General features: G+C 43.3%; 1 protein-coding gene across 2 annotated transcripts; it reads right to left on the reverse strand.

Annotated features, from left to right (window-relative positions):
- Positions 1-1,741: 1,741 nt before the first annotated feature.
- Positions 1,742-115,923, reverse strand: STIL (STIL centriolar assembly protein). 2 transcript variants are annotated; one of them, XM_030206556.1, is made up of 17 exons: positions 115,614-115,923; positions 105,584-105,660; positions 92,070-92,174; positions 83,233-83,345; positions 68,885-69,072; positions 68,281-68,528; positions 63,278-63,361; positions 60,860-60,946; positions 54,993-55,140; positions 46,310-46,419; positions 40,233-40,347; positions 38,368-39,432; positions 27,856-28,018; positions 23,449-23,665; positions 17,397-17,580; positions 10,825-11,072; positions 1,742-4,284 (listed from the first exon to the last, which is right to left on the reverse strand). In XM_030206556.1, exons 2-17 carry the CDS (start codon positions 105,655-105,657, stop codon positions 3,453-3,455), a joined length of 3,981 nt encoding a protein of 1,326 aa, XP_030062416.1. In that variant the 5' UTR covers positions 105,658-105,660; positions 115,614-115,923; the 3' UTR covers positions 1,742-3,452. The 2 variants fall into 2 exon arrangements, with proteins under 2 accessions (XP_030062416.1, XP_030062417.1); XM_030206557.1 differs by lacking the exon at positions 83,233-83,345.
- Positions 115,924-121,734: the final 5,811 nt, after the last annotated feature.

Genomic DNA, 121,734 nt, shown 5'->3' on the forward strand with positions numbered 1-121,734 from the left:
CAACTTGTCCTGTGCTCTTGACATTTCCATTTTTTTAAAGAACAAATTGGTCCACAGTGTGGAGCTTCCAGATATCAATAGTTTAGTTTATTCACATATTCCACATAATTGACTAGCAAATTTGTTTTTAGCTTGATGGTTAAATTTAGAGGCAGCAGCTGAGAAGCTCAGAAAAAAACAGCCTCCTGGCTCACTAAATCAAAATGACCTCCCAATTAAAATACATTTTAACTTTCTGCACAGTACAGTATTATGCAGAAACCAGGCGCTCAAACACGTGCGGCTCTACTGCGAGCCTTTCTGTATCACCCCTAAGTCCCATGTAACAGCAGTGAGTGGGAAGAGAGACGCATGTGCACTTGAGAAATCCCAAAGGCTCTGTATTCAGCGCTGGTGAGAAGTTCCCACAAGAGCTGCTTCAGATGACACCTCTACATGAGGATTGTTTGTCCTCAGAAAGAGGAACTGTGCAAGCAAATAGCTCCTTGCATTCTCCTCCCATGGTTTTCTTCTAAATTTGGATCAACAAGATCCACTAGCCTGTGCATTTTCTTTTTCATAGGGAAAGCAGCAGTGATATATAGGGAGTGCTTCTTGCTTATTCCCTCTGATGGCAGGCAGCTATTACAGAAATGAGAGCTGTGTAAGAGAAAGCAGGACTGTCATCAGTAGCAATAGCTCCAACTCAAAAGTCTTTGCTGAGTAGAACAATTTTTGCACAAGTGGCACACTTGTTAAGAATCTCTTTGTACCGTTTCTGGGGCGAGATCCAAGATGGCCGCTAGCAACTAGGACTCCAGCAGACCTCGCTTACCTTTCTTAGAAATGCCAAAAAGAAGAGGCAAGGCATCGGTCCGGGCTTCCCCCATACCTGCCACTTTACCTTTCAGTCCTATTGACCGTTTTTTTGAGGACTCCAACGTAAGGACCAATGCTCGGGACCAGTACCGTTGGAGACGCCGGTGCAAAGGAGGAATTACCACTGTCTCCCGGACTTGACATCACGTTGAGCCCCGACGCAAGAGCTCCAGCCCCGCGGACAAGTTCTCCCATGTTAGGCGCAAGTGGTCAGATGCCGAGAAGAGGTAATGACCAGAACTCGAGAATTATCCTTTCCATTTTGATGTGGGATTATAACACTTTCTAAATCAAGTGGGTCTCCTTGTAAAAAATTCTTATATCTATGGAAAAAAAATAGAATCTCTCTGTATGACTATGCTGCCTGGGGCCACTGGGTCTTGTCATCGTGTAGGCTGTGGTGCAGCTTGCTTCACCAAACTTCCACAGCATCCCATCCATGTCCCATCAAAAAATACAAATGAATCAAGGGATAGGATTTTAAATTGAAGCAAGAGATGCATTAGGGAGAAAGGGAAGGTAAGCACAACAAAAATTCTGGATATTTTGTGCAATATTCACAAGTATGGGTATGGTAATAACAGAAAACTGGAGGAAGGTGAACCCCAGTATTTCCATATTTTCTAAATACTTCAATAGTTTCCTAGATCCAAATTATCAGAAAGTATGACTACTTTTATGCTGTATTTTAGTACTATAATGTAGCAATTTAATTTGCAACACCAAAATATTCAGATTTAACAGTGCAAAATGTTCCATTTCTTTTACACATGAGGCTTTACGACCTTCAACTGTTCATGCTCTGCTAAATAAAAAGACACAGGCAAATCAGTTTACACTTTTATTATATTAAAAATATTTAAATATAAAAGGACAAATACACTGCAAACACACTCCAGTGATTTACCAACAGTTCAGTCACTCAGATTTACAATACTTTCACAAAACATTTCAAACATATCATAAGGCAATTTCAATGGTTTCTCTCTAAGCAGTTATTTCAGCAATACCACCTTTAGGTTCAGGCATTGTAAGATAACTGACATCCCACAGGCAGTACTGCAAAGAGACATTATGAGTATTAGAACATGGATTTCTTTTTTTAAGTAAAAAAAAAAAAAAGCACAACACACACCCATTCATTTTAAAGTCCTCATGCTATTGGCAAAATTCTGCAGGCTTTCTGCTTGCTAAATCTGGCCCCTGCCAATGTTCCATTTCATAATGCAGATTAGCACGCTAGTGGAAGGGAACAGGAAATAGCACGCGTTGATTGGTTACATTAGAAAGCAATAACAGGATGGAAGATGCCTCAGACGGTAAACAATCCAGAGTTTCTATGGCAGCCTGTCTCGGGAGGTATCCCATGTTGCCAGGTATACTAAACCCTTAACTAGAGATTTCTTTTTCTACAGCAAACATATCAGAGCTCAGAAATATTCATTGCGAATGGTTTATTGGTCAAAAGCTTCAGGGTTTTTTTTTTTTAAACTAAAGCTTAGCTCGAGTTATCTGCAGCATGGCCTGTAGGAATAAAATGGGCCCTGCTGCAGATAACAAGCTAAGCTTTAGTAAAAATCCCCCCCAAATACTATGCCAACTGGACTGCGGACTCAACCCACAGACACCACCTGTCAAGAGGGAAAGCAATGTAAAAAAGACAAAGGCCTTCTCCAGAAGATTACCAACAGAAGTCATGCCCAGTAAGGGTAAGTATTGCTAATACTTCATATGCTAATGTTTAGAAGTAGATTGGGAATCAAGAAATTCAGTTTAGCAATTCTTAAAAGCGCTTGATTTGTGAATGTCCCTGCATAAAATGTACCAAACATCTGGGACGGCCAAGAGATAATGAGTACGTATTATTGGTAATTACCAACTGTATTTTAAAATGACACCATTTTTTTATATTTGTGAATTTGAGTGCAAATTTTACCCCAAATTAAGACAGCTGCTTAGCCTGGGATTTCTGATACATAATGTGCTTACGCAACAGCTGAAGTCTACCATGAATGCATATTAGAGTAATGCAGTATTTCTGAAAAGGATCTAAGTAAAAACAAAATTAGGACTCTATACATTGAGATGCAAAGGAAATTAAAGGTGACAATGTGAAGGATTTAATGAAGTTTGAAATACAACCCTATGCACTGGAAAACAGACCATGACTGACCCCCTCAGTGCAGTATTAGCACTAAAATACTGTACAAGTTGACAATGTAGACAAATAACTTTAACTTAAAAGGAAATAAAAGAGTCAATAAGTCAGTGTATTATGGGCAAACTGCTTTGCACTCAGCTGAAGTTAAGGACAAAAGAAATTAAGATGGGTGATCATTTGATATAAATCTTACAAACAAAAGTGCTGCCTTAATTCTTATTACTTTGACTTACCGTAGTAGGACTGAACCCTTCTCTGTCTTTACAGTACTCCTATTCTGCCACAGCTTTGGAAAGTAACTCAGCACATACAAATATTTCCAATATTTTCACACAGTTGGAAACGCTCCTACTAATGGACATTATGCAGTGCAACCCAAACGTTATTTGTGTGGATATGTCCCTACAAGTAGAAAATACAGTTTTTAAAGGAGTTAAAATAATTTTGGAAGTTGCCTGAGGCGGTTCACGTCTAGGAAGTCGCCAACTGAATTCTGATTTTCTGTGAACTTTAATGTTTCAAAGGGGGAAGGTGGTAGTTTGTCAGGAAGGATCTGTACATCCTTTGCATTTTCTTTCTCGGGGTGCTTTGTGAACTGTGCGTTACCCGTTAAAAATTTGGCACTGGGCTTGAAGTCTTTGAGAACTTGTAAAGAATTTTCTTCTGGAGGTTGCAATAATTTCGAAGGCTTGGGGGAAATTCTCTCATTTGTAATGTCCCTTAATGTGTTTCCACCTGGTTTTAGTAAGGAGCCTGCTATCTCAAGGTTATGTTTCAAGTCAGTGTTAAGTCTTTCACTAACTTGTTCTTTTCTGTAACTTAGACCCATTATGACAGGTCTAAAATTTTGATGCATAAGATGTCCATTCTCTACTTCTCCCGGAACGCTGCTATCTTTAAACACTTCATCTTCAACCTCATCCTCACTGCCGTCATTGCTTTGGATCAGCCCATATCTCTTCATATACTTTCTGGTTGCAAAGGACATATTGTTTGGGGATATCAAGCTAAGGCCTACCAAGCTTTTGTCAGCATTCAAATGTAAGAGACCCTGAACGGCTGAAGAATCCAGAGCATTGTTCTGTCTTGAGCGACTTTGTGAAAGCTGGGACAGCTGAGACTCATCAAGATATTTTAAAGCAATTGCATTTGCTTCCATGCTCAAATCAGCTCCGCTGGGGTTAAAACCACTCATGCCAATGTTTGCAAATGACATGTAGCTCAGTCGGGGCAGCACTGCATCTGGATTTATACAAGCCAGCACACTAAAACACAAACAGAGGAAAAATGACCAATTTTAACACTTCTAAATGGCAGAGGTGACTGTTAAGCAAGGTTTTCAAAAGCGGTCAACTTTGTTCCCAGCCCCCATTTCTCTTCACCACATGTGAAGAGACACTGACTGCTGGTTCAAACAGTAGAGGCACCAACTCCCTCAGATACTATTCTACATCCAACACCAGCAAGGGCTACCATCACTGCCTCTATGTGAGAGTCAGAAGTATTTACGCCACAGTGTACCACCTTGCTGGACATAAGATGAGAACTCATAATACAGTAACATGTTTTCCATATACAAGTACTTAATGCTCATTCAACAGGTCAGCCACCATCACACCTCACTGTTAAACAAGTTGTTCAACATAGAGAGAGACCATTAATCAGAACAGATTCATTCAAACAAATATATCATCTCAAGTGTGCAGAGAGAATGACTTTCTCCTGTAAAAACTGTGACTGGCTGATGCCTTTACTAATACAGGGAACAAATTCATGCGAGTCTGGAAATTTTTAAAGCACTGCAGAATGTAGGATCCTCAGGAGCTTAGCCGAGATTGGGTGCCAGAGCCGGTGGTTGGGAGGCGGGGATAGTGCTGGGCAGACTTATACGGTCTGTGCCAGAGCCGGTGGTGGGAGGCGGGGCTGGTGGTTGGGAGGAGGGGCTGGTGGTTGGGAGGTGGGGATAGTGCTGGGCAGACTTATACGGTCTGTGCCAGAGCCGGTGGTTGGGAGGAGGGGCCGGTGGTTGGGAGGAGGGGCTGGTGGTTGGGAGGCGGGGATAGTGCTGGGCAGACTTATACGGTCTGTGCCAGAGCCGGTGGTTGGGAGGAGGGGCCGGTGGTTGGGAGGAGGGGCGGGTGGTTGGGGGGCAGGGATAGTGCTGGGCAGACTTATACAGTCTGTGCCCTGAAGAACACAGGTACAAATCAAGGTAGGGTATACACAAAAAGTAGCACATATGAGTTTATCTTGTTGGGCAGACTGGATGGACCGTGCAGGTCTTTTTCTGCCGTCATCTACTATATATGTTACTATATTTTAAAATTTTTTCTCATTAATTCTATTTTAAAATTTCAAGTAAGAAAAAAAAAAAAAAGTCTTGCGTGGAAGCAGGGAAGCAGGTAGAAATGGCACAAGAAATTTCAAAAGGAATCGGGTAAAAAAATAAAAACACTGCAACCATTTTCACTGATTTACTCCACAATATGCATCTACGATTAAGAAGTTTAATGACGTGAGATGCTCTAAGTACTAGTGACTGTCAAAAGTAGGCTATATCGTGCAGGTCTGCCTTCTGGAAAGGGACAAATTCATGGCCACATTTGCTGGTGGCATGACAAAGGAAACAAAGTTACTTACCTGTAGTAAGTATTCTTCAAGGACAGAAGAATTTAAATCTTCTTGTCTGGGGGTGATGTCACTAAGAGCCTGGCATGGAAAGAGTACCCCAGAAACTTTTCTAGAAGCACTTGGGTAGTCTCATCACACATGCTTACTTGCTTGTTCCCACCTGTCACTGTTGTGTGTGACCTCCTCAGTCTATAACAACCTAAATAAATTCAACTCTTCAGGGAAATAGGAGGGTTGTGAGCACTGTTCCCTCTCAGCTGTGCGTGCGCACATGACTCAGCAAACCTACACACAAGGAAAAAGGTTGTCTGCACAGAAACGTCCGGTTCTCCCATACTGTCAAAGCAGCAAATGCAAGGAAACTAGATGAGACCACTTTCTCCCCAATGCAAGCAGCCGCTTGCGAGGTACAGCAAGGATGAGGCATGAAAGCTATTACTGCTGAGCTGGTTTTGAGGTTTAGCTCTGTCCCCTGATCTCCATTATCTATTTCCTGGTTGGTCTCCAAGGTCTGGGGGACTCCTTTTCCCGATCAGCTCCTTCTTTCCTTGATGCCTCCCTTCGGGAGGGCTTTCCCAGTTCTGAGTTGCTAAGGCTTTGCGGAGGGCAGTGTTGAGCCTTCCCTACTCCTCCTCAGAGGCTGCTTGTGTTCAGAAGAAAGGCGTCTCAGCTACTTTTCTTGCATTTACACAGCACTGCCTTGTGCTCTGCCCCCCCCCCCCCCCTTCTACCAATGTGCTCTCAAGCCTGGGAAACCTGTCTTGCCCTCTAACTTGCACAAATTCATTTTCAGCATGACTTGAGAAAGCAATCACTAGCTACTTTGGCAGTAAGCATTTTGAATCCACTCAAAAATGGCTCCATATCTTACTTAAATATATCCCTTATATGTGCAGTCACTCTTAAGGGTTACTATACTGAGGGTTTCTTAAGTGTTATCTTCAGCATAAAAAAAAACAACAGGCTTAAATTAGCTGATGCTATGCTTCTAAGTAAAGCATGGATTATCTTTACCTATGCTTCACTTCAGTGTTTGTGAATATAGGCTATAGACTAGATCGGTTAAACCTCCCTGGGAGACAGACCATATGTAGTACTTGTCAAGCTTTTTGTGGCCATGCTCCCAAGATTGTGGCCATGCTCCCATGAGCACAGCCAAATAAACCATTGTCCCCCCCCCAAAAAAAATAACATATAAACGGCGAGTGACCGTACTCACTCGCAAATGCGCAGTAGAGACTTCCCTGTCTGTCCCGCCCCCGTGTCAATACGTGATGACAGGGGGGGGGGGGGGGGGGGGCGGGATAGAGAGGGAAACTGCGCGAAGGGGAGGGAACTGCCGAGGTCGCCACCGCAACCCTCCCCCTGAGGTCGCCGCCACTGGTACCCCCGCCCCCGGAGTCGCCGCTGCCGCCACCCCTCCCACCCGGCCGTCTCTTCACTATTCAACTTACATCTCCGCAGCAGGCAGAGATCAGCTGAGCTGCCGTTGGCCTTCCTTCCCTGCCTGTGTCCCGCCCTCGCTGATGTTACGTCACACGAGGGCGGGACACAGGCAGAGAAGGAAGGCCGACGGGAGCTCAGCTGATCTCTGCCTGCTGCGGAGATGTAAGTTGAATAGCGAAGAGACGGCCCGGGTGGAGGGGCGGCGACCCACCAGCCCGTTTTAACGGGCTCAACTGCTTATATATATATATATATATATATATATATTACTATAATAAAACTTACCCTCAACGTTCTGAAATCATTCAGTCACTCACTGAAGGGTTCATGGGATTCATGGTGGTGAAGCCACAACACTGACCATGCCCCGCCCTCGCAAAGCCACACACCAATCCCAACCCACTTTGCCAGCACAGCACATCCCCCAACTCCCAAGCAAAAAACAAGACACACATCAACAACCTGCACACACACCTCACCCTCACACACAAAATAACTCTGACACATACACAAAAAAAATCCACATGCTAGCGCCTGTTTCATTGGTTTCGGAGACGGGCCTTTTTTACTAGTATGTATATATATATATATAAAAGCAGTTGAGCCCGTTCTAAATAAACTGTGTCGAGATTTCAATGTACTTCCATCCTGATGATAGCTGTGGGCTGGGATCATAAACGGGATCAATAAAAACCCAAATTTGGGGATGTGAGCTGGGTGTTAAAATTGTTTTCTCTCTCTCTCTCTCCTGCTGTTAAATTTAAATAAAACTCATAGTTACTACTCTCACAGGTCTGGCTTCTCAGTGTCTTCTTCCATTATTCTCCCATCCATCTTTACCTTATGGAGCCGACAGTGATCCTCACAGGCCTGCTCTGGGGCCTTCACTAGAACTGCAATGGAGGGGGGAGGGGAAGGAAGAGAAAGGCTTGAGACTTACAAGGGGAGGGGAAGGAAGAGAGATGTTGGACTTGTGTGTGGGGGGGGGGGGGGGGGGGTGGAAGGGAGAGAGGTGCCGGACCTGCAGGGGGGAAGGGAGAGAAGGGAAGGGAAAAAAAATGCCGAACCAATGAGATGAAGAACACACAGCAGAGGAAGGGAGGGTAGAGAGACACATTGGTGTACAGGAGGAAGAGAGAGAAGCTGGACATAGAGAGGTAAACAGAAACAGAGGGGATATGATGGGCATGGAGGGGAGAATAGGGACAGGAACACAAAGGGCAGATGGTATATGGACACACAGGGAAGATCCTAGAAATGAGGGCGAAAAGGAACACAGAAGGGAGATGCTGGACTTGTGTGGGGGGGGAGGGGGTGGAAGGGAGAGAGGTGCCGGACCTGCAGGGGGGAAGGGAGAGAAGGGAAGGGAAAAAAAATGCCGAACCAATGAGATGAAGAACACACAGCAGAGGAAGGGAGGGTAGAGAGACACATTGGTGTACAGGAGGAAGAGAGAGAAGCTGGACATAGAGAGGTAAACAGAAACAGAGGGGATATGATGGGCATGGAGGGGAGAATAGGGACAGGAACACAAAGGGCAGATGGTATATGGACACACAGGGAAGATCCTAGAAATGAGGGCGAAAAGGAACACAGAAGGGAGATGCTGGACTTGTGTGGGGGGGGAGGGGGTGGAAGGGAGAGAGGTGCCGGACCTGCAGGGGGGAAGGGAGAGAAGGGAAGGGAAAAAAAAATGCCGAACCAATGAGATGAAGAACACACAGCAGAGGAAGGGAGGGTAGAGAGACACATTGGTGTACAGGAGGAAGAGAGAGAAGCTGGACATAGAGAGGTAAACAGAAACAGAGGGGATATGATGGGCATGGAGGGGAGAATAGGGACAGGAACACAAAGGGCAGATGGTATATGGACACACAGGGAAGATCCTAGAAATGAGGGCGAAAAGGAACACAGAAGGGAGATGCTGGACTTGTGTGGGGGGGGAGGGGGTGGAAGGGAGAGAGGTGCCGGACCTGCAGGGGGGAAGGGAGAGAAGGGAAGGGAAAAAAAATGCCGAACCAACGAGATGAAGAACACACAGCAGAGGAAGGGAGGGTAGAGAGACACATTGGTGTACAGGAGGAAGAGAGAGAAGCTGGACATAGAGAGGTACACAGAAGCAGAGGGGATATGATGGGCATGGAGGGGAGAATAGGGACAGGAACACAAAGGGCAGATGGTATATGGACACACAGGGAAGATCCTAGAAATGAGGGCGAAAAGGAACACAGAAGGGAGATGCTGGACTTGGGGGGGGGGGGGGCACAGGGACACAGGAGTGATGCTGGACAGGGGAAGGGGATAAGGATAGAGTGGTGATGATGGATACAGGGGAGATGTTGGACAGGGAACATAGAGATGGGAGATGCTGAACATGGAGAAAGATGGATGGTGAGCATGGAACAAGAAGAAATATCAAATGAGCAGGACACCCTGATGAGCAAGTTAAAGAGAAAAGAGGAGGGAAACAAACCAGAGATTGAGACCAACATGATTTGAAAAAAAATAAATAACATGATTTTCCTATCTTTTGTTATTAGAATTTGTCAGACTTTAAATGTGTATCCTGGTGTTAAACACGACTGGAGTTACATTCCCCTAACACCATCCCTGGCAAGTGTCATCTTTACATTTTGCACACTATAGGAGGAAATGTATCTCTTTCTATTTCTTTGATGATGTACTGCATGCAAAACGTGGCTTCTTGGGATTATGGTTTAATTTATGTTTATCATTTTTGGTCAATTATTCCGTATTTAGCATGTGTGTGTATGACCCGGGTATTCTTTTAGTATGAATTTTCTATGTAACATTCTGGAGTAATTTGGCTTGTTCAGTTTTCCTGATAGTGGAAGGGGTGTGTGTGAGGGGGGAGTGAGCAAAACCTCTATTAAAAAAAAAACTTAGCATACTAGGGCCTCACGACAGCAAAACTCTTCCATTTGAAAACATAAGCCCTCTTACTGGATATGGTCCTGTTGCACCAGGAATATCTTTTGAAGCTGCTAGGTATCTTCTTTTGAGAACCTTCACCTGAAAAAATAGCTGCAACAAATTCAAACATCTGAATGGTGGCAAAATACCCTGGCTGGGAGCTCAAGGCTTTAAAAAAAAAAAAAAAAAAAGGCCCACAATAAGCTGACAAGAAAAAAATAAAACTAGAAATTCATTAAAAAAAAACTGATTAAGGAACTACCAGGTAGACATTAGGTCACCTGTCAGCAACAGGACTTATAGAATTACAAGAAATAAGTTCTGAGGCACTGTAGTGATTGCTATGAAAACAATGTAGATAAGATTAGACTGAGCATATCCTGTGCAACAGTGGTAGGCAGAACAGGTGCACGTGCATCAAACATTTCTAGAAAAGTTACGGGGGGTACTTCCCTCACTGGGCTCCATTGGCAATGTCTTCTTCAGACTTGAGGATTTACAGACCTGCTCATCCTCTGAGAAACACTACTTTAATATCCATGGTATTCAGACCTGCTTTACACAATAAGATTTGTTTGAAATGTCTTAGATAAGGTTAAAAAGGTTAAATATGCTCAATGTCAGCAAGCTAACTACAAAATGTTTTTAGTCTGTTAAACTGCATGGCACCTTTTGACAAGTTTGCACACTGGTCTTAGGAAAACCCATGTCTAGCAACCTGTGCATAACAAGGATTCTCCGATACTCAACAATTAGGCTTCTGCACTGTGTCGATTAATATTGCATTACCTTACCTGGCATTCTCAACTTTATTTGCATTGCTCCTCATTGTGTTAGGGGAGTCCAAATCGATTTTCACACCAAGGTTTCTCAACTGTTTAAGGGTAGCACTTAGCACATCATCTTTGTCATTATAAGTTACTGGATTCTTTTTCTTGATATTACTTTCAGATGTGACACACTTCTCTGCTGGAATGCTTTCTTTTGCTGAGGATTCTTCTGCCTCAGTGAATGAGGTCTTTAATAGCTGATTTACTTGTCCCTTACACACAAAAAGAAATGCTTTTATTACAAAAAATGAACACACTGCAAAACTGAGTTCAACTATCAATTACAATGATGTATCGAAATGCTTCCCTAACAATTCAGTATGCTAATACATAGAAAACTATAAACTTTATACACTAGTGAGATAGGGAAATGAAACTGCTTACCAGCAAGCAGGATTGCTTGCTTACTATATAATGGGGTTCTCCATGGAAAGCAGAATTAGTCAAAATCCAAAGAAGAACAGGAATGTAGCCTCTACATGAGTCCAGAGAAAGAAGAGGAGCAAAGGATAACACCGACCATATGCATAGTACCCAAAATTCACAAGTCCTCCACAAATCCACCAGGAAGGCCTATTGTTTCAGGTAAAGGCTTGGTGATAGAACCATTATCTGCATTTGTAGATCACTTCTTGTGACCAATTGTCCCGAAGATTGAGTCCTACATCAGAGACTCGGGACATATGATGTTACTTAATGAATTCGATGGAGACCTCTCAAATATCACATTGGTTACCTTGGACATTGACAGCTGGTACACCAACATTCCATAGTTAGTTGCACTCTGCATTATTCAATCCGTTCCACAGGGATGTACTACAATTCGTCGAATCCCTAACTGGTTTATCAAGACATTGGCAACAATAGCATTAAACAAAAACTGGTTTCAGAGCTCAATATAGCACCGAGACTGTCCTGGTCACCCTCTTATCTAACTTTAAACGAGAGCTATCCATCGGTCGGAAAGTTTTACTGCTTCAATTTGACATGTCTAGTGTCTTCGATATGGTGGACCATGAAGTCTTGCTTCATCTGCTGGATACTTTTGGCATAGGAGGTCCTTACACTGGTTTACGGGCTTTTTAACAAGAACTTACCAGGTCTCAGTGAACTCGGTTACTTCTGATCCGTGGAAGGCCTCCTGTGGGGTTCCGCAGGGCTCTCCATTTTCATCTGCCTTATTCAATATTATGTTGATGCCTTTAGCTGCTCCTCTCGCAAAACTGGACCTCAACCCTTTCATCTATGCCGATGATATTACAGTCTACATCCCCTTTCACACCACCATGTCGGAAATTGTTCACCTCATTGATGCCTGCTTCTCCACCATAGAACATTGGGCTCAGGTCTTCCGTTTCAAATTAAACAAGGACAAAACACAGTGTCTCATCCTCTCGTCCATCCACACCCCAGTAATTGACACAGTGCTCCCAGTATTGGGCTCTGTCCTTCCGATTGCCACAAGCCTGCGGCTTTTAGGAGTGCAACTGGACACACACCTTCAGCTGGATAATCTTGTGCACTTGGTCACCAAAAAAATGTTTCACGCCATGTGGAGTCTTCGGCGTATAAGATACTTCCTTACTAGAGATTTGTTCCACACACTTGTCCTCTCCCACGTGGACTATTGCAGCGGAATTTATGCGGGCTGCCAGGCCTCACTATTGAAAAAGTTCCAAATACTTCAGAACACTGCCGCGAGACTCATCCTAAGAGAGCAACGCTTTGCACATGCCGAACCCTTACGTTTCAAATTACACTGGCTGCCTGTACAGGAGCGCACTGCCTTTAAACTCTGCTCCTTGACCCATAAAATTATCTATGGGTTTGCCCCGGAGTATATGCACCCCTTGATCGACCTTCCGCCCAGGAATGCCAATCCTGCTGCTCATTCCTACCTCCACTTCCCAAACTGTAAGGGTGTCAAGTACAAGAAGATCTTCGCCTCGTCCTTCCGCTATTGGAGCCCTAAGCATTGGAATGCTCTCCTGCAACACCTCAAAACTCAAGCGGACCACGCCCTCTTCAAGACGTTGTTGAAGACCTACTTCTTTGCCAAGACCTACTCCTCACTTTAAACCGCTGACTGATGCACTCTCCCTGACCCCTACCCTTCTAGTTCACCCTGTTAGATGCTTTTCCCCCTGCATACTCCTTGTATACTTTTCTAAGTTTTCCTATTTTGTAATTTTATTTAACATTTTGTAAGCCACATTGTGCCTGCATGAGTGGGAAAATGTGGGATATAAGCGAACAATAAATAAATAAATCGTTTCAATCTCCAGATCTGTGGCAATAGGAGCTGCGATGGCACCGGATATAGCAAATCTCTATGTGACACATTTTGAAGATGATCCATTCAAATCTAACATGATTCTACATAAACGTTACATAGATGACATTTTCATCCTCTGGCGTGGCAACAGTATGAGCTTAGAGACATTTTATACATGGTTAAATCAACATGATAGTAACATAGTAGATGACGGCAGAAAAAGTCCTGCACGGTCCATCCAGTCTGCCCATGATCCATTATCTTTGTCACAATATGATTGTCATAAAATTAAATTCCTAGATTTGATAATCTGTAAGAACGAATATGGTTTTAGCACAACATTATACTGCAAGCCTACAGAGAAATTTTTTTTTATACTTTTCTAGTTTTCAGAACCCCTCTTTGAAACGTAATCTGCCCTACTGCCAGATTCTCCGCCTTAAAAAAAGATATGCTCAGAACATGAAGACTTTGAACGACAATCAACCATCATGAAAGATAGGTTTCAAAGAGGTTATCCATGCAAGTGCATAGAAGATGGATACACTAAAGCAAGCATGAAATCTTGCAGTGAGCTACTCACCACCAATTCTAACAAATGTGCCCTGGATGTCACATGTACTCTCAGTCACATATAGCAAGCAAGATCCAGAAGATCATCTTGGAGAGCAATAATAAAAACCTACTGAAAGCACACTCCAGAGGTGGAAATTTAAAGGAACATATGGTACCCTCCACCCTTCTGGACCCTGCAGAAGACCTCTTAAGATGTTCACCTTGGACACAGAACGTGCGGCAGATGCAGCATTTGTCCACGTGCTGTGGAAATTTGACATTTTGACTCACCCACAGAGCAGAAAAGTATTTTTTATGCCACTACTTCTAAAGTGATATACATCATTAAATGTCCATGCAATCTTCTATATGTAGGCAAGATCAAGCATCAGATCAAAGCACAAGAAGTTGCACTAGCCAAAACAATACCACAGCACCTAATCATTAGCAATCATTCTATCACACTATAGATGAACTAAATTTTTTCTGTTTACAAAGTTTTGAAAACTCAATAAAGAAGTGGCGATATAGACAAGCAATTACTAAAGGAAGAACAGAAGACCATTTTTTTCTACTCAATACTAATGCCACGTGGTTTGAACTCTGAATTGGATCGGACTCCTCCTATAGCATGCTCTGACACTTGTGTAATTTATCAGTTAAAGACTACACACTTGCTTGTATTTTACTGTACTTAAGGGAAGAGCACACTCATATACAATTTTCTGTACACAACGACCCCATTCATGATTTGTCTTCATATTTGTCACATGTAGTCCAAGTATTCATTTTTAACCTACTTGATTTTTAAACTGATACTGTAGTTATTTTATACATCTCCTTTTTATATATAATATATCTATATGTTATCTGTTGCACTGGTTATGACAATAACAGTGTTAATGTATTCTAACCTGTTATTGTCTTAACCAGCTGTCTCCAAAAATGGCTATTAACCAGCTATTGCACTGCTGCACTGCAGGGACACCACCATCCCATACATATTCATGGTTTAAGCCTTTAATATGCAATGGGCATGATGCAATTCTGCTTGTTCGATACTGTTGCAGTGGCGATTTTGGCGCCAAAGCGTTTTTTTGAACACAACTGCAGGTAAGCTTTTAGACCTTTTATGCTGTTCAGTTTTAGCATATGACCTTATATTAACCTTAGGTTCTATTTTGAAGTCACTGCTTGTTTTACCAAATCTGCCTTATTTTGTTTTAATACAAGTTTTCTGTGATACCACGTTTGGCAGCCATCTTTAAAACCGGTTAACGTCATAACTGGTTTTGTTTATATGGTTTTTAAATAACCTACCATTAAGAGTCCTATATAACTTAATTTTTATTATATTAAAAGGGGACACATTGAGGGGCATAATCGAAAGGGGCGCCCAAGTTTTCCTGAGGACATCCTCGCAGGACGTCCCAGCGAAGGGGTGGGGAAACCCATATTATCGAAACAAGATGGACGTCCATATTTCGTTTTGATAATATGGTTGGGAACGCCCAAATTGTGAAATTTAGGTCGACCTTAGAGATGGTCGTCCCCGATTTTCAGCAATAATGGAAACAGAGGACGCCCATCTCAGAAACGACTAAATCCAAGCCATTTGGTCGTGGAAGGAGCCAGCATTCGTAGTGCACTGGTCCGCCTGACATGCCAGGACACCAACCGGGCACCCTAGAGGGAACTGCAGTGGACTTCAGAAATTGCTCCCAGGTGCATAGCTCCCTTACCTTGTGTGCTGAGCCCCCCAACCTCCCCCTAAAACCCACTCCCCACAACTGTACACCACTACCATAGCCCTAAGGGGTGAAGGGGGCACCAACATGTGGGTACAGTGGGTTTCTGGTGGGTTTTGAAGGGCTCACATTTACCACCATAAGTGTAACAGGTAGGGGGTGATGGGCCTCGGTCCGCCTGCCTGAAAGTGCACTGCACCCACTAAAACTGCTCCAGGGACCGCATACTGCTGTCACAGAGCTGGGTATGACATTTGAGGCTGGCATAGCGGCTGGCAAAAAATATTTAAAAAGTTTGGGTTTTTTTTAGGATGGGAGGGGGTTGGTGACCACTGGGGGAGTAACGGGAGGTCATCCCCGATTCCCTGTGGTGGTCATTTGGTCAGTTCGGGCACCTTTCTGAGGCTTGGTCATAACAAAAAAATGGACCAAGTAAAATCACCCAAGTGTTTGTCAGGGACGCCCTTCTTTTTCCATTATCGGTCGAGGACGCCCATGTGTTAGGCATGCCCCAGTCCCGCCTTCGCTATGCTTCCGACACGCCCCCGTGAACTTTGGTCGTCCCCGTAACGGAAAGCGGTTGAGGACGCCCAAAATTGGCTTTCGATTATGCCGATTTGGGAGACCCTGGGAGAAGGACGCCTATCTCCCGATTTGTGTCGAAAGATGGGCGCCCTTCTCTTTCGAAAATAAGTCTGATTGTGTCAATAATGTATGTTTTTATTTAAGCAATAGTTACAATTTGGAGAGCAAAAAAAAAAGAAAAAGAAAGATGCTAACCACCACTACATAATTTAAATTTTGCTCAAAAGCAACTGATGTGGAATGTTCAGAAACCACAACTGCAAACTAGCGGTAAACATTAACAAAGACGAAGCCTCAACCACCCCGAAGATAGCCCACATTGGCTCATTACATAGACCTTAATAGGGTTACTATCACCAGCTTCAATGTGTCAGCAAAAACAGTATTGGAAAAACAACTCCTAAGGAAATGAGTACGGAGAAAAAAGCCACTACTGAAAAAGGCAACCCACAGCAAATGAATTCATGGTGAGTAAAAATTCCACAAACAGTAACTATTTAAATAGAGCTGTAATGTTCCTGGATAATTTTTTTTTACCAAAAAAGGAAGCTACACAGTGCACCAAGCGCTACTTATCTTGTGATGCTTCAAATTCAATCCTGTTCATTTTAACGCATTTACTTATCCAATAGTTCACAACTATATATTCTCATAGTCCTTGTCAACAGGCCCTTTGGTTTCACCAAAGCTGCTTCAGGAGGGTAACAACAAACCAGCAAATGTTAGGTTCAAGATGGTGCTGAAGTTAATAAAGAACGAAGCTGTGAACAGCATTGGATATATAAACTCCAGACTGTACATCCTCAAGGGCTTAACGGCCCTTTAGAATGGGATGTGGGTTTTTTTTTTTGCTAATGGTGACATGCTTTTCCTTTAAGCAGACACTGCAAGGTGACTGCTGTCTGTTTGTTGACATTCTTTATCAACTTCAGCATCATCTTGAACCCAATCATTTGTGATGAAAATCCTTTATACTTTCATGAATCTCCCTCTCAAAATGTTTTCAGATGTGGAGGAGTAGCCTAGTGGTTACAGCACCAGTCTTGACATCCAGAGGCAGCCAGTTCAAATCCCAGTGCTGCTCCTTGTGACCTTGGGCAAGCCACTTAACCCTCCATTGCCGCCTCAGGTACAAGCTTAGATTGTGAGCCTTCCAGGGACAAGGAAATACCTAGAGTATCTGAATGTAACTCACCTTGAGCTATTACTGAAAAGGTGTGAGCAAAATCCAAATAAAATAAAACATTGTTGCATCTTTTGGTGTGTCAAACTATAAGAGGCACAATATTGAGGCTGAAGATTTATAACAAAGCTCACCATAGTAAACATACTTCTGGCTAGTATGTAAGGTCGTATGTGAAAAAAGTTCTTACCAGTAGATCCTTGTAAAGCTTGTGATCATCTGACTGGACTGAATCTGAATGCACCAATTTGTTTTCACAGTCTGCTGTGTTAGAGCAGTTAGCTCCCTCTACTGGTCCATCCTGTAAATTAGTGCCAGTGCTCTCTCTTGCCGAAGGACTCCCTGGATTCAATTCAGGGCCATTCCTGTATTGGCTAGAATGGAAAGGTATTTCAAAATATAATCTAAAATATATTTAAGCTTAAATATTTTATACTTAAGTCTTTATAAATCTAAATGTATCTTATTTACCCAGTTACATCACTGGCTTTAGAAAACAAATACTGACTAGAATGAGCTTTAGATGCATCAGAGAGAATACAGGATAAAGTTGAGGTGGTTGTTTCTAGGCAATACGTTTTAAAACTCTAGCAGAAACCTGCAAAGCCAATGGAGACCAAAATTTTCACACACTGTGCAAATAAAGCCAAGTTGCTTATCTGTAGCATGTGTTCTCTGTGGATAGCAGGATACAAGTCCTCAAATAGGTGATGCCATTTGATTGAGCCCATGTGAAAGTGCTTCCCCTGCAGAGATTACTCTAGGAAGCTTTTAAGCAGCTAGATCTCACAGGCATGTGTTTGCCCCTCACTGCTGTCACACAGGACCTCCCTTCAGTCTCTAAAAAGCGCAGAATCAGTGGAATAGTCACAGGTGAGCTCGAGTGGGCTGGTGCCTGCCCACCTAAAATTGGTGCTCCCTTAAGTGTGGCTGGCAAGAACTCCAAGCTCCGCCAGCCAAAGACCTCCTCCTGGCCAGAACACTTGCAACCTGAGCAACTGGCGGCAGTGTCCCTGAGCTGCTGCCAGCCCCCCGTTAAGGATCCCCCCCCCACATGCATCATGCCAGCAATGGCAATGGCTTGCGAACATTGCCACTGGCTATCCAGGCTTCAAATATTCTGGCTGGGAAGTGATCTTTGGCCAGAGGGGCTTGGGGATCCCTGCTAGCTCAAGTATTTCAAATGTTCAGTTTTCGTGGGCACTAGGAGGGGGGTGGGCAGAGATGAACTTATGGGCCCACCCACTTTGGGCCCAGGCCCACTCTAAATCAGCCATCTGGCTACGACAATGCTCAGAACAGAACAGAACACCCGTTGCAGATAAGTAACTGGTGTTCTTCAATGACAAGTAGGCTGGCAAGTCAAAGATGGGACACCTTAACTACAGGATACTTTCAACAGAAAAAAGGGGAGGGGGTTATGGGTGCTAGAAAGATGCTGCAACAGGTAGACACCAAATTATATTTGGTGGCAACAAGTCTTTCAAAACTTATTTTCCTTGTTTTTCAGAAGGTAGCCTGGAAATGAAGACAAAAATATGGGCGTGAGGGGACAAATTTGTTTATGATTACTCATGGCAAGGACCCAACGCAACATACAAACATAAATCATACAATAAAAAACAAAGACAAAGCCACAGCATCAGTTTAAACAGCAGCAAGATCACAAGTTGTAAGCCTCTACAAGTAAATGGTGCTTCAGCATCAACTTAAAAGAGTTGACATTCCTTTACTGTCTCAACGCCAAAGGCCATTTATTCTATTCCCAGGGACCGGTGATTGAAAACGTCTCTTTTCTTGTTTGACCAAGTCATAAACATTGGTAGTTAGGCACTTCAGGTGCATAAGCATGCAGAGACCGCAGAGGTCTTGATGGTACGTACCAATGTAGATTGTTCCGCAAGTAAAAGGATGAGTCCTAATACAATCCAAGATGAACAAGCAGTAGCAATTTAAACTTGGTTGCCTGTGGCCCAGCAAATTTACAAAATTCTTTCAAAAAAAGGAGCCACATGTTCAAATGAAGAGTCCATAAAGTAACCAAACTGCAGAATTCTGCACCACTTGCAATGCCTGTAAACAAAATGCTGGTAGATCCAAGGAAACAATACTATAGTAGTACAGAGTACTCATCATAGTTTGTAACATACTAACGACCTGAACGATCCCTCCAGTCTGCCCAACAGTCACATTCATTATCAATTCAAGACAATCAACAAAGAACGTGATATATACTTGATCATGGTCTATTTTTTGGTGTTTCTGGAACATAGACTGTAGAAGTCTGCCCGGCTCTGTCTTTATGTTCCAACCACTGGAGCTGCTATCAAAGCCCACTCCAGCCTATCCGAATCCATCTTGTCATTTACAGGACACAGACCATAAAAGTCTGCCTGGCACTCTCCTCACATTCCAAATTACTGGAGTTTCTGTTGAAGCTCTCTCCAGCCCATCCTAAATCAGATTGCTATATGCAGGACTCAGACCATACAAGCCAGCCCAGCCTTAATTCATACAGCCAGAGTTACTATCTAAGCACAACGTGATATACAAACACATATGCAACCCTTTACGTTTTGTTTTTTTTTATATCGTTCATTTTCAAATTAGAGATCCTCTGTATTCAAGATAGCAAGGAAAGCAGATACTTACCTGTAGCAGGTATTCTCCGAGGATAGCAGGTCAGTCATTCTCACATATGGGTGATGCCATCCAAATCGCCTGGTGCGGAAAGCTTTCACAGTGTATACATCTTTAAGAGATAGCCAGGTGCCTTCCTGCCCGCCTTGAGAGCACGAACCATCAGTACGGTGGAGGAGTAGCCAAGTGGTTAGTGCAGTGGACTTTGATCCTGGTGAACTGAGTTCGATTCCCACTGCAGCTCCTTGTGACTCTGGGCAAGTCGCTTAACCCTCCATTGCCCCTGGTACAAAATAAGTACCTGAATATATGTAAACCGCTTTGAAAGTAGTTGCAAAAACCTCAGAATGGCAGTATATCAAGTCCTATTTCCCTTTCCCATTAGCTATACAAAAACTCCTCCAAAGGGAGGTGGGAGAATATATGTGAGAACGACTGGCCTGCTGTCCTCAGAGAATACCTGCTACAGGTATGTATCTTTGATTTCTCTTAGGACAAGCAGGTTGTGTCATACTCACGTGGAAATCCCTAGCTACTAGACTCACCAAAACAGTAGTAGGATAACTGGAACTTGCAACAGTGAGTTCAAAAGACTCATCAACCTGAAACTACGTACATACTGTACGAGCGTGCAGCCTGAAACAGAACAAAACAGGCCTAGGAGGATGGGGTTGGATTCTAGACCCCAAAGAAATTCTGCAGAACCGAACACGTTGCAGCCTTGCAAGTTTCTTCTACAGAGGCTGATCTCAAGTGGGCTACCAACACAGCCATAGCTCTGACATTATGAGCCTTGACATGACCCTCAAGAGTCAGCCCAGCTTGGGCATAAGTGAAAGAAATGCAATTTACTAGTCAGTCCTGTTGGGATCAAGAGAAACAAAAAGCTGGGTGGACTGTCTGTAGGGCTTAGTCTGCTCCAAGTAAAAGGCCAATGCTCTCTTGCAGTCCTAGGTGTGCAGGGCACTTTTGCCAGGATGGGCATGAGGTTTGCGAAAAAAAAAAATGTTAGAACGATCGACTGGTTCAGATGGAATTCCAACACAACCTTAGGTAGGAACATAGGGTGACCGTGGAGTACTCTTATGAAGAAACTTAGTGTAAGGTGGATGCGTTACTAGGGACTGAAGCTCAATGACCCTGCAAGCTGAAATAACAGCAACCAAAAACAAGATCTTCCAGTTTCTTTACTGCATAACCCAAAATAGGCAAATGTGCTAGGTGAATGTATCAAGTAATAGATAGTATCCCCTTAAAATTAGAGTGGAGGAGTGGCCTAGTGGTTAGGGTGGTGGACTTTGGTCCTGAGGAACTGAGTTCAATTCCCACTTCAGGCACAGGCAGCTCCTTGTGACTCTGGGCAAGTCACTTAACCCTCCATTGCCCCATGTAAGCCGCATTGAGCCTGCCATGAGTGGGAAAGCGTGGGGTACAAATGTAACAAAAAAAAAAAAAAAAAAAACATATTCCATTCTGGGGCACAGCAATATTCCATCAAACCCAGCAGCCTCTCCAACAGTGACCATTCCAGGTCATTAGGAAGTTATTTGTGAGATACTAAGGAGTGTATGCATTCCTTTTTGCTCCCATCCTCGAATAACTGGTAGTTTTCCAAAGTCTATCTGCTTAACAGATTATGAACTCTTCCTCTAAGAATTGTCCAAACTACTCCTAAATTCAACTAGGCCATACACCTCGACTACATCCTCTGGCAACTAATTGAAGGGCTTATTCCCAAAACCCACCAAGTGACATTGACACTCCCCACTGAAGCATGGAACAGAGTACTGAAGCACCATCAAGACATTGTGGCCTCTGCCTGATGTCCTGCATCGCACTCCATTGGCACTGATGGAAGATGAGGTTGAATCCTTCATTTTGTTTGATCAGGAATCTGACAATGACCAATTCTAGTAGGTTCTACTGATGTTCAATGTTAAGGGTAACCAAGACACTCAACATTAAGGCACCCCTACTATCTGATGCTCTCCATGGGTCCAAGAGCTACAGAGTTTCTGATGCTAATGTACCAGTCATGTTGATGAAAAGCTTTTCCCTCCGATTTTCTATACCGCCAATCCCTAACATCTGTGAACAAAGAATACAATGAGAGGTATCATGGTTGGATCCCAGGCATTGCAGGCACCAAGAGTGGGTATCTGTAATGGATATGGTCTTGTTGACCCGGAACATCTCTAGAAGCTGCTCAAGTCTTCTTGTGGGATATATCATCTGGAAAAATAGCTGCACAGCAATCAAATGATTCAATGGCGATAAGATAACCCAGCAATTGCTCAAGGCCAAAAACTGCCAAAAGTGAGCTAATGTGAAGAAAGAACACACAAAGAAACCGGTGAAAAATGTAAAGAACTAAAACTTGTGAACACTAAATACCATGCAACAGTGATAAGACTTACACACTTTTCCCCCAAAACAGTAAATTAAGGCACGGAGTCAACTGCAATATAAAACAGGTCTGATTGGCTCAGTGGAAAAGATTAGACTGAAGAGGTCCCACACAACAATGGCTGATAGAACTGGGTGTGCCTGCGTCATCCACATCCCCCAACCCCTCTCCCATTGAGGTGTATCTTAAAAGAAGCAGAAGCGATGCCCACTCTCTCCTGCCTCCAGTGCAGCCAACTTCTGTGGCTAAATATTGGCCAGGATCAACATAAGCTCCAACAATCAGATCACTAGGAATTAGCACCAGATATTCAAGTGCTGGTCCCTGGGCACAACCCAGCACTGAATATCCGGGACTAACCTGCAGCGATCAGCATTTTAAAAAAATGTCAATCACCACAAGCTGAATATTGACCAGAATATTTCCAGGTCCCCAGAAGGCTTAGTTTAAAAACGGGTTAGTAAATATAGCTCTTAATGTGCATTAATACAATTTAATGCAAGCCCCATTATTTTCAACGGGGCCTATATATAACTGTTACATATTAACAAATTAAACACAAATTAAGATGTTTATTCATTAAGGTATACAGTAAATCTAACCCTGCATTTCTACTTGAAGCAATGAAGGACGAAATGAGTTGCCTAATGTCACAAGGCGCATCCATCACAAGTTACACTTTTCTAAAACCCACAATTTCCAATATACTATTTCCTTAAAAACAAAAGAAGACAACACCATGAGCATACAAAAGGGTAGATAATCAGCTGGCACCGTTGAGTTTCTTTGTTTAAGCAGTCACCGGCGTCATTCCTGGATATTCAATGCTGGGCTATATCTGGGCACCAGCATCGACTATCTGGGTTTACGTGGCTGCTTTTCTCTTATACGGTTAGGTGCAATATTCAGCACTTGACAGTGCATAAAGATAGGACAGACTTTTATGTGGTCCAATTTGGCCGCTTAACTGAGGTGTTAAGTGCTGAATGTCGGCATTTAACTGCATAAGTGCCAACTCTGACCCCGGACCACCCCAAAATAGCTGGCTCTCAGTTTAGTGGTCTGTGGTGATATTTAGTGGCACCAAATCTCAGAGGATAGCCCCAAAGTGATTTAACCTGCCAAGAGCCATTTCTATTTGGTTAAATCGCTTTGAATGTCAACCCCGCAATGTAATTTTCAAATTTGTTCTTACTTGAGTGGATCAGGTGATCCATTCTCTTCTGTCTCTGTAACGTGGCTGCTTTCAAAACTGTGAATGTCAACAGCTTTCAATGAAGATGCAATGCTTGTATGACTGGTGTCTTCTGCATGAACAGAAACTGTGATATCCTCAGAAATATCCGCATCATCTGGTTTCACAGGAGACTCTTCTTGAGATGTGCAAGGAGAATTCCAGAACAGGCTAGCACCTTTAAAAACAGAGCATTTGCCCAGTGTTATTTAAGGGCATCTAAATATGTAGCAGTCCAAAACCTGTTTTTATAACTAATTAATGGCGGTTCTATGCAAACTTCAATGAGCTGAAAACAGGTGCTTGCTAAAGAAACAGGGCAAGCTAGTTAACAATGGACAGGGCTCTGGCGTTTTCCAGCTGCCTTCTGAGTGCAAAAGGGAGAGAAACCTGAAGCTATATGAATCTTCAACCTAAAGCTGATCAGATAGACATCAGAGCCCTATGAAGAAAGGTGTTATTTCAATTTACTTGCTAAATTTCATTTCCTTGAGTCCAGACAAGTGAACATGCCCAACCTCAAGGAGAATGCCACAAAAAGCTCTGAAGACTTGTGCTCAAGGCAAAGCCTCTTCCAGCTTGAACACCATATCTTAAGTGCTTAGAGTAACAATGCAATGGTGACAAAGGCCTCTGTCCTACCATTATTTTCTGCCTACCAATTCTCAATTCACAACTCACTTTCAAATCAGACTTATCTGCACCTCCCCCTTTGCCCTTCACCACCTCTGTGCTGTTCATCCTCTTATTTCATCTTCACACGCCCCCTTATTCTTGCACTTGTTATATTCCACCTAGACTACTGTAACTCCCTTTACCCTGGTCTTCCTCTTCAAGCCCTCAAACACCTTCAGCTCATTCAGTCAACTGCTGTCAAACTCCTGGCACAATGCTACCCGATTCAATCATGTGACCCCTCCTCCTCTATGAACATCGGTTCCCGGTCATCGCTCAAATCAAATACAAAATCCTCCTCCTAGTCTATAAATCCTGTCAACCACTTGCCCCCTTATCTTGCTTCTCTCATCATTCCTTGCATCCCTCTCTGCTGTCTCCGTTCTGCAGATCAGAACCTATTGAGCCTTCCCCCACCCTCTGTCCTTCATCTTAAAGTCCCAAGGAACTGCACCTTTAGATACATAGGACCTAAACTTCGGCACAACTTGCCCCTTTCTATCAGAAGCCAACCAACCCTTACCTCTTAAGAAATTACTTAAGACCTACCTTTTCCTAGTCTCCGCTTGGCTGTATTCTGTCTAGTACCAACTTTTCTGTTAACTCCTTTTTATTGTGAACTGCTGTGTTGCCTACACTGAGGCCCACGTGCAGTATATCAAGTGGCATAAATAATCAAGGGGGCTCACTGCTCTTCTGGTGCCAGCAATCACCTTGACTGGGATATCAATGTGTTAGAGTGACTGCTGCCATCATATTCACAACTTAACCACAACCAAAAGGAACTTATCAAAGCACTGCCAGGTGGTGGAACAAATACCTTACCTGACTGGTAAAAAAGAGGGAACCCTTGGAAGTTCCTGAGGACATAGATACTGCAAGTGATATGAGATTTAGGAAGTTGAGAGGCTGCTTTTGTCTTACTGAACTTGTGCTGCAATGTCATTAGGACTTGAAACTCTACCTCTTTTCTGATGCCACTCGCTTCTACTTCCAATAATCATAGGTAGGTGGTGGCACAAGTATCTGGAATGCACAGGGGACGTGGCTCCGCCTCTTCTTGTGTCCTTGAGGCAGGTCATAGGATGACTTGTGTGTGCTATGTTAAGGTTGTGTGGTTTATTCTAAGTAGGGCTGTACATCGATTAAAACCTTCAACTACATGATTGATCGCGATTAAAATTTTCTATCGTGCCATCACATATAGTGTCCCCCTCACATTTTCACCTGTATAGTGCAAAATATAGACTGCAGTTGTAAATTCTCAAAACTGGCATACGTACTTCAGTTACTAAAAAGAAAAAAAAATAATTTCTCTTACCTTTGTTGTCTGTTGATCTCATTTTTCTAATTATCTTATTCCTTGTATCTGGTTCTGTTCCTCTGTCTGTGCTTTGAACTCTATTTTCAGGGCCTCCTCTCTCCTCACTATTTCTTTTCTCTCCGCTCTTCTTCATTTCTTCCCCTATAACATCTTTCACATTCAACTTTCTGCCACTTTTCTTCCTCCTTTTTTACCTAAGAAGAAATCCTGGATGCCCCTCAAACGCATCGAAGATTGCCCAGGCTCAGTACTTTTGGCACTCCCTTCAGCTTGGCTACTAACAGAGTTCTACAGCTTTGTCAAATTGCAGAGTCTGCAAACTCCATAAGAATGTGCACACCTCTGGTATGATGGAAAGGCCTTAGATCCTTTTTCTTGCCCTACACAAAAACAGCTTGAATAATCTTCTATACCTTTGAGTAAATGCTCAGGTAAAGCTGATAGGACTGTATGAAGGAGGCAAGCATAGAGGCCTGTTAAAGCTTTGTTTTGAACCAGTGAAAAGGAAGTTCACAGGGACAAATGGCTCTCACCTCCTAGTGATTATTGGCCAAGAGGCTTCTGCCACTAAACAATGACCTTGGGCTCCTACCCAGTGAATGGGCTCCCCAGCTGCTGAGACTGACAACTGTCATCCTCAAGGTCCAGTCCAGTGTTTCCAGATTCATCCTTCACCTTAGATTTGATGACTGAATCCACCATGAAACACTGCAGAAATTAAAAATGGCAGCAGTTCCTCACATAATGTGCCACCTCAACTGTTGGAGCTCTTTCTGAACCCAGCAACACAGTTCAAATCTTCACATCACAGTCAATTGCTAAGTTAGCACCAATCTCAGGAGCCATGCTAGTATTTTCATCTTTACACACCCGTTTTGAGGACATGCTCTCCTTGTGGCCTACACTACCCATCAGCCAAGCACTTCCAACCACTCCAGCACACTACAGGGCCTGCAAACGTTCACCCATCTTCCCCTCATACTGAGGCCTCTCTCTGCTCCTGGCTGCTGCAGTGAAACAAAGAAGAAAATCCAATACAGCAGGGTTGTCCAACCTCAGTCCTCGAGAGCCACAATCTAGTTTTCATAATTTCCCCAATGAATATGCATGAGATCTATTTGCATGCACTGCCTCCATGTATGCGAACAGATCTCATGCATATTTATTGCGAATGCGAGGAAGAGGGTTGGTTCGTAGCCCGTCGAATTATGTGCTGCAAGAAGAGACTGTTCATCATTTACTGGCACTTTGTAAAGTTGAACACAGTTCTGGACTGTGAATGAACTTTCACTTGAAAGTGTTGGTGCTATGAATTAACATTTGTATAACATCAGCTCAAGTGCTGAAGACCAGATGGCTGATCTGCAGCAAGGTTTTCTCTGCAATTGCTTGAGATATGATTCTATGTTGAGCTGATGGTTGCAGATTTTTTGCATATATTCATATGCTGGAGCAGTAATTATCCAGATCTGTGTGCTGTGTGATTCTGTGTGAATGTGATATGCATGGTATTTGGGAACAGTGGGGAGAATATTGGGTTTTATAAAGGAATTTATATTTTGTATAATAGCACTATAATAGTGTTTAAATAAAGCTTTTTTTGAATAGTATTTTAAGAGTGGATAGTGGTTACAAAGTGTAGCATTATCTGTGTGTAACTAGATTGCAATTAGGTTTCTCATTTGTGTTAGGATGTATATTTATTGGGGAAATCCTGAAAACCTGACCTGGCAAAAGCCGAGGTTGGACACCCCTGTGCTACAGTCTTAGTCCTACTGATGCATTTAAGAGACCCATCTCAAGAGTGGGGGGGGGGGGGGGGGGGGGGGGAGGAAGACCAAGTCACACGAAGTCAAAAGCTGCACCCCCCCTTCCGCCAGGAGCATCAATTGGGGGGGGGGGGGGGGGGGAGGAACCTGGGTCAACCAGGTTTAAGTGCCCAGTTACATGGTTCAGCTGGTCCAAGCCAATATTTTTTTTGTTGCTAATAGGCAAGAAATCCAGTTGTAAGCCAATTACTAACTAACTCGCTCCCCTAGGTAAGGCCTTTCAGACGAGATCCAAACTGCACAGCCTCTATTAGAGATTAAGATATACTGACTGGCTAGAGACTACACAGAAAAAATAAGATGACATCAGTGATTCTCAGTCTCCATCTCCTGGCATGAGAGTGTATACCCACATGTCTGGACTGATCTGGAGAACAAGAGGGAAAAGGGAAAGGGAAATGGGACTTGATATACCGCCTTTCTGAGGTTTTTGCAACTACAATTAAAGCGGAATCTATATTTGTTTTAATACAAGTGTGATCAATGGAAGGACAATAGAAAAATAAAATTGGTACACACACACACGAACACACACATTACCTGTGCTTACTGCAATGCTCATACTTTTTCTCATCTGTAAACCAGGAGCTGATTGGGTTTGCATGGCAACAAATTCCACTTGCCTTGGCGACTGCTGAGTGCTACTAGTTGTCATTTTAGTAGAAGCCGGCTGAAGAGTTTGAGCTTCCAACAAGCGCTGAATCTGTAATTGTTTAAAAAAAACAAGCAAGCGTAACAACTTCGTACATTCAGAGGATAGAAAGATTTATGAAATCCGATGGACTGGAGGATCTCAGACAGCATAGTTTTACTACAGGTAGGTCTTAGACAAATCTGATTAATTTATTTGTCTGGGTGAACAGGCTGCTAGATCAAGGGAGAGACTAGATATGGTATACTTGGACTTCAGCAAATCCTTTGACAAGGATCCGCAGAGGTGACTTGTAAATAAACTGAGTGGTCTCAATATGGGCGTAAAAATGACTGGGTTAGAAATTAGTTGAATGGAAGGCGACAAACGGTAGTGGTAAATGGAGTTCATTCTGAGAAAAGGGAGATTGCCCAGTGCTGTGCTCCAATCTATTCTTGGCCAGTTCCATTTTAGTACACGATATTGGAGAAGGGCTGTCTGGAAAGGTTTGCTTCATTGCGGACAATACCAAAATCTGCAATAGAGTAGATATCTCTGATGGTGTGAAAAACATGAGAAGGGATCTAGAAGAGTTTGGTTTAGAATTTGGCAGTTAAAATGGAAAAAAAAGGCAGCAGCACGCATTTGAACTGCAAAAGCCCAAGGGAGCAGTATAGTACCAGTGGTGAAATACTTGGGTGCCCAAAGATCAGTAGGACTTCGGGGTCATCATATCTGATAATCTGAAGGTGGCTAAACTACTACTACTACTTGACATTTCTAAAGCGCTACTAGGGTTACGCAGCGCTGTACAATTTCAGTAATAATGGCAAAAATAAGAAGGATGCTTGGGTGCACAAGGAGAAGACGATGAGCTGGAAAAAGGAGAAGGTGATATGTACACACCGTAGAGGCACTAATACTCCCACTACAATTCTAGAGACCATACCTTCATTTAAAAAAAAAAAAATCCAGGATGGAATCAGTCCAAGAAGTGCCTACAAAAGTGGTCAGTGGTCTTTGCAAAGTGTATGGGGACAAAGATCTCCATCATGAGCAGACTGGACAGACCAAATGGTCTTTACCTGCCATCATTTTCCCTTTCTATATTTCATTGAAGGGTACCAATATATTTTAAAATGAATTACAGCAGAAAATTTCACAAAATAGGGCAGTAGTAAGGCTCTCTAGCATTTGTCAACCATTATCATTCATTGATTTTGACAGGTGGCAATGCCCACTTCCGGTCATCAGCCAATCAGAATTGAGGACCTGCCTAGGCCATGCCCACACCCGTCTGACATCATCAGATGTCATAGCCCACACCCAGTTCCACCATATTTGCATAACCCATCCATTTGGGTGACATCACAGAAGTCATGCTATAACTACACCCAGTTTACACCCCTTTTCAAAGATCACGGCGAGGGCCTCTAGGCCTAAAGATGTCCATGATATCAATACTGCACGTCATACAAAACACAGTTCCTTTAGCAAAGACTACCCCTAACCCCCCACCAATCCCAGCAGGCAAGGTCATGTCAAAGAAATGTATAGCAGCTTCCCTTTATAAAAGGATTTTTAATCTAAGAAGCATTGTGTAAAATACAAGCAGGCACAAATGTTAGCAAATAAACTTAAGTAAAACATATACAAAAGCTCTCTCTCTATTATATATATACTAGTAAAAAAGGCCCGTTTCTGACACAAATGAAACAGGCGCTAGCAAGGTTTTCCTCGGAGTGTGTATGTTTGGGAGAGTGTATGTGAGAATGACTGTTTGAGAGTCAGAGTGAAAGTGTGAGTGTGTGAGAGAGAAAGTGAGTCTGGGTGTGAGTGTGTGCAAGTGTGTATGTGAGACACAGTGTGAGAGAGAGTGTGTGTGTGTGGGCGAGAGAGAGAGTGTGTGTGAGACACAGATTCTCTGTGAGAGTGAGTGTATGAGACCAAGCGAGTGTGTGAGTGACTGTGTGGCACATAGAGAGTGAATGTGATACAGTGTGAGACAGAGTGTGTGAGAGTGAGAGTCAGAAAGACATTGTATATGAGAGAGAGAGAGTGTGAGCCCTGCCCTCCCAATCCATGCCCATCTGTCCCCTGCCCCCTCCATTCATCCTTTTCCAGCAATTCCCCTCTCTCCCTGAGCCCTGCCCTCCCAATCCATGCTCATCCATGCTCCTCTGTCACCTGTCCCCTCCATTCATCCCTATCCAGCAATTCCCCTCTCTCCCTTAGGCCTGCCCTGCAATCCATATCCATACATGCCCATCTGTCCCCTGCCCCCTCCATTCATCCCTTTCCAGCAATTCCTCTCTCCCCGAGCCTTGCCCTCCCAATCCATGCCCATCCATGCTCCTCTGTCCCCTGCCGCCTCCATTCATCCTTTTCCAGCAAGTCCCCTCTCTCCCTTCCATGACCCCCCCTCGCATCCATGCTCCTCTCTCTCCCATGTCCCAGCCTGGCCCGCCCTCTTCTCCCCCCCCCTTCGCATCCATGCCCCCCCCTTCGCATCCATGCTGTCGTTTCTCCCCTGCCCTCCCGCTCCCATTGTTCTAATTTACTGGCCACCCTCTTCTCTCCCCCCAACATCCCTTTTTTTTTTTTCTTCTTTTTAAATTTACCTCCGTGGCGGTTCCGGCAGCGAAGTGTCAGGGAAGGAGGCGGTGCTCCCGTCTAGCTTTCCCTTCGCTGTGTTCCGCCTTCTTTTGACGTCATCCTTGACGTCAGAAGAAGGCGGAACACAGCGAAGAGAAGGCTAGACGTCGGGAGCGCCGCCTCCTTCCCTGACGCTTCGCTGCCGGATTTGTTTGGTTTTTTTTTTTTCCGCCCTCGACGTCATGACGTTTGACGCGAGGGCGGGGCAGAGACGGCTGGCTGGCTTGAAGGCTTCACACCACGAATCCACGAACCCTTCAGCCTGGGAGTGACGTCAGATGGCTTCAGAACGTTGTCCTCAGAACGTTGAGGGTGCGTTTTATTATATTAGAGAGATATATATATATATATTTTTTTTTTTTTTTTTTTTTTTAGTACAATCCAAAAGGTGTGTGGACATAAATCCCCCTCCTCTCACAGCCCTCCTGTTTCAAGGCAGCTGTAACAGTTTCCCTGTCTGTGTGACTTCAATCAGGCTACTCTGTTCCTCCTCCTCCTCTTCCCAGAGACCAGTGGCATAGCCAGACAGCCAGTTTTGGGTGGGCCTGAGCCCAAAGTGGGTGGGCACAAAATTTTCTCTGCTCCGCCCTCCCTCCACCACTATACCCACCCTTTCTCCCTCCTCTCCACCCCTATGCCTACCATTTCTCCCCCTCCCCATCTATTCCCTCTGTATGCAGCATGTGTCCCTCCCCTCCACCTCATACACAGCCAAGACTTCTCCCTTCCTCACCCCTCCACCCCTTTGCTGCTTCTCCCTCACCCACCAACCAAGCCTCATCTTTCCATCTTCCCTTCCCCCTGTGCAGCTGCTGTGTTCCCCCCCCCCCGTCTTCCCTCCCCCATGCGACATCTTTCCCCCCCCCCCCCCCCCCGTGCAGCTGCAGCATCTCACCCTCCTTGCAGGCCCGCCCAGCAGCAAAGTTCCTGACGGCGATTCCAGTCGCAGCGATTCCCACACGCTGCCTGCAGGCTGCTGCTCAACAATCTCCTCGCGCTACTAAGCGCTAACCCGGAAGTCTCTCCTGCAGAGGAGAGACTTCCGGGTTAGCGCTTAGTAGCGCGAGGAGATTGAGCGGCAGCCGGCAAGCAGCATGTGGGAATCGCTGCGACTGGAATCGCCGTCAGGAACTTTGCTGCTGGGCAGGCCTGACCCGAAATTGGGTGGGCCCAGGCCCACCCGTGGCTACGCCCCTGCCAGAGACAGATGTTTTCTTGCACATGGGAGGCCAAGACAGCGAGGGGATCCCCTAGATGTAAGAAGCAATTTTTCCAACTATGAAATTCTTATCTACAGTTTCTCTGTCCTCAGAGTCGCAGCCTAATTGTGAACACGATGTAAAGGATGGCTCTTTATGAGCCATCCGGTGTTGAAAGTCTCAGTGTAGAGATATTGGGGGGGGGGGGGAGGTATAACAGGGGGGCAGAGGGGAATGGAGGAGTAAATTAGGGAAATTGAATTTGTTTAACACCAGGGAAGGTTGAAACCTAGAAAGGCCTTGATCCTTCCTCGTTTGAGATTAAGAATAGGGTTAATTGAATGTAGAATGTTGTGATTGGAACCAGCAGCCAGATCATTCAATAGAGTGGTAAACTGGATGAATTTGGACTTAGTCTTGGAAGGAAGGAAGGATAAGTGTAGTAGGTGAGCACAATGTATGGTAATAATAAATGGATAAACTTAAAATAGTTATAAAGGTGTTTCTGTTCATGCCTTTTGGTGGGAAAGGGAAATTAGGGGATTGGAAGGGGAGGGAGGCACAGGGGTTTAAAATGAAAAGTGGATGATGACCTTGTTGTAAATAGATTATCCGCAGGTTTTGTTGGAAACAGGATACTGGGCTTGATGGACCTTTGGTCTGTCCCAGTATGGCAACACTTATGTACTTATGTGGCACTCAAAAATCTCACAAGAGACATAGGAAAGAGCTATGAAAGGCTCCACATAAAAGTAATCATATTGAAGCAAACAGAAATGCTGCTACCGACATTCTCTCAGTTGTCATGCTTTCGAGAACATAAGCAGTAGAGCATCACCTGAGGTTTACTTGTGGTTTGTAATACTTTTGTTTCATCTTGTTCAATTAGTTAACTTAATGGTACACAGAAAAAAAACACTGAAACCCAAGAGAGTGTAGAAACCACTGTACAAGGATGCTGTTTTCATGTGACCACAGTTTAAGCTAGCTCCACAGATCCACCTCTTCCCCTCTCCTCTTTCTGTCTACCTCATTAGAAAAAAAAAAAATCCATTGAGTTGTGGTACTGCAAGGATAGTTCTTTTAGCAGCAATACATGCATCAGCACATGTGGTGAGTATTTGCCCAGTGTGACATTTGCCCAGATGCGTGACACTAGTTCTCAAGTTTTGCATTTGCCTCACCATAAGTTTTGCACTTAAGGTATAGTAAATTGCAAATCTCCTTTTCTCATAGCGCACAATGTCATTTAAGAAAGCATTAAAAAAAAAAAAAGTTTCAGTAGATCAGTGCATAACCACAGAATTCATGGGCACAAAAGGATAGCAATGAAGCTACCTGTGCAAAGAAACAGCTTTCATGAGACAGCAGTAGCATGCTTATATTGGATAGCACTGTGATTTTTTTTTTTTTTTAATGAGCAATAAAGCTCCTGCCCCAAAGAGGCCACTAGACTACCACAGCAATTAAAGGTGGGCCTGGAGAGGGCCTTTGGGTGGTCAGGGGGGCCGGCTGGCTCAACAGAACTGGCTCTCTTCTGGTGGGACGGGAGAGTGTGAGCATATCACAGGGTTTGTCTTGGCAGGCAGGCCCTAAACATATACATTTTTGAAGTCTAAAGATCTAGTTTTGAATTATGACCCAAGGATGCTAGTGGCTGAAAAAACAAAAATATCCATCCAGCAAAAAAGGCATTATCAGGATCAAAGCCCAATGGCTCATAGAGAGCCATGTGCTTAAAACAATTCAGAGGGTTATATATGTATGTGTGTCTATTTCCAGTCAATAAAGACATTTCAGTAGTATAAAATGCTTTATTCCAAAACCCCCCATAAGCTGCCATATTTTTTCACCTGACCTTGCCTGCCTAGATGAGTAAGGGGTGCTGCTGTGGGGTCAGTCTCTGTTAGAGGAGAGGAGAGGGGGCACTGTTTTGTATGCCTTGTGCCATAGCCCCCAAACGAAAAGCTGGCTATGCATCTATGGCTGTGTGAAATTCTGCTCTGGAATTCTGAAACTAGTGTCTTGTCTCCCCTGACAGGGGCACTTCAGCATGCTATTAAAAACAATACCTTTTAAAACAGCAACACGAGACAGTTTTGTAAGAAAACATCTGTCTCGGGGAAGAGGAGGAGCAGCCTCATTGTGCTCCCACAGACATGGAAACTGTTACTCTGCCTTGAAACAGAAGGGTTGTGAGAGGAGCAGGGGGAGGAGTCAATAGGGTCATACTGTACTGCTGATTTATGTCCACACCCCTTGTGTATTAGAAAAAAAAAATTTGCTAATATTTGTGCCTGCTTGTATTTTACACAACGCTGCTTAGGTTAAAATCCTTGTATAAAGAGAAGCTGCTATACATTTTATTCATGTGACGTTGCTGGTCTGGATGGAGAGGGGGAGGTGCGGGGGTAGTCTTCTTTGCTAAAGGTTATGCATGACTTGTACCATATTGATTAAAACATTAATTGTGTTAAAAGTATGAGAAAAGTTTGTAAAACCAGTAGGTTTGTTTTAAAAATTCAGTACAGCATTTTTTCTAATGGGCTGGCTGCAGAAAGGAGGGGGTTGGGGGGGGGGGGGAGGTGTGGATTCTCTCACACAGTACCAGGGGCGTAGCCAGCCTTCCGTGGGTGAGGGGTCCAGAGCCCGGGGGGAGGGGGCACATTTTAGCCCTCCCCCCGGCGCCGCCCCCCCCACCGCCGAAATTGCCGCCCCCCTCCCACCGCGACCCCGCCGCCGCTGCAGCCTACCTTTACTTTTGCTGGCGGGGGATCCCACTCCCCGCCAGCCGACGTCTTCTTCTTAGTCACTTCCCGCTCTTCAATTTGTTTGCTGACGTCCTGCACGTAATTGTACGTGCAGGACGTCAGACTCAGAGAACAGAACTGTTCTCTGAGTCTGACGTCCTGCACGTACAATTACATGCAGGACGTCAGCAAACAAATTGAAGAGCAGGAAGGACTGAGAAGACGTCGGCTGGCGGGGAGTGGGATTCCCCGCCAGCAAAAGTAAAGGTAGGCGGCGGCGGGGGCGGGTTCGCCGGGAGGGGGGTCCTGGGGTGAATCTGCGGGGGCCCCACGTAGCTACGCCACTGCACAGTACAGCACATTGCTCCATCAGCTAGGTTTAATCTGGGAAGAGGGGGGCTTGCTGTCTTAAAAAATCAAACAGCTCTTTTTTGCTGCTAATCCTGTATGTGACACGATGCATCCATTAGTCGCCACCATCTTGGAAAAAGGGCGTGGCCTGGCCAGAGTTATGATGTCCTGTTGCATCACCAAAAGAGGGTAAAAATGGGTTGGGTTATGGAAATAAGATGGGGCTAGGGCAGGATTATGCAAAAGAGGTGGGGTGTAGGCATGGCCTAGGTGGATCCTTGATTCTGATTGGCTGCCATGACTGGAAGTGGATGTGGCCACCTGTCAAAATTGATTAAAGAATTAATGGCTGACAATTAGTAGTGCACCTTACTACTTAGGGCTTTATGGGCCCCCTTGTTAATTTTGTTGACTAGGAAATATTAGTTGATTACTTTCTTACTGCAATTATATGAAGTACCTTAGCTTCCATTTCAGTGAGCAAGAACACATCTTTCAGATGCCTTAGAAAGAGGGGTAAAAAATTATTTGTTTTGTACTAGGAAAAATATTTAGGGGCCTAGAAAAAGAAAACTACAACAAAAACGGGACCTTAAAAAGCCATAACTGCCTTCCAAACTAGTGAGTTGATGCAAAACATATTCCAAAATGACTTTTAAAAGTTACACTTAGTCCTAGGACAGCAACACCACATCTTGGACAGGTCACTGGAAGAATACACGCAGTTCTAAGTTACAATTTTCAGACATCTCTACACTAAGACTTTCCTCTATTTTTTTAGATTTTCCCTTTAATTTAGTTTTATCCATTATTTTCTTAAATTTTCTGTCAGTTTTATGGTATTAGAAAAGGTTGCTAAACCTCTGCTGGGAAGAGGTAAGGCTGTTTAGCACTAAAACAAAGAGAAAAAAGTCCCATATGAAGTGCTCATTCCAAACCCCCCTAAATCCATCTTATTTGCACTGGACTTAAGAGGATTTTGAAAATAAGCCCTTCATATGGTTCCTCACCTTCCCAATACAACAGCTATGGATTCGCTTATGACAGACTCCTCTACTTCACTGAAACTAGGAGCAAGATAAAAAAAAAAAAAAAAAAAAAAAAAAAAGAACTACCCTGGGCTAGAAACCATATAGGTACAATAAGTTTTTGTACGACCGCACCTGGAGTATTGTGTTCAGTACTGGTCTCCGTATCTCAAAAAAGATATAGTAGAATTGGAAAAGGTACAGCGAAGGGCGACGAAAATGATAGTGGGGATGGGACAACTTTCCTATGAAGAGAGGCTGAGAAGGCTAGGGCTTTTCAGCTTGGAGAAGAGACGGCTGAGGGGAGATATGATAGAAGTGTATAAAATAATGAGTGGAATGGATCGGGTGGATGTGAAGCGACTGTTCACGCTATCCAAAAATACTAGGACTAGAGGGCATGAGTTGAAGCTACAGTGTGGTAAATTTAAAACGAATCGGAGAAAATTTTTCTTCACCCAACGTGTAATTAGACTCTGGAATTCGTTGCCGGAGAACGTGGTACGGGCGGTTAGCTTGACGGAGTTTAAAAAGGGGTTAGATAGATTCCTAAAGGACAAGTCCATAGACCGCTATTAAATGGACTGGAAAAATTCCTCATTTTTAGGTATAACTTGTCTGGAATGTTTTTACGTTTGGGGAGCGTGCCAGGTGCCCTTGACCTGGATTGGCCACTGTCGGTGACAGGATGCTGGGCTAGATGGACCTTTGGTCTTTCCCAGTATGGCACTACTTATGTACTTATGTACTTATGTACTTCATTATGAGGGCTGTATGGTAAAGATCAGCATACATGCTAACTTGGCCCATTTGCAAATCGTGTTAGAACGCACGTGCAGCTATAATAGGTAACAAAATAAAGCAATACCTTACTATTGTATGTACTTGATACATTTCAATAGCTTTCAGGTTTAAAAACATAAATGAGCATTTAGTGGGTTTCCTCTTCTTTCTTCCTAACCTGCAGTTATCTTCTACCCTGGAGAAAGCATGGCTGTTCTGTTTAGTCTGCTTCAATAAGCAGAAATATAGGTCAACAACAAAGCGACAAACTTTTTATTGGACTCAATACATTGGTTCATTCTATTTTGAGCTGATGAAGGCAGTAAAATTCTTTAAAAAAAGTCAAATGTAGTAAGTTTATCCAATAGCAGGGGATCCGCTTATATATATATATATATTTTTTGAGGACCTTTACTATCACACATCAAATGGAGTAACATAATAACTACACTACTTTAAAGTAGCTGAATTTGCAACTGAAAGTAATACTTTTAAAGAAGGGGAAAAAATCCTACACAGTAATCCAGTAACAACACTAAACCATGGATATCAGCTCTCCTTTTAACCTAAACTATAAGAACATTTATTCATATCTGTTAGTTTCCTTCCTTGAATCCTGCTAGGTCAGTCCACATGAATGAGTTATGTCCCTTCCTGACCAGCAGATGAAGGTACAGAAAACTGATTATCTCTTCCAGTGATATCACCTGTATAAGGATTGGTGCAGGCTGGAAATCCTCTGGTTATGCTTTTACCAAAGTTAAATAGGTGAGAACTAAATCCAGCCACTTGAAATTCCTTACAGAACCTAATTTTTTTTTTCAACCATCACAAACCCTCTGAACACCTCAAACTTCTCTTTGGAAACAAAAGGGAGGAAGCTTGCATCCCCATAACCCACAGTACTGTAGTCTTTGAGGTGCATCCTGGACTGGTCTACTACTACTACTTAACATTTCTAGAGCGCTACTAGGGTTACGCAGCGCTGTACAATTTAACAAAGAGAGACAGTCCCTGCTCAAAGAGCTTACAATCTAATAGACAAGTGAACGGTCGGTCCGATAGGGGCAGTCTGGATTCACTGAACGGTAAGGGTTAGGTGCTGAACGCAGCATTGAAGAGGTTGGCTTTAAGCAAAGACTTGAAGACGGGCAGGTCTAGCATGAATAAAAGGAAAGGACCCCACTCCCCTCTATTAGTAGCCTACGGGGTCTGCTACCAACATGCTACACTAGGCCAAAACCCACAGACTAAGACTTGGTGGCATATAGACTAAGCTCCTGATTCACGAAGATAAGGCCTGTGAACCAATCTCAGGAGCTAAGTGACCTGGAATTCAGTCTCAAGGGACACAGGCCATGCCCAACACCTTTGTCCTATTGCACCAGCCTACCTACCATATGCTAGAGGTGGAGAAATGTTGGAGAATTCCAGTCTGCATTAGCCCTTTCACAGGTGAGATCTCTGGAAGAGATCAGTATTTTTCTACCTCTATCAGCTGGTCAGGAAGGGACACAACCCATTGTATGGGCTGGTTTAGCAACGAGTGTTTTAATACATAAGACAGACATTTCTGTGAAACTATTAAAAAAAAGTGGCTTTCATGCAGAAAAACTGTTGAAATATATACTCGGAGGTAAAAATAACCTACATACCTGAGACTGAAGTATTTTTAGTTGCCTGTCCTGTTCTACCAAGAGTCTGTAGGCATCAGCAGATAATCCCATCATTCCATTATCCAGCCCTCCTATAGATGTAGGTGTATGTGTACATGCTGGGTATGCTGCGTAAGACTGCAAATTACAAGGGCTAACTTGGGAAGGCAGTCTACTTCCTGGTGACAGACTGCCACTGGGAGGAGAACAAGTTTCTATTCTTCCATGGCATCCTTGGTTGATTGGGCTACTTGTAGAACATACTTGATTACAGCACATATTTGGACATGCCAAGTTCTGCTGAAAAGCAGAATATGCATTGTCAGAAGAAACTTCAGAATGCCTTTCTGGAATATTAGGAGAGCCCATTTTGCGTATTCCTTGCCAAGCATTTGTTGCACTGTACTGGATGTGTCCATGATTTTGTGAACAGCCACAAACATGGGGAGGATGGCAAGTTGGTATGTGAGGGACTGACACCTCCATTTCTGTTCTAGGATTCTGAAGCTGAAGTGTGATACCTTGTGGGTGAGACTGTGGTGCAACAGCTGGAAGCTTAGAATTTGATATGGATGATCTTCTTACTGGAGGTGGCACCTTTCTTTGGATGGCTATAACATGGTTTGAACCAAGTCTCTCAGATGACAATCTGGGTTGGTGAACAGATGTATCAGGTGAGGATCCACTCTGAGGCGTTGAAGATGAAGATGAGCTGCAATTTTTTCTTACCTGAGGCCCGACTTTCCAACGAGGATTAGGCGCATGTAGTGGAGACTGTGTTTCTCTAAAAGGTTTCATAGCCGATATTTTGGGGTTTAATGAATTTGACAGTCCTTTCTTATTAGAAGTTGTAACTGTGTTGCTCCTGCCTTGGGGCTCATGGTCACCGTGCTGGTTTTGGTTGGATAGATTTCTTGATGCATTAGTATTTCTACCAGACTGGGGAACTAAAGTAAGTGGAATTTTACTATTTATAGTCTCTATGTGCTGAGGTACAGTTTTAGATTCAAAGCTGCCATCACAGATAAAGGAAAGTTCAGGAACAGATGGCTGAATTCTAGAAATCTAAATTAAAAAAAAAAAAAATCAGTTTAATTTTAGAACTGCAGAAGATACTTTATGATAAGTCTAAATGGGGAAGCAAACGTCCAAGGCCTACCAATTAAAACTAAGTTAACATTTTCTTGAACGTTTGAAAGCACCAAGCCTTATAAAATATATAGCATGCCAAAGAAACACGTATATTTGGTGCAGGACGTCAGACTCTCAGAAGCAGAAGCCTGCGCGGCCATATTGGTGATCTGCAAGGGCCGACTTCTACATGGAATAGCAACATTCCATGTAGAATCTCAAATAGTAGCAACAGTAGAGGAGTGGCCTAGTGGTTAGGGTGGTGGAACTGAGGAACTGAGTTCGATTCCCACTTCAGGCACAGGCAGCTCCTTGTGACTCTGGGCAAGTCACTTAACCCTCCATTGCCCCATGTAAGCCGCATTGAGCCTGCCATGAGTGGGAAAGCGCGGGGTACAAATGTAACAAAAAAAAAAAAAATACAAAATTTGCAGAAATGATAATGAAACAAAACAATGAATGTATGCACAGAATAAAATGCTTAAAATAGGGTTTTGATGAAAATCCTACAAAATTCTAGAATTTTATTTCTTAAAACATGTCACCACATTTTAGGGAAACTATGAGAAGAAATGATAACTCAATAAGGATACAACAACGACAACATCCCACACTCAAGGATGCTACACAAGTGAATCACAAGATTATGTACAGATGCAGGCAAATGCCAACTCACAGGACAAAAGGTTATATTATTAGTTCATTCATTGCAACTGGTTTTGTTTATGCATTACCTGTTGAGTCGATGGGTGAGGGCTAGGAGTTGGCCTTGGTGAAAAATCTTCATCTTCCACACCAGAATCGTGATCACTAACAGATAATGTATTTGGTGAGGAGCCTTGATGAACACTAGGATATAAACAACAAGTATGAAAAAAATCCAAACGTCTTCCATATATGGTAGTATATTAAAGAAAAACATTTTGCAGGCAGAAGCTTCAGTAGGATTCACTGATACTAGAAGAGTTCTGAAACGACCAGGACAGCAGAAGCTATGGGCTCGGCAGAAACACTCTAATGCCAGCTGGCGTAGGGTTTACAGCGTTAAGGGTGCCTTTGTTAGCTGTGCTATTTGCTGTGCATTACAGGAAATAGAAAACAGAGAAAAATGAAGGCAAAGAGCATGATTGCCCTCATCTGAATCCCTTCAACTACATTTGCATGCTTATTGCACTGTTCTTCAGCACGTGTGTTGATTCCCACGCTCCAAGCCTCTGCGCATTGTGCGCTTGTAACTGCAGGCGCTATTCCAGTACTAATGGCCTTGAGAGCCCGCATTTACTTCTGAGCATCAGGGCCTAAGTGCTTTGAAAATAAACCCCTATATCAGTGGTTCCCAAACCTGGTCCTGGAGGCACCCCAGCCAGTCAGGTTTTCAGGATATCCACAATGAATATTCATGAGAAATTTGCATGCACTGCTTTCACTGCATGCAAATCTCTCTCATGAATATTCATTATGGATATCCTGCAAACCTGACTGTCCGGGGTGCCTCCAGGACCAGGTTTGGGTAACACTGCCCTATATGTTTATCTAGTATACGCACATTGGCAAATAATGCTTTTGGTCATGAAAAAAAAAAAAAGGACACAAAGCAAGCTTTTTCTCATTGTAAGAATCAGTTTGTTGACTTAGGCAACTAGTACGGAGCCACTGGTTCCAGCAGTGCTTGCTTTATCTCGAAACCATGAGAAAAAAAATGCCTAGAGAACCGTTTGTTTCTGGTTATTACAATTCAGGATTCTGGTGTTTGTTTTGTTTTTTTTCAACTTTAGCTAACACATTGTGATTGGCTATTTTTCCTGTCTCCTGAGGGCTATCAATTTAATCCGTGGTAAAAGAAAGTTAAGATACTTACCTGTAGCAGGTATCCTCAGAGGACAGCAGGCCTTATAGTCTCACAATTTAGTAATGTGATTCCTTATTGCCCGGTCCGCAGCTTGTAACAAGCTAAAAGAAAAACAGAGCTTTACAGAACGCGAGAGTTGCTCCACAGCACATGCACAAGTGCCTTCCTGCCCACTGCGAGAGCGCGGTTACCGCAGTTAGATACTATAGCATAAAAAGACAAAGTAAATATAGGAGACAACTCCAAGGGGAGACAAGAGGGTTTGTGAGAATATAAGGCCTGCTGTCCTCAGAGAATACCCACTACAGGTACCTTCGCTTTCTCCGAGGACAAGCAGGCCATTAAATTCTCACAATTGGGTATACCTAGCATCCAGGCTCACTGAAAAACAACAAAAAACATTGGTCAATTGGACCTCGCAATGGCAAGGACATAACTCAGATTAAATAAACTATATACAAACTGTGGGAGAGTGCAGCATGGAACAGAATAAAATGGGCCTAGTGGTAGTGGTGGGGGGTGGAGTTGGATTCTAGACCCCAAACAGATTCTGCAAACACTGTCTGCCTGAATAGACTATTGCATCAGGTATCCTGCTCAAGGCAATAATGAGATGTGAACGTGTAGAAGGAAGACCACGTCACAGTCTTGCAAATTTCTTCAATGGAGATGGGCTACCGACGCAGCCATGGCTCTGACATTGTGAGCCGTGACATGACCCTCCACAGTCAACCCAGCCTGGGCATAAGTGAAAGAAATGCAATCTGCAAGCCAATTAGAAATAGTGTGTTTCCCGACAGCAACCCCCATCCTGTTGGGATCAAGTTGGGCAGACTCTCTGTGAGGCCTAGCCCGCTACATGTAGTAGGCCAAAGCTCGCTTGCAGTCCAAGGTGTGCAAGGTGCTCTCACCAGGATGGGCATGGGGTTGGGGAAAGAATGTTGGCAAGACAAATCGACTAGTTCAGATGGAACTCCAAAACCACCTTAAGCAGGAAGTTAGGGTGCGTGTGGAGGACTACTCTGTTACGATGAAACTTAGTAAATAAAAGTACATCCACTACTAGAGCCTGAAGATCACCGACTCTACAAGTTGAAGTTAACAGCCACCAAGAAAATGACCTTCCAGGTCAAGTACTTCAGATGGCAGGAATTCAGTGGCTCAAAAAGAGCTTTCATCAGCTGGGTGAGAACGACATTGAGGTCCCATGACACAGATGAGGTTTGACTGGGGGCTTTGACAGACGCAAACCTCTCATGAAGTGAACAACTAGAGGCTGTCCAGAGATGGGCATACCCTCTACACATTGATAAGCACCATTGCACTGAGGTGAACCCTTACAGAGTTGGTTTTAAGACCAGACTAGGAAAGATGTAGAAGGTATTCAAGCAGTCTGTGTAAAGCAAGAAAGGGGATCTAGGGCCTTGCCCTCACACCAGACAGCAAGCCTCCTCCATGTGAAAGAATACCACCACTTAGTGGAATCTTTCCTGGAAGCCAGCAAGACCCAGGAGACATCCTCTGACAGACCCAAGGAAGCAAATTCTAGGCTCTTGTCAGGCTTTGATGGCCATAGACTGAAGGTGGGGATGCAGAAGAGATCTCTCGTTTTGACTGATGAGGGTCAGAAAACACTCCTATCTCCTCGGTTCTTCAGAGATAACTCCAGAAGAGGACACCAGATCTGCCGCGGCCAGACCATGGTCCCGTGGTCTTGCATGAGTTTCAGCAATGTCTTCCCCACGAGAGGTATGGGAGGATATGCATACAAAAGACCTGTCCCCCCCCAACAAAGGAGGAAAGCATACGACGCTAGTCTCTCTTGGGCCTTATCAATGGCTTATCCAGGTCACAATAGATGTCGGCCCATAACAGCCACCGCCATCTGCTTGGCAGCCGAACGCATGAGGTCATATAGAGAGTTCACCAAATAAGCCAAATCCGACTCCAAAAAGGGAAAGTTGGTCAAGGTCTGGACCTCCTCTCCCAGCCAGGAGAGAGAAGCTCTCACTGCGTAGAAGCCGCAGATGGATGCCTGCAGAGAAAGAGCCAAGACCTCAAATGCCTGTTTCAACACAGCCTCCAACTTCCTATCTTGTACGTCCTTCAAGGCAATGCTTCCCCCCCCCCCCCCCCCCCCACAGGGAGCGTTGTGTTTTTGGTGACCACTGCCACAAATGCATCCACTTTAGAGAGCTTAAATTTATCCAGTTAAGTTTGCAGAACAGGGTAAAAGTGAGTCATGGCTTTCGTCACCCCAAGTTCCATCTCCGGCATGTTCCACTGCGCTGAAATGAGTTCCTCAATCGCCTCATGAACTGGGAAGACCTCCTAGTGCCAGCCATCTTAGGGTTAGCTGCTGCAGGAGCCAGGGACTCCTCCACAATAATACTGTGCCTGCAGTGCATTAATGATCAAGGAGGAAACTCTTCCTTATGAAATATACGCACGGCCGTGGGGAGCATCCAGCTCCGCGGCCAGCAGCTCCTCCTCTTCCAAATCCTCTCCCAGTGGAGACTATGCCAACATGGACAGCGCTGGTTCCGATAATGGGGGAGAGTGAGGGGCCAACGACCCCACCTCAGAAGCCAGCATCCAGGCGCTTGTTTTTCTGGAGTATCAAGACAGAGGCTGAGAAGCTCTTCCAAAAGCACCATGCCCATGAGTGAGGTGCCTACTGCTGAGACTTGATCAGGTATGACTGATGAAACAGAAGGACAAGTCAGGGGTAAATGGCTTCCCCAACTCCGCACTCCATGGGACTCTTGCTCCTATGTCAGCTGCCACTACGAGACCCAGTTCTACCATGAAAACAGCCCGGGCTGAGGAGGATTCGAGATGGCTGCTGGAGCCACGAGTCTGCAGCAAGGGAGAACACATGCAGGCATTTCCTGCACGGGAAACCACCATGCAATACACTGTCACCGTGGGATCCACCGCAGTCAATTCGGCACACCGCTCCACACAGAGCCTCAATGTTGCCCACAGCTTTCTGCAGCGGGAACAGTGCTTGCTGGGCTCTGCCAACACCTCCCTGGGAATCGCATGTTGTCGGGCTGTGCAGGCAGGAAAACAAAACTGAAAAGCACTCATCCCCCTCCACAGTGCTGCCTCTGCAGCCACAAAGAAACAGGCTGAAATGGTCCTCCGAAGACAACACACTGCAAGCGCTCCAGAGCCTCACCTCACTCCTCACACAAAGGAGATCAAAAGTGTTCTTTATTTACTTTTATATTTTTACTTTCTTGTTCCACAAAAGCTTGTCAGCAAGGCTTGCTCTGAGCAGATACTGAGCCAAAATTTTTTTAATGCATTGTGGAATTGAGGCAGAGGCCAGCTTAGCAGGACAGGGGTTCGGAGGACACCCAGGGTGGAGGAAGGACCTGGGGTGACCAGGTATGCCCCCTAAAGCACCTTCACACGCGACAAGCCCTAGACCAGGAGCAACGCCAAACAGAGTAAACTAGGAACTAACAGAAGGCTGTCCATCCGCTTGCTGAAGCTAGAGATATACTGACTTACTGGGAAGCTACCTGTCCTATATTACTGTGTTCAAGTCAGTGATCTTTTATCTCCACCTGCTGGTAGACAGACACAGCCTACTAGGTTCTGGATTCCTCTGCTGCCGATGACAAGTAACTACCTTATGAAGCTGCTGACAGCTATTCCCAAAGGTCTGCTCTGGGGCCTTCCCTCTGCCAGGTCCCATTTTCTGATGCGACTTTCTGTTTTTGAGAAGGTGGGACCTGACAGAGGGAAGGTCCCGAAGCAGGTCTGTGGGGATCGCTGTTGGTGGCTCCATAAAGTAGTGATACCACGGCAGGGGAAGACGACAGATGCCAGACCCGCAGGAGTGGTAATCACTGTCCCCGCAGGTTCAGTCTATCAATCCAGTGGCTCTATGGGCAGCAGCAAACACCGCTAAGCCACAACTTCTTCAAACTAGTTCAGTGTGATGTCTGTGAGGCTCCAAACAGCAGAAAAAAAATCCTCAACTTTACAGCTCTAACAGAGCTCTCTTTAGCTTCTTGCTGGTGAGATTATGAGGATATGGGGGAGGAGGTGAGGAATCTGAGCTATACCCCAGCTCCAAGGCAAATTGTCTTTTCATAAAGCCTTGAAGATTGCAGCACAGACTGTCTAAAGGTAATCCTCAGTTTCAGAGAAGCTCAGTTTCCAACTGGCTTAGGAACTATCCCAATGATAGATCAGGAGCTGCCTGGTTAGGCGACCATACATCCACTGGAGAAATACTGAGTGTTCTACGGTTGCATGGGATGAATTATGAAGAACTATTTTCTCTCTCTGTCTCCATCTGCTGGTCAATGGACATAACCCACAATTTCTGGTCTGGTCAGATGCTAAGGAATAGCACTGATGCACTATTTCATTATGTCAAAATGTATCCTAAGATTCACTAACATAAGGCATTTCAATAGAGTGGAGAAGTACCTAGTAGTTATAGTGCAGTGGAATGAGAATCAGGGATGACAAGTTCAAAAGCAATGGATGCTCCTTGCAACACTGGGCATATCACAACCCTCTATTGCCTCAGATAGAAATTTACATTAAGTCCACCAGGGATAGGGAAATACATTTGTTAGTACCTAAAATGCCTTCAAGGAAGATTACTGCAAACGCATGAGCTAAATCCAAAACTAAATTTTTAATGGTTTAGAGAGAGAGAATGGGGTCTGGGAGAGTGTTTAATTTCTAATAGATCAGGAAGTGAAGTGGTATGCTGCTCCCAGGGAAAAAAGCTACCAACCACCTCTTTAGGTATTAACTTTCTATTAAAAACACAGTTTGCAAGGTTCAACACTAGCTACATATTCACTTTCATAGTAATACAGGGTTAAATGACTTGAAGGTCACAAGGAGAATCAACAGGATTCAAAACCCTGGCTCCAGTCTCGCTGCTTTAACCGTAGGCTAGTACAGAGTATAAATGTTTGTACTTACGTTCTGACAGAAGCATTCTTGGAAACTTCATTGAAAAAGCCCATTTCAGCATTATGGAGCTCTGCACTTAGCTCAAACAGGATAGGTTGTCTGTCTGATGGTTCAACATTCTGAAACAAAATCATAGATATATACAGAAGATGTACAAAATCTTTTTACAGAGATATAGATCCAGAGTGCAATTTTCAGAAATGTGCACTCTGATGCAAAGTCTACAGATATTTTTCCTCATGGATTCTGTACCAGTTCTCAAAGTACACGTGTAGATTCCCTTCCAAAACTGGAGAATGAAGTACCTGCAAAATACATGCTGCCTTTTACTGGAAGTACTTTTTCTAACAAACACGCATAGTTTTGAGAACACAGAAATCACATCCGTTGCCTTTTCTTGCCTCAGGAATGCTTTCAGAATTAAGTGTGCACTGTGAAATATGCACACCTTCACATTTTCAGAAGGGTGTTTTCCAGTGGTACTTCGTATTAGTAAATGGATACTGAAAATTGCCCTCAAAAGGAAACAGAAAAGCCATCAGAAGATAATCACTTAAGAAACAGCCATCTATGCAGTGCTCCTCTTTCCTTAATAATCAGGACTGTTACCCTTGTAGTCACAGACCAAAAAGCATGAGCTGCTTATGCAGTATTATGATGCATTTACACACAACTGCAGTTTAGACAAGGAGACAGGAATGAACAATTCTGTTTTGGAATTCTCTAGAAGCAGTTGTCACAGAACACCTTGCCACTTGAAGGTGCTAACCCTGCGGCCACCTACAGGGTCTGTCCCAGCTCAGCTCAGGTCTGCCTGCACCTGGGCATATGCTCTACACTAGTACTTTCCTCTCACCGATTGGGTCTTAACCACCTCTGGTGAACCTCCCACTCAAGTTATTTCTAGGTTACTGGGCCACATTCTAGTGGTCCCACGATTCCTAGAAAAAACTCACAGACCCAACATACAAACCACCAGGTCTCTTAAGTCAGTCCAGACAAGCAGAGTCAAACTAAAAAATGTATTGCCATAAAAAAACATTGAGCAGTGAACTATAAAAACAGATGGAAAATAAGAGGTAACAACTGAATCAGGATCAATTGTAAAACTATCTAAATGTATTATCACTACCTGGATAATGTCTGGGAAGTACAGGAAATATAGTTGCTCACAGGGTCTTAGTAAAGAGGTCTTTCTCTCTACTTCCAACTTCTACACCACACTTCTCATTCTTCAGAAAGGATTTGCATTGGGTTCTCTAAAAGTTCAGGTTGTGACTTTTGCCTGTTTCAGAGACCGACTACAGAAGATGTCTCTTGTGGAAAGCGGGCTGCTTGTGGCATCCCTTTCATACACTGTGTTCAGAGTGGAACCTTAATTTAGTCCTTTGGGCTCTTCGGAAGCCTCCTTTTGAGCCACTCCAGAAGGCCGCCTTGAAAGATCTTACGCTAAAGACAGCGTTCTTGGTGGTTGTTGCATTGTCATGTAGGGTTTCGTAGCTTCAGCCTCCCTTGTTGGGAGCTCTTTCTCTGCTTTTCAGAGGCCGAGGTCTCCCTGCATGCAGTTTTTCTTCTGAAAGTGGTATCAGCATTTCATCTCAACCAATACATAAGTATTGCCATACTGGGTTAAACCGAAGGTCCATCAAGCCCAGCATTCTGTTTCCAACAGTGGCCAATGCAGATCACAAGTATCTGGCAAGATCCAAAACAGTACAATACATTTTATGCTGCTTATCCTAGAAATAAGTAGTGGATTTCCTCCAAGTCCATTTTAATAATGGTCTATGGACTTTTATTTTAGGAAGCCATCCAAATGTTTTTTAAACCCCGATAAGCTAACTGCTTTTACTACATTTCTGGTAAATTCCAGAGTTTAATTACACATTGAGTGAAGAAATATTCTCTCAGATTATTTTAAATGTACTACTTTGTAGCTTCATTGCGTGCCCCCTAATTTCTCAGCAGCCTTCGACACTGTGGATCATAATATCATGTTTACAAGACTGGCAGAAACAGGTGGCACAGTACTTACTTGGTTCAAAATCCTATCAGATAGACAGCAATCAGTTCTGTTCAGCAACAGCATATCATCACCTTGGGCACTGAACTATGGGGTGCCACATGGATTCATACTGTCTCCTATTTTATTTAATATCTACCTCAAGCCTCTGGCTGAGCTACTTCGGTCAATGGACACAAAATTCTACATCTATGCTGATGCTCATACCCACTGAACGCAATCTACCCACAGTGAGTAAAATGGCTGCCTGCCTAACCGCAACTCAGGAATGGACAAACAACAAACTTTACATGAACCCAAATAAAACAGAGATTCTTTGGATACCAAACACAAGTGGACAAATACCTGGCTTCAAACAACCTTTTGGGAAGTATGAACTCCCCCTAAAATCACAGGTCAGGAATCTTGGGATACTGCTAGTCTCATCACTCACACTGATCCTACAAATTCAAACAACCTTCAAAAATGGTCTCTCCTCTACGGCAACTACGAAATCTCTCTCCGTACATTAAAAAGATGAATTTGACCACAGTGGTCCATGACATGATAATATCATAACTAAACTACTGTAAAGCCCTGTACACTGGCCAAACCAAAAAGAGTTTGTATCAGCTCTAATTCAGAATGCTACAGCACGACTGATAGAAGGCTGCAAGTGGTGGGACCACATCACAAACTTCCTGCAAAAGCTACACTGGCTACCAGTACCTTACAGGGCTAAATTTAAAACTATGTTTGATTTTAAAGGTCCTCAGACAAAATGGGTCAGGGTACTTAAAGAATAAGTTAACCCTTTACACACCTTTAAGACCTCTAAGGTCCTCTAAAAGGATCATCACTATCTGTACCTTTGTCAAAAGAAATTGTACAATGTGATACCCGCCAGCGAGCCTTCTCAGGGGAAGCCCCCATGCTCTGGAATTTACTCCAAGAGGGGCTATGTGTAACTCGAGACTACCTCTACTTTAGGAAGCAGGTGAAAGCCTGGTTCTTCTCCCAAGCCTTTAATACATAGGGTGACTGACTATACACTCATTCTGCACCTGGACTAGCTTGCTACACACACTGTAACTTAGATCAGTTCCTTATCTTTTGCAGGCTACCGGGGGGAGGGGGGGGGGGGGCGGCGTGTGATTCAGAAGATAGAGGCACACAGGGATCGAGTAATCCTGGTGGTGCCGGATTAGCCCCGCAGGCTTTGGTATGCTGATCTTCAGCGCCTTCTGGTCGGCTCTACGCTCAAGCTTCCATAGTCGCAGGATCTCCTGGTCCTGGTCTTTAGATTGTACACCTGTCTTTTAGATTGTAAGCTCCTTGAGCAGGGACTGTCCTTCCATGTTAAAATTGTACAGCGCTGCGTAACCCTAGTAGCGCTTTAGAAATGTTAAGTAGTAGTAGTAGTAGCTTAACTATAATGAACTTGCCTTGAGTTTAACTAACCATCAAATTATTCTACCTGACTCTGTATCACTCGTCTTGTTCCCATCGTAAGCCGTATTGTAGAAAATCTTTAGCATCATATCTAAATTAGTTGAATGTTCTAATTCTGCTTATTAGGTGTATCACTAGCATTATGCTAACATTGTATTATATCTCTGGTATTTGAATTCCAGTGCTGTTAAATGTGTATATTTTTGATACTGTTTCATGGTAGTTCTGTTATTAGGTTTCAACTTAACTCTTTTCAAATTTACCTCATTTATTGTATTTATGTTTATTCTTGATTATACTATTGTTATGCTGTTAACAATATACGTTTTATGTTAAACTGTACCTATTGTACACCATCTTGGGTGAATCTTTTCATAAAGGTGGTTAATAAATCTCGAAGATTCTACCTGACACTGAACTAGAGTGACATGATGAGAAAGTGTCTAACATCTCTGCCTTCTCCTCTAGCAGCCGCTTACCGGAGCTATGTCTGGCTGCCTGGGCTAAGGAAGCGATAAGATTCTCTTTCCAGATTAGCTCGCCATCCCAAACAACTGTAGCTGAAAGAAGGAGCTTTTCATCTATTCAAAGATCAGCAAAGAAGCAAGTCTCAGGATGAGATTTCAGTTTTACTTCTACAGTGAGTTCAGACTTGTATATTTCTCAGCACCGACAAATTATTGCTTAAATAAAACATACATTATTGACACAATCAGGCTTATTTTCGAAAGAGAAGGGCGCCCATTTTTCGACACAAATCAGGAGATAGGCGTCCTTCTCCCAGGGTCTCCCAAATCGGCATAATCGAAAGCCGATTTTGTGCGTCCTCAACTGCTTTCCGTTGCGGGGACGACCAAAGTTCACGGGGGCGCGTTGGAAGCATAGCGAAGGCGGGACTGGGGCATGCCTAACACATGGGCATCCTCGACCGATAATGGAAAAAGAAGGGCTTCCCTGACGAACACTTGGCCGACTTTACTTGGTCCATTTTTTATCACTAAGCCTCAGAAAGGTGCCCGAACTGACCAAATGACCACCAGAGGGAATTGGGGATGACCTCCTGTTACTCCCCCAGTGGTCACCAACCCCCTCCACCCTAAAAAAAAAAACTTTTGAAATATTTTTTGCCAGCCTCAAATCCAGCTCCGTGACAGCAGTATGCAGTCCCTGGATCAGTTTTAGTGGGTGCAGTGCACTTTCAGGCAGGCGGACCGAGGCCCATCACTCCCTACCTGTTACACTTATGGTGGTAAATGTGAGCCCTTCAAAACCCACCAGAAACCCACTGTACCCACATGTAGGTGCCCCCCCTTCATCTCTCAGGGCTATGGTAGTGTTGTACAGTTGTGGGGAGTGGGTTTTAGGGGGGGTTGGGGAACTATGTACCTGGGACCAACTTATGAAGTCCACTGCAGTGCCCCTAGGGTGCTCTGTTGGTGTCCTGATATGTCAGGGGGACCAGTGCATTATATACAGTGGTGGAAATAAGTATTTGATCCCTTGCTGATTTTGTAAGTTTGCCCACTGACAAAGACATGAGCAGCCCATAATTGAAGGGTAGGTTATTGGTAACAGTGAGAGATAGCACATCACAAATTAAATCCGGAAAATCACATTGTGGAAAGTATATGAATTTATTTGCATTCTGCAGAGGGAAATAAGTATTTAATCCCTCTGGCAAATAAGACCTAATACTTGGTGGCAAAACCCTTGTTGGCAAGCACAGCGGTCAGACGTCTTCTGTAGTTGATGATGAGGTTTGCACACATGTCAGGAGGAATTTTGGTCCACTCCTCTTTGCAGATCATCTCTAAATCATTAAGAGTTCTGGGCTGTCGCTTGGCAACTCGCAGCTTCAGCTCCCTCCATAAGTTTTCAATGGGATTAAGGTCTGGTGACTGGCTAGGCCACTCCATGACCCTAATGTGCTTCTTCCTGAGCCACTCCTTTGTTGCCTTGGCTGTATGTTTTGGGTCATTGTCGTGCTGGAAGACCCAGCCACGACCCATTTTTAAGGCCCTGGCGGAGGGAAGGAGGTTGTCACTCAGAATTGTACGGTACATGGCCCCATCCATTCTCCCATTGATGCGGTGAAGTAGTCCTGTGCCCTTAGCAGAGAAACACCCCCAAAACATAACATTTCCACCTCCATGCTTGACAGTGGGGACGGTGTTCTTTGGGTCATAGGCAGCATTTCTCTTCCTCCAAACACGGCGAGTTGAGTTCATGCCAAAGAGCTCAATTTTTGTCTCATCTGACCACAGCACCTTCTCCCAATCACTCTCGGCATCATCCAGGTGTTCACTGGCAACTTCAGACGGGCCGTCACATGTGCCTTCCGGAGCAGGGGGGACCTTGCGGGCACTGCAGGATTGCAATCCGTTATGTCGTAATGTGTTACCAATGGTTTTCGTGGTGACAGTGGTCCCAGCTGCCTTGAGATCATTGACAAGTTCCCCCCTTGTAGTTGTAGGCTGATTTCTAACCTTCCTCATGATCAAGGATACCCCACGAGGTGAGATTTTGCGTGGAGCCCCAGATCTTTGTCGATTGACAGTCATTTTGTACTTCTTCCATTTTCTTACTATGGCACCAACAGTTGTCTCCTTCTCGCCCAGCGTCTTACTGATGGTTTTGTAGCCCATTCCAGCCTTGTGCAGGTGTATGATCTTGTCCCTGACATCCTTAGACAGCTCCTTGCTCTTGGCCATTTTGTAGAGGTTAGAGTCTGACTGATTCACTGAGTCTGTGGACAGGTGTCTTTCATACAGGTGACCATTGCCGACAGCTGTCTGTCATGCAGGTAACGAGTTGATTTGGAGCATCTACCTGGTCTGTAGGGGCCAGATCTCTTACTGGTTGGTGGGGGATCAAATACTTATTTCCCTCTGCAGAATGCAAATAAATTCATATACTTTCCACAATGTGATTTTCCGGATTTAATTTGTGATGTGCTATCTCTCACTGTTACCAATAACCTACCCTTCAATTATGGGCTGCTCATGTCTTTGTCAGTGGGCAAACTTACAAAATCAGCAAGGGATCAAATACTTATTTCCACCACTGTATGCTGGCTCCTCCGACGACCAAATGGCTTGCATTAGGACATTTTTTACATGGACGTCTTTGGTTTCAAAAATAGCCGTAAGTCAGAAACGTCCATGTCTAGGGACGACCAAATCTTGGGATGTCCAAATTTAAGGATTTGGATGTCTCTGACGGTATTTTTGAAGCGAAAGATGGACGTCCATCTTGTTTCAAAAATACGGTTTTCCCAGCCCCTAGATTTCCCCATTTTGCAAGGACGTCCAAATCGCAATTTGGACGTCCCTTTCGAAAATGCCCCTCTGTCTCATTAATCCATGCTTTTGAATATGCTCTGTAATTTTGTTCTTTATAATAGTCTCTACCATTTTGCCTGGCACCGAGGTCAGACTCACCTGTCTATAATTTCCCAGGTCTCCTTTGGAACATTTTTTTTTTTTTTTTTTTTTTTAAATTGGTGTTACATTGGCCACCCTCTAATCTTCCACTACCACGCTCTATTTTAAGGATAAATTACATATTACTAACATTAGCTCTGCAAGTTCATTTTTCAGTTCTATCAGTACTCTGGGATGAATACCATCCGGTCCAGGAGATTTGCTACTCTTCAGTTTGTAGAACTGTCCCATTACATCCTCCAGGTTTACAGAGAATTCATTAAGTTTCTCCGACTTGTCAGCTTCGAATACCATTTCTGGCACCCCACCTAAATCTCCTCGATGAAGACTGAAGCAAACAATTCAATTAAACTCTCCGTTATGGCTTTGTCTTCCCTGATCGCTCCTTTTGCTCCTCGGTCATCTAGCGGTCCAACCAATTCTTTTGCCTGCTTCCTGCTTTTAATATACCTAAAAAAAAAAAAAAATCCTCCCAGTGCATGTATTTGGGGATGTTGATCTATATGTATAATCTGAGGCCCATTCCTCCTTCGGCCTGAGGAATGTACACTCAGAATACATTGATTCTTCTAAGTTACCTCATGGGTATGAAGGAGAATTTTTTGGGGTTCATTCATCCGATTTCTTCAGACCTTTAAGAGGACAGTTTACAATTCCAAAGCTGTAGTAGTATGAAAATTACCAATGCATTGTCCAGTGTTACTTTCAGTCTTCTGTAATATTCTCTACTGATTTTTTTTTTCAGCGATTTATGCTCGACTGGCATTCCTTCCTCCACTTTATCCCACCAGTCAGCAGAGGGTCATTTTCTGTTTTGCTCAATTTTCCTCTGTCCGGGCCAAAAATCATCTGAGAAGCTTCATATTACATGAGAATTGTTCTGCTAATTTTTGGTCACTGGAACAATACAGCATCAAGTTATGTACCAACAGTAAGTGTGATGTAAGCTCTGGATTGTTACCATCTTTAGGATAGGCCTAAACCTGTAGCCCAAGGAATTAATAGAAGTGCTCAGTAGATTAACTGCCAAACGAAAAGAAGTGACCAAGCCTTCCTGACATTTTCCCTTGTTGAATCTTAATGTTAGCAATGAAACTGTCCCATCTTCATACTTCAGAAGGAGTTTAGTATATGCCACATTTTCATGGCAAACTTAACGTACTCAAACCAGGTTTCATTTTGTACATTTTAAGGCAATTTATTAATTACTTTATCTAGGAATGTGGGATCGTGTCAAAGGTTCTTATAGATAAATCAATGCTATACTGAGATTTCTGCTCTTTTTACCACTAGGCACAATTGCTTTTATTAGTATTAATCAGTCTTTGGTTCCACAGGGTCTCCTTTTATTGCCCTTCTGCTCTATTGCCATGCTGCTATTGGACAGTCAATATGATGCTATACTTTTGTCAGCATCTAATGCACTGAATATAGGTAGAAACATTATGGGTCTTTAACTTTTGGAAACATTACTTGATCTTACTTTCAGTATAGTGATTTATTGTGCTTTAAAACACTGTCAATCTGATAAGCACTTCAATTACACAAAAATCCTTAAAGTTATAATCATATGTCTGAATCATCTATATAAGAGAGTCTCTGAAAAGATTTTGATCAGGACTCCATATATGAATGGCAAAAAAAAAAAGTGATTTTTCTTTTTTTTTTTTTGGGGGGGGGGGGGGGGGGGGGGCTGTGAGTTGGAATTGTTGATTTTCATTTTTTTTTTGTACCAATCTACACCATGGAAGGTATTTTTTTTTTCCATAATATGCATTATACAGGAACTACTTACTTGGAAAAGACGTATTGCTTCATTGCCAGTTAACAGCTGAATGTCTAACTCTTTATATCCACTGCAAGGAAGACATTCATAAAATTCAGGCTCTTTGTGTGTTAGCGAATACAGAACTATGAGGAAATGCCCAGACTCTGAAAGCACCCTATTGGAGGAAAAAAAAAAAAAAGCTTTTGATAGAAAGTTACCATTTTGGATTAAAACCTAAATATGTAATAACTGTAGCAGATTCTTTTGAAACTAAGAACAGATACTGTTTCTGATAAAATATGTAGCTCTAGAGTGCCCCACATCTAAACAGAGATAAAACATGCTATGAACATCGATAATCAGACAGCAATAAAATGAAATCCTTTCAGGACCAGCAGGGCGGCAAAAGCATTATAAGACCTCTAGACAGTCGTATGGCAGACTCCAGACATGTCCTTACTAGCACTTATAATACTATACTTTATTCTGCTACTTTCCAAAATATGGTTCAGTATGGATTAAAAAAAAAAAAAAAAAAGATACTAGACCATTTCTGGGAAATATAAAATGTCTACCAGATTAATTCAGAAATTTCTGGAAGAAGGTGGTCTTCAATTCTTTCCTGAATTTCAAATATTGAGCTACCTAACAATAAGAGAAAGCAAGTTCTAATAGAAAGCTGCCTGATAGAAACATGAAGATTAAAAAAAAAAAAAAAAGATTTCCTTGCACCAATAGAAAACATAACATCAATGTTAAACCTTTCCTGAGGAAGAACATATAATCAGCTGGTATATATTACTTGGGGTTAAGCCATAAAAAAAATTCTATAAATTAATGAATGCGTTTTAATCACCACCCTGGCATGTTACAGAGAGCCAATGCAAATCTCTTAGCAAAGAGGCGACTCAAAGGTTTTGGCTCTAAATATTAGCCTTGTGGCTACATTTTGCTATGTTTGTAGGGGTTTCTGCAATTTTAAGTTTTATTAAGAATTTACTATTCAGCCTAACGGGAACTACCATCTAGGAGACATACAGTCTAAATTAAAACCCTTTAGTGTCCAATGTTCCCATCAATCTGTTCCCATATGGCTTATTACGGGAACATTGGACACTAAAGGGTTAAAAAAGGATTCGATTGTTGGACTAGATGACACGCAATAGGGGAAAGAGGGGAGAACTCCATTTCATGATAGGAAACCAGAGGGGAGTGGAATAGTACTAAAGGTACTCTGCACCTGTATCAAGACTCTCAGAGATTCCACCTATTCCATAAGCATGTTACTAGTATAGTGGGATAATCATAAGATGTTCAAGAAAGTAACCTGAAAAAGGAAGGTCTTTAGTTTGGATTTGAATGTGTCTAAAGAGGAACACCGGTGTAAATGAGTAGGTAATGAATTCTAAAGTTCCAGAGTTTGACATGAAAAAATAGCATGTTGAGTATGTTGAAGGTGAATTTCCCTGTATGTAGGCAAGTTAAGGCATTCAAGTTGTATAGATCTGAAGAAAACAGGGAGCATGCTAGAGTGGCTCATCAGAAGTGCGAATCTTGAATACTAACTGTAAGATTTTGTGTGTGATGCGATGTGTAATAGGTAACCACTACTACTACTAAACATTTCTAGAGCGCTACTAGGGTTACGCAGCGCTATACAAAATAAACAAAGAAGGACGGTCCCTGCTCAAATGAGCTTACAATCTAAAGAACGAAATGTCAAGTTGGGCAGTCTAGATTTCCTGGGTAGAGGTGTAGAGGTTAGGTGCCAAAGGCGACATTGAAGAGGTGGGCTTTAAGCAGAGATTTGAAGATGGGGAGGTAGGGGGCCTGACGTATGGGCTCGGGGAGTTTGTTCCACGCGTGGGGTGAAGCGAGGCAGAAAGGGCAGAGCCTGGAGTTGGCGGTGGTGGAGAAGGGTACTGAAAGGAGGGATCTGTCTTGAGAGCGGAGGTTTCGGGTAGGAACGTAAGGGGAGATGAGGGTTGAGAGGTAAAGAGGGGCAGCAGATCAAGTACATTTGTAGGTTAGTAGCAGAAGCTTGAATTGAATGCAGTACCTGATCGGAAGCCAATGAAGTGACTTGAGGAGAGGGGTGATATGAGTGTATCGGTTCAGGCGGAAGATAAGACATGAGGCAGAGTTCTGAACGGACTAAAGGGGGGATAGGTGGCTAAGTGGGAGACCAGTGAGGAGTAGGTTGCAGTAGTCAAGGCGAGAAGTAACGAGAGAGTGGATGAGAGTTCGGGTGGTGTGCTCGGAGAGGAAAGGGCGGATTTTGCTAATGTTATAGAGGAAGAAGCGACAGGTCTTGGCTATCTGCTGGATGTGCGGAGAGAAGGAGAGGGAGGAGTCGAAGATGACACCGAGGTTGTGGGCAGATGAGACGGGGACGATGAGGGTGTTATCAACTGAGATAGAGAGTGGAGGTAGAGGAGAAGTATTTTTGAGGTGAGGCATGACTTGATCAATTTTTTTTTTTTTTTTTTGAAGGCCATTGATGATTTTGATAGCTGTGTTTTGGACAATCTGTAGTCTGTGATGTTCTTTAAGTCGAAGACCCATGTATAAAGAATCACAGTAGTCATTTCTATGAAACCAGGTGGTGGTAACCTGTTTAGTGTTGATAATTGAAATTTAAGTTGGTGAAGAGAGCAGAGTGGGTAGAGAATCTCAATATCATCTGCATACATGAATGTGTTAAAAAGCCAAGACTATGTTGTTATGTAAGAAGGGGAGCAAGAAAGATGTTAAATAGTGTGGGAGAGAGTATTGAACCATGGAGAACTCCAGAAGAAAATGTCAATGGGTCGGAGGGAGTATCATTAGAGTGAACTATGTTGCGTCTTATTTAGGTATGAGACAAACCAATCAAAAGCTATTCCTGTTACCCCCTAAGTCGCCTACCTGGTCGAGAAGGATTGTGTGATTAACAAGGTTGAATGCAGCAGGAAGTTCTAAGAATACCAGAAGAACTGGCTCAGATTTGTCTAGATACGTACAAATAAGCATGGAAATCCCTAGCATTGCTGTTTCTGTACAACAACATCTGAAACCTGCCTGGTTTGGATATAATGTATTGATTTTAGCAATGAAGTCTGAAAGTGGTGAATGGACGATATGATCGATAATTTTAGCTAGAAATGGAAGATTTGCAGCTGGTCAATAATTTGTGGTATCGGAGGGTGAATTAGTTAGTTACTTAATTTTTGGACACACTGAGGCTAGCTTCAGCTCAGATGGGACCTGTCCAGATGTAAGGGTTTCACTAATCATGGATAGAAGAAAAGGCAGAAAATGTGAGCAGAAATTTAACAAAGTATGAAGGAAGAGGGTCAGTCGGAAAAGTAGTGGTCCTCATACGAGAAACAACTTTGAGATCGGAGGCTGAGGGAACTTGAAATGTCGATAGGGTGCTACATGGTACGGCATGGATTGAAGAGGGTTTAGCAGAAATTGGAGCAAGAGGATATGGGGAAGGGAGGAAACAGAGGTGGACTGCTGAAGAATTTGTGGATTGAATCCGAATAGATTGGCGAAGATTCAGGATTTTGTTTTCAAAATGAGATGGAAGGGAGTAGTAGAAGAATAAGAAAGAGTATGATACATAGTAAGTGTTTTAAGGGTCCTGTAAACGATTGCAGTATTAGGTGTTTTCATGAATTTAGCAGTTAAGTATGTCTTTTTAACCACGAGAAGTGCCACCTTGTAAGAATTACCAACTATAAAAATCCCAAGGGCGAGACAATGTGAGTAACTACAAGAAATAGTAAATCCCCATAAACGGGATGCATGTAGAGATCCAGAAAGGAATTGTACACTTTTAAACAAACCAATAAGAAATTTTAAATAAGAAAAGGGAAACAGGAGGAAAATTCAGTATAGGCTGTTATTATAGCCAAGCTTTATTTATCAGCGAGTCTAGCCATAACAACGGCTCACTATATAGCTCTATGCATCATCAGGATTCCTCATTGTGTGACCCCTTTCCAATTTTTGTTACTATTTTACTTTCTTTACCGATAAATTCAAAAGGCAAGTGTGAAAAGACCTTAATGAAAAATCACATACGTTCCACTCTAAGGAACCCTGCACACTAAGAAAAATCCAAAAATGGAAAATGATATAAAATATATCGAAAAACGTTTGAGAACAGACGGAAAGTTTCGCTCCTGCCTGTTCTTTTCATTTTCTAGTGCTGTGTTTTGTTTTTTTAATATATTTTCTATCATTTTCCATTTTTGATTTTTCTTAGTGTGCGGGGTTCCTTAGGGTGGGAGCAACAGGCATAGCCTGGAGGAGTTGCTCGATTTAAATAGGATGCGTCAGTATCAGTGAGCCAAGTTTGTCAGGCGAAGTGTTTGTTTTGCATGGAGCAGCAGTTAATAAGTGCAACTGATAAAGAGAGAGAGGAAAGAGTTGCATATTAGAGAGTGGGGAGCAGGAGGTATGGCAGTTAGTTGCCTTACCTGGGAAGAGATAATCCATGGTGGTGCAAGGAGGGGACGATGGCCCCAATGAACTGAAATAGAGTAGGAAAAAGACAAGGGTAAATAAAGAAAGGGTGAAAATTGAAAGCGTCTTACAGAGGAAAATAGGCATCCTGGAAAGGAAGACTTGAGCATCTACGACGCATCCTTGGTGTGTAGAAAGGAGCATGACTTGCTCCTTGTGTGCTCTCCTTTGGCACATGTCTTCACGGTGTGTGCCGCTAAGGTAAGGACAGATATAAGGTACTGAAGGCAACGTGGAGATGACATTATTTCCGGTGCTCAGCAAGGGTGAGACAAAGGACACCCAAAAAGAATTTTCTAGTTAGTTTCATTTTATAAAAAAAACTCACTAATTATCATTTAAATGTGAAATTCCAAGGCCAATTTAGAGTCCAAAAGACATCGAACACCTTCAAGACTGATTCCAATTTGAAGGTGTTTTCTTAGATAATTCATCAGTGTGGGGATTGCTGAAGGGTACCCAGCAACATCTTTTGGTTTTACATTTATATTCACCTTTAAAAGACAGATCATAATCCTTATCTACGGGTGCTAAGTCCTAGAGGGCGCAGTCTGCTTCTGAATAGGATATAGTATAAAGTTCTAGGGTAACCGTCTGGATTCCCTTCGGTACATGCACAGATTAGTTAATAGCCTTCCTCGGGAGGGTGGGAGGGAGGGTTTTCCCGGGCTAATAGGAATACAAGCTCAAGGGGATAGGGAAGGAAAGGTGGTTTGGGAGAACTTTGTTGGTCAGTGAGCTTGTGGTAATAAGTGAGGAGAGAATGTGGGGATGTGGGAGGGGGAGAGAGGGAAGGGGGAATACGTAACGAGGATAAGTGCAGATGTATTCTGCCTTACAGAGTTTTTTTTTTTTTTACTGTTTAAGGTTTTGATGTATCATTTATATTGGTTAGGAGGCATGGTATATTTCTTTCGATCTACTAAAGGATTATGGGGGGAGGGGGTGGGAAGAAAAGTATAAAAGTATGACGAAGGATGATCTCACATGGGTTTAGTATGGTTGTATTGAGTATAACAACTTGGAATATTGGATTTGCATAACCTGTACTTTGTGCCTTAATGTCAATAAAAAAAAACGTGTTAACATAGAAGACCGATCATAATCCACTACTGAACTTGCTCAAGACAGTTGACAGGGTGACATTAAAGTTTGAGAGAACAGATAGTAAGTGTGATATCAGCAGCACAGGTGAAAGTGGTGATCCCTGTGGAACTGCACAAACTTGCCAGGACCCAGACAACATATTTGTGCCCATTCCAGAGGCGAGAGCATTAGCCACCATATTAAATTTACTACCTCATGTTTTCTCCAACATTCCCAACCTGGCTAACAAAAAGTCAAATGTGAATAAAATGGAAAAAAAAAAAATCAGTCACCTTTCTTCAACTGAAGAACTGAACATGTAGCGCAGACAACAGGCCCATACATGTGGGCTATGAATGTGTGTAATACCACTCAGCCAGCTAGAAAAAGAAAGAAAAAGAATTAAATCAAAGTGCAACATATGGAAATATTTCCTAGTTTAAAAAGAATGCTTTTAGCTACAGCACTTCAATCTTATGTTATTAGAATAAAGGCTACAATTTAAAACTAGGGATGCTAAAAACTAAGGGTTAATAGTACAACTGCTTGTCATGCGATGTAATTTTACCAGCTTAAATGGTGTTGATTCAAAAGCAATTATCCTGTTAATCTGAAAGTTAACTAGATGAAATGTTTGTTTTCAGAATTTCCTGGGCTAATGAGGACAGCTTTTGGGCAAACATTTCAACTTCTGACCAAAATTAATTCATTTAAAAAGGAGCCATTTGAGTTGTAACATAACAAATTTAAACTTTAGCTGGAGAGCGGCGATATTTGGCCAGTTAGTAGCTGGATGCTTAAAACACCTTTCTGGCGTAGGTGGCGGGGACAAAAACAGTAACTGAATTAAAAAAGGTATAGAATATTAAAAAAGGATCTCTTTTTGCACTCAAAGTGACAAGTGACTTCCACAACGCAAAGCAGCACAAAGAACAGTAACCTACAAGAAGCAGCAGCTAAACCCCAACAACCTTACTGGACCGACTGGATGAGCCATGCAAGCCTTTATCTGCCATCATTTACTTTGGTCCAAGCTCCTCAGATATCACCCATGTGTACAATAATACGTTATTGTGAACAACAGGTTTGATTTATTAACAATACCCTGGTTTCTTGCTACCTCTATTTAATTGTGACTTGTTACTACTGTAAACTGCCTAGCCAGCTTATAATTGAAAAAGAAAAACGCCTATATTGCGACCCAAATCGGGAGATAGACGTTTATCTCACAAAAACGAATAAAGCGGTATAATCGAAAGCCGAATTTAGACGTTTTCAACTGCACTCCGTCGCGGATGCGGACAAAGTTGATGGGGGGCGTGTCGAAGGCGTGGTGAAGGCGGAACTGGGGCGTGGTTATCGGGCGATCAGAGATGGGCGCCTTTCGCCGATAATGGAAAAAAAATATGCGTTTTTAGCGAGAATTTAGGGCACTTTACCTGGACCCTGTTTTTCCACGAATGAGGCCCCAAAAAGTGCCCTAAATGACCAGATTACCACCAGAGGGAATCGAGGATGAACTCCCCTGACTCCCCCAGTGGTCACTAACCCCCTCCCACCACAAAACATGATGTTTCACAACTTTTTATTTTCACCCTCAAATGTCATACCCACCTCCCTGGCAGCAGTATGCAGGTCCCTGGAGCAGTTGTTAGGGGGTGCAGTGGACTTCAGGCAGGTGGACCCAGGCCCATCCCCCCCACCTGTTACAATTGTGCTGCTTAATGCTTAGTCGTCCAACCCCCCCAAACCCACTGTACCCACATGTAGGTGCCCCCCCTTCACCCCTTAGGGCTATAGTAATGGTGTAGACTTGTGGGCAGTGGGTTTTGAGGGGGATTTGGGGGGCTCAACACACAACGGAAGGGTGCTATGCACCTGGGAGCTCTTTTACCTTTTTTTTTATTTTTGTAAAAGTGCCCCCTAGGGTGCCCGGTTGGTGTCCTGGCATGTGAGGGGGACCAGTGCACTACGAATCCTGGCCCCTCCCACGAACAAATGCCTTGGATTTATTCGTTTTTGAGCTGGGCGCTTTCATTTTCCATCATCACTGAAAAACAAAAACGCCCAGCTCACAAATTGTCGAATAAAACATGGACGTCTATTTTTTTTCGAAAATACGGTTCGGTCCGCCCCTTCACGACCCGTTCTCGGAGATAAACGCCCATGGAGATAGACGTTTTCTTCGATTATGCCCCTCCACATGTCCTACCAATAGGTGTATATCACTGTGCTTCTTAATCTAGTCCCATCAGGTTTTCAGGATATACTTCTTTAGAAAATCTTTAAAAACCTTTTTGTTCTCTGATCAAAATTTATAATCATTCTTTTACTGTATTGTTTCAAGTTGCATGTAAGCTCCTTCTGAATGCAGAAGTCTATTATTGTAATCCACTTTGCAATTTACATTAAAAACAGAATAGAAGTAAATAAAATACAATATCCACAATGAATATGCACAAGATAGATTTACATACCAAGGAGGCAGTGTACGCAACTTATCTCATGCATATTCACTGTGGATATCCTGAAAACCTGATGAGATTAGGTGTGCCTCTAGCGCTGAGAAGTACTGGTATCAAATAAAGATGAAGCTTAAAACACAAGAGATTTGGAGATGACAAAATTCTGTGCCATTATTATTTACTGTGTGTCTTTCACTAGTGCTGCTAAACATTAGCCTGAAAACAGACATGTACCCAGTCACTTACATTCCAACAAGTGGTAGTGTGTAAGCTTTGGGATCAGATTCCAAAACAAGTAGAAGTTTCCGAGTTTGGTCCATGGTAAGATACCTGTAGTGAAACAAATTTACCTTTGAAATTATTCCTACAGTGGTTAAATTCATAAAGTTCTGCTTTCTAACTCATTGTTGCCTTCAACACATATCCCATTACTTTAAAGATCGTTTAAAATGTTTTAGTACACCACCTGCTATAGCTAACTGGCCAGCTTTCAGTCACTGATGGGCAGATGATCAAAAGCCCCATGCTGTTCCAAACAGCGCTCTAAAAAAAATAGCACTGGAACAGATCGGGACTTTACCGCACCTATGATCAGAGATAATTGCATGCAAGTTTAAGGACGCAATTCTTTCTGATAATGGGATATAAGTGTGGGAGGATTGTGCCTGGAGAATGCGCTCAGGCACAATCCTTCCACACTTGTTTGACAGGTCTGGGCTGTCAAAAGCCCAGACCTGTCAAATACAGGGGCTGGAGGTCCAAGGGACCACCAGGCCCCAACTACCACCAACCCCCCCCCCCCCCCCCGACCCAGGTTTGGGGGGTGGCTGGAGATCCAGTGGGTCTCCAGCCCCCAACCCCCCCCCCCAGCATTCCTGAGAAGTCCCTGGTGGTCCAGAGGGCCATGGTCAATCCCCCCACCCCACTACCTTAGGTTGGAGGAGGGATGTGTCCTCCCTCCTCATCTATCGGCACCGCCTGCAAAATGGCGGCACCCAGCCCTGCCCAGTGTATCCTGGACGCACTGGGTGTGGATTCACACCATATAAGGGAGTTTCTCCCTTATATGGTGTGAAGCCCTGCCCAGTGTATCCTGGGATGCGCTGGGCAGGGCTGGGTGCCGCCATTTTGCAGGCGGTACCGATGGAAGAGGAGGGAGGCCGCCTCCCTCCTCCAATCTAAGGTAGGGGATAGGGAAGGGCTGCTAGACCACCAGGTGGGTGGTAAGGGGGGGGGGGGGGATTGACCGCGGCCCACTGGGCCACCAGGGACATCTCAGGAATACTGGAGGGGTGGGGGAACTGGAGGACTGCTGCACCTCCAGCCCAGTCACTGGGGGCTGCTGCATTGGGGGAGAATGGGGGCCTGCTACTACTAATTATTTCTATAGCGCTACTAGACGTACGCAGCGCATGCATGCTGGACAGGGTTCACTATTCCTCCCTAATGATCTGCAAACCATAACACCAGCTCTGAGCTGGCGTAGGGTTTGTCGCAGCCAGCGTGCCAATCTTTGGCGCAATGGTCGCTAATCATTGGGGATGAATAGATTTAGCATGAATTTGCATGCTACTTGCGCTGAGCCCTGTTTTGCATGCATTTGCATTCAGAGCCTGCGAGCTCGTTGTTTCACACGCTCGGGGGCTCTGATCATGGGGCAGTAGCAAACGCAGGCGCTAGTATGGCACTAACAGCCTCTAGCGCCTGCATTTGCTTCTGATCATCGGCCCATGAATCCCTCAGGCAAATTTTAGAAAAAAACTTTTTTTTTTCCTTCCCAGCTGAAGAGTCTCCTAATCTAGGCAGCCAAATTTTGCCCACCTAACTTTAGGATGCTCACCCAGACTGAAAATGGAAATCTACACTCCCCACTCCCACCACAACAAGAACTACTGGACATTTCACCTTCTCTATTTTATTTGTTCCCATTAAATCTCCTCATCACCCCAAAAACACCTCCTAAAATTAAAAAGCTGAGCTAAGAGGAGGAAAGTTTACTTTCTCCCAGCATGGCATCTAGCATTTTTCAGACACAGCATTTACTGGCTAAAAAGCTTCAACTCCAAGCTAATTTTAGGACTTTTGCAGTTGGGCGAATAGCTGGGAAATCCGAGCCCCACACAACTTTCAAGTGTGGCACAGGGAAGCGGTGTTGCATCTGGGTGTGATCAGTTCTTCACACAACTCACCAAACAGAAGGGGGTGGGTGGGGAAACCTGGCCAGCTAGTTTACCCTGCTATGGCGGAACAATTTAGATGCCTTCCCCCACCCCAACTCCACCCACTTTTTGGGAACCTAAAAAAAAAAAAAAAAAAAAAAAAAAAAGTTCATTGGGTAGTGAAAGACAGCTAAATTTGGGTACTCAGACCCACACAAAATGTTCAAATTAGATCATGCCCAAAGCTAGGCATTTAAATGTTTTTCTTCCATATAACTATTTCATTTAATAAATTTATAAGCCATCTATTTTTCAAAATCTTGGCGAACACCAGACTAATAAGATGAAATTTGTTCTTACCCGTTAATTTCCTTTTGTCCTGCTAGACCAGTCCACACTAGTGAGTTATATCACCTGACCAGCAGATTTTTTGGGGGGTGGGGGTGGGGAGGAGAAATGGAGGGTTCAAAGTGATGCACCCTGTAGGATCCTCCAGAACCTCTGCCCAAAAACAGAAAGAAACAACCTGAAGCTAGATAACTGGCCAGGGCCGTCATGCCCCACTGAGCACCAAGTAGGTAATTCCAAGTCCCAGTCTTCCAGGTGGGATCGTGGAGTGGACTAGGAGGACTCAAGGAAATTAACAGGTAAGAAAATGAAATTACTCACATGTAGCAGGTGTTCTCCAAGGACAAGTATTCTCACATGTGGGTGACATCTATTAATGAAGCCCAGGGCTTATGCTGCATAGCACGTATTAGCTAAAGAAAGTTCTAGCAGTGTCCCACCACACATGCCTTCCCACCCAATTTGCAAGCAGGGGTTCCCCTCAGTCAAATGATACAGCTGAGGATGACAAATCCTAATCATTTGACTGATGGACCCCCGCTTGCCCATTGGGCCAGAAGGTGCTCACACACTAGGCGGTGTCGGAGATGGGAAGGCGGTAAAACGAGAGGATATGAAATGAGATTGAAGGGGGGCAGACTCAGGAAAGATGTCAGGAAGTATTTTTTCACTGAGAGGGTGGTGGATGCTTGGAATGCCCTCCCGCGGGAGGTGGTGGAGATGAAAACGGTAACGGAATTCAAACATGCGTGGGATATGCATAAAGGAATCCTGTGCAGAAGGCATGGATCCTCAGAACCTTAGCTAAAATTGGGTGGCAGAGCAGGTGGGGGGAAGAGGGGTTGGTGGTTGGGAGGTGTGGATACTGGAGGGCAGACTTATACGGTCTGTGCCAGAGCCGGTGATAGGAGACGGGACTGGTGGTTGGGAGGCGGGGAATACTGCTGGGCAGACTTATACGGTCTGTGCCCTGAAAAAGACCGGTACAAATCAAGGTAAGGTATACACATATGAGTTTATCTTGGGCAGACTGGATGGACCGTGTAGGTCTTTTTCTGCCGTCATCTACTATGTTACTACGGTATGTAGGCAAGAAGGCACTCGCAAATGCATGGTGGGACGCTGCTAGAACTTTCTTTAATACCTGATAGGCAGTGTCCGCACTGGGCTGTGTTGGATGATGTCACCCACATGTGAACGCTTGGCCTGCTGTCCTCAAACACTGCTACAGGTAACTTTGCTTTCTCTGAGAACAAGCAGGCCAGTTGTAGTCTCATATGTGGGAATCCCTAGCTACCAGGCTCACTGAGAACAATGGAGAGGACAATAGGGACTCAAAACGTCAATTAACCTGAAATTATATGCAAACTGGTTGTGAGATGCAGCCTGGAACAGAACAGAACTGGGCATAGGAGGGTGGAGTTGTATTCTAGACAGTCTGACAGGGGTTTTGGTGGTTTCTCTACCTGCATGCAAGTGTAAACTTGTAGAACTGTAGAAATGAATGCTTAGAGAAACAGGAGAACAAGTGACAGTGACCCTGAGAAACTATAGGAGGGGCCTATACGAGAACAGCCTAGTGAAGAAGATGTGTTTATATCTGTGTGTAAACCAGCATCTTATATATAAGAGGGGGAAAGGCAGCTCTTGGGATTTTGAGAGCCCTGGAAGAAATAAGAACAGTCTGTTTTCTCTATGTGATTTTGTCATTTTTTTTTCATATAAAAACCATCATTTAAGTAAATCTTTCCATTCAGAACCTGAGATTTTGGCCTGGACTAAGTTATTGAGTACAGAAAACTCTGGACTCGATTTCAGCAAAACTAAACTAAATAGTCAAATAACAAGCTGAATCCTCCTAAACTTTATGTAGACTTATATCTATGTACAATGTGATATCTTATTTTTCTTAGTTTTTTATACCGGTGTCATATGAATAGGAGACGCCATGTTCTAAGACATCGTGAATTGTGATTTGCCATCTGTTACTTGGCCCCCTGATGAAGCATATAATATAATAATATATAGCGAAACGGAGAGCCCCGTAGGGCAGAGTAAAAAGCTAAGTAACATCAGTTTGAATTTGTTGTTGAAAACAATCACGATTACAATATTGAAATTGAACATTGAAACTGAACAATTTTATTAGCATTAAAAGAGAGGTGGAGTTTTTTTAAGACCAAGGATTATAATGGAGTCCTAAACAAGCAGACGATTAAATCGATTGAAAAATTGAATAAAATTATCGTCATGCTGGGACTGATGAGGTCTTTTTTTCTCCATTTTTTGAAAATAAAAAAAAATAAAAAATTTATATAAAAAACTAAGAAAAATAAGATATCACATTGTACATAGATATAAGTCTACATAAAGTTTAGGAGGATTCAGCTTGTTATTTGACTACTAAGTTATTGAGTGCCAGTGGTGAGTGGAATGGGAACTGGATTAGCAAACGTCTCCCTTCACCCCAGCGACACTGGTCCAACGTTTGGTTTATTCAAAATAATCTTTCTAGGACTAATATTGGTCATACCTTCAAACAAAATTAACTTGGGATTCACTTCAATGTTTTGGCTCCAGCGAGCCTGTGAAGCAGTACCTGAAGGGACCGATTGTGACTAACCACAACTGCACTTGGTTAATGTGATGTTTTTACTAAAACTTGTTTTATTGACCTTATTTCTACATATCCAAGTGGCCTAACAGCAACCACAATAATGGTATTCTTTCAGCTCAACTTACCCACACTTAGGTACTCCTTGAATCTGCGCAATATTTATGTGACTCCTCAAATTTCTTGCTAGGGCTGTAGGGATGATTGGGACTGGCTTGATAGGAGTACATTCAAACATGTTCACCAAAGTTACAGCTGCCCAATGAAACTCAAAATTAAGGTTGTCCATGTTCTCTGCGTAAGCGATATGAGTTCGTATGATGATGAGTTTGGACGGATCCAAAGCCTCTTTGCTGCAAAGATGGTATTGCAGTCCCTTAAAGAAAAATTTAAAAAAAAAAAAAAAAACCACACACCAAACATGTACAAATTACATGACTTTGAAAGTTACAGAATGATCTAAAATTGATACATGAAATATTGCTTCACACCATAAGGTAATTCAACTTTATATAAAAGGTTGCATGTAGCAAAAGCTTAGATAATACGAGCAACATTTTCTGCATTGGACTTTTCATATATACAAACAGATTTTTACAATGAAAACACACCATTTTCAGTACTGGTATTTAGAAGTAATTTATCATGCAATTTAAATATCAATTGAAGTGGCAAGCAGCCTGAAATAGGTCAAGAGGAAGTTCTACCTCACTCCTTTCTAAATGCATTTACCTTAAAAGCCAAACTAAAGTCTTCAGCAGTATGGATTATTAGGTCTCCAGAAGATGGCCCCTGGACGTCAATTGAACAAGGAATCAAAGAGTCTCCTGGAAGAAAAGCTGTTGGCACTTTTCTTAAAGAACCAGTTACTTCACGACCTGGGTCAAAACGATCTATTACCAGAGTTACACCTTCATCATCTAGAGGGAAAATCATAGCATAAAAATTTTTAAAAAGGATTAATGAGGAGACTAAAAGACACACACAAATATCAAACAGAACCAAGCTGCTTATCCCTTTAAGAGTGTTCTGTAAACAGCTGGATAATTAGCCACAGCAGACACAAAGCGGCACATTTTAAAAGCACTTAGAAAGGTACATAGTAACCTATGGAACTTTGTAGGTCCAACTGCTTTGAAAATGAGCCCCACAGCGTTTTAAAAATCTGTAGAAGAGTCAATCACTTTTCCTGAAATATGCAGGACTTCCCACTATAGCACAAGAGGAGTAAAGGCTGACCAAAGACCAAACCAAACCAAATCAACTCGGGAGATGGTGCTGAGAGATGCTTTATTGGTTGTACAAAGGACCTGACATGGTCCGTGTTTCGACGCAACAAGGCGCCTGCCTCAGGGGCCAGAAATGGTAGTCTAAAAAAACATATCATGCATATATGACATATACATATATTTCTCATATCAAATAATAAAAGTGAACAAAAATATAAAGTATACTTGTAAATAAAACACATTTTAAATAAAGCACAGATACATAAATTTAAAATAAAATGTATACTGTGTGTTTAAAAGCAGACACATTGGCAGAAAAAAAACAGCATATATATAAGCACATTTTTTTCTGTCTTCTGCATGTATGCATACTTTTTTTCACATATTCCTAGTATTTTTTTTATAGATATGGAACTAAGTTTTCTGTATTGGTTTTAACTGATTTGATGTTTTTTTTAAATAATTTTAGCGTAGTCTTAGATTCATCTTTTAACACCACGTGTTATCATGAGCTAAGAGAGGACCTCTCGGTTGTCTTCAGTTCAGTTCTATTTAGGTCTATTTTTATTTTGCATGTGTTCATTATTTCATTCACCATATAAGTTTTTTTTGATGGGCTAATGGTTTTACTAGCAAACAATAATGCTTCATATCATGCCTCAATATTTTTATCTTTTTGATTTTACAGAGTTTGTATCTGGTGGAAATTTATTTTTAACCTCACAGTGAACCCTTGGCAGCAACCTTATTTAGTCAGTGTACTCTGCGGTAAGTTATGTTTTACACATATAAGATACTGTAGTTTTTTAAATAGAGGATACATCTCTGTATACATTAGTCCACTGATATGCATGTTTCTTGTTTTTACATATACAGATTATGTTATATATGGTAAGTTTTTTTTCTGCCAACATGTCTGCATTTAAACACAAAGTACACGTTTTATTTTAAATTTAAGTATTTGTGCTTTATTTAAAATGTGTTTTATTTACAAGTATACTTTATATTTATTTTTGTTCACTTCTACTAATTAAATGTGATATGTTTTTATACTATGTCATATATGCATGATACATTCGTTTTTTAGAATACCATTTGTGACACCTGAGGCAGACGCCTTGTTGCATCAAAACATGGACTGTGTCAGGACCTTTGTACAACCAATAAAACATCTCAGCACCATCTCCCGAGTTGGTTTGGTCTGTGGTCAGCCTTTACTCCTCTTGTGCTGTGTGGATTTGTCATAGAGGTTTCTCTTGTTTGCTGTTTTGGACTTCCCACTATGCCATTATGGGGGGGGGGGGGGGCTCCCTTAATGAAGGCATTTGCTGAAGTGTATCCTAATTAGCAATTTCTGGGTTGCATTTAGCCGTATTTAAGCAGATTGTGAGTGTCTTATGTGTATTGTTTTATGGACGATGTCAGCCACGCAGAATAGTTTTCATCAGTTGCTGGGGGGAAATGAATTAGTAAACAACAATAATAATAATATAATAATAAAAAGCCATGCCAAAGAGAAGAGGAAGGGTAAGTAAGGCTGATTAACCTGTTGCCTATAAAACAAACACCCTTGTTACAGGTAAGCAACCATTTTCTCAAACAAGTAGAATGAATCTGTTACACAAGTAAAAAAAAGTAGCCTGAAACTTAATGGACTGCACAGGTGAACGAGTTGGGTAGATGGTGATCCTGGAGAACAAAACCTAATCACTGGATGTTCATGTCTTGCTCATAATGGTGGGACATAAATGAGTGAATAAGGATTAATCTTGCAATCTTGAAAATCTCAATAGAAGTCAATCCAAATTGGCTATCAATGAAGTCATTGCCATGTTTTAGAAGTTAATCAGCCTTGACATTGACTTCTAGAGTCACATCTGCATAATTAAAAAAAAAAAAAAAGCTATTTGCTATCCACTCAATGTTCAGTCAGAGGTGGTCAGCAAATTTTTTATGCACTCTGCCCAGCTAAATTAGATACAGATATTCAATGCACTAGCACTTAAATTCTGACTCAAGTCAGTTGCTGGCCGCCAGATTTATGCCACAGAAGGGGATCAGCGTTTGTCTCCCCCTCCTCCCCCCCCAGAATCTGAGCCGCCTCATAAACCTTCCCCCTAGCAGACACCCCACCCCCACCCCAGTCCACCTTAAGCTCCCTAGTGGTCTAGTGAGGTAGGCCAGGTAACAGTGACCACCACTTACTCCTGCCCTGGCAACTCCATCTGTAGAATGGCTGCAACCTCTAGCAGTAGTCTCATGGTACTACTGCTTAAGGTCAGGCTTCCATATATGGTCACAGTGGACATTTTACAGATGGAGCCACCAGGGGCAGAAGCAACTGGTGTTCACGTCCGTCTGGCCTACCCCACTAGACCACCAGGGAGCTTAAGTTAGGCCCTGGACAGGGGGCATCAGCTTTAGGCTGCTATCTGGTAGTTATGCAAGGACTGGTGGATATTCAGTACCAGCACAGATAACTGGACAAAGTTTGAAATGCTATGTAAACAGTCCCTACATCCGTAGTTAACTATGTGGGCACTAGCACAGAATATTGCTGGCACCCCCATAACTCCTGGCTTTCCTGACACTGCCTCCAGAACACCCCCCTCTTGCCCCAGTTTTTAAAAGGTGGTCAGTACCAATATTCAGGGGCACTGCCCATTTAAGTGCCACTAAATATTGGCAGCCAGTCTGCTGAGCACGATTTCACTTTGAACATCAGACCCCTAGAAAACAGCGTATTTGGTTACAAGTATTAGTTTTAGGGTCAAACAAAACAAAGGTGGATGGACCTTTTAAGATTGTTACATTCCATTCCCAACTTATATTCCACTATATCTCCAGAGGATTCATTGCAGATTACAAGACAGCAGACATTTCAATCAGATGGAATTACAAAAAAACAAAAACAAAAAAAAAAACCCAACTCCCTTAAAAGTAATACAAATTAATCTAAAAATTAAACCAAATCTATCTCTGAGAATAAAAGAGCCTTCAACTGTTTTCAAAATAAAAATAAGACAATAGATCTGATGAGGAATAAAATTCTAAATTTTTACAGCTAAATATTGAAAATAGCTGCTCAAATAGCTCTTAATCTTAAGAGAACAGGGATTTGGAAACACTAAGTATTTAGATGAGCAGATCAAAAAGCCCTTTCTGTAGACAACAAAATCAAATCCTTAGATAAGAATACTGAATTTTGTCCCACTAAAGATTTAAAAACCATAAGGCTATTTTAAAAACTTTATGCGCAAGGAAACCAGAAGCCAATGGATTTTAAAAAGAGGTGATACTCTCTCAAATTTATCTCTAAAAATCATTCTAGCAGCTGCATTTTGAAGAAGTTGCAGTCTCCGTAACAGCTTCATGGTAAGTCCCCCGTATAAAGAATTACAAGCAGGAGAACAGCCTGGGCTATACTTCTAGAACTTTCAACACTGAGACAAGATCAAGTTGCTCTAAGCTGATGCAAAAAAATAAAATAAAATTATGTTTTATCACAAGAGCTGTAATTTGTTCATCAAATGACAATCTCAAATCCAATATAATGCCCAACACCTTAGACTTATTTGTAATTTGCAAGGTTTCACCTGTAGCAAGTTCCAGGTAAGACAGCGGATCTTGAAATCTAGACTGTAGTATTTACCTCCGAGCAAGAATAATTTTATTTATTTTTTTGTTACATTTGTACCCCGCGCTTTCCCACTCATGGCAGGCTCAATGCGGCAGGCAATGGAGGGTTAAGTGACTTGCCCAGAGTCACAAGGAGCTGCCTGTGCCGGGAATCGAAATCAGTTCCTCCGTTCCCCAGGACCAAAGTCCACCACCCTAACCACTAGGCCACTCCTCCACTCCATGAATGAATGAATATAAGGACATAAGCATCACCATACATCTTATGAACCCCAGACTGAAGCTCTTTAGCACAATGCAAATGACACACTGAGCGTTCGCAGTAAATACTGGAGACTGAGATCACACTCCACATACTCTAGCTTCAGAGTGAGGTTCATTCTTATCACGGTATGCACAAAATTAACCCATTTGGAGAGACTGCCTTGGGACAGAACAAAGGCCTATCAAGCCCAGTATCCTGATTCCAACAGTGGCCAAATCCAGGTAACAAATACCTGACATATCTCCCGGGAAAAACAGATTTTAGGTTATCTCAAGTATAAAACAATGGATTTTTCCCAAATCCATCTTAACAGCTTATGGACTTATGTTTTAGGAACTTGTCCGTGCCTCTTTTTTTATACCCTACTCTGCTAACTGCTTTTACCACATTTTCTGGCAACAAACGAGTTATATGTTGAGTGAAGGAATATTTTGTCTAATTTGTTTAAAATGTACTACTTAGTAGATTCAATATATATTATAATGCACACGTATATATACATACCAAATAATTATGGCCTATACCCAGTGATTTAAAAACCAAAGTCAGATGTTTGGAAATGATCAGGGATACTGAATCAGTTAACAGTGAAAAGACAGCAACACAGTTTCCCTTTCCTACCTTTTTACCAATTTTTGAAGCATTGGTTAGAAGTTAAAGCTGGGCTAAAGACTTGTAGAAGATCTAGCATAAATGGATATCACACTGCCACTGGGAAGGAGTTAAAAACCTGCATAATCTTCTTAGCAAAAGAATGAAAAATTGGTCAGGCAATTAAAAGCTTAAGGATTTTTTGATCACTATATTCTAAGTAAGAATGAATCTAATCCCTCCTAAACTATTAATTTTGGACAATACAGGAATGAGTTTCAATAACTATGGTGCCAAGACTAGGAGCTAATTAATCTTTACCACCTGGTCACAGAACCATAGTATTCTCTGTATTGATTTTCCAAATGATTATAGCATAAGCCTTGCCATACTAGCACAGATTGAAGGTCCATGAAGTCTAGTATTCTATCCAACAGTAACCAATCCAGGTCACAAGTACTTGGCAATATACCAAGAGGAAACATATCTTAAGCTACTTATCTTAGAAAAGTTGTACATTTTCCCAAGTCTATTTTAATAAAGGCTTATAGACTTTTAGAAAATTATCCAAACCTTTTTTTAAAACCCTACTTTTATCACATTCTCTGGCAACAAATTTGGAGATTAATTACACATCTTCCCGTGCTAAACGTCCCCATAACATATCCTGATTGCTTTCTGGACATAAGACAAATAATCCCGTGCCTCCTGGCTTGATGATATACACTGCAACCTCATTTTATGTTTGGATGGAAATAATTTGGATTGCCAACTGATCTCAGCCCTCGCTCAGTTTTCAGGATTTTCCCAATGATATGACAAACCCTAGTAGCTCAAGCACCGGAATGGTTCTGGGGTACAATTCTCTTCCACTTTCCTCTGTTGTACTCTTGATCAGCCAATCTTCTACATTTAATGTAAAATGTGCATTTCCAGTTTGCACAGGACACAGTGATACTGAAAGGCATGTTCTGAATAAGCCTGGGTGCTGATGCGATGCTGAATGGCAGTACATGGTACTGGTAGTGGGGTTTTCTTACTCAAAATCTCCAGCTACTTCCTGTGCCTGGGATGTATCTGTATGCAGGTATTGGCTACACTATCTGAACTTAAAGGTTGCCTATCATCTTCTTTCCGAATCACAGGAGGAAGTAGGGTGCCCAAGAAAACCATCCTGAACTTTTGTTTTGCAGATACTTGTTCAGACTTCTTCAGGGCCCTGAGGTCTAGGATGGGGCAAAATCCCAAGTTTTTTTGATGATCAGGAACTCTCTAGAGTAAAATCTATCTTTTCCCCTGGTGGAATGGGTTCAACTGCACTGACCTGCAAAAGGGAAGAAAGTTCCTTTATAAGCAATTCCCGATGTTGAGAGCTTAATTTTGATGCTCTTGTTGGGCTGTTTGGAGGTCTCTTTCCAATTATCCCCTCCAGACGATTTTGAGAACGCACTGTTCTAAGGTTACAGCTGACTTTTTAAAAAAAATTTTTTATATATAAACAAGAATTGTAGCTATGCTGTCCTGGACAGTAAAACTCGCCCCTTGTTTTGGATAGAGGCACAACTGCAAATTTTGGGCCCGTTGCAATTGTGAGTGGGAACAAGACCTCTGGCTTGTCTGGGGAAAATAAATTTGTTGGTATTCTTCTCCTCCCCCCCCCCCCCCCCCCCCAAATCTTTGAAAGTAGTAGGTCCTCCACTGCCCACCACCAAAATTCCTCCTGGATGTGGAAACCAAGCTAGAATGAGCCAATGGGGTTAGTGTGCTTTTTTGGTAAGGTCAGCAGCCTCCTCGTCACCAAAAAGATTTTCTTCCCAGCACAGAACATCTGCCAGTTTCTCATGTACTTCTGGTTTGAGGTCTGAGAACAGAGCCAGGTGAGTCTATGCATCCCAAGCCCCATGGCAAAGGCCTTCAATGCTCTATCAAAATCATCAGAGATCGCCTGGACCATGTACTTCCCACATTCCTCTCTTCGGCTATTAGCTGGCATTCTCCAAGGGAAGACTGCAAACACTGCCACACTGTACACAATGTTCTGGAAGTGCATGATCATGAAGAGTTGATAAGAAGCAATATGGGAAAGTATAGTGTCCAAAACTACCTCTCACCCCCCCCCCTCCCCCAAGATCCTAGTCTCCCTCCCTGGGATACAGAGGAATGATTCTTTGAATGCTTAGCTCTTTTGAAGGCAGAATTCACCAGAATAGAATGGTGAAGAACCTGGAGCTTCTGGAATCCCAGATCCTTAGTTGACCTTAATGACCTGCTGGACATAGAGCAGCGTCTTCCACATCTTCATGTCACAGCCTTCTTTTGGGGGGGGGGGGGGGGAGGTTGTCAAACTGTAGGATGCCCAATGTCTTGGCTCTGGGCTCATCCTTGGTGTCCAAATCAAATGGTACATACTGAAGCAATATCCTGTACAAAAATCAAAAAGGAGCGCTCCTCTACAAGAAGTTTTTTCTTTTCAAGTGGGGAAGTGGCTGAGGGAAGACCAGCAACTTTTCCGTCTAAGAGGACCTCAGATGCTTCCTCATACTCCCAGGAATGGTTGGAATCAGACTAATAGAAATGCGCATCACCAAGGGGGCAAGTCTTCATCTACCTTAAATGACTTGACAATGGTCATATCTGGGCCAAGGATATCAAAGTCCCAAGGAGCCGCTGTGCCCTAAAGGAGAAAGCTTCCTCATTAGCGGGACTGGAGAGCAACACTGGTTTGGTATATATCTGTTCCAATATCCTTTGAGACCTTGTTGTCAATGTGCTCCCGCAGGCACTGCATAGGTCTTCAGGACAGACTGGACTACTAGCATAAATGCCCTTGATGCCATAGCCTCTTTCCAAGCAAATAGGAGCTCTATCTGCTCCTGGATCATATCCCTTAGCTGGTCCACCAAGGCGGCAACCAGTGAAGGCTGATTTCCTGGTGCGAGAACATCCTTCAAAGATACTTGAGATGTATCGGTGACCTGGTTCTGGCTAAAATGGTGGCTATCACATCCCATTTGGCTTCTTGAAGAGTGGCAGCATTTCAAAGACATCGATCCTGATGCCACAGTGCTTTGAGGGGCTTGATATTAATGCTTCATGACCTCTGCCCAGTGCATTGCACTTGAATCCCTTAGTGGCAATGAGAATGATGACAGATTTTCTCGCACCCTTGTAAGGAATCATAGGATGCTGAAGCCCGTCAGGCTCTATCAACATACAATATATTTCATTGAAGGTTGAGACGCTCTCCATAACAGAGGTATCCCCAGCATATGACGCAGCTCCCAGTTGTGGTTGTCCATGATAGATATGATTCTGTTGCACTAGGTGGATTTTTTTTGAAACCACTGGGAATTTTCTGGGACATACCAGGAAAAATGGTTACAACGAAATCAAATGGCTCAATAATGAAAAATCCAGCCAGCCAGGTACCCATGGCCTAAGAGGGCCTAGTAGGCCACTGAAAATAAACTTTAAAAAAAAAAAAAAAAACTAAGGAGACTATTGAGAAGTGGCAATGCACAGGTTAACTTACACACTAAGATCTGAGCAAAAGGGACAAAGCACCACAACTGCAATGTCCAAGATGAGGAGGCACAGGCTATGTAGGACAAAGAACACATTCTCACTGCTCTGTGGAAAAACAAAGGCTGAGCTGTTCCTGCACAATGGTGGCAGGAAGGCAAAATTGCTGCCAAAAGCTATTGAAAAGACACTGGGGAGTGTTCTTGTGTTGGGCCCTGTCAGATGACATCATCAGATAGAAAGAGATTCAATTCTGCTTGTCATCAGGGAAAGCAGCAGTTCCTCGGATTTAGAGGCTGACCAATGAATCCATGACTGTTTTGGCCTGAAATGAAATTGTGGCCCCGGCCCCCACACCACTGCTGCAGGCCAGCCTCCCCCTCCCCCATGGTAGGTCCTCCCCGGGTCTACCTTGTAAAGGCCCTGGTGGTGCCTTCAGGGTAAGAGCATCCAGAGTTGCTCCTGCCCCGTCCCCTGTGCTGAAAAAATGGTGGCTGAGTGTCGCAACCACCATTTTGGAACTGGCTCCTGCTCAAGCCATTCTGAATTCCACAATTGTGGCCACAAGGCCATCATGGGAAGTCAAAGCCACCATTTTTCCAGCTCAGAGGAAGGGGGTAGGAGCAATTTGGGATGCTGCTGCCCCGAAGACACCAGTACATCACCAGGGCCTTTACAAAGTAGGCCCAGAGAGGGCCTACTGCAGGGGACAGCAGACGGCAACAGTGGCAGGGGCTACAGTTTTGGGTAGGTTTCTGTGCTGAAACCAAAATTTGGTTTAACTCTACTCTGATTACTCCTGAGCTTACCCCATTTCACTTTCATCCTATGCCCCCTCATTCCAGAGCTTTTTTTTTTTCTTCCCCAATTGAATAAGGACACACCTCACCTCCTATGCATTTATGCCATGGAGGTATTTTTTTTAAATGTCCATCATATTTCCCCTTTCCAGCCTTTCTTCCAAAGTATAGATGTTGAGATGTTTAGTCTGCCAACATACACTTTATGATGAAGACCACTGACCATAATAGTTCCCCCTCTGAACTGACTTCTATTTTGTTTATATCTTTCTGAAGGTGCAGCCTGTAGAATTGTACACAGTACTCTAAATGAGGTCTCACCAAACACTTACACAGAGGCATTATTTTTTTTCCCTGCTGGACATTCCTCTCCCTATGAAACCTTTTGGCTGTTACAGTTGCCTTTTCTACCTGTTGAACCACCTTAAGCTCACTGTTTAAGTCCCACTCTTTTCATACACAGAAGTATTTTACACCCCTTATACTGTACTGCTTCCTTGGGTTTTTGTAGCTCAAAAGCTTGACCCTGCATTTAGCAGCATTAAATCTTGGGTGCAGAATTTGGCCCTTTCAAGTTTCAGTAGCTCTCTTCACATTATCCATACCATCAGGATATCTAATCTATTTCATATATTGGTATCATCTACAGAAGAAGCAAAACAGCACCATAATGTTAGTCCATATTTTAAAGGATCAAACAGAAACTGCTTGAAATACAGGCCTATTACCAGCATTCAGTTTCTGGCAAAGGCCATATAACTTGAAAAATATTTAGACAAATTTGAAATACTTGACAATATGTAATTGGGTTTCCATAAAATGTTTATTAGAGAGACTTGTCTACTATTTCATTGCAAAACTCAGATCATCATTAGATAAGGATGTATCTTCAATACTGATGCAACTAGATTTATCAGCTGCTTTCGACTTGAGTCGATGACAATTTACTCCTGAATACATTAATGTAATCCATAACTGAGTTGTAACAAAATGTACTTCCAGTTTTCATAACGTATTGTAAGCCACACTGAACCCGCAAAAAGGTGGGAAAATGTGGGATACAAATGCAATAAATAAATAAATAAATTAGAATCGAATCTGAATCATTGGTTTAGTTTTATCCTGGTTCTCAGACTTTAAGAAGTCACAAATATGCAGTAAAACTGTCCAATGTAATTTCAGAGGCATGGAAACCAGGTTGTGCGATCCCGCAATCGCCAATTTTGTTCAACACCTTTTCCATAGAATTGACATAGTATATATGCCAGTGTCATTCAGATGTTCTTTAGATGATATTTTCAAATGTGTAATAACCAGTTTGGAAGGTATTTCAAGCTGGATGCTCACTCAAGAACTAAAAATAAAAAAAAATTGAGAAAGCCTCATTACTCTGGGTGGGAGGTAAGTACTATCCAGTACCTTTATCGAGTCTTAAATTGATTTAAGACCAGTCCTCTCCAAACCACCATAAGAAGCCTAGGGGGAGTGGTTAGATGCCCCTTTAGAAGGAAAGTCTCAGGTTAATCATCCACCTTTTTGCAGATGAGTTTCCTGCATCAAATTCATTTTGATCATTGAATGAACTTCAAACATTGGCTACTGGCTACTGGCATAACTTTCTTCTGGCTAGACTACTGTAATTTAATCTAGACATCATTAAAATGTTACTCCTATGCTTGCAGTTATTGCAATATGGCAGTAAGAAAAAATATGACTTTACACCTTTATTGAAAACACTGATTGTCAGTGGCAGAGAGAATGGGGGTTGTTTTTTTTCGGTTTGTGTTTTTGAGACTTTCAAAAAAGTCAGATCCTGCAGTCAGTACACACCAATAAATCTGAGCTTCCACTGGCTTCATCTATTCATTTAAATTCAACACGTAAGCAGCTTTTTGATCCTGCAGTCCCTCTGACAGGAAATTCTTGACCTGCATCATTAAGACGTGAAACCGACTACTATTCAGAAAGATTTTGAGAACACTTTTTTTTTAATCAAGTATTTACATTAACTTCTTAGAATTACCTGTATCTTACTTACAATCGTGACTGTAGCTAAAGAAACTTTTTGTTTTATTCATATTTGTATATAATCTTCTTTCTTGTAAATCATTCTACAGCTAACTGGTACAGACTATAAATAACAGAACATTTAAAGTACGCCTTAGCAGACAGCCCTTCCACAATGCAACTTACAAAAATGTTACAGCCAGTTCTTGTGCCACAACACTGGTAATATCCTTTCCTCAAAGTGAGCACCATTTACCACTACCCTTTACCTTCTACCCAACCAGTTCCTAACCCAGTCAGTCACTGTGTATTGAGGGCACTCATTTTACCCTAGATGTTGCCTATGTGGAACAGTGTGAAAGGCTTTGCTAACATCTAAATATAAAGTGAAATTATACTGTGTAGATCAGCAACATCAAATCCTATCATGAATTGCATATCTTTTTAGACAGCAGCATGTGAAAAATGAATGAGGCTGTAGAGATGTACAAGGCAGTGTATTTACTCTGTTAGTACAAAGGTTAAGGGACATCAGAAAATCAAAAACAGACCTAAGACAAAACAAATGTTTCCATCAACATGTGATTAAAGCTGTGGTATGTGGTCAATGTGTGTGTGTGTGGGGGGGGGGGGGGGGGGGGGGGGGGGTTAGGAAAACACTAGGGGGATCTTTTTCTAACACTTAGTTCATGTTATCTGCAGCAGGACCCATAGGATTAAAATGGATCCTGTGGCAAATAAGTTAATCATTACTAAAAACTCCCTAAATGATGCTGAAGAACAGGTCCATTAAGGATTACTAACTAGATCGCTTAGGGAATGCAACCTTTTAATGCCAGAGTACTCAAAAGAATGCACCTGTGAGGAACTTCTCCAAAGAGAACTGTCAGACAAAATATGGGGCTTAATGGCACATGGTTATGTTCTTATGTTAATTATACCAATACCAATTGTAAACCTGCAAAACAAAATCTCAAAATATTTATAACTATTTCAATGGACATTTGACATTACAATTAAGTCCAAAAAAAAGAAGAAAAATCTGCTGCAATTATCTTTTAAAAATATCTGAAAAAAATCTAGAGTACAGAATATTAACACACCAAAAAAAACAAAAAACCCCCAAACAGAAAACAAAACAAAACAAAAAAAATACAGAAAACCTCAGGGTCGATGCAGAAAGCTACTACAGGAGAAAGCATGTGGTTAGCAAAAGGTATATGATCAAATAAATCATGTCCAGATGCAAAACGGTAGATGAAAACGGTAACGGAATTCAAACATGCGTGGGATATGATAAAGGAATCCTGTGCAGTAGGAATGGATCCTCAGAAGCTTAGCCAAAATTGGGTGGCGGAGCAGGTGGGGGAAGAGAGTTTGGTGGTTGGGAGGCGAGGATAGTGGAGGGCAGACTTATACGGTCTGTGCCAGAGCCGGTGATGGGAGGCGGGACTGGTGGTTGGGAGGCGGGAAATACTGCTGGGCAGACTTGTACGGTCTGTGCCCTGAAAAAGGCAGGTACAAATCAAGGTAAGGTATACACATATGAGTTTATCTTGTTGGGCAGACTGGATGGACCATGCAGGTCTTTTTCTGCCGTCATCTACTATGTTAAATAAGGATTTGTGTATTGAAGCAAAGCCTCGCATTAAGTTGTTCGCTGGGGCTTATTTAAATGCATGGTAAGCAGGTTATTAGCTATTCCACCCCACTGCTGCTGAAGAGTCTAAAGCAAGCACGTGATAACCTAAATATCAGGTCCGAGGACGCACAGAAGGGTTAGCTCAGTTTTCTGAAGCAGTGCATCAGGGCAGAAACACACTAAATAGATCCCCCCCCTTCCCAGATGACCCCCTGAGCCACCAATCCCCTTAAAGGAATAGAAGCTCTAGGTCCAGATTCTCAAAACCTACTGCCAGCGTTAAAGGCTATTAGCATCAGACTAGTGCTACTGCCGATACCATTTGCACAGGACACATTTAAATGCGGTCACTATCAACCCTGCGCCAAGGCTCTCAGGTGCGTTTAGAACCAAGCCAGAAACTTAACACCAGGTCTGGGGCATAATGGAAGAGTTGGTTGAGAAGTGCCTAGAGGCACCTCTTCACACCCACCAACCTGACCACAGATAATCACCCCCCCCCCCCCCCCCCCCCCCAAAAAAAAAAAACCTGGGTGGTCTAATGGGACCCTCAGCCTGCCCCCCACCCCAAAGTCTGAAGTCATTCTCGGATGGCCTAGAGGTGGCCCACCCCCAATACCTTGAAGGTGGAAGCAGGAGCGATGGTGCCCCAAGAAGCAGGGCGAGTGGGTATTGCTCCTGCTTCCACCTTCAAGGTACGGGGGTATGGGGTGGGAAGCACCTCTTGTCTATTAGATTGTAAGCTCTTTGAGCAGGGACTGTCTTTCTTCTATGTTTGTGCAGCGCTGCGTATGCCTTGTAGTGCTATAGAAATGCTAAATAGTAGTAGTAGTTGGCCACCAGGAAATGACTTCAGACTTGGGGGAGGGGCGGCAGGCATCCCACTGGATCACCAGGGCATTTAAGGATTTTTTTTTTTTTTTGAGGGGGGGGGGGGGGGGGTCATTAGAGCACCAGAGATATGCTTGGGGGTGGGGGCAGGAAAATTTAGTACAGAGCAGCTAATTACAGCCACAATTTTAAACCACATTAAATTTGCATGCTCTATACTCTGAGCATGCAGTGGCAGCTTTCCTGCATTAGGTTCACAGTAGAACTTCAATGTACCACAAACCTTTGAGCATAGGACCCTGGTGTCTAGTGTCCCCCACTCCCGAGTCTACCTGGGCCCACCAGTTGCACCCCCCCCCCCCCCCAAATCACTGGGGAACATGGCAGAAGTGGCAGTAATTTGCATGCTCACTGAACTCTACCATCCAGCAAGTAGGATGGTAATTTTTTTAAGGAAAGTTTGCATTAGAAGCAATATAGTCAGAGGATCCACAACATGGGTTTCTGCATTGACCTTATTTGATACCCAAAAGAAGTTTCCACAACTTATTTACCGTCATCTATTGTGAGAGAAGCAAGAAAAAAGCATGAGAAGAGCTTTTTTTCATTTTTAGCATGGCGATATGCAAGACGAACAGCCTTTTCTGACACCTGCAGCTTAGGATTTCTGTGAAAACAAAAAGTTTTAAATTTCCTTAGGGTTTTTTTTTTTTGCATCACTTACTACATCCAAATCTACCTTGCTGAACAAGTCCTCTGTAAAAATATAAAGCATAAGTGACTTACTACTACTACTACTATTACTACTATTTAACATTTCTAGAGCGCTACAAAGTGTACGCAGCGCTGTACAAACACAGAAGAAAGACAGTCCCTGCTCAAAGAGCTTACAATCTAATAGACAAAAAGTAAAGCATTTAAATTTAAAATATTTAAGCAGTCAAGCACAAGAGAACAGTCACAGAAGGACAGAAGATGTTGAAGGGTGGTCAGTGTGATTAGGTGTAACTCTGGTTGGAGTAGTGGGAGAAGGTGATAGAAGAATAGAAATGGGTGAGGTAAAGTAATGAGTGGGTTGATAGGGAGGTTATATAAGACATTTCACTCTAGGGGTGGGTGGGTAGGATTAAGTCTAAAGCAGGAGAAGGTATTCTCTGCAGCCTATCTGTGAGATGGAAAATGCTCTCTGAAGCTGCTGCTATAAGTTGTTAGTTTTCTCTCCCTGAAAGAGATCCAAGCCACACCCACGAAGTTCAAACTGTCAGTGGGGAGGGTGAGGGGAGGAAATGGCAGTGCTTGATGAAAAAGAGAGCTCAGTTTGATAGGAGATATACTATAGGATGTCATTCTGAGGCCAGGCTAAGTCTAAAGCAGGAGAAGGTATTCTCTGCAGCCTATCTGTGAGATGGAAAATGCTCTCTGAAGCTGCTGCTATAAGTTGTTAGTTTTCTCTCCCTGAAAGAGACTTGAAAGAGATCACCTGGCTTGACTTAGCTGGACAGCACTAGACACATGTCATGCTTGATTTTAGCATTTATTACATTTCTTATACCATAGCTATTTGCCAAGCAATAGGGAAGACAGCTTCTGCTACTGTGATGAACATTAGCAGCTGGAAGTAGTTCTGAGATAATTAATAGAGCAGTATTCCCTCTTGCCCAAAGAGAGAAAAACTTATTACTTAAGTGCTTTCAAAACAAGTTAAATCAACAGCACTACATAATGAAGTAAAAAATAGCAGAGGTAATAAAAAGGAATGGATCCTCAGGAGCTTAGCCGAGATTGGTGATTTTAACATTCACGTTGACAACCCATCCAATGCCTACGCTTCTAAATTCCTTACTCTGATATCCTCCTTTAACCTCCGACTATGCTCTACCACCCCTACTCACCGTGATGGCCATTGTCTCGACCTCGTTCTCGTCTCTTCCTGCTCACCTTCCAATTTCTGCACCTCAGTCCTTCCTATCTCAGATCATCACCTAATTACCCTCACACTTCATCACCCTCCCCCTCAACCTCGCCCAACTATAACCACGCCTTTCAGGAATCTCCAAGCTGTCGACCCCCCTACCCTATCCTCCCACATCTCCAATCTCTTCCCTTCCATCTCGTCTTCTGAATCTGTCGACACAGCTGTCTCTACCTACAATGAAACTCTCTCCACCGCTCTGGATACCCTAGCACCATCTGTCTCTCGCCCCACTAAGCGCACTAATCCGCAGCCCTGGTTAACCCCCTGCATCCGTTACCTTCGCTCCTGCACCCGATCTGCTGAACGACTCTGGAGGAAATCTCGCACCCTATCAGACTTCACCCATTACAAATTCATGCTATCCTCCTTCCAATCCTCCCTATTCCTTGCCAAACAGGAATATTATTCTCAATTAACCAATTCTCTTGGCTCCAACCCTCGTCGCCTCTTTGCCACTCTCAACTCCCTACTTAAAGTACCCTCCGCTCCCACCCCTCCCTCACTCTCTCCTCAATCACTAGCTGACCACTTCCACGATAAAGTGCAGAAGATCAACCTTGAATTCACTTCCAAGCCTTCTCCTCCCTGTGACTTCTTAACCCACTCCCTCAACCAACCTAACCCGGCCTCCTTTTCCTCCTTCCCTGAGATCACCGAAGAGGAAACTGCTCGCCTTCTTTCTTCCTCCAAGTGCACCACCTGTTCCTCGGATCCCATTCCCACCAATCTGCTTACCAACATCTCTCCTACAGTTATCCCCTCAATCTGTCACATCCTCAACCTCTCTCTCTCCACTGCTACTGTCCCTGACACCTTCAAGCACGCAGTAGTCACACCACTTCTCAAAAAACCATCACTTGACCCCACCTGTCCCTCCAACTACCGCCCCATTTCTCTTCTACCCTTCCTCTCCAAATTACTTGAGCGTGCTGTCCACAGCCGTTGCTTTGACTTCCTCTCCTCTCAGGCTGTCCTCGACCCGCTTCAATCTGGCTTTCGCCCACTACACTCGACAGAAACAGCACTCTCTAAAGTCTGCAATGACCTGTTCCTCGCCAAATCCAAAGGCCATTACTCCATCCTCATCCTCCTCGACCTATCCGCCGCCTTTGACACCGTCAATCATAATTTACTTCTTGACACACTGTCCTCATTTGGGTTCCAGGGCTCCGTCCTCTCCTGGTTCTCCTCGTATCTTTCCCAACGCACCTTCAGAGTATCTTCTAATGGCTCCTCTTCCACCCCCATCCCGCTCTCTGTTGGGGTTCCCCAAGGATCTGTCCTTGGACCGCTTCTCTTCTCGATATAGACCTCTTCCCTTGGCTCGTTGATCTCATGTCATGGTTTCCAGTACCATCTCTATGCCGATGACACCCAGCTTTACCTCTCCACTCCCGACATCACAGTTGAAACCCAGGCCAAAGTTTCAGCCTGCCTTTCCGACATCGCTGCCTGGATGTCCAACCGGCATCTGAAACTGAACATGGCAAAGACTGAGCTCCTTATCTTTCCACCCAAACCCTCTTCTCCTCTTCCCCCACTTTCCGTCTCTGTTGACAACACCCTCATCCTCCCCGTCTCTTCAGCACGCAATCTCGGAGTCATCTTCGATTCCTCCCTCTCCTTCTCTGCCCATATCCAACAGACAGCTAAGACCTGTCGCTTCTTCCTCTATAATATTAGCAAAATTCGCCCCTTCCTCTCTGAACAGACCACCCGCACCCTCGTCCACTCACTCGTTCCCTCTCGTCTTGACTATTGCAACCTTCTCCTCGCTGGCCTCCCGCTTAGCCACCTATCCCCCCTTCAATCTGTCCAAAATTCCGCCGCACGTCTTATCTACCGCGTGAACCGATACTCTCATATCACCCCCCCTCCTTAAGTCGCTTCACTGGCTCCCAATCCACTACCGTATACAGTTCAAGCTTCTTCTATTGACCTTCAAGTGCACTCAATCTGCTGCCCCCCATTACCTCTCTACCCTCCTCTCCCCGTATGTTCCCACCCGTAACCTCCGCTCTCAGGACAAATCACTCCTATCTGTACCCTTCTCCACCACCGCTAACTCCAGACTCCGCCCCTTCTGCCTCGCAGCACCTTATGCCTGGAACAGACTTCCTGAGCCCATACGCCATGCGCCCTCCCTGCCCATCTTCAAGTCCTTACTCAAGGCCCATCTCTTCTCCCTTGCTTTTGGCGCCTAACCACCTTCCCCATTCCTGTTACCTACACTGACTGCGTAGTCTATTACCGTTAGATTGTAAGCTCTCTTGAGCAGGGACTGTCCCTCCCCGTGTTTAAACTTGTACAGCGCTGCGTAACCCTGGCAGCGCTATAGAAATGCTAAGTAGTAGTAGTAGTAGTGGCTGGTGGTGGGAGGTGGGGATAGTGATGGGCAGACTTATACGGTCTGTGCCCTGAAAAGGACAGGTACAAATCAAGGTAAGGTATACACAAAAAGTAGCACATATGAGTTTATCTTGTTGGGCAGACTGGATGGACCGTGCAGGTCTTTTTCTGCCGTCATCTACTATGTTAAATGCACCACCTGGTGACAAAGTTTGAAGTATCCTTCAAAATGACAGAAGGTAAAGATGATTATTTGTTAACAGGTACTCACTTATAACAAGATATCTGTCCTCAAAAGTGGGTGGCATCCCACAGCACCCAAGTTCAAAAAACTTCAGCATTGTTCTAGAGCACAAGGCATGAGCAGAACTTCCCACATCTGCACTGCTGCATCAAAATAAACTTTTTTTTTTTTTTTTTTAAACCAGTGAATGTAAAAGGTATTCAAATAGTTTTTGTATGGGACAGGAAAAGGAATCTAGGACCTTTCCATTACAAGAATGAAAATCTCTTCCACTTAAAAATTTAAGACCTCCTAGTGAACTCTCTCCTAGAAGCTGAGAATCTGAAACAATCAGGTGGATTCAGTGAACCAAATGTTAATATCTTTCAAGATCTAAGCTGCAAGGACTAGGGATCTCTTACCAAGATAATGAGGGAAATTAATCTGAACTAGCGAGCTTTGAGTTGGAGGAAGAACTCGAATTAGCCTTCTGTTGGACAGCTGACAGGAACATGAACCAGTTCCTTCTTGGCACGTAAAGAGCTATAATCATCCTTCTCAGGCCCCTTCCGAGTTTTGGAAGAGTCTTTGCCACTAGAGCAGTGGTTCCCAAACCTGGTCCTGGAGGCCCCCCTGCCAGTCAGGTTTTTGAGATATTAATAAAGAATATTCATTATGCTACCCTCTGAGTTTCCCCGATTTCACTCTGGTTACAGTATTTATTACTTTAACTCTCCAATCACCACTCTAGTATTAAATCAATATGTTTCTCTATTCTTACAAAGTTTTTTTTTTAATACCTACAAAATCGTTAAAAATAACCCTAATCCTCACATTCACTCACACACTTCAAACATCTCTAATCCTACTGCTGTGTAGTTTATGGCTATATCTTAATCTGCTAGCCCAGGAGTTCCCAAACCTGTCCTAGGGGAACCCCAGCCAATCAGGTTTTCAAGATATCCACAATGAATATGCATGAGATTGATTTGTATACCAAGGAGGCAGTGTAGGCAAATCGATTTCATGCATATTCCTTGTGGAAATCCTGAAAATCTGACTGGTTGGGGTTCCTCTAGGACAGGTTTGGCAGCCACTGTACTAGCCAATTAGAGTGTATGCTTGCAAACATCTCATGGAAGCCAAAAAACCTTACAACACTATCCGGCAAGTTCAGGGAAGCTTAAGTTATCCCCTTAACATCCAAGCTGTGAGGCTAAAGATTGTTACGATTTACCATTTGTCCCTGATAGTAACAGTCTATGGACGGCAGATAAAGACCTGTACGGTCCATCCAGTCTGCCCAACAAGATAAACTCATACATGGTATGTGATACTTCCGTAGAATTCTGCCCAGCACTGTTCTTGTACTAACATTTCTGAAGTTAACATCGAAGCCCCTTAAAATTTACACTCAAGCCCATCCATATCTATTCAGTCATGATCAGGGAACAGACCACAAAGTCTGCCCAGAACTGGTTTTGCTTCCCAACTACCGGTGTTGCCACCCAATCTCTGCTAAGATTTTGTGTCTCCATTCCTTCTAAACAGGATTCTTTTGTGTTTATCCCACGCATGTTTGAATTCTGTTACTGTTTTCATCTCCACCATTTCCGGCAGGAGGGCATTCTATGTATCCACCACCCTCTCCGTGAAAAAATACTTCCCGACATTACTCCTGAGTCTGCTCCCCTTCAACCTCAATTCATGTCCTCTAGTTCTACCACCTTCCCGTCCCTGAAAAGGTTTTGTTTGTGGATTAATATTTGAACGTCTGTATCATGTCATCCCTGTTTCTCCTTTCCTCCAAGGTATTTATGCTCAGGTCGGCAGGTTTCCCCTCGTACGGTTTGCAACGCAAATCCCATACCATTTTTGTGGCTTTTGTTTGCACTGCTTCAAGTATTTTTACATTTTTAGTAAGATATAGCCTCCAAAACTGAACGCAATACTCCAAGTGGGGCCCCACCAATGACGTAGAGGGGCATCAACACCTCCTTTCTTCTGCTGGTTATACCCCTCTCTATGCAGCCTAGCATCCTTCTGGTCACGGCCGCCACCTTGTCGCATTGTGTCTTCCCCTTCAGATCCTCGGACACTATCACCCCAAGGTCTATCTCCTGAGTCAAGCTTACTAATCTCTCCCTTCCTATCCAGTATCTCTCTTTTGGGTTTCTGCACACCAAAGTGCCTCACTCTACACTTCTCAGCATTAAATTTTAACTTCCAGACCTTCAACCATTCTTCTAACTTTTGGAAATCCATTCTCATTGTTTCTACTCCCTCCAGGGTATCCACTCTATTAGTTATCTTCGTGTCTTCCGCAAAAGGCAAACCTTTCCTTCCAATCCTTTAGTAATCTCTCTCACAAACATGTTAAACAGAATCGGATCCAGCACCGACCCCTGAGGAACTCCACTGCTCACCTTCCTTTCCTCCAAGCGGATTCTGTTTACCACTACCCTCTGCCACCCGGATTCTGTTTACCACCACCCTCTGCCACCCGTCAGTTTCCTATCTAGTTCACCACTTTGGGTCCTAAGTTCAGCCCTCTCAGCTTATTCATGAGTCTTCTCTGAGGGACCATATCAAAGGCATTGCTGAAATCCAAGTAGATTACATCTAGTGTACGTCCTTCATCCAGGTCTTTAGTCACCCAGTCAAGAAGTCAATATGATTCATTTGGCATGAATTTCCTTTAGTAAAGCCATGTTGCCTTGGATCCTGTAACCCATTGGCTTCGAGAAAGCTAACTATCCTTTCTTTCAGCAGAGACTCCATTATTTTTCCTACCACCAACTTGAGACTTACCGGTCTATAGTTTCCTACTTCTTCCCTGTCCAGTTTTGTGACGAGGGACCACATCTGCTTGTCTCTATTCCCGCAGAACCTCTCCCATCTCTGATGGTAGGTGATCAATCTTTGCTAGAAAGCTCCAGTCTTACGGTTGGTCTTTGGTCTTATGGAGCATTCCAAAAAAAATGGGAACCAACATTTGTCTTCCCAATAAGGTGCTTTAAGCATCATGGGTCCCTACTCCCATTCAGGAGAGTTTTCTTTTTTTTTTTTTTTTTTTAATTTATTATTTTAAATGAAACATCAAGAAAAATCTTGAAACATAAAAAACAGCATGTGGGAAAGAGGAAGCCAAATTATAGCTACATAATGCAAGGTTCCACATTAGGAGTCACCAACCAGAAAAGGGATCTAGGTGTCATCGTTGATAATACGTTGAAACCCTCTGCTCAGCGTGCGGTGGCGATTAAGAAAGCAAATAGAATGTGAGGTATTATTAGGAAAGGAATGGAAAACAAAAATGAGGACGTTATAATGCCTTTGTATCACTCCATGGTGCGACTGCATCTTGAATATTGTGTTCAATTCTGGTCACCACAAATTAGATCCACATATCAAGGGCACTGTGGCCAATCTGTAGACACCAGAACACAAGGAATGAGTGATTCAGAATCCTTTGCGGTACCTGACCAATCAGGGGTCAGAGAGAGAACGGAGATTCCAGTGTGGGCCACATTTGCACCTGTACATCTATCCCCACCAACCCTGTGGTCACTCTTAATGAAAGGGAAAGAGAATGGGACTTATATACCTCCTTTCTGTGGTTTTTCCAACTACACTCAAAGTGGTTTACATATTATTTACAGATACTTATTTGTACCTGGGACAATGGAGGGTTAAGTGACTTGCCCAGAGTCACAAGGAGCTGCAGTGGGAATCAAACCCAGTTCCCCAGGATCAGAGTCCACTGCACTAACCACTAGGCTACTCCTCTACTCTAGCCAGCACTGCAAGTTCTCTGGGGTGTTGGGTCAAAATGTTGGGGCACTACCAAACGCCACCACAAGCTGAAAGACCAAGCCGCTCAGCACCCGTTATTATATTTCCCTCTAATGTTGGTATTTTTTTCTAATAAAATTTGAGACTGTTGAGTTAAAGGAGAAAGTTTTTTTGGGGGAAAAAAAAGCTTCCCAAATGGCTTCTAACGTGATTTTTTCTGAGTTTTTTGACAAAAAAAACCCCAAAAACTTACTTGGTGAATCAAGGTCTGCCAAAGATTCTTTCGGGAGCCTTGTCTCCATCAGATGATTTCCAACAAGAACATTCCCTTCCCTTTGAACCACAACTGCTTGTGCGGATATTGTCAACGGTGTTCTATCCGAGCTGGATCCCGTGTCAGGAAACCCTATCGCCTCTTGGGTATTAAGGGTTTCTTGGCCCCTTCTCGGCATGTCCGCTGGCACGGGAGGAGCAAACCGTTGTTGGGAGGGGCTTAGCAATGTCTCTGCTTCTAAGCGGAGGGGCGGCACACCTTTCCCACACTCTCCGACAATGAAGACGCAAACTCCCGATGCCATTCCTGGAAGGAAAAAAATCGGTCCAAAGAGCCCACAGTTGGTGAAACTAGGGCGGCGGGACCAGCACGTTGTTTGCCCCTCCTCTTAGGCATACAGAAAAGAAGAAATTGCAGCCTGCAGGAAACCTGAGGTAAGTGGTTTAGGAGTGACTTCTCAACTCTCCCTCTCAGCCACCATCTTGCCTCAACTACCTCAATAAAGACGGTACTATTTAATGCTATCTAGAGTGGCTGAAACCTTAACAAGAAGCAAGGTATTTGCCTGCAGGATTACTACTACTATGTCCTCCATAAGGATTTTGATATTTTTACACTTACCAAATGTTTCAATAGATTGTTAGCATCCATAATAGTTTAAAAAATTAAAGTGCAGTTTTTTTTTTAATAACTTTAATGATCTTCAGGTTGTTCAATTACAATTAGTCAAAACTAAACAGAATTTCAATCTTAGAAGTTTAAAACAGTCTGGTACCTGTAGTAACAGAGGTGTAAGCCAATGACATCTCCCATTGGTGATGGATCCCAAAGGGCAACTTTAGATGGAGGAAAACTGAATGGCATCCCACCAGATATATTCCTTTTGGGGGGGGGGGGGGGGAGAGAAAAGAGAAGAGGAGGAAAGGTAAAAAAAATAATTTGTTTTAAAAAGGAGGACAAGCTATATATTTATATATGTTAAATATTTATCTCCTACTCCATTCTTGATGATTACTACTACATATGCAGGACAATTTTCAAAGCATTTTGTATAGGTCGAATGCATTTTACATGCGACAGTGAGATATAAAATTGTCCTCAGTGTGGCTAAATGTAGACATTGCACCACAGCACTAGTAGCCACACTTATTCAGCACACCTGAGGATGTGTTTCGGTCAGAGAATATAAAAAAAACAAAAACCCACATGTTGTATTTTCAACTATGCAAATTTCCAAATAATAAAAAAAACAGTACTAGAATAAAAAGGAAGTACTTGGATCAAGTTTCAATGCAAAAACATAAATAGATGCTTTGTTTGGAAATTAGCACAAAGTCTGCCGGTTAAAAAACACGAACTGGTCTCAATGTGGAAAACTTGAAAACTGTAGTGGTTTTAAAATGACAGAACTGGACAATCTGGAGAACAAATAAAAGCATACACTTATTGTCTCTGGGAGCAATCATTCAATTGTATCACTTAAGAATACAGGACATTTCAAAATGTTATTTCTGTGCTTTTCTAAGAGGGTGGGTGACCATCAGTGTACTGTCATGAAAGCAGCATCTAATCTGCTTACATTGCATCATGCTACTGCTTAAGTGGAGTGTTCAACCATGTCAGCATTACTACTAAATGCAAGTATACATCATCACTCTCAATATACTACTAATATCTAATAGTCAAATCGTGTTTTCAAAAGGTCACACAAATTATGCTGCCTAAAAATCAATATGCTATAATAGAAATCAGTAGTTAATTCAGAGAAAAAAAAAAACAAACACTTTATTCAACTCTGGAATTCATTGCAAGACAATGTGGTAAAAGCAGTTAACTTTAGGGTTTAAAAAAGGTTTGGATATTTTAAGAACATAATAGCCGTACTGCATCAGACCAATGGTCCATTTAGCCTAGTGTCCTGTTTCCAACAGTACCTGGCAGAAACCCAAATAGAAGCATTATTATTAAGATGAACGTGGGGAAAATCCATTGCTTATTTTCAAGACAAGAAGTGTATAAAATCTGTTTTACTCTTGTGATCTTGCCAGGTACTTGTGACCTGGATTGGCCACTGTTGGCAACGGGATTACTAGGCTTTTCTGGACCTTTGGTCTGTCCCAATACTCATGTTCTTATATTCACTGCTGAAAAGGCCGGTCTTCAAGACAAGATCTTTCAGGAATACCAGATAAAGAGACTCAAAAGGGAACTCCCAACAGAGCCTTCAGAACCAGAGGAAGGTACCACTGGGTGGAAACAGATGTTTAACCCACATCCCCAACCCTGCAGAAACCAAGCCAAAGACGTTACCTCCTTCCCCTCCCCCAAGGGATCCAGATTGGACAGGACAGCAAACAGAATCTGGAAGAAGGAATGGTGGCGGTATCCACCCTCCACGGGGAAAGACTGCTGACCAAACATGTGCCATATTCAAATATGAATGATGTGGAAGCTTTTGAGCCTGCAAGAAGGTAGCAATGACCAGCATCAGAAACCTCTTATGCCTCAAGCACTGCCTTCTGTGAGTCAGGCCGTAAGCCAGAAAGGATCCAGATTTTCCATTAAGACTGGGCCGTTGGAAGAGGATCCTCCACCTGAAACTGGACCAGACCTGCATACCACACGTCAATATCTAACGAGTGCCACAAAGATGACCAAGGAGGACACCTGTCCTACTAACAGCGCGAGGGAAGACATAAAGCAGTGTCTGGGGAGGCCCAGGCTGAGCCAGTCCATCAATCCCTACTAAACTTTGTGCAGTCCTATGACTGGAAAAAAGAAGGGACACTTCGCATTGTCCAGAGAAACCATCAGATTAAACTCTGGCCTTCTCCAGTGATCCCGATCACCGAAAGCCCACCCCCAGGTGCAGGTCATGGCAGCTAAGAAAATCTGCTTGGACATTGCCCACTGTTGATAGTGCAGACACATGGATCGCTGCCCAACTGCACAGACATTGGACCTCTAGTGCCACCGCCTAGCTTCTAGTCCTGTCCTGTTTGATGACATAAGTGACCGCCACCAGGAGGTCCAAGAACACAGTTCCCCCACTGAATGATAGGAGGAAAAAAAAAAAGTCCTGTAGGGCCAGGCCTCCTGGTGATTAGTGGACTGAATGCCCTACAACATGCCCCGTGGCTTGCATCAGTGGTGTCTACTAGAGGCTAAGTGAATTTTGGTTTTAGCTTTGGCTTCAGAGTCAAAACCAGCCCAAAATCCAGACTCAGCAATGTTTGTTTTGGCTGAAACTCCCCTCCCCCCCCCCACCAAACCACAAGCACAACCTCTCTGCCCCTCCTTCATCTATAAGCACAGCCCTCCCATAACTTGTAGGCCCTCCCCAGGTGTACCTTAGAAGCCTTGGAGTCTAATGGCCTTAGGGCAGGAATGATCCTGTGTTGCTCCTGCCCTAGCCGGCTCCGCAGTCAAAATGGTTGCTGTGATTTCCAGTGGTAGCCATTTTGACTATAGGATCACTCCTGCCCCAACAAGTCCATTAGACACCCAGGGCTTTTTTTTTTTTTTTTGCATTATTTTTTTTTTTTATATATATATTTATTGATGACCGATAAGAAAAATTGAACAAGTCATAATAACATCCAACATGATGCAGATTACATTGAAATATATAAGTCCACCAATCTTAATACATTAACTCTTCGTTTTCCAGTCATCATCATACATTTTATCACATTTTATTTCCCCTTCCCTTCCCTCCTTTCCCCCCTTCCCTCCCATGTTCAACTTCAATTCATCAATTATTATCCATTAAGTACTCTACTACGTGCCCGTGGAGTTAGTGTGTTTAGAAAGGGCATCCAACATTGAAGATACTGTTCACCTCTTTGTGATGCCAAATCTAATGCTTCCTTTCTTTCCATTGCACTAAGCGAGATCATATTTGCTCTCCAATGTTGAGTGGATGGTGTTTCTTTCTGCAACCACAATTTAAGTATTGTCTTTTTACCCATCATCACTGATAGTCTCTGGAAGTGTCGAAGGCCAACCTTACTGGACCCTTGGTTTGTAAATTGTTCAAATAACAACCTTGGATGGCTCTTCCAATTAATCCCCCACATCTTTGATACATGTAGACATATCTGAGACCAGAATCTCAATACTGGCGGACAATGCCAGAACATATGTCCCATATGTGCTCCCTGCCTCTCACATTTTGGACAATCATCTTGTGGCCTCAAAGTTGCTTTAAATGCTCTGTGTGGCGATATATAAAGTCTCATCAAGAATTTGTATTGCATTTCTCTGATTTCAATAGATCCAAACTGCTTATAACATAACTGCAAACAGGTCTGTATTGTAGTGCTCCCTATGGTGCAACCCAGTTCTTGTTCCCACTTCTGTGTTAATTTTGTGTAGTGTGTCATAGACATAGCCTCTCGTATCTGTAAGTGATAATACTTTAATGGTACTGATTTCTGGGCCTCCAAGTCATAAACCTCTGTTATTTGTTCTCGCACTGTAGTTTGTAACGATGACCCTGGGAGGGACCAAATATAATGTTTTAATTGCTCATATGCCAAGAAATCTCTTATCTCCATCCCCTGGCAGCCCTGTAATTCCTCTTGGGACTTTAACGTTCCATCCCTCCGCAAAACTTGAAACAAAAGAAAATGCCTGCTGCCCTCCATTTACAAAATGTTAAAGAAGAGCTCCCCACTGGGAAATCTAGATTCCCTCCAATCGGTAGGAAGGGCGTAACTTTCCCATTAAGACCAAGGAGTTTACTTAACCATACCCATGTTTTCTGAAGTGGAAGAAACAATGGTTTAAGATATGTTGGTGTTGTCACCTTACTTGGTCCTGCGTGCAACCAAAAACTAAAATGTACCTCCTGAAGCATCTTACACTCTGCTTCTGGGTATGTGAAATGTGACGTTCCTCTAAACCAATCTGCAATATGCCTCATGCACCCCGCTACTGATATCCATTTAATATTGAGTGCTCCCAATCCTCCTTTTGCTCTCGTCAAATATGTTTGTTGCATACTGACTCGAGCTCGTTTCCCATTCCACAAAAATTGCTTTAACAGTTTATATAGGTCTAGTTCTTCTTTACGGGTCATAAATAACGATAACACTTGCACTATATACGTCCATCTCGGCACTATAATCATATTGTATATTGCAATTCTACCAAAGAGTGAAAGGGTAAGTTTTTGCCACATCATTAAAGTTATTCTTGTCATCTCCCACAAAGGTTCTAAGTTGATTTTATGTATGTATTCTAAGTGTGGGGAGAGATAGATTCCCAAATATTTGATTTTTTCCATTCTCCATTGTAATGGGAATATCCCTACCCATCGTGTTTTTATTTCTTTTTTGGTCGGTAGTGCCACCGATTTTTGTGTGTTTAATTCAAACCCAGAGATATAACTAAATTCCTCCACTGCTTCTAATAGATTAGGTAAAGAATTTTGTGGGTCCGTCAATGTAAGTAATATGTCATCAGCAAAGGCTAATATTTTAGTTGGCAATTCCGGTATTGCCACTCCCGCAATCTCGGCATTCCTTCCCACTGTTCTCAAAAAGGGTTCAATATACAACAAGAAGAGCAGAGGCGACAGGGGGCATCCCTGCCTCGTGCCCCTCCGTATTGGGAATGCCGGGGATGCCATACCATTCGCTAATATATGTGCTGTTGGCTCAGCATAGAGGGTAGACACTGCTCTAAAATACCAGCCATCCATGCCCATATATTTCAAAACTTCAAATAAATAGCCCCATCACACTTTGTCAAATGCCTTAGCTGCATCCAAGCTTACCAGCAACAATGGCTCTTTCGAAATCTTACCATGCGCCAACGCCAATAGTGCCCTGCGAACATTGAGGCCTGGGTGTCTTCCCCTTACAAAGCCCACTTGATGGTCATCCACAAGTTGTGGGAGATGTTGTGCTAACCGATCCGCCAGTATTTTAGCTAATATTTTCAAATCTACGTTTAATAAAGATATTGGCCTGTATGCTTCTAGATCTTCTGGTGACTTCCCTGGTTTCGGAATTAGAGTTATAAGCGCATCATTCGTTTTTGGGAATAGGTTTCCCTGCTCTATGGCCTCCTCAAAATATTTTGTTAATGGTATCATTATTCTATGAGCCAACATTTTATAATATTCTGTTGAGAACCCATCAATCCCTGGGCTTGTTCCCCCTGAGAGGGTTGTAATTACTTTTTTTACTTCCTGTAAACTTAGTGGGGCATTTAGCTGGGCTCTCATCTCTAGTGACAACTGTGGCATCCCTGAGTCTTCCAGATAGTCTTGGATCACTGAACCCTCCACCTCCGACTCCGCTTTATACATTCCCGAGAAATAGTCTTGGAACAATTGCAATATCTCTGTTGGTTTATGCTTCCTGGTACCATCTATAGTTTTTAACGTGTGAATGAAGGTCTGTCCCGTCCATACCTTTGTTAGTCTTGCTAATAGCTTTCCACTTCGATTCCCAAATTTATAATAATGGAATCGTCTATGTATCAATAATTTTTGTGTCTTCTCGTGAATTAACGTGTTTAGTCCCGCCAGATCTGCCATCATTTGTTCATAATGTGTTTCAGTTGGATTATTTTGGTGATTTCTTTTGGAGCGCAGATATTGGCGTTCTAATTGTATGATTCCTTGTGCTATTCTTTTGTTTCTACCCGCCACATAGCTGATGATATCCCCCCGGATAACTGCCTTCGATGCTTCCCAAAATAATCCCGGTGTATCTTGGTGTTGTTTATTCGTCTCTGTATATGTTTCCCATTTCTTCTCTAAGAATGTTCGAAAATCAGGATTGTTTAGTAAATAGGCTGGAAATCTCCAGCGCCTATATTGTTCCACTGGAGGTCCCATTGCTAGTTCCACCCAAATTAACGTGTGGTCTGATATTGCCATCGGGCCCACCTCCGCTTCAAGCACCATGGGAAATAAGGTATTGCTTATCAAGATGTAATCTATCCGTGACCAAGTCTTGTGTACTTTAGAGAGATGTGTGTAGTCTCGCTGTGTCGGATGTAAGAGACGCCAGGGGTCCACTATTTCTAACATCTTGCACAAATAGTCCATTCCCTTGCCCTTTCTCATCGCTCCCCAGGTCATCGCCACTGATCGATCCATGCTAGGATCTAAGACTTGATTAAAGTCACCCATTAGTATCCATGGTGCATTGTCATATTTGAGTCCTAGTTGCACCAAGGTATGTAAGAATTTCGGATCTCTTGTATTTGGTCCATATATTCCACAGATATAATAGTCATACCCCAAATAATTTAAGTGGATTAATATGTATCTTCCATCTGTGTCTTTTTCTACCAGCCTGGACATGCCGGGGATGCCTCTTTTTATAAGTATGGCCACGCCCCCTTTGCGACCTCCCGCAGATGAGTAATAACAATCTCCCACCCATTGTTGCTTCAATTTTTGGTGTTCAGAATCAGAGAGTTTGGTTTCTTGTAAACATGCTATTGTTGCCTTGTGTTTCTTTAGGTGGGTCAAGATCTTAGATCTTTTTATTGGAGAGGTTATCCCCGACACGTTCCAGGACACTAAGCGTACATTTGCTGGCTTAGCCATTACCTTTATAAATAAGTGTGTGCAGATATACTCTTAACCATTTCCAAGGCTCCGGGTCCCCCAGCCTGGACCTTTCACCTTCCAACCTGATTTCCACTTCATGTGCGGATCGATACCTTATATGGTACTTTAGGAACCTTGGCTTAAATTGTCCCTCCCTTCCCTCCCCCTTTTTTTTTAATCTCCCCCCCCTATCTTATTATCCCTTCCTTCTTGTTGTCCCTTTTCTAGCGTGTTTGTTGTCTTACACACGGGTCCGCTTGATGCTCCCGGAGCTTTACCCCTTCCCCCAAAGTATATATTTAAATATTCTTATATTCCTTTGAACTTTAACAGATCTTGTAACAATTAACATTTTAATTATACTTATCTGAAAAATAAACTTTTTGTCCATTACTACTGGCACAGTTCAGAATCTGATCTTCTATTCTTTGTAATTCCCTTTATGCGTCAGGTCCCTTTCAAATATTGAGTAGAGAATCATGTTCCTTCTTCTGTTGAGTTTATCCAGCTCATGGCAGCTTCTGCTGTTTCAAAGGCTTTCCACCCGTTGCTCGTTTGTATCCTCAATATCGCAGGATATTGAAGCGTAAATCTTTGTTTCTTTTCCACTAGTTTAGAGCAGGCCGGCGTAAATGCTCGGCGTCGCGCCGCCATTGTAGCTGAATAATCTTGAAATATTTTAATGGTGCCTCCTTCGAATTTCGCCTCTTCTTTGTTGCTTTTGTACAAACTAAGTATTGTAGCTTTCTGGGAGTATCGATGAAATTTAGCGATAATCACTCTTGGCCTAGTACTCCTCGTTTGTTTCTGGCCTGTTCTATGTGCTCTGTCCAGGTGAATTCCATGTCCTTCATTAGCTTCAGGAAATCTCGCTTGCAGCCATGTTTCCAGCGTGGTTTTTATATCTTTGTCAGCCAATGTTTCAGGAAACCCTACAAATCTCAGGTTCTCTCTTCTAGCCCGGTTTTCTAGCTCGTCCAGTTTTTCTTGATATTCTCTGGTTGCTTTTTCCAGGTTTGCTATACTTTCCGCATAGTTGTTCTGGACGTCTTCTACCTCCGAGACTCGCGTTTCCAATTCACCTGTACGGCGAGATAACTCTGAGGTAATTGCCGTAATTCCAGCAATTTGTTCAGCCAGTTGGGTAAAACGAGAGTCTAGCGCATGTACTACTGACTCCGTAAGTTCCACCACTAATGCATCTGTAGGCTTCTGCGGCGGTAAAGCAGACGGCGACGTCGGCGCCATTTTGTTTTCCGCTCCTCGAAGTTTATCTTCTTTTCTTTTAGAGGTTTTTGCAGTTGTTGACATCCCTGCTTGAACTAAAAATTTGTCCATGCACTCCTGCTCCTTTATCGCTGTTTATGTTGACTTTTGAAGGACTATAAGCCACTGCAAAGGTGATTTTAAGGGTGAGCTCCGGAGCTGACGATGAGACCCACGTCCACCGTTGCTTACAGCATCACGTGACCCCCAGACACCCAGGGCTTTTAAGGTAGGCCTAGGGAGGGTGGCTAATGTTTCGACTGAAACAGAGTGGCAAATTTTGGTTAAAGATATGGTTTCAGCTGAAATTAAAAACCCTGGTTTTGTTTGTCCACTAGCGACTACTGTTTAATCTGGGTCAACTTAAGGGAACGTGTCTTATGATGAAAAAAAAAAAAAAAAAAAAAAACAGTATGGGCTGTTGATCCTAAACAGGTAATCTAATACTCCAGAGAACTGAAAAACAGCCAAACACAATCCAAAGTGTTGTGTGGAATGAATGTAAAGAAATGAGGAAAGTGGAAAATATCTTCAGAAGCCAAGGCTTCTGCCAAGGTCTAATCAACAAGACACTATTATCTATGAAAGACTTCGTGCCCATGATCAAGTTTCTTTCATGGGGTAAATATTCACTACTCCACTCATTCAAAAATGCCCATGTAGGAGCATCATGCAAAATTGCCCATGATAGAATACACATTTTTTATACAAAAAAAGCCCATAATAGAGCACAAATATTAAAGATAACTGAGTTACAAAAACTGTTCAAGCTACAGCATGGCATGCATCAACTTAGCTCAATAAATGCTGGCTTGACAACCCCACAGTTCAACTGTTGATTTTCAACGAGGCCCGATTCGTTTCACCCATAACAGGGCTTCATCAGGAACCACTCAGTTGGATCATACTGACAGGGGTATCGGTCTCAAGCTGACTAAACTTCTCTTACATTTATTGAGCTAAGTTGATGCATGCCATGCTGTAGCTTGAACATTTTTTGTAACTCAGTTATCTTTAATATTTGTGCTCTATTATGGGCTTTTTTTTGTATAAAAAAAATTTGTGTTCTATCATGGGCAATTTTGCATGATGCTCCTACATGGGCATTTTTGAATGAGTGGAGTAGGGAATATTTACCCCATGAAAGAAACTTGATCACGGGCACAAAGTCTTTTATAGACAATAGTGTCTTGTTGATTAGACCTTGGCAGAAGCCTTGGTTTCTGAAGGTATTTCCACTTTCCTCATTTCTTTACATTCATTCCACACAACACTTTGGATTGTGTTTGGCTGTTTTTCAGTTCTCTGGAGTATTAGATTACCTGTTTAGGATCAACAGCCCATACTGTTTTTTTTTCATCATAAAGAGCCAAGCCCTTATCAAATCCATGCTGTAGAAAATCCAACAACTCTGGCAATGAGCCTTAAGGAGGGATGTGTTGATCAGCGCACCAGGCCTCAAAGATCCGCCAAACTCTAACATAATTCAGAGAAGTCGAACGACGATGAGAACGAAGCATAGTGGAAATGACTTTCGAAGAGTAACCCCTCTTCATTAATCGCGTCCTCTCAAAAGCCAGGCCATAAGACAAAAAAAAAAAAAAAAAAAAAAAAAAATCGAGCCAGATCTGAAGAATCGGCCCCTGAACGAGCAGGCTGGGGTGATCCGGCAGCCGGAGAGGAGGAGCAGCTAGAATACGCAAAAGATCTGCGTACCACGGTCTGCGAGGCCAATCTGGAGCTACCAGTATCACCCTTCCCACGTGTGCCTCGATGCGCTGAATAAGTCTGCCCAGGAGAGACCAAGGAGAAAACGCATATAGAAGACCCGGAGACCAAGGCTGAAGAAGAGCATCCACCCCGTCCACTCAAGGATCTTTCCTGCGACAAAAAATGACTTACCTTGGTGTTGACATGAGTGGCTAAGAGATCCATGACTGGCCACCCCCACTGATCTATTATCACCTGAAAGGCCTGTGATCTGAGAGCCCACTCCCGGGGTTGGGGAGATGCCGACTGAGAAAATCTGCTTGCACGTTTTCCGATCCTGCCACATGCAACGCCGAGAGAGCGACCAAATGAGTCTCCGGCCCATGACATGAGACTCGATGTCTCCAGATGTAATAACCAACTCCTTGTTCCTCCCTGCCAGTTGACATATGCCACCGCTGTCGCATTGTCGGAAAGAATGCAAACCGACGTGCCTTCTATTAGAGATGAGAATGCCTCCAGAGCTAGTCTTACCACCCTGGTTTCCAGGAGGTTGATCGACAAGACCGTTTCCGGAGGAGACCATAGACCTTGAGCAAACCGCCCCAGGCAATGAGCACCCCAGCCCTTGAGACTGGCATCCATAGTTATTACTGTCCAGCTTGGCAGGTCCAACGGCATGCCTTTGATAGATTGGACGCCCTCAACCACCAAAACAAGCTGCTGCGCTCCAGCATCCAGAGAGGCAACCTCACATGCAAAGAATCAGTCTGAGGAGACCACATGGACAGGAGAGACGCTTGAAGACACCTCATGCGCGCCCTGGCCCAAGGCACCGCCTCTATTGTCACTGTCATGGAGCCCAATACCTGCAAATAATCCCAAGCACAAGGGACCTGATTGCGCAACAAGGCCTGAATCTGAGACTGGATCCTGAGAATCCTCGCCGGAGGAAGAAATATGCGACCCCGCGCCATGTCGAACAAAACCCCCAAGTACTCCAGGGTTTGAGACGGCACTAACAGACTCTTGGCTGAACTGACCTCCCATCCAAGGGACTGCAGGAACTGCACTACTCGATTCATGACTTGAAGACTCTCCTGGTATGACTTCGCACGAATCAACCAGTCGTCCAGATATGGGTGAACTAAAATACCTTCCTTTCTGAGGACCGCTGCGACCACCACCATGACCTTGGTGAACGTCCATGGAGCCGTGGCTAAACCGAAGGGAAGCGCCTGAAACTGAAAATGCTGACCCAGGAACGGAAAACAGAGGAATCACTGATGCCCCTGTCGAATCAGAATATGCAGGTAGGCCTCCGTCAAATCCAGAGCTGTCAGAAACTCTCCCGTGTGGATTGCCACTATCACCGAGCGGCAGAGTTTCCATCTGAAAACTGGGAACCTTGAGCGCCTGTGACTGCCTTGAGATCTAAAATCGGCCGAAATTAAACCTTCTTTCTTTGGAACTACAACATAAATGGAATAACGGCCTAATCTGACTGCTGACGGAGGAACTGGACAAACAGCCTGCAGCTGAAATCTTAACAGAGTGTCCTGAACCGTTCCTGCCTTTAGATGAGATCGGCAGGGAGACTGTAGAAAGGCATCGGAGAGAGGCCGAGCAAATTCTAAAGCGCACCCTTCTCGAATAACCTCTAAGACCCACTGGTCTGAGGTAATTTGGGCCCACCTCTGAAAGAACAAAGCTAAACGAGCTCCCACCGGAATCAGAGGAGAGGCCCTCGCACCTTCATTGGGCTGGACGGGATGTGGATTGAAAAGAAGAGCCGGAGTCTCTACCTCCTTGACGGAACCCGCGAAAGGACTGGTTCCTCTGGATGAAACGAGACCGCTGCGGCTGAACACTTCTGACTTACTGAAAACGACAGAAATCCTGTCCTCGCCCATGGCTAAAACCAGAAAAGCGCTGAGTAGCTCTAGGACAATCTTCTGGTTGATGAGGAACCTTGGTGTCACCCAAACTATGGACCAATTTGTCTAACTCGGGCCTAAACAAAAAGGAACCTCGAAAAGGGACCCTACTTAGACTTAGAAGCCGCATCCGCCGATCAACCTCTCAGCCACAGAGAACGACGAGCTGCTACTGAGAGGGCCATGGATTTTGATGACGCCCTTAATAAGTCATACAAAGCATCTGCTAAAAAGGCAGAACCCGTCTCAATCTTGGCCACCTCTGTGTCAACTGAAGCCAAATCATCAGAAGACCTGTCCAAAACTCGTTCGGCCCACCAAAAGCATGCTCTAGCTACCAAAGACCCACAAATAGCCAACAGCACTGCCAAAGAGGAGACGTCAAAACAACTTTTCAAGAGGGCCTCCACCCTACAATCCTGAATGTCCCGAAGAGCCGTACCACCATCTACTGGAACTGTATTGCACTTAGTGACTGCAGACACTACGGCATCCACCGCAGGTACCTTCAGAAGAGATTTATCTACATCTGGAAGTGGATAAAGGCGCACCATGGATCTTGCTTGCCTAAAGGGAGAATCCGGGAAATCCCACTGAGCCTGGATGATATCCCTAATGTCCTGGTGCATAGGAAAAGTTTTCCCAGGATGCCTAATTCTCTTATCAACTTTGCACACCTCAGGAACTGCGGACTGATTCTGGACCGGTCCAGAGGGACGCTAAGGAAGCCTCCCATTTGCACCAACCTAGTAAGGAACCAGTGCCATTCCTAAATCACTTTGCCACCATGAAAGGCCAAGCCCTTCTGACCTTTCACGCCAGTGTCCCCATGTGAGCTTTAGGCTAAAATCAAATCCAGTCCCCTACTCCAAAGAAGATCTGTGTAGCTTGTCCTCTGGCAGGTGCTGAAATGGGCCCCCCAACCCAACTAACTGGTGGCCTGGGTCACCAATTCACAATGCACAAATCGGGAAGGGCACCCCCAGGCTCAGGGTCCAGGAAGCAACCACCAACACATACTCCATCTGGCAGCCAGCGTCCAAGGTAGCCGGATGCTGTAGTCCTGGGAAACTGGAGACCAGCAGCTGAGCAGGAATGTCTGAATTGGACACATATGAGCTCTCGCCTACAGCACCTCTTCCATCATGGACGCCAGAACATGGGCATAATCCCAGGCCTGAAGACAAGAGCAGCAAACGAATCTGATGAACCAATTTCGTGCGCTGCCCCTCCATCAGAAAAACCTGGGTCCACTGCGTATAAAACAAAATATCCAGGTACTCCAGCCTCTGCAAAGGAACCAGCCTGCTCGTCTAGAAATTGATCACTGAACCCAAGAACTGGAGAAGCTGAACAACCGTGGAGGTTACCACCACAGTCTTGATAATGCCAGGATGATCCAGTCGTACAGGTAGAGGTGAACTCTTACCCCATGCCACCCCAGAAAGGCCGCCACCACAGCATGACAGCAACAAAATTCTATGCTGCTTATCCTGGAATAAAGCAGCGGATGTGCCCAAGTCCATCTTAATAATGAACTTTTCTTTTAGGAAATTATTCAAACCTAAGCTAACTTCTTTTATCACATTTTCTGACAACGAATTCCAGAAAGATTAATTACATGTTGAGTAAAGATATTTTCTCCAATTTGTTTTAAATTTATTAGCTAGTAGCTTCATTGCTTGCCCCCTTGATTTCTTCAACCTGTAAGTCTACAAAGACTCTGTATCTTAATCTTGTATTATGGATAGAAGATGTTACATTTGTAAATTAAAACAAAAAAAAACTCCTTGGACATACTTAGCATTCATTTGCCTCTCTGTGGCTTCTGTGACATACGCTGGAAGGTTCTTCATATTAATTTGAATGCTCATTTTCTTCAAAAATAAAAACAAGAAGGATGGAAAGTTAGTGGAACATTGTATATTTACTTTTTCTCTCTCACATTTATGAAAAGAATGCCATGGGAGAACTCTAAAAGGTCAATATCTTACATTGTAGGTACCTTTTCTACTGGAATCTCTGCTGGCCTATTTCTGTACTAAACCCGATTCAAGGTTGTTTACCTCAGACACAAAAGGAGAGAAAACCTTATACCATTCCATTAAGGCCCCAACTAATGTGAAGAAAAGCATTGTGTCAACCACCCAATCAACCTCCAAACATAAAAAAGTAGGGGGGCACAGACTATCCACACTGATGAGCAGAATGTGGTTTCTGCAACGGATTTATTTATTGCATTTGTACCCCACATTATCCCACCTTTTTGCAGGCTCAATGTGGCTTACAGAGTAAGGTTATGATAAAGTCAGTACATGATTTAAAGTCAGTTGATCATAAGCTGAGGTGAAAGAGGAATTTAGATGGGCGAATGTTGGATCGGTTGTGTGAGAAGTGTTTTAGGAGTGCTTGGGTGGTTTGGGGATGATTTGTATCATTGAGGGTGACTTTTGTAAGCTTTGTTAAAGAGGTGAGTTTTCAGAGCTTTGCAGAAGCTGGTTAGATTGTTCATGGTTTTCAGGGCCTTGGGTAACACATTCCAAGACTATGTGCTTTTGTATGCAAAGGTCGTAGCATAAGCCTGTTTGTATTTCACTCCTTTGCAGGTGGGGAAATTCAGATTGAGGAATTTGCGGGCCGATCTTTTGGCGTGTCTTATCTTCTGCCTTGAACCCCAAAGTTTCAGAAGCTAAACACAGCTTTTCTGTTCGCCGTTTGTGCCCTTTATCTCAGGCATCCTGCAGCAAACATGTGAGGAGAAGGGGAGGAAAGTAATTGTTTTCATCTTTATAAATGCTTAATTGCTCCAGCATCACAAACTCTCCACCCCTTCAACAAGCAACACATAGTAAGATACTAAAAGATGGCAGTTAAAGACCTGGACTGTCCATCCAGTCTGCCCAACAGTCACAATCATTATCATGATTAAACCAGCAATGAATGTGATATAAAATACATAGTAACATAGTAGATAACCGCAGAGAAAGACCAGTATGGTCCATCCAGTCTGCCCAACAAGATAAACTCATATGTGCTACTTTTTGTGTATACCTGACCTTGATTTGTATCTGCCATTTTCAGGGCACAGACCGTAGAGGTCTTGCCCAGCACTAGCCCCGCCTCCAACCACCGGCTCTGCCACCCAATCTCCTCTAAGCTTCTGAGGATCCCTTCCTTCTGAACAGGATTCTTTTATGTTTATCCCACACATTTTTTAATTCAGTTACCGTTTTCATCTCCACCACCTCCCGCGGGAGGGCATTCCAAGTATCCATCACTTTCTCCATGAAAAAATACTTCCTGACATTTTTCTTGAGTCTGCCCCCCTTCAATCTCATTTCATGTCCTCTAGTTCAAACGCCTTGCCATCTATAGAAAAGGTTTGTTTGCGGATTAATACCCTTCAAATATTTGAACGTCTGTATCATATTACCCCTGTTTCTCCTTTCCTCCAGGGTATACATGTTCAGGTCAGCAAGTCTCTCCTCATACATCTTGTAATGCAAATCCCATACCATTCTTGTAGCTTTTCTTTGCACCGCTTCAATTCTTTTTACATCCTTAGCAAGATACGGCCTCCAAAACTGAACACAATACTCCAGGTGGGGCCTCACCAACGACTTATACAGGGGCACCAACACCCCCTTTCTTCTGCTGGTCACACCTCTCTCTATACAGCCTAGCAACCTTCTAGCTACGGTCATTACTTGATCATATACTTGATTCATTGTCTCTTTGGCATTTCTGGGACATCCGCTCAGCCTTGTCCTTAGTTTCCAAATACTGAAGTTGCCGTCAAAGCCCACCCCAACTTATTCAAATCAGTCTTGTCAATTTCGGGACACAGACCATAAACAAGTCTGCCTAGCACCGTCCTCAAGTTCTATATTACTAGAATTTTCATCAAAGCCCTCTCCAGCCCATCCTAAACCAAACTGCCATATACAGGACTCAGACTGTACAAGTCTAACCAGCATCGGCCTTAGTTCTTCATAGCCAGAGTGGTCATCTAAAAAGTGCCACTCGACATGACAACACATGCAACCATTTAAGTTTTAGAAACATGGTGGCAGATTAGGGTCAAATGGCCCATCCAGTCTGCCCATCCTCAGTAACCACTAACTTCTCTTTTCCCTAAGAGATCCCACATGGCTGTTATATGCTCTCAAATTCAGACACAGTCCTCGTCTCCAGTTTCTGATAGTTAGTTCTTTGTGGTATGTTGTGGTGTTTTTTTTGTTTTTATTTTAATTGTCCAGTGATATCGAATAGCAATTTGCTGAAAAAGTGGGCTTTCAGGTGTTGAGTTAGGCAATCAGTCATGTGCTTTAAGACTCAGTCGTGTATTCAATGTCTTAGGGAGACATATGTGAAGTTGGTTGAGTATGCAGATTTGCATTTTATGCCTTGACATTTTGGGCAGTGTAGGGTGAGAGGCTCAAGGCTTTTATTGTGCTGCATTTAGGCAGGTCTATTAGGTTAGTCATGTATTCAGGTGAAAGGGCAAAAAGTATTCTGTAGGTTAGCATGCAGATCTTAAAGAATATATGTGCTATGATGGATAGCCAGTGAAGTTTTTGGAATAGTGGTTTTGTGCTTTCGACTCTATTTGTTCAAAATTTTAGTCTAGCAGCTACATTTTGTACTGCTTGCAGTTTCTTTAGTAGTGGTTCCCTGCATAAATACTGTTGAAGTAGTCTGCATGGACTAGGACCATGGATTGGACCAAGGTGCAGAATACATCTCTCGGGAAGTATTTTTTTTTTTTAGTGTACTTCAGTTTCCACATGGCTTGGAACATTTTCTTCATTGTTGAGATTTGATTGTTGAATAATAGGTTTATTTGTTATATTTATATCCCACATTTCGCCACCTATTTGTAGGCTCAATGTGGCTTACATAGTACCGGAGAGGCGTTAAAGACTCCTGTGTAAACAAATACAAAATGATGTTGTGGTAAGATAAAGTTCATGTGGCACAGCCATATTAGGGAATCGTACAACGGAAGAGTTATGTCCATTACGTTCTTTAGTTTTGTCGTGTTGCAGAGATCAGGCATTTATGTTGGATCGGTAGGGTATGCCTTTTTAAACAGGTTAGTTTTTAGTGTTTTCCAGACGTTTAGGTGGTCGTTCGTAGTTTAAGGCTTTTGGTAATGCGTTCCACAGTTGTGTGCTTATGTAGGAAAAACTGGACGCGCAAGTTGATTTGTATTTGAGTCCTTTGCAGCTTGGGTAGTGCAGATTTAGGTACGTTCGTGTTGATTCGGATGTGTTTCTAGTTGGTAGGTCGATTAAGTCTGTCATGTATCCCGGAGCTACACCATAGATAATTTTGTAAACCAGAGTGCAGATTGTCAAATATTTGGCAGAACGTACCCCTGGCATCGATGTTTGTGAAGGCAATTTAACTACCTCACTAGTTACCCCCACCCCATCTCTAGGTCATTTATAAATATGTTAAAAAGCAGCGGTCCCAGCACAGATCCCTGGTGAACCCCACTAACTACCCTTCTCCATTGCGAATACTGCCCATTTAATCCTATTCTCTGTTTTCTCTCTCAACCAGTTTTTAATCTACAATAGGACATTACCTCCTACCCCATGACTCTCCAATTTCCAGTTTCGGAGCCACAGTGAACAACGAGCGGACACCACCAACGCAACTTGCTTTGCAGAAGCCCAAAACAGGTCATAAAGACCGTCTGCTAGTTAGGCCTGACCCACCTCCAAGGCAGGCAAGTCCATGGACTCCAGAGGTCCCCAGACACCAAGGCATCTGCCGCCCACTGGATAAGTTGGGCATATCCTGGCCACATAAGAGCCAGAAACTGACCAGAAGGCAGAGGGTAGCCACCTCAAAGGCCATCTTCAGAACAGTTTCGATCTTCTGATCCTACATGTCTGAGGGTCATACCCCCTGGACATGAACCTTAGTCTTCTTGGGGACTGCCGTAACCAAGGAGTAAACCACAGGCAGATTAAGCTTGTCCAGATCCTCTGGAAGGAGAGGCGAGCCATCGTCAGAGCCACTTTTAAGCCCCGAATCCAGAGTAGTCCACTGGGCCGAAATAAGCTCCTGCATGGCCTCATGTACATGAAAGGCCTTTGGAGGTCTTTTAGTCCCTGACATGATGGAAGAGGATGTGGGAGAAGGCTGTGCCGACGGGAAGAAATATTCAGGACCTCCATAAAATGAGTATCAACACGGTAAGCTGCCCCTTCTGTAAAAAGCAAGCCAGAGGGATAATCTCCCTCGTCCAAAGCTCACCCTCCACCAGGGATTCCTCAGGATCCAAGCAACCAGACATGAGAGGAAACCTGCCCGAAGGTGTCTCAGACACCACAAAGTCCACGTCCCAGTCAATAGGCTGGGAAGTCCTGGGCCTCTTTAAGAAAAGGACATCACCCTGAGATGGAAGCACAACCGCCTCCTGAGACTGAAAAGGCCCAGCATCCAAAGACGACTCAACTGACTGAGTCCTCTTAAGCAAAAATGCCTGATGTGTAAGTAGGACAAATTCTGGGAAGACTGGGAACACCCCTAAAAGCTACGTGGTGCCAGAGAGAGCAACAGCAGGACCAAGTCAGACGAGTAAAGCCCCCAACTCCAATCCAGCAGCCAGGCACTAAGGAGAAACATGTGCACATGAATCCAAGATGGCCAACCCAGCTGAAGCAATTTGAGAAATCGTGCAGGAAACCCTATGTGGCTCCCAATCTAGCCGTGATTTGCGACTCCATCCCAGTCCTGGCGTTCGCTGCATTTCCCCATCAGGACTAGACTGCCGACATGGTAGAGGAACACACACAGATGCTGCCCTGAGGGAATTTTGTGCATCTTGCAAGCCAAGCAGCGTTTGACTGCTTACAAGGATGCTGTCATCAAAGGCACAGGAAAACCCATGGTACTCAGCCCCAGAGGACCCCTCTTCAACAGCAGCCACAAAGAATACAGAGCGTAAAAAAAAAAAAAAAGGAGAAACTGCACCACCAGATTGCCAAAGCACCCCAAAAACAGGAGATGTGGGAAAGCATGTCTTCCACTTGCTAGAGATAGAGAATACTGAGTGGTTTCACTGTGCACTGGCTCGTAGAAAGCACCGATCTCCACCTGCTGGCAGATGGGCTTAACCCTGGATGATCTGTGCTACGCTAAGGAAGGAGACATTATATGCATCTCATAAGCAAAAACATTGTGGATACCCTAAAAAAAAAAAACCTGACTGACCGGGGTACCCCAGGACAGATTTGGGAATCACTGACCCAGCTGCTTAAAGCCATACCCTATTCAACTCCCAAGCCTCCTCCAACAGCTTTAAGCCTGGTACTATCTCCAACCTATTCAACAATTGTGAGATTAAGACACTGCTAAACACACACAAACACACAAAAAAATGTAAACATTTTAGCCGGTCTAGCAAAACAACCAGGTTGAAAAGTTTCTGGCTCATATTTGAGGAGCCAGACAGATTAAGCATTTTCTCTATAGACAAAAATTGTTTTGTTAGCTCAATGCAACAGGAGTTACAAGCTAAGGGGCGGATGCAGAAAGCCACAGAGCCGAAAACCAATGGCTAAGTAGTGATTATACCTTGACATTAATGATCAAATATTTCACAGCAATGTAGCAAACCGAGATGCAAATTCAACATGCACAGAACTTGCAGATGGACCAGAGAAAGCTTGCCTGACACATGCCGAAGATTCTGCGGTAAAGGAGCTTTTACTGTGAGCACATCTGATGAAAACCAAAATGCCAGCACATATTTGAGCATGAACTGGAATGTTGTGCTACATAACTATTAGCCTCACAAAACTTTGTTGAGCACAACATTTTTGCAAGGCTGATATTAATGCAGAGAACAACATTCTAAGTCATGTGCAGATGTATTACCACAAGAGCAAGTGTGCTAGCACACAAGCATATTTATTTATTTATAGCATTTGTATCCCACATTTTCCCACCAATATGCAGGCTCAATGTGGCATAGTGCAGTTACCTCTGATTCTGTATTTTTAGGTTGCAGAAAGAGAAAAATTAGGCATTTAAGGCTCAAGAACTGGCATTAAATCTTGTTACCGCCACCTCTCAAAGGAAAATTTACAATTTTAAATCTAATCCAAAGACTTAATTCATCAGATCTAAACAATAAATGCTGTATGTAAAGGATTTGAGCATAGGCAGTTTATTTTCCCCTAGGTGTAGCCATTAAATCTTGTCAACTAACCCTTCTGCACATTTTCTCACATTGGGGTCAATGCAGTAAGACACACGGGAGAGCCATGTGTGGCTTTTACCACCACAATATGCAGAAAGTTAGTTCTATGCATGCAGAACTTGCACGCAGCTTCTTCTGTGCATGTTTGAAGAAAACCAAATTGCCAGCACACATCTGCTGCTGCTGCCATTCTGCACATAAATATTAGCCTTGCAAATATTTTATGTACATCAGCAGATGTGCATGTGTCTGGACAAAAAAAAGTGTCTGTATACATTACGATGTTGTTATCTCTTGTCTGTGTTTTAAAGTTGCAGATACTGTTCTGGCTAGAAAAGGGCATTTTAAACTGCAAAACGGTCTGAAGTCCTTTCAGCCAACCTTTTTACACTGCCGTGGGTCTGGGAAAAAAAATTCTCACGTTGCGAGCACGTCAAGACGCCAATTTCTTTGCATTGTAGTAGAATTCTTAATAACCACATTACCATGGTGCTCAAGCCATGATATCTGTGCGGTTAAGGTCGATGTACCTTTCTGCATTAACCTCGTTCTGCATGCACTGATTTCCCCAGTTTAGCACTCCATAAGAACATAAGTATTGCTATACTGGTACAGACTGAAGGTCCATTAAGCCCAGTAGTCCTGTTTCCAACAGTGGCCAATCCAGGTCACAAATTCCTGGCAAGATCCCAGAATAGTAAAAGACTTTACGCTGCTTATCGGGTAAAACATGGATCCTGTGGACCCCGCTGATCCAATTCGCACAGCCTTAATTTTTGTGGTACCAAAATCTTCAAGGGTTCCTACACACACTTATATTCCACCTACTCCTCCATAAACAGTTTAGTCCTTCATTATGATATAGCACTTATTTGCCTCAGCGGTGCACATAGCCAACCTTCGCTTAATGTTGGAAACGTCTGCACCAAATTCTTCATAGGCTTTTGAATATCATAATATTTAAAATTAAGTTTTTATCTTTGCAGGGGTAATCCCGTGAGTAAACATTGCAAGGCTGGCACTGGAAGCAGCATAAGGGGAAGTCCTTGACAAAGCCATGCTGGCGAAACATGCATGTCGGACGTGTTAGAACCCCTGGTCTGATTACCGACTATTGAGTTAAGTACCTTAAGCTAAAAAAATAAATAAGATAAAAACTTGATTTTAAATATTATGATATTCAAAAGCCTATGAAGAATTTGGTGCAGACGTTTCCAACATTAAGGGAAGGTTGGTTATGTGCACTGCTGAGGCAAATAAGCGATATATCATAATGAAGGACTAAACTGTTTAAGGAGAAGTAGGTGGAATATAAGTGTGTTTAAGAACCCTTGAAGATTTTGGTACTGGATGCGATAGGGTCCCTAGAAGACGAAATCACGAGTCTGCTGAATACCTGGGTTTAATTTTTGTGGTGTCAGCCGTTCTTCATGTCTGAGGGTGCGCCTGTCAAAGAATGACAGCACAGCAGTCCTCCTAGCTTAACCTAGAAAGCAGCAGTGGATTCCTTTTAATCTAGTGTGCTCCCCCGTGTCTATCGCAGCAAACCCCTTTCTGCAATAAAACAGCCAGTAAGGACCTAGTCCAAGCATCAGCCTCTGTTTGGACCCGAGGCAACGAACAGTGAAGAACTTGCCCCAAATCACAACAAACAGCGACCGGATTTGAAACCTGACCTCCCCGCACAATACTCCACTCATTCGGTAACTCCTACACTTATTTATTTATTTTATTTATTGCATTTGTATCTCACATTTTCCCACCTCTTTGCAGGCTCAATGTGGTTTGCATTACATCATGAATAGTGGAAATATATAAGAAGATAGACATTTAATACTGCATAAGGATCTTGGTTAACATGATAATGAGAAAGCAAGGTAGTAGAATAACAAGCAAATATCGTAAGGCATTACTGGATATATGTGTAGGAGTTCACATTTGTTGATTTTGGTTGTATGCAGCTAGTTCTTGCCAAAACATTTCACAAGACCCCACAGTCATTCACAAGGGAAAAATATTCAACATAAAGGACTATTTTACATGCTCATCTTCCAATGTGGTATATATCATTCAGTGTAAAAAATGTAACTAAGGATGCTATATTGGAGAAACAGGCCAGATGCTTAAGACAAGATTCAATCTGCACAGACATCACATGAAAATAGCTGGTGCCAGTCAAGCCCCCACCCCTGTGGGCCAACACTTCACCAGACCAGAACACTGCACCAGTGATTTCACAGTAAGAATACTGAAAGGTAATTTTAAAACAATACAGGAACTTAAGACCTTTGAAATAAGAATGAGTGAATATTTTGACACCCAACAAACAGGACTTAATAAGGATCTGGGTTTTCTAACTCATTATAAAACATAAAGCTGTATTTCTCTGTTGATCACCCTCCCCTCACCTATCCACACCTATCCTGTTAGAATATCAATGATATGCTTTGATGTCCCCATGCATGCCCCCACCCTCCCACTCTGTCAGACTGTCAAAGTAATGCTTTGATGTTTCTCTTATATATACTATCTGCTACCACATTTGCTTATTTCCGATCTGACGAAGAAGGGCAACCTTCGAAAGCTAATCAAGAAATGTATTAAGTTATGTCCAATAAAAAAGGTATCATCTTATTTTCTTTTCCATGTTTTATTTTGTTTGATTTCTATTGATAACCTATAAGAGTGGACTAACACGGCTACCACACCTCTCTAATTAGGACAGAGAAACAGGACAAATAAGGGATAAGGACAAAGGGTAGCAAGATTCCGGAATCCCAAAGAGTAGCAAGATTCCGGAATCCCAAAGACTACTACTACTACTTATCATTTCTATAGTGCTACTAGACTTACGCAGCGCTGTACACTTGAACATGAAGAGACAGTCCCTGCTCGACAGAGCTTACAATCTAATTAGGACAGAAGGGCAACCTTGGAAAGCTAATCAAGAAATGTATTAAGTTATGTCCAATAAAAAGGGTATCATCTTATTTTCTTTTCCATGTTTTATTTTGTTTGATTTCTACTGATAACCTTAAGAGTGGACTAACACGGCTACCACACCTCTCTAATTAGGACAGAGAAACAGGGCAAATAAGGGATAAGGACAAAGGGTAGCAAGATTCCGGAATCCCAAAGAGTAGCAAGCTTCTGTGCAGAGTCCCAAAGAGTAGCAAGATTCCGGAACACAAATAATAGCAAGATTCCGGAATCCCAAAGACTACTACTACTACTTATCATTTCTATAGTGCTACTAGACTTACGCAGCGCTGTACACTTGAACATGAAGAGACAGTCCCTGCTCGACAGAGCTTACAATCTAATTAGGACAGAAGGGCAACCTTCGAAAGCTAATCAAGAAATGTATTAAGTTATGTCCAATAAAAAGGGTATCATCTTATTTTCTTTTCCATGTTTTATTTTGTTTGATTTCTATTGATAACCTTAAGAGTGGACTAACACGGCTACCACACCTCTCTAATTAGGACAGAGAAACAGGACAAATAAGGGATAAGGACAAAGGGTAGCAGGATTCCGGAATCCCAAAGATTGCTCAGGAGTAAAAGCAATCAGCCCTCCAAATCACAGGGACCCCAGGCAGCGCCTTACCTGGTAGTAGGAGCCACAGGTGCACGGGCTGGAAAGCACAAAGGACGCGCCACCAGCTCACAGTCTGGTCTCCGACCTGCTCACCAAACCCTTCACACAAGATACGAGAGCAAAAAAAAAAACACACACATTCAACAGCGGCGGGAACCACCTTCCTGAGCGGCGGCAGTAAAAGCAGCAGGGCCAACTCCCCTACTGTTAAACGTCCATTAAATACCTAAACACACATAAACACAATAACAACGAGGGCGCCCAAATGTAAATATGGCGCCATTTCCCGTCTCCCAGCCCAGACGGAGCAACGCCGGCCAATCGCACGCCATTCCGCCCACGTTTCCACCTATCAGGAGCCACTTACGCGAGCACGCGTCGCTGCTTACCCCCACAGTTTAAATAGCTTCCATAACGGTCGCAGGACAGTCAGGAAAGGAGGGAGGCCGGGGTTGGCAAACATTTGACGGGCTGATTGCTGCGCAAGCGCAGAGAAAGGTCCAAAGAAGGAAGTGTTGCCCAGCAACCGATCAGACGCAGGGAACAGATCGTGGAGAAACTAACAAATTAAAATAACTGAAATAGGAAAGCAATAAATTATAGGAAGTGTAGTCGGACACCTATTACTTTTCCTGAAATGAAAAAGCTGTTCTTTTAAATGTGTTGATTGCAAAATGTTACTGATGTGCACTACATGTTGTCTTGCTAAACAACAGGAGACATAGGGTTGGTCCTACTACTACTCATCATTTCTATAGTCCTACTAGACGTACGCAGCGCTGTACACTTGACCATGAAGAGACAGTCCCTGCTCTACAGAGATTACAATCTAATTAGGACAGACAAACAGGACAAACAAGAGATAAGGGAATATTAAAGTGAGGATGAGAAAATAAGGGTTCTGAATAAGTGAATAAGGGTTAGCAGTTAAAAGCAGCATAAAAAGGTGGGCTTTTAGCTTAGATTTGAAGACGGTCAGAGATGGAGCTTGACGTACTGGCTCAGGAAGTCTATTCCAGGCATATGGGGCAGCAAGATAAAAGGAACGGAGTCTGGAGTTAGCAGTGGAGGAGAAGGGTGCAGATCAGGGGCGTAGCCAGACACCCAATTTTGGGTGGGCCTGGGCCCAAGATGGGTGGGCAGAAGAACCTCGCCCCGACCCACAGGTGATTTGGTCTCTCCTCTCACCTGCATGCCATATGGTATCTCAAACATCCCCCCTCTCCCGTATACCTTTTAAAAAAACAGATTTTCACCAGCAGTGAGCAGCAACTAATACACACTGCTTATGTTGGCCCCACACCCTTCCCTCTGATGCAACTTCTTGTTTCCGCCTAGGCAGAAATACATCAGAGGGAAGGCTGCGGGGCCGGTGCGAGCAGTATGTATGTCACTGCTGACTGCAGGTGAAGATCTGCTACTTACAAGGTATGCAGGAGGGACACTTGTTGGGAGTTTTCGGATGGTGGGGCTTGGGGATCCCTGCCAGCCACATCATAGGTATGCTGCTACTGGGTGGGCCTGAACCCAAAGTGGGTGGGCCTGGGCCCACCCAAGCCCACCCTTGGCTACGCCACTGGTGCAGATAAGAGAGATTTACCCAGTGAACCGAGTTCCCGGGGAGGAATGTAGGGAGATACCACTGTATGGGACAATTTTTATGAATTTTATGACCAAGAATAAAACATTAGCACATGATGGGGGAGGGGGAACAAAGGAAAAAGAATGTGGTTCCTTCACCTACTACTACTACTAATCATTTCTATAGCGCTACTAGATGTACGCAGCACTGTACACTTGAACATGAAGAGACAGTCCCTGCTCGACAGAGCTTACACCTGCACATTTATTAAGGGCTCACATATTTATTTATTGAGATTTTGCTCACACCTTTTTCAGTAGTAGCTCAAGTTGAGTTACCACTGGGTATTTCTCTGTCCCAGGAGGGCTCACAATCTAATTTTGTACCTAAGGCAATGGAGGGTTAAGTGACTTGCCCAATATCACAAGGAACAGAAGTGGGATTTTAACCTGCCTCCTCTGGATGGCAAGACCAGTGCTCTAACCACATGGCTACTCTTCCACTCACATATAACTTCTAAGTTTCAATTTATTTATTTGTTGCATTTATGCCCCGCTCTTTCCCGCTCTATAGCAGGTTCAGTGCGGCTTAAAAATTATGGGTTACAGAGTATCACAGAAATAACACAGTTGAAGGATAGAAGGGTTATGGTGTGGTTATATAGTGTAGGACAAGAGGAAGAGATGTGGAGGGGGGATTGAGGTATAGGTACTATTAGTGGTGTGGATTAGGTTCGTAAATTAAGTCGGGTCGTTTGGATAGGCTTGTTTGAAGAGGTAGGTTTTCAGCAGCTTTCGGAAGGGTAGATGCTCGTTGGTTGTTCGGATGGATCTTGGTATGGCATTCCAGAGTTGGCTACCTATAACGGAGAAGTTGGATGCGTAGTAGGTTTTATATTTGAGACCTTTGCAAGTCGGAAGGTGAAGGTTGAGATATGTTCGAGAAGATTTGGACCCATTCCTGGCTGGAAGGTCAATCAGATTGGTCATGTAACTTGGAGATTCTCCGTGGATTATCTTGTGGATCAGTGTGTGGACTTTGAAGTTTATTCGTTCTTTGATGGGGAGCCAGTGGAGTTTTTCACAGAGTGGTGTTGTGCTTTCACATCGTGATTTACCAAAAATGAGTCTGGCTGCCGTGTTTTGGGCGGTTTGGAGTTTTTTCAGGATTTGGGCTTTACATCCAGTGAAGATGCTGTTGCAGTAGTATGCTTTGGAAGAAAGAACAAAAATACACCATAAAGAAAAGGGTTTATCACTTTTACAATACTTATAAATGGAAAAGGACCAAGTGCTAAGCAAACAACCTCCTCCCAAAATCTGTAGGTAAAGACCAGTTTAACAAGGCAACTGCTGTAATGGATATATGTGGCAATTTTATAAACTGGCATCTAAATGTATATCCAGCAGAAATCCACCAAGTCGGAGAACTCTGAAATCCCACGGGATATAGTAACAAGAGAAGTGGGATATTTTCACTTGGTTCTTCAGCCATGTGATTAGAGGACACACAGATCTTCTATAATTTAACTGAGGTCTTTCCCTTATATTTTTTACATTGAATATGTACGGCATTGGAGATTTAGTCGCCCAGTTGTCATCAACAGTCTCCTGAGGCAGGCCATAGGCTGAAACACAGTACTGTGTTGAGTCTTTTATCAATAAATCTTCCTTGAATATCAAGGTTGTCCTTCACGTTTCTGGAGTCTGAGGTCAATTTCCCACTTGTCTTGTTCTGTTACCTACTACTACTACTACTTAACATTTCTAGAGCGCTGCTAGGGTTACGCAGCGCTGTACAAAGTAAACAAAGAAGGACGGTCCTTGCTCAAAGGAGCTTACAATCTAAAGAACGAAATGTCAAGTTGGGGCAGTCTAGCTTTCCTGGGTAGAGGTGTAGAGGTTAGTCGCCGAAAGCGACATTGAAGAGGTGGGCTTTAAGCAGAGATTTGAAGATGGGCAGGGAGGGGGCCTGGCGTATGGGCTCAGGGGGTTTGTTCCACGCGTGGGGTGAGGCGAGGCAGAAAGGGCGGAGCCTGGAGTTGGCGGTGGTGGAGAAGGGTACTGAAAGGAGGGATTTGTCTTGAGAGTGGAGGTTACAGGTAGAAACGTAAGGGGAGATGAGGGTTGAGAGGTAAGGAGGGGCTGCAGATCGAGTACATTTGTAGGTTAGTAGGAGAAGCTTGAATTGAATGCGGTACCTGATCGGAAGCCAATGAAGTGACTTGAGGAGAGGGGTGATATGAGTGTATCGGTTCAGGTGGAATATAAGATGTGCAGCTGAGTTCTGAACGGACTGAAGGGGGGATAGGTGGCTAAGTGGGAGACCAGTGAGGAGTAGGTTGCAGTAGTCAAGGCGAGAGGTAACGAGAGAGTGGATGAGAGTACGGGTGGTGTGCTCAGAGAGGAAAGGGCGGATTTTGCTAATGTTATAGAGGAAGAAGCGACAGGTCTTGGCTATCTGCTGGATATGCGCAGAGAAGGAGAGGGAGGAGTCGAAGATGACACCGAGGTTGCGGGCAGATGAGACGGGGATGATGAGGGTGTTATCAACCGAAATAGAGAGTGGAGGTAGAGGAGAAGTGGGTTTGGGTGGGAAGACAAGAAGTTCAGTCTTGGCCATGTTCAGTTTCAGGTGGCGGTTGGACATCCAGGCAGCAATGTCAGATAAGCAGGCCGATACTTTGGCCTGGGTTTCCGCAGTGATGTCAGGTGTGGAGAGATAAAGCTGGGTGTCGTCAGCATAAAGATGATACTGGAAGCTATGAGACGAGATCAGGGAGCCCAGGGAAGAGGTGTAGATAGAGAAAAGAAGGGGTCCAAGGACAGAACCCTGAGGGACTCTGACAGAGAACAGTATAGGGGTGGAGGAAGAACCATGAGAATGTACTCTGAAGGTACGATGGGATAGATAAGAGGAGAACCAGGAGAGGACAGAGCCCTGGAACCCAAAAGAGGACAGTGTGTCAAGAAGTAAGTTGTGATTGACAGTGTCAAAAGCGGCGGATAGGTCAAGGAGAATGAAATACCTAAATGTATATGCCACTTACATCTGTCAAAAGCACCATTAATTGACAGGCACAGTGGTGTAGCTAGGACTGAATGGGCCCTGGGCAGAAAAATTGAGATGGGCCTCTTATAACACCATTGCTCCCAAGGTAGTGGGGACCAAGAAGCAGAATTGTCGGTGAACATTTTGCCAGCCTTTTGTGCCCAAAAGGAGCCCAACAGTTACAAAATACCAAAAATATTTAAATTAATAATATTAATAATACAATTATAATAATAAAAATATATCCCCGTTTGCTAATCCACAAGGCAACACTGACACAGCATTACCGCACCACCAGCGCAGCTTAGTAAACAGGGCCAGTCTTGTTCCATTCCAGACCAGCATGATGAGTCATTATTATTATTATTAGCATTTGTATAGCGCTACCAGACGCACGCAGCGCTGAATACCTGATACAAAGAGACAGTCCCTGCTCAAAAGAGCTTACAACCTAAATAATACAGACAGACAAGACCATTATGGGTGAGGGAAGTAATGGGTGAGAAGAAAGGAAGGGACAAGGGGAGGGCAATTGAGTAGTGGCTAGGAGCTAAAAAGCAGTGGTGAAAAGGTGGGTTTTCAGCATAGATTTGAAAACAGGTAGAGATGGGAGCTAAACAAATAGGTCCAGGAAGTCTATTCCAGGCATCATCAGCTGATGACATCACCCACCTCACCTCATATTGGTTAAAGTTAAAGTCTGCCTGTTGCAGAGGTTGCAATAAAAGTTAATTTTGTTATTAAATCCTTTGGAGTGCCGTGTGGTTTCCGAAGAGTTGAGTGAAACCTAGAACTGGAAAAGTGTCTCCCAAACCCCCGGATCGCTATTCCAGACCACTGACCCACTCCCAAGCTCGACTGCATGTGTGCTGGAATTGATGAGTGAGGGGAGACTGGCCCTGAATGTGAAACTGAACGGAGATCTGTTTTATGGCCTGGGGCTGGAGCTAGCGCACAGTCACATATGCATAAATACTTGGGGGGGGGGGGGGGGAGTAGTTTACTAAAGCTTAGCTTGAGTTATCTGCAGCAGGTCCCATAGGAATAAAATGGGCCCTACTGCAGATAACTCAAGTTTTAGTAAACAGGGGGGGGGGGGGGGGGGGGGTTGGAATATTAACAAATATAATTCACATCCGCAAGTGAGAAAGCCAAATAACATGCTAATTAAAGCACTTTATTTTAATTTCCAATATTTTAATAATATACCCAGTTTCATTATTAAAGAATACGCTTACTGTATTGTTTGCAATTATTTCCTGAGTTAAGAACACATTCAACTTGCCATGCTGAAGTCAGAATACAGACAAAAAGAAAACAGCACCACGGGCCTTTAAAAATGGAACACAGTTCTTTAATGAATGAGCCTTGACAAAAAGACCCGACACGGGCCGTGTTTCGGTGACTAGCACCTGCATCAGGGGTCACAGTGATGACGTGGAAAACTTGGGGAATAACTCGAATATATTCCTCTACAATATATTATTCCTTACCCCA

This window comes from Microcaecilia unicolor, chromosome 6, assembly GCF_901765095.1.
Source record: "Microcaecilia unicolor chromosome 6, aMicUni1.1, whole genome shotgun sequence".
In the NCBI taxonomy this organism is placed as follows: Eukaryota; Metazoa; Chordata; class Amphibia; order Gymnophiona; family Siphonopidae; genus Microcaecilia; species Microcaecilia unicolor.

Excerpts from the sequence above, each read along its gene's own strand:
- STIL (XM_030206556.1), bottom strand. The coding sequence starts at position 105,657 with ATGAGCATTCAAATTAATATGAAGAACCTTCCAGCGTATGTCACAGAA. Across the intron at positions 63,362-68,280 it reads CAAGGAGTACCTAAGTGTGG|GTATCTTACCATGGACCAAA; the intron begins GTAAGTTGAGCT and ends GTTTCACTACAG. Across the intron at positions 23,666-27,855 it reads GAGCATTGCAGTAAGCACAG|GTGCTAGCCTGTTCTGGAAT; the intron begins GTAATGTGTGTG and ends CTGTTTTTAAAG.